This window comes from Thalassophryne amazonica, chromosome 2 (genome assembly GCF_902500255.1).
Source record: "Thalassophryne amazonica chromosome 2, fThaAma1.1, whole genome shotgun sequence".
NCBI lineage: Eukaryota > Metazoa > Chordata > Actinopteri > Batrachoidiformes > Batrachoididae > Thalassophryne > Thalassophryne amazonica.
Genome location: NC_047104.1, coordinates 35239208 through 35383386, shown reverse-complemented (window position 1 = coordinate 35383386; position 144179 = coordinate 35239208). Strand labels below are relative to the sequence as shown.

At 41.1% G+C, this 144179-nt stretch overlaps 2 protein-coding genes and 1 long non-coding RNA gene across 3 annotated transcripts in view; 2 read left to right on the top strand and 1 right to left on the bottom strand.

Annotated features, from left to right (window-relative positions):
- Positions 1-28510, top strand: part of ankdd1a (ankyrin repeat and death domain containing 1A) — a 132437-nt gene extending 103927 nt beyond the window's left edge. Inside the window, exons 12-16 of the mRNA XM_034184889.1 lie at positions 6608-6706; positions 8300-8395; positions 11553-11754; positions 14350-14481; positions 27866-28510. Of these exons, the coding sequence (XP_034040780.1) occupies positions 6608-6706; positions 8300-8395; positions 11553-11754; positions 14350-14481; positions 27866-27927 (591 nt within the window). The 3' untranslated portion in view covers positions 27928-28510. The remainder of the gene's footprint in view (positions 1-6607; positions 6707-8299; positions 8396-11552; positions 11755-14349; positions 14482-27865) is intronic.
- Positions 28511-35521: 7011 nt separating this feature from the next.
- znf414 (zinc finger protein 414) lies at positions 35522-109551 on the top strand. Its single transcript, XM_034184869.1, is given in 6 exon segments — positions 35522-35593; positions 35793-35903; positions 68640-68745; positions 68838-69364; positions 109339-109364; positions 109366-109551. Coding segments are annotated over 6 exon segments (957 nt in total). The 5' UTR covers positions 35522-35544; the 3' UTR covers positions 109504-109551.
- On the bottom strand, positions 103596-105787 carry LOC117523374. The gene is made up of 2 exons (XR_004564488.1): positions 105227-105787; positions 103596-105191 (listed from the first exon to the last, which is right to left on the bottom strand). It is a non-coding gene; the product is annotated as an uncharacterized LOC117523374 (long non-coding RNA).
- Positions 109552-144179: the final 34628 nt, after the last annotated feature.

The following is a 144179-nucleotide window of genomic DNA, read 5'->3' as shown; positions in this document are numbered from 1 at the left end:
CTGGCATTTTTGAGTGGACAGTGATTAAATAAGTTCATTTATGGACACAGTTTGCTTACTCATGAGACGTTGAAAGAAAGTAGAGAGAAAAAGATAAAGACAATGTGAGTAAATAAATAAATCTGTATAAATAAATATATATAGTAAATAAATCTATAAAATAAATAAATATAGTAAATAAATCTGATTAGAATATAGTGATGAAATTTGAAGCCAATTATTATTAATAAAATTATTAAACAAATATATGAATATGTTTAATAAGAAGCCACTTTGCATCCATGGACAACAGAACCCTTTTTCTGGAACCTTTAACTGGGTCATGTAGCTGATCTGTTGAAGAGGTGGTTCAGGTGACCTGTCCATCCGTCGTTGATGTGTTAGGCTCTTTGCAGCCTGAGCTCACTTGGGTCAGGGGTTAACTCAGTGGTCTCCCCAGGTGATCCCAAGGCTTCAGCATTGGCTGGCTTTACCAACAGGATGGCTGATGGTTTGAAATCAGCTCCGTCGTCAGCTTGCTGGACCCCAGAAGTGGAAGGCGTTTGTTGAAAATGGGTTCTGGTAGCTTTTAAAACATTTGTTAGAGCCAGATTAAAAGTCTTTGTGAGTTTAGAAAAAAAGATAAAACTGTAAGAGCAGCGTTGTACATTACAGAAAGTAAAGTCGCTTTTCTGTCAGTTCGCTATTATTTTGAAAAGTTCAGCTCGGAAATTCTCTTAAAAATCTCACAGATTTGACACACCTTAAAGCATCAGGCTATTAATTTAAGTTATCAAAGAATAACAACAAATGAATGCCATGTGGTAGCTTTAGCTTAGCTTAGCATGGGGCCTTGTTGACCCAAAAATAAAGTTAAGCGTTGGAAGAAAGGAAGAGAGGAGAGTTGCAGCAGAGGCTTGCAGGAGAGAGTTTCAAGAGTTGCAGGAGAGAGCGAGAGAAACTCTGTTCTAACTTTTAAGGGGGACTTAAACTCCGCCCTTTTAGGGTGTATAATTTAACAGAAAACCCCATGTGCTCAGAAAGGCAGACAAAGAAATAATTCAACTATTTAAACACATTAACTATTTTGGCATACTATTTGTTCTAAGACATTTTTGGGATGAATATAAGGTTATTAAAGGCTGAAATACATCCTACACACACCACTTGGTTAACAGAATATTCCAGTATCAAAACGTGGATGAGTCAGAGACATCACATTTAACACACATCAGTTGCAAGGAACACGTCAATTAAATGTAATACATGCAAGCATTTGCTTGAATAAGCAACACAGAAAACATTAGTTTTTATATACGAATAAAAGAATACTGATGCATTTTTTTTTAAGCAATGGTCTTTTCCTTCATTTAGACCTAGAGATAATAGCTGGTTGTCAAAGCTCAAAGTTTATGGCCACATCTTATGTGGAGAGGTTCTTGCCTTGGCATGAGGCCATAAAATTTGGATTCTCCTGTCCTGGGGAAGTTCAGATTGTGACGTGAAGCAATTTGTCATGTAATTCACAGTGACTGAAACTTAACCAATAAACAAGCAAGGGCTCCTTTGAAGAACTCTGAGTTACAGGTCTGTTGTGCTGTGGGCCACAGTGTGGAGACCCAAGGGGAATGTCTCCACCTTATCTCCAGATGGGCTCAGGAATTTCAGCGTTAGGAATGAAAACAACAGTCTCTGTCCTCAGTTCAAAACCTCGGGTTTTTGTTGAGAAAGCATTAATGTATTTATTAGGGGGAATTGAGGCCATGCACTACATTGGTCACTTACTTTTTCACTTCTTTCTCTGTCGTCAAATTTTAAAAGTTTTTGCAGTGCGCCTGCCGATTACATTTCGATCATGGATCAAATACGTTTGGCAGAAAAGTTCACAAATATGACCAGCTTTACAACAAGGAGTCAGAAAAAGACACTCAAATGACTCGCAATTCATGGTGGGAAATTCAGGCTTGTGGACAATCTAGGTTGTGGATCTGTGGAATTCTGCAGATTTCATCGGGGAGGGGGGGTGTTATTGTTGTGCTCTGCCAATGTTCTGTAATTGTGATCATCACTGAGTTTGGAAAATGGATATCGCAAAGCATGATTTTTTTTTTTCTAACATCGTACAAGTTTTATAAATCTGCAGACACTGATCTGTATACAGTAACTGGATAAGGAATCAGGCTTGAATTTAAAGTCTTCTTCCTGAACACGTCTGAAAGATAAACGGGAAAAGTGTACTGCATCTTGTTCCACCAGGACGTTAAGCGCAGTAAGAATTTTTCTCTTACTGGAAAATAAACATTGTGCTATTCAAACAGGATTTCATAAAAGAATATGTGCCTTTTTTATTCATGTAGACTTTCTTTCATTGGAAAAAAAACACATTTGGGCTTTTATTGGATTCACAGTAATTCACACAACAATATAAGTCATGGTTAGCACTGTTGCCTCACAGCAAGAAACTTATGGGTTCGAGTCCTTCCCTTGACCTTTCTGTGTGGAGTTTGCATGTTCTCCCTGTGTTGCATGGGTTTCCTCCGGTTGCTCCAGTTTTCCTCCTACATTTAAAGACATGCAGCTAAGGTGAACTGGAAACAGGTCTCCTTTGCAAAAGAGATCTCTGTCTCAATGGGACTAGCCTGGTTAAATAACGGTAAAATTAAAATTAAATAAGTGACTTTTTTACTGTTGGATATGTTATTGATATTTTACCATGATTTTCAAAATATTCTACAGGCTTGAGCTGTGGTTTTTGAAATGCTTTAACAGTCTTTTCAGTAATAATGAATTTCATGTAGTTTAATTGTTCTTTGTTAATGCATAATTTGGTTTATAATTAAAAGGAAAATCATTCCAGGTCCTACTTCCATGTCATATTCTGTTATTTCAACATTATCATTGACAGTTGAAATTAAAGGTTGAATCTAGGATCATTTATATATGCGCTTCTTTTGAGATTTTTTTTTCTTCCAGTAGATGCTGAAAATGTATCATTAGATACAAAATTAATTTGGTTTCTCCCGGCTCCTGGGGGGCTGCTTCACCCAGACCCCTTGCAAATTTTCCTCTGATTTCACAATTTGAATTTCACAGCCCTAGAAATTGTATATACAGTACCATTGGTTTGGAGGTTGATGATTGTATAAACAAGTGGAGCTTGTTGAGGGACAAATTAATCCAGAAAAAGCCACTGTTCCTGTGGTAAATTGCAATAAGACACCCACCAAAGCGACAAAGAACTTTAAAAGGGTCATGCGCACATTGACATCATTGCATGGCTACGGAGTTATGGAGCTGGAGAAGCATAAATCAGGCATTAGGATTTTAAGGTACCACTCCGCAGCGGACTTAGAAAAAAAGAGTAACTCGACCAAATGTAATCTGTTTAATGCACATAATTATTAAAGGTGCTTATTTAAGGCAGTCGTTTATTTATTTATTTATTTTTTTTCCAGACAAAGTTTTTACCTGGCCATGAATTGAGGCAGACCTCTAATCAAGATCAGGCATTTAATCAAGGAAATACGTAAACCTAATTTGTGCTGGGAATTCCCCATAGCTCTTTCAGTGCCTCCTGACTGTAACTACAGTAATCCATTACATGCGTATAATGGATTTTCTCCATTTTATACATATGACAGATTTTTTCCATCTTATACATATAGCAGATTTTGTCTAGTCCACCTGAATCTATTATATGCAAGTTTTACTGTACTTAATAAAAAAGCCATTCCTAAAAGAGTAATGTAGGTAATGTTTTATACATTACCAAATCTCATAATAAACCATTATTTCAGTTTTTTTATTTTAAACACAGCTCTAGACTGTTACTTCTTAACATAACACTAGTGCTAGTATTGTTGCACCTAAATAGTCGCTCATTTTCCAGTATCACAGGTCCCGTTTCTGTGGCCTCTGGCTGGGTGACCTGCAGACTGTCCCATAATGTCCTCTTTTACCACGGTTTCTTCATTTTGCACTCTTTGCTGGGGACTGTAACACTGGGTGAGCGGGTTATTTTCCACATTTGGGACACATTTTCTGTTGACTCTTAAAATGCACAGTTATCTTTACTTCTTGTTGGCCATGTGTCTGTTCTTTATTTTGCTATTCATGTTGATTCAGTCTTTTTCCATGCACTGCACCCATAGCTGCTTTAGCAACACATAACTCTCCCCTTAGATCAGTCTGTTGCCTCTTAATTTCCTGGGACTGTCTGGCCATGGTGATAGCTTTCCTGAGCGTGAGGTCTTTATCAAGTTGCTTCCTCTCCTATAGTGACAAATCTTTAAGACACCACCAATCTGTTTCTCAAAAGTTCATCATGCAGTTCGTCATACTCAGGGTTTTCTGCCAGAGCATATAGTGCTATGATAAATTAATCCACTGTTTCTGTAGGCTGCCGTATCCTCTTCTTGAACTTGGCACATTCATATATCATGTTTTTCTTTGGGACAAAATATGAATCTGACTCCCTCTTCACTGCCTCATACCTCTGCTGTTGCTCGCTCGTTAACTCGAGTCCCCGCAGTATGCTATCAGCTTCTTGTCGCATGCAGTACGCTGATGTATTAACTTGGTTTGCTCTGAGGAGTTGTTCAAGCTACAACCCCAATTCCAATGAAGTTGGGACTTGTGTAAAATGTAAATAAAACAGAATACAATGATCTGCAAATCCTCTTCAACCTATATTCAATTGAAAACACCACAAAGACAAGATATTTAATGTTCAAACTGATAAACTTTATTGTTTTTGTGCAAATATTTGCTTATTTTAAAATGGATGCCTGCAACACATTTCACAAAAGCTGGGACAGTGGTATGTTTACCACTGTGTTACATCACCTTTCCTTCTAACAACACTCAGTAAGTGTTTTGGAACTGAGGACACTAATTGTTGAAGCTTTGTAGGTGGAATTCTTTCCCATTCTTGCTTGATGTACAACTTCAGTTGCTCAATAGTCCAGAGTCTCCGTTGTCGTATTTTGCGCTTCATAATGCGCCACACATTTTCAATGGGTGACAGGTCTGGACTCCAGGCAGGCCAGTCTAGTACCCGCACTCTTTTACTGCGAAGCCACGCTGTTGTAACACGTGCAGAATGTGGCTTGGCACTGTCTTGCTGAAATAAGCAGGGACGTCCCTGAAAAAGACGTTGCTTGGATGGCAGCATGTGTTGCTCCAAAACCTGGATGTACCTATCAGCATTGATGGTGCCATCACAGATGTGTATGTTGCCCATGCCATGGGCACTAACACACCCCCATACCATCACAGACGCTGGCTCGCGCTGGTAACAGTCTGGATGGTCTTTTTCCTCTTTTGTCCGGAGGACACAACGTCCATGATTTCCAAAAACAATTTGAAATGTGGACTCATCAGACCACAGCACACTTTTCCACTTTGCGTCTGTCCATTTCAAATGAACTCGGGCCCAGAGAAGGTGGCAGCGTTTCTGGATGTTGTTGATGTATGGCTTTTGCTTTGCATGGTAGAGTTTTAAATCGCACTTGTAGATGTAGCGACGAACTGTGTTAATGTAACTGTGACAATGTGTTCCTGAGCCCACGCGGTAAGATCCTTTACACAATGATGTCAGTTTTTAATGCAGTGCCGCCTGAGGGATCGAAGGTCATGGGCATTCAATGTTGGTTTTCAGCCTTGCTGCTTATGTGTAGAAAGTTCTCCAGATTCTCTGAATCTTCTGATTATATTATAGACTGTAGATGATGGAATCCCTATTGAACGTTGAATCCCTATCCCAATTGAACGTTGAGAAACATTGTTCTTAAGCTGTTGGACTAGTTTTTCATGCAGTTGTTCACAAAGCTGTGATCCTCGCCCAATCTTTGCTTGTGAATGGCTGAACCTTTTGGGGATGTTCCTTTTATACCCAATCATGACACTCACGTGTTTCCAATTAGGTGTTCTTTGAACATTCATCAACTTTTCCAGTCTTTTGTTGCCCCGTCCCAACTTTTTTGAAACATGTTGCAGGCATCCATTTCAAAATGAGCAAATGTTTGTACAAAAACAAAGTTTATTAGTTTGAACATTAAATATCTTGTCTTTGTGGTGTATTCAATTGAATATAGGTTGAAGAAGATTTGCAAATCATTGTGTTCTGTTTTTATTTACATTTTACACAACGTCCCAACTTCATTGGAATTGGGGTTGTACTTGCCAATCTCAAATCTTCTAATCCACTCCTCCCAATCCTATGGCTTTGAGAAGTCAAATGCCTTGGGAGGCTTGATGGTGAATGTTGCTGTCAGAGGTGCCACAAATCTGGCTTGGAATACGTCTGGTGGGAGCGCTGCCTCACCCGCCATTATGCCTCTTTTATTTATTTCTTTTTTGCTTCAGCTCAGCCGCAAATCGTGTTCCTCCAGCTCGCAGCTCAAAGCAGCTCCACTTCTGACACCATATCATGCTAGGTTCTTATCATTGCAATAAAAACTACCATGAGCTCACGTTCAGTAGCTTTACTTTATTGGCAGGCAACAACAACAACAAAAAATACTTGTTCCCTCCGGTGCATTCCCTACGAACCATATGTTGATAATTTTATGATTAATGCTTCTGCTGTGTAATGATGTATGTGATCATTCTTTCCACCTCTTCACAGAGACGGCAGACGGCTTTGCACATGGCAGCAGAACACGGTTGGCAGGACATGGCTGAGATGATTCTCATTGCTGGTGTCAACATCAGTCTAACTGACAAGGTGTCTCTACTGTGGTTGTTTTCATTTGCAGAATGTTTTTGAAGGCTTTGTGTTCAGTTAAAATCATTGTGCCAGCTCACTGGCACAGTCTGTGACCGCAGCCATACCTACAGAAGAACAAGCATTCAATGGGGGGTGGGGGGTGGGGGGCATGTGTCAGTGCACATGCCCAGAAGTAGCCCTTATGCAGTGCATCAGGGGATCATCTGTATGCCTACAGCTGGCATCCGTGGATGTAAATAAAGAGAGATGCTGTATGTTTAAGCCAATTTTGGACCCAGAAGATGCACCTGGAACTCTTATTAACTCACCGTTCGAGGCAGCAAGAGTAGCGGAACTAAAAAGATAGTTAAAGTGCAGAATTGTACATTTAAAAGGCAAGAAAAAGGATCTGATAGAGAGGCGAGTCCTGACTAACTTGCTGCTAGTAGTTATTACCTTGTGAATGATGGGGTAAATTGCATATATTTAGAGGTTTTATAACAAATGTTCATAAAATGCTCAATATTTGGCCTTTTCCACAGGAAAAAAAAAACTTGTAATGGAGATGGTCTTGGCTATGCATCTTTGACATCATTCAGATCAGTATGTGTGCACGGCATCATCTCTGTCCTGAGCCAAACACGCATTTCTCAGTTTATGGGACTCCGAACCTCCGGGGAAAGACAGAGAAAGAAAGAGCCTTTTTTTTTTTTTTACTTCCTGAGCGTGTCTGTGTGTCTGCAGCAGGCACATATTTCCCACAATCCCCTGCATGACCAAAATCCAGTATGGTGGTTAGGCTATACCCCTGTTTACCAGAATTACAGACACCATTTGTTGGCGTCTGTAGTTCCGGTAAATTGAATGCTTTTGCTTCCATAGGTATGAGTACGGTTTACCTTTTTTTTTTTAGGAGTGATGTTTGCTTTTCTTTTCACCTCAAGCCTTTTCTCCTTGTGAATATCATTGTGTTTACATGATTTTAAATTTGACAGTTCATCTGACGTGTTTGTTTCTTTACGGTCAGCCTGAGTCAGACGTTGACATGGTCTGGTCAGGTGAAAGTACAGTTTGAATCCCAGCCCATAATGTGTCATCACCTTTTACTGATTCATACAAAAATTACTGTCTATCCAAATATAAAGTGGGCCTAAATGATAGAATTTTCTGCTTCCTTTGTTGTATGTATTTATTTTTTTTAATGTTTTGTTTTATCTGTTAATTCTTTTCTTTAGAATTTGATGTGGTAAAAATAAAGAGTGAGGGGAGCACTTTTTAGAATGCACACCTTTGCCGTGACAATGTGACACTTTGAAATAATCAGTGTCCATTGAGGAAAGTTGACATTGGACCTGTAAAATGTGAATTGGTTGATAATGTTTGAGAACAAATATTTGAGAACGTGCCGTAGCGGTTGTGTATGAAAACACAGCTCTGGGCTCCTGTATGTGGCTGTATGTGCTCTTGGTCCTCAAGCCTGCTTGGTGGAGGTAATGACACACAATGGCTTCATCAACTTCACAACTATGAATTAGAATAATAAAGTTACTTTTTCTTAGTTAGTCCACTTTCATTTGGCGCAACCTTTTTTTGTGCGAATTGTATATACAGCAGGGGAAAACCTGTTTGGAGGTAGCAGCAAGAGGCAACCACATCATATTGGTTGACATGATCATCAAAGCCGACCGTTTTTATAAATGGGAAAAGGTGAGTTTCCTTCTGTGTTTGCGACTCACTCATGTGCTACAACTCAACCAGAAAATATATCTCAGATACATGGATTCAAGAGTCTTTTAATTTTTTTTTTTTTTTCTTTTTGTAACTAGGCACTTGCTATTGATGGGGTAATGTACACAAACTGAAAATTGCTATTAGTATGGTACCCACTGGTATTTAAAATGCCCACTGTCACAGTTCTTACAGATCCCTCACCTCAATGATACGTTTTGAGCTTGAAGTTCGTTAGTTGCCTCCTGTACAGCTTCAACATTATGTTTTCATCCTGTGATAATCACGGTGATTTCTTAGCAATTTGGTCTGTGTGTCATATGCTATTTGTTGCCGATTGAATTTTGTGGGCTAGGGAATAATTTCATGTCTGGTTCCCTTTGACGAAACAGGAGCAGATTTGCCAAATCAGTCTATATATATGTAGTCACTGCATACATAACATTGGTGCAGAGGGCAGCATTCACAAAGACATCTGCTATTTCGTCACTTAGTTTCATTTTCTACAACATGTAGCGCAGGCAACTTGTCTAGTTGCGAGTCCCAGGTTTAAGGCCCTTTTACACATAACGTGATTGAAGCTGACTAGCGCACAAAGGAGGAATTGCATAACACTCATGAAAAATTGGAGCCGCCGCAATGACTCGTACAGCTGTTGCCACAACCATTCGCGCACATCAGTGGCTGAAAGACTGCGAGTGCCCATTCCACCCCCTTCTCTGCAGGCATCGATCAAATTCCAGGTGCCACACAGGAATATCCAACACCTCTTTCTGGACACTGCGCTATTCGCTGTCCTGACACGAGAATAGAGAGCAGATGGCCACATTCGAGCTGTCTGTGAAAATTGTCTAAGTGTAATATGAGTGTGCATTACCAAGCAACACACATGGGTGTGACCGTTGAATGAATTGTTGTTGAATGAACAGATGAGCGTGTTTGTGTGAGTTGCTGCTGTTGAGATCTCTGGACCTGGACGTCACAGCCGGAGAACACGTACTGTCTTTTGAAGGACATGACCATACAGCTGTCCGCTGTGAGGAGCGTGTGTGCGCCTGCTGTCCTCACGTTGAAATACATAAAGCATATATCGCCTTTGGGACGGACTGCAGCAGGCACACAGCGCGCATCTCGACAGCTGTGCCAGGTGAAACGGACCGTCAGATCTTGTGTACACTCCAGCTGGTGATCTGAATGTCACATCACTCAAGTGTGAGCTATGGTCCATGTGACGCGGTGTCTGTCCTTCGGCGCACCGCTGACTGGACACACACACGGGACCGGCAGATGTGGTCATGATAAAAGTGTACTGCTTCATACATGTCATTTCATGACTACGTCTATGACCATAGGTCATATACAGAGGAACAGAAGGTTCATACTTACGAGTATATTGTCCACTCGATAAGAGGAATTAAATATTATTCATTGCGGTGTTGTTTTATGGTGTGTGTTCCCCCCCCCAGAGCAGCGATGTCCACAGACAAAGGGGTGGGGGGCGTGTGTCCCTCTGAGACCTGCAGCTGTTCAGATATCTGTGCTTGCAAGTCACACCTAGGGAACACCTGTAGTGGCTGGTAGAATATGACACCCCATAACTACACAATGAAGCGCGAATGTCAGCTTGCTGTCCTCGTGTGAATAAATTAAAACATCGCTTCGGCTGAATGCCACGTCAGTGCATCACAACGTTGGTGAATATCATGCCATGATGGGAATCACTGTGGGGCATGTATCACTGCAGGATTTCCCCACATTCTAATAATTAAAACACATATCACATTTCCAGCGGATCACTGCGCTCTGGCCACACCATGCTGGCTGATGTGTTCATGACGCAAGAGCTGGCTCTTCACAGGAGCCCAGCTGATGTCTTCATGAGAGGAGCGCATCAGGTAATTCATGTATAACAAAAGCCAGAACAGTTATCCATGTAATTTCATTACTTCCTGGTGTACGTCTAGGTGGAGGCTAACTCCGCTCTTTATAACAGGAATTAAGTATTATAAATTGTGGTGTTTTATTAATTTTTTGCTCCACTGCTGTAGGTGCGACTTTCCACATGCTCGCACTGTGTTCGTGAGCATGAACATGAGCATGCATGAAACCGTCGCTGCGGTATCGTGCATGCCTGTCCGACCGTGCGTGCCTCCTGACAGCAGGTGGACTATTTCGCAGTTCCCCATTTAGTTTTTGGTTTGCGGGTTTTCTTCCTGTTTCTGCATCTTTCGTGTTATGTGTGAAGGTGCCCTTAATGATGTTGAAGTTGTTCTGATGTTATTTCCCCAAAAAATTATGTTTGCACTTTACCTGAAAATAAATGTTGTGTCATAAATTCTATTATGTGTCAAACATCATACATCATGCACTCAAGGACCTACACAGAATTTAAGAATGTCAAAGTCAGAAAAGAGGAGTCTTTAATTGGGCAGTGCAGTCTCGTTTGAGGACGGGTGCTAAAGGGGTAAAATGTGACGCATAGGACATAATTTCTCTACTTCCGGGGACAGAAACACGGCACTTTCCCTGAGATTTTGGGCAAATTACATGCAAACAAAGTGAAAATTCAAAGAAAAAGTGACGATGTGGTGGAAAGTGAATGTGTTGTGGTGTGTTTGTTACCCGGAGTCTCAAACGCGTAGAAGCAGTTTTGAAGGCGAGAGAACACAGCTACTCTGGTTAGCTGTGTAGGCTAACACTTACCAACATGACCTCTCCCATTCGCCTCGTCTTCCCTTCTCCACTGGGAACCAAAAAACTGCACTTGTCATGACTGCTTCGGCGATTGCAGCCGAAAACAAAACAGTACACCATTTATCCATGTGAAGTTATGCTGTGTATATATTGTGCAACGGGAGCAGCTGTCCCCATAAGTGGTCAAATCCTGTGATATCACTCAGGGTTCAAATGAAACTGCGCTGCCCTATATCTGCATTGCTCATAATGCTCTAATTTTTTGGAGTAGCACAATTCTTGCAAGAATCTAATCTTACTTTCACCCCTGACTAAGCACCCTCATTGCCACTGGTATTATAATTTTGGTAGTTCATCTAGAATGACCTACACACACATACTAGTGAACCTTCAGTCTAGTGAGATGTTCCCCTGTGAAACATTTTCTACCTGTGGATTTCAGGATCATACAGGTAATGAACAGGACTCGTGGAACTCGAGGCACCTGAGCTTCAAGCAGGATCACCAGCTGGAGACGCAGCACATCCGTTCTGTCCTGTGGTGTCTCGCCACGAAGCACCTCTGCCGCGGGGAGTGGAAGATTCTAGCACAGCACTGGGACTTCACTGATGGGCACATACGAGCTATAGAACAGCAGTGGACAGGTAGGTTCACAACTCCACAGTGATAATTTTGTTACAGTTTTTACTTCATTTATGCTGATAAAATGGGTAGAAATTTATTTTTGCTTTCAGACTCGAGCAGTACTTCGTGATTACTGGTTGAGGAGTAATGTGCACTTTTCCTTTTGTGATCTAGTGCTAATGTGAGGTCTTTGGTGGGGTTGATATCTCTGGCTGTATGGCCTTTGCACATTTTTACACTCTGACCCAAACCTCTCACTACACTAGAGTGCTGGCAGTAAATGCTAGCAGCGGTAGCTTTGTCTAGCCGCGAGGTTCTCAGGTTCCCCAGTGTTAGCAATGATATCTCAGATAGAGGAAAAATATATGCAGAATCAATTGTTCTGAATTAACAGTATTAGTTTTAGTAGCAATAAATCAACAGAGAAGCAGAGAGAGTACTAATGTGGCCACCGACAGCTAACCCTTTGCTTCAGTAACAAGCCCAAAATTTCTTGATATAATGAGATTGAGACCTGTTCCATTTTGCATAACACAATTTAAGAGGAGAGGAAAAATTATTCAGCACTGTACACACGTGTTAGCTATATCAAAAAGAAAAAAAATGAGTCTTCTTGAGGGGAGCGGCAGGGCGCAGGCAAGGGGGTATGGGGAGCGGGGGGGGGGAGGGGGAGAGGGACATGCGTCGTGTGTAGATGAGATGAGTTCGTTCAGATGAGTTTATCAGTTTCTGTCAGTATGTGCATAATGTCTGGAGTTGCCTTGACAACATCAGACTGTAGGGGAGGGCAGAAGATTAGAGGGCAGCCGAATGGTTCACCAAGGCCGTAGAAATTCTTCTGGAAGAAAACAGTGGGGCGTTTTGACCTTTGGAGGCTGATAAGCCTGCCATATTTAGGGTTGAGCAGAGAAGCACATTTGCAGCTCCTCTGACCGACCAAATCCAATTTATGAGTATTCCCTGGTCTCTGACATCTTCTTTTGCAAGGCGTACATTTGCTCCGAGATGTTATCCAACTTATGTCTGAGTTCAAGGGTTAACGCAGTCTGAGACTCTATCATCTTGCCCAACTCATTAATCATGACGGACATGTGAGGGGTCGTGGGTCTGGTAGCAGCCGTCTTGCCAATTCTCCGGTGGGGCAGGGCAGCACATAAACCAATAAGCATCAGCCCTCCCCTAATAAAACCAAATATAAACACGTCTTCGACATCCTCCACAGAGAGTTGTAACAAGCATGCAACACACCACTTCTCCCAGGCGTTGAGAACATAACCCGCAGGGTAGGTTCCATCTGGGCATGCAGGGTCCCCCATCCCTGATTTCCTTGTTGAAAAAATGGTGTCAATAGCGTTCAGATACCAGCTGATCAATTCCATGGTTAATCCAAATATAGTTTGAAGAATTCACAGTCCGGTGACTGGTACTTTTGAAGGTTGGAGCAGAGATAGAAAAGCACAGAGGGAGAGGAGAGAGGAGGAGATGTGACCACCCTCACCGGAGTTTCATCCTGTTTTAGCACCTTTTTGGATCATAGGTGATCGTAGTAGAACAGTGTCCTGTGGAATAAATTGTGAGAGCAGCTACTCTTATGTGATTTGGCACTTTACGCTCCCCATGCCAACAGCGGGGGTGGGAACTCATGTTTAGTCATGTGAGAATTACACACTACTGAGCATGTGCATTGAGACTGTAACAATGGTCTATTTATCACTCAAATATGCTCCTATCCTCACCTATGGCCATGAACTTTGTGTAATGACCAAAAGAACAAAGTCGAAGATAGAAGTGGCAGAAATTGGATTCCTCTTTCTGGTATCTCCGCTTATGCTCCAACACAGGGTGGGAAGGGAGACTGTCTGGGCAGGATTGTGAGTAAAGGTGCTGCTTCTTTGCATCGAAGAGAACCAGGTGAGGTTATGTGGCAAATAGTGAAGATCCTTCCTCGTCATCTCACTCTGGATGTCTTCCAGGCACATCTAACAGGGAGAGGCTCCAGGGAAGACCTAGGACAAGCAGGAGGGATAATATTTTCTGTTCAGCTTGGGACCACCTATGAAAGAGTGAGAGGACTTGGCAGTGTAGGAGGAACTGCTTGGTCTACTGCCACCAGGACTTGGACTCAGATAACTGGCAGAAAATGAAAGAATGAAAGTTGCATTCATCTGTAAATCACATTTAGTTTTGAAAAGTGGTGCTACTGCTTCATGCAACATGAAGCAAAATAGATTTAATTGCCAGTTTTTATTTATAATGCAAACAGCATGTTAGCAAACACGAGCTACTGAACTAATTAATGTTTTTCATATGAAGCACAAATAACTCGTGTAAACTGCTTCTTGTCGCTACTGAACAAATAAAAATATCAAGAAAGATTTAAACGTATGCATGCTTGCCTCAGTTTTTATTTGTTCATACAATTTTAAAACAATATAGTTAGCCTTACCTTAGCCCGTTCTTCCTCATTGTTGTCATGCTGTTGCCTGCCTCATTGTTGCCATTTGTTACAAAAAATAAAGTCACAATTTGATACTCAGACCTGTAATCTGAACATTGTTATTAAATGTGGGAAGTGCACATTACTATCAGCAGCTTTATGTCCCTGTTTGTTGAAGGTATGAAAAGCTTCAAGGAGCATGGTCACCGCATGCTTTTAATCTGGCTCCATGGGGTGGTGGTCGCAGGGGAAAATCCCATCAAAGGCCTATACGAAGGACTGGTGGAGATCTCACGGACCGACCTCGCAGGTGAGCCCACAACCCCCAACTGCTCCGCACTGTTACCTCCAAAAACTTTAAACCAAAAACCTTTTAAGGTGTAGTTACACTGTGACAGATTAGGTAAACTGATTAGTAACAGATTTAAATAATTTGTCCTTTGGAAAATATCACTTAACGTGTTTGGAGCTCTAATGGATGGATGACATCACATTTTCATTGGCAACACAAAGAGCCACATTCACCAGATCAATTTCCAGTTTCAAGACATATGTGTGCGGGGGGACCAGAATTTGAGTGTGTTTCACCACAGTGCAAACTCAAATGTGGCTAGAATTTGGCTTGCTCTGGGATCATGAAGTCATACTTCCTTGTTATGTATGTGTGTTGATAGCATTCTCTTCACTATGCTGGCATTCAATGCGGCTCCAACAGTGAGGACAGCAAACAACCTTCCTCTCTGTGATGACTTCTCACCAAGAGAATCTGCCAAGTGTGCTCTGATGTCCAGATAAAAATGCACACAGCCCCACTGTGTTTTTCTTCAGTGTGATGGCTAAATGAACATCATGTTGTTGTGTGGGGAACTGTCCTTTCTCCCTTGATGCTGAATTCACAGCCCGCGCTGGAGCTTTGGCCAACCAGAAGTCCATTCTGAAGCATCAGACAACCACAGGATATGAATGCATGAGTATCGTAGAGGCCACAACAGCAAACAAACATGCAACCACCAGAAAAGCTCTCCATCTGATGTCTGCTCAAAGTTTTGAGCAAGCACAAAACTTTCTGATGGATTTGCCAGATATCAGCTGACAAGGAAGTCATTTAATGAATGAAGAAAAGAGTTATAGAGAACAAAAATGGACATGACCGGATAAGAAAATTTCATATGTGTTCCTCATACATTTCTTCTGATTGTGTAACAGACACTTTACCATGGAAATAACATTCATCTAATGACTGAAAATGGATTCAAATTGTGGGCTTCCCCAGATGCCACAATATTAACACAAATATGAAGTAGAAAACTAATTAAGTATTGAAATGTAAAAGATAATTTAAAATAACAATACATGGCTAAATTTGGAAATACAAAGAGGAGGAAAATGCACTGATTCCTTTAAAAGTCTTTTATTATCTGAGGATATTTTAATTAAAACATTTATTTAGTTATATATTCTTTTTAAGTGGATTTAAGTTTTAAATATATTAGGCCCCATAAAAAACAAACAAACAAAAAACATTAGTTTATCGTCCTTGACATCAGAAAAAAGTGGTGAGGGCGGGCTGATATTTTATTATTATTGTTAGTTTTCCTTAGAAATAGGTACATACAATGTCATTTCAAACCTGAAAAATGACATATGCATCATCTGCCTATCGAGTGAGGAACTGAAAATATGAGATATTTTAAAAATAAATCTTGTTTCCATGTTGAATACAGTCAGTGTACTGCACAGTAGTGTGATGAACATACATACTGTGTGTGAGTGAGACGGAGCAACTGACTGTGTGGTTGTCTTTGGCCAAAACATACTCGCAACCTAGCGGACGTGATGGTTCTTGCACCAGCTGTACCGTCGTCAGTGAAATTCACCAAAATAAAATAAAAAATAAAAATGGATACAGGTCGATTCCAGCATGCGGTCGGGGATGATAAACTAGTCTTTTTTTATGGGGCCTTACCTGTGTAGCCCAGTGAAAAGATCAGGGGTATGAAGGAAGAAAATGTGTGCATCTTTTCCTGTTTGATGTAAACCGTATGTTTGCATTAATGTAAGATTTTTGCACCGGGTTATTTGTGTTTCTGCTATCAGTAATAATATCCAATTGGGATCAGGAGACTAAGCGTGAAATGAATTGCATGTGTACCAGCTGGTGGGTTTTGATTGGCTGGTTTGAGGGTGTGTACCGGCGATTGCAAACATTTTCTGGAATTTTACCTACCCCAGTGGGGGAGGAGCAGTTGGAAATCTGGATTGAACTAGCCAGGGTAATGATTGAGGAATGTGATGGTCCGGAACGGAACAAGAAAATGAGGATAATGGAAAGTGTGAAGGGTCCTGCTTTGGAGATGTTGCATGCTGTTTGGTTTAATAGGCCAGATACTACAGCTCTGGAATATTTGAATATACTTGAGAATACATTTGGCCCTCCCAAAACAGGAGAGGAATTTTATTTTTCATTCAGATCACTGTGTCAACATCCGAGTGAGAAACTCTCTGAATTTTTGAGGAGTCTAGAGCGAGGTCTTAATAGAGTCGTACAGAAAGGTGGTTTCCAAGTAACAGCAGCAGACAATGCACATCTGGATCAGCTTATTGAGGGTGCCACTTGGGGATTCTCCCATTGGGAGATGGGATGGAAGGAGAGGTTGCGGAGAAAGTTGTCAGAACATTCAAATGTTTTCTCAGTGGGTGAATGGGATGTAGGTTTGTCTAAGGGGGTGGAGCATCGTATTGATTTGAGGAATGATGCCCCATTCCGGGAGTGGTTTTGCCACATAGCTCATGCCAATTTGTATGACCTTAGACAGCATATTCAGGGGTTACTTGCTGCAGGGATCATAAGAGTCCCGAAGCCCTTATGGCCTATTGTCCTTGCCCAGAAGAAGAATGGACATCTGTGTATGTGTGTGGATTATCGGCCCTTAAATCAGCAAACTATCCCAGACCACTATACTATATCATGCATTAATGATGCCTTGGATAGCTTATCTGGCAGTAAGTGGTTCTTGGTGTTAGATTTGTGAAATGGTTATTATCAGATCCCTATGGCAGAGGAGGATAAGGAGAAGACAGCTTTAATATGCCCTTTGAGATTTTACCAGTTTGAGCGTATGCCGCAGGCTATAACAGGGGCCCCTGCGACATTCCAGTGGAGAAAGCTGTCGGGGATATGCACATGCTGGAGATGATAGTGTGTTTGAATGATTTGATTGTGTTTGGTGCTACCTTGGAGAAACATGAAAGAAGGTTGCTTAAGGTTTTGATGCATTTGGAAGAAGCTGGACTGAAATTGTCCTTGGATATGTGTCAATTCTGCTGTTCCAATGTGACTTATGTGGGACATATTGTGCCAGCACAGGGTATATCCACAGACCCAGCAAAGGTGGGAGCGGTGACTTGGTGGACGCAGCTCACTGACCTCCCCTCCTTGCAGTCCTTTCTGGGATTCTGTGGGTATTGTTGTTGGTTCATAAAGAACTGTTCTATTCTGGTTCAACCCTTATGCAATCTCTGCAAGGGATATCTGCCCACTCAGCGGAAGAGGAGGGCTGCTCCCTTGGTGGCGAAGACTTATTATAAAGTCCATGAGCCTTTTGGAGATCGGTGGGATCAATCGTGTACAGAGGCTTTCCAGACTATTATTCACTGTCTCACTAATGCACCTGTATTGGCATTTGCTGATCCGGCAAAGCCGTACAATCTTCACATTGATGCTAGTCTTGGTGGGTTGGGGCTGTTTTCAGTCAAGAGCATCTTGAAGATATAAGACCAGTAGCCTTTGCTAGCCAGAAGTTTAGTGCGTCAAAACGGAACTATCCTGTGCATCAGTTGGAGTTCTTGGCTCTCAAATTGGCATAAATTTCTCAAAGTGGATAAATTTCATGACTATCTGTATGGAGCTCAGTTTACCGACAATAACCCTCTTACATATATCCTGACTACTGCTAAGCTGAATGCAACCAGGCATCATTGGCTTTCAGCTCTTGCCACCTATGAATTCACTTTGCAATATCAACCCGGGACTACCAATACTGATGCTAATGCATTATCCCAGAATCTTCTTAGCTGTGATGAGGGGGAATGGCGGAGTGTGCCACCGGAAGTGTTAAAGCATTATGCAAGCAGATCCACCTGACATGGTGGCCCCAAGATACTATTCTTATGGTGGAATGCTTGGGGTTTTCACCTGAGGCAGTCCCAGAGTGTTTTGCCTCCCCACTTCACCTTGATTCAGGTTACTTGATCCAACTCAGCCCTACTGAGTTCAGCCAGGCTCAGGATAAGGATCCGACCTTAGCCCATGTCAAGCAGTCTCTTGGTGGGGGACCAGGATTTTCTCCTGGGGATAATAGTAATGCTCTGTTGCTGAATAGGGAGGCAAGTAAATTGGTGATCAGAGATAATCTGTTGTATATGAAAGTCCAAAAATCCACTGAAGCTGAAACTTTTCAGTTGGTACTCACCTAGGAATATGTCCCTATTGTTTTAAACTCTTTGCATGACGAGTCTGGACATCTGGGGGTGGAGAAAAATCACACAACTCATTTGAGACAGATTTTATTGGCCTAAGATGGGAGCAGATGTGGAGCTATCAGATCAAATCAATTTTATTTATATAGCGCCAAATCACAACAAACAGTTGCCCCAAGGCACTTTATATTGTAAGGCAAAGCCATACAGTAATTACGGAAAAACCCCAACGGTCAAAACGACCCCCTGTGAGCAAGCACTTGGCGACAGTCGGAAGGAAAAACTCCTTTTTAACAGGAAGAAACCTCCAGCAGAACCAGGCTCAGGGAGGGGCAGTCTTCTGCTGGGACTGGTTGGGGCTGAGGGAGAGAACCAGGAAAAAGACATGCTGTGGAGGGGAGTAGAGATCAATCACTAATGATTAAATGCAGAGTGGTGCATACAGAGCAAAAAGAGAAAGAAACACTCAGTGCATCATGGGAACCCCCCAGCAGTCTAAGTCTATAGCAGCATAACTAAGGGATGGTTCAGGGTCACCTGATCCAGCCCTAACTATAAGCTTTAGCAAAAAGGAAAGTTTTAAGCCTAATCTTAAAAGTAGAGAGGGTGTCTGTCTCCCTGATCCGAATTGGGAGCTGGTTCCAGAGGAGAGGAGCCTGAAAGCTGAAGGCTCTGCCTCCCATTCTACTCTTACAAACCCTAGGAACTACAAGTAAGCCTGCAGTCTGACAGCGAAGCGCTCTATTGGGGTGATATGGTACTATGAGGTCCCTAAAATAAGATGGGACCTGATTATTCAAAGCCTTATAAGTAAGAAGAAGAATTTTAAATTCTATTCTAGAATTAACAGGAAGCCAGTGAAGAGAAGCCAATATGGGTGAAATATGCTCTCTCCTTCTAGTCCCCGTCAGTACTCTAGCTGCAGCATTTTGAATTAACAGAAGGCTTTTCAGGGAACGTTTAGGACAACCTGATAGTAATGAATTACAGTAGTCCAGCCTAGAGGAAATAAATGCATGAATTAGTTTTTCAGCATCACTCTGAGACAAGACCTTTCTAATTTTAGAGATATTGTGCAAATGCAAAAAAGCAGTCCTACATATTTGTTTAATATGCACATTGAATGACATATCCTGATCAAAAATGACTCCAAGATTTCTCACAGTATTACTAGAGGTCAGGGTAATGCCATCCAGAGTAAGGATCTGGTTAGACACCATGTTTCTAAGATTTGTGGGGCCAAGTACAATAACTTCAGTTTTATCTGAGTTTAAAAGCAGGAAATTAGAGGTCATCCATGTCTTTATGTCTGTAAGACAATCCTGCAGTTTAGCTAATTGGTGTGTGTCCTCTGACTTCATGGATAGATAAAGCTGGGTATCATCTGCGTAACAATGAAAATTTAAGCAATGCTGTCTAATAATACTGCCTAAGGGAAGCATGTATAAAGTGAATAAAATTGGTCCTAGCACAGAACCTTGTGGAACTCCATAATTAACCTTAGTCTGTGAAGAAGATTCCCCATTTACATGAACAAATTGTAATCTATTAGATAAATATGATTCAAACCACCGCAGCGCAGTGCCTTTAATACCTGTGGCATGCTCTAATCTCTGTAATAAAATTTTATGGTCAACAATATCAAAAGCAGCACTGAGGTCTAACAGAACAAGCACAGAGATGAGTCCACTGTCTGAGGCCATAAGAAGATCATTTGTAACCTTCACTAATGCTGTTTCTGTACTATGATGAATTCTAAACCCTGAGTGAAACTCTTCAAATAGACCATTCCTCTGCAGATGATCAGTTAGCTGTTTTACAACTACCCTTTCAAGAATTTTTGAGAGAAAAGGAAGGTTGGAGATTGGCCTATAATTAGCTAAGATAGCTGGGTCAAGTGATGGCTTTTTAAGTAATGGTTTAATTACTGCCACCTTAAAAGCCTGTGGTACATAGCCAACTAATAAAGATAGATTGATCATATTTAAGATCGAAGCATTAATTAATGGTAGCTATATGTGAGGAATTGTGGTTGATACGTTACTTGTAATGCCCTTCCTCAACGAGCAGCTAATTTGAACCAGATTTCCAGTCAAGACCCTTTAGATCTTGTCTGTATTGATTTTCTGTCCCTCAAACCTGATTCTCAAGGTTATGCTAACATTTTGGTTTTACCCAGTATGCTCAAGCTTTTCCCGCAAAGGATCAGATGACAGCTACCGTGGCAAAAATCCTGTGTGAGAGGTATTTTGTGCATTACGGATTCCCGGCACGCATTTATTTAGATCAAGGGAGGGACTTTGAGAGTGAGCCGATCAAGGACCTGCTGAGAACGCTTTTGGTCTGTAAGTCTTGAACCTGTCCATACCATCCGCAGGAAGATCTACAACCTGAGAGATTCAATTGTACATTGTTATCAATGTTGGGAACCTTGGAGCCTAGGTATCAGAGGAAATGGAGTCAAAAGATCAGTCAGTTAGTGCATGCTTACAACTGTTCCCAAAATGAAGCAACTGGTTACTTGAAGTACCTGTTGATGTTTGGTAGGGAATCCCATTTGCCTATTGACATCTGTTTTGGTATTAGATGAAAGGTCAAAATCTGTCATTTCAGCAGTAAGTCAGTCAGTTAAAGCGTGATCTTGAGAACGCTTACAAGTTGGGTACCGATGCAGCCGACCAGAACCATCAGCGTAATAAAAGAGCCTATGATCAGTGTGTCCGAGAGCAAGTTTTGGATAAAGGTGATCGGATATTGTTGAGGAACCTTGGGGTTACAGGACAGCACAAGTTAAAGGGTAAATGGAAACTGTGGCTGTACCAGATCGTGAACAAGTTACCCAACTTACTGGTGTATAAGATCAAACCGGAGAGAGGTTTGGGGATAGAGAAGATGGTCCATCAAAATCATTTGCTACTGATTCATTACCTTGTGAGACTGCTGGCAGATGATAGTGAGGGGGAGTGCTAACAAGGAGTAGTCACTTGAGTGCAGTGGCCGTGCAAGAATGGTCCGGGGAAGGTAGCTATGGATGGAGAGGACCGGTCCTCTGATTCCAAGTATGAGGCAGTATCCAGGCCTAGAGTGTTGGTTGAGGATTGGGACTGGGTGGTGACCCACTTGCTTGTATGATTATTTCAGCCTAATAATGCACTTGATCCTGTGCAGGTCCCTGACCATGGTAGTATGGTTTCTGATCTGGTTGAGCCAACGGTAGGCTCTAGTGGAGATTCAGATTTGTCTTCCTAGGTTAGTCCCAAAGAGGATGAAGGGGCAGCCGGTTTAGACTCACCTCTGTAAGTGGAGGCGGAAGCTGGCCTCATGCGTCCCAGGAGGGCCATTCGTTCCATAGTTCATTTGGGTTATGAGGAGCTTGGGAAGCCGCCGGATCAGCCGGTGACCATTCTCAGCCCGGGAGTGTGGGTCGGAAGTGGAACCTATCAAGACCCCCGGGAACATCCCTGTAAAACCCTGTGGTGTCACCAGTGGTGGGCACAGTTCTGATAATCCGATAACTGATAATTATCAAAGATAATGTTTTCATTATCGGATTATCTTTTTAGATAACTTTAAAAACCATTATCGGACTAATTATCTTGCAATAAATTTTTGTCTGATAATTTTTAGACCGATAACGTGGTAAATAAAGCTGAACAGCTACAAATATTTATAAAACTTAAAATCAGTTGAGCACCTACCTGTTAAATGTTTCGTAGCTGATGTGTAGTTCTACCTTCTGCAAAACAGAGAAGAGCTGCCTTAAGAAGAAACCGCTCTATCCTCTGCAGACAAAGGAGAATTGGTCCCCCCCAAAAAACTAACCCCTACTGAAACACGGGCAATATCACCCAAGTCATCCAGAGGCATACATTTTTAACTTATGGTTCAACTATTAACCAAACTAATTTCAGACAAGTTATTTAAATTAATGTCATGTCTGAAGTTTTATAAAGTGAAAATATCAGATATATGATTTAGTTTTAACCCCTTAACACCTATTGTCGCATATATGCTACAATATTTGACTCAAATATGCAACATACCAAATTGACCAGTATGCCTGTTGTCGTAAATTTGTAACATACCATTATTATTACTATAACATTATAACATAAATTATTACCAAAATACCAAAATTACTATTTATTTTTTTGTGCAAAAGTGAAATTAATAATCTCAACATTATTTACCATCTACTTATGGCAAAAACACACACAAACATTTTTTTTATATACAGCTATATAAATTCAGGCGTTAAGGGGTTAAAGTAATGCGCTAATTTTTAAGGTTTTAGTGTGGATATATGCTGTGCCCAGCAGTGCATTATGGGTAGGATAGGGTAATCTCAGTATGTTCACGACATGAGAAATGCATTTGAAACACTCTGATCAGGCTCTATGGACAACAGCATTAAACTCTAGTGCCTAAAGCTCTCGTGAATATATTCTCTGGGTTTATAGACGTTATTGTGTCTGCGTTTATTAAATTCCACGCATCTTAAATGGATGGATTATCTGGAATTTTGTTTTGGCAAGTTTTCAAGGTCTCTACTGCCATCTACTGGCCAGTAATGTTCATTTCCCCTATTGACGTATCCCATAATCCCTTGCGTGCCAGAGAGTCGCTGCAGTCAAACAACATATAGAGAATCAACACGATGACAGTTGTAAATGAATATTACTAAAAAAATGTATTTTTTTAATGCTTTTCTTCGCGTTAATAAGAGACTGCTGCATGAGACCCTGTAAACTTGCTAAAACAATTATAACAAATAATCCGTGTCTGTTACGTTTAATCTGTGTGGAATTTAATAAACGCAAACCAAATTTCAGACATATTATATATATTAGTCTCATACAAAGAGGACAAACAGTGTTGTAAAGAACAGTAATCAAGACGTTAAGGAGCAAACTTCACGTTCCCCCAGAACAACATGATGAGAAAGCGAGCATAGCTCACAGCAGCTCCCATTGAAAATAACAGAGACAGCCTGTGATTCTCGCATGTTTACATAAAATCAACGCAATAACAACATCTAAAAACCTAGAGAATACAACCCCTGGCAAAATTATGGAATCACCGGCCTCAGAGGATGTTCATTCAGTTGTTTAATTTTGTAGAAAAAAAGCAGATCACAGACATGACACAAAACTAAAGTCATTTCAAATGGCAACTTTCTGGCTTTAAGAAACACTATAAGAAATCAGGAAAAAAAAAATTGTGGCAGTCAGTAACGGTTGCTTTTTTAGACCAGGCAGAGGAAAAAAATATGGAATCACTCAATTCTGAGGAAAAAATTATGGAATCACCCTGTAAATTTTCATCCCCCAAATTAACACCTGCATCAAATCAGATCTGCTCATTGACACTGACCCTATGCCATGACACTGACCCTATGTGTCTTTTTGCAAGGAATGTTTTTGCAGTTTTTGCTCTATGGCAAGATGCATTATCATCTTGAAAAATTATTTCATCATCCCCAAACATCCTTTCAATTGTCCAAAATATCAACATAAACTTGTGCATTTATTGATGATGTAATAACAGCCATCTCCCCAGTGCCTTTACCTGACATGCAGCCCCATATCATCAATGACTGTGAAAATTTACATGTTCTCTTCAGGCAGTCATCTTTATAAATCTCATTGGAACGGCACCAAACAAAAGTTCCAGCATCATCACCTTGCCCAATGCAGATTCGAGATTCATCACTGAATATGACTTTCATCCAGTCATCCACAGTCCACAATTGCTTTTCCTTAGCCCATTGTAACCTTGTTTTTTTCTGTTTAGGTGTTAATGATGCCTTTCGTTTAGCTTTTCTGTATGTAAATCCCATTTCCTTTAGGCGGTTTCTTACAGTTCGGTCACAGACGTTGACTCCAGTTTCCTCCCATTCGTTCCTCATTTCTTTTGTTGTACATTTTTCGATTTTTGAGACATATTGCTTTAAGTTTTTCTGTCTTGACGCTTGATGTCTTCCTTGGTCTACCAGTATGTTTGCCTTTAACAACCTTCCCATGTTGTTTGTATTTGGTCCAGAGTTTAGACACAGCTGACTGTGAACAACCAACATCTTTTGCAACAGCGTGATGATTTACCCTCTTTTAAGAGTTTGATAATCCTCTCCTTTGTTTCAATTGACATCTCTCGTGTTGGAGCCATGATTCATGTCAGTCCACTTGGTGCAACAGCTCTCCAAGGTGTGTTCACTCCTTTTTAGATGCAGACTAACGAGCAGATCTGATATGATGCAGATGTTAGTTTTGGGGATGAAAATTTACAGGGTGATTCCATAATTTTTTCCTCAGAATTGAGTGATTCCATATTTTTTTCCTCTGCTTGGTCTAAAAAAGTAACCGTTACTGACTGCCACATTCTTTTTTTCTTGATTTCTTATAGTCTTTCTTAAAGCCAGAAAGTTGCCATTTGAAATGACTTTAGTTTTGTGTCATGTCTGTGATCTGCTTTTTTTCTACAAAATTAAACAACTGAATGAACATCCTCCGAGGCCGGTGATTCCATAATTTTTGCCAGGGGTTGTATATTCACGAGAGTTTTAGGCACAATATAAAAATAGTTTTATGCTGCGATGTTAATGGTGTTGTCTGTGTGCAGCGGTTAAAGTGCAGCGTGATTAGAGCGTCTCAATGCAGTTCTCAGTGTTACTGAGATCTCGCAGCGCGGCGACCTCTCTGAGGTTTTGCGGGATTTGAAACGTCAATAGAGCGAATAGCCAACATTTATGTGTCAAGACAATATTGAGTGCACAGTTTACAATATAGTAAAACGTGTGCACAATGTAATAAAACGTGTGCACAATGTAATAAAACGTGCGCACAACATCATAAAACGTGCGCACAGTATAATAAAATGAGCGCACAATATCATAAAATGAGTGCACATTCTCTCCACATGCAAAACATTTTGCGATGATACTTCCAGGGCTAAAAATGCCTGTTTTTACAAATAAAAAAATTGAATATTTACAAAAGGACATTTATCTGTAAACACCAACACACGACACAAGGCACATTAACGTGTTGGTTTACATAATGAATGACTCAACCAAACAGTGTTTAGCAGAAGAGGCACATTTTACCCAGAATCCTTTACGATCTGTCTGTGTTTTTTACAAAACTTCAGAATTAGTGCATTATTCAATATTAAAAGATATATGTTATATTTTAACTTTGCACAAATGACAGAATTTACATTAATGGAGTTATTCTATCAGTATTCATTTTATTTATACACCAAACCATAACTCAGCAGGGCTTTATTTTCCAAAACCTCCGCTTGACTGGAGCGTTGTGATTGGTAGAGAGCTGGGCTTTGTGGCTGCTGTCAGTTTGCTTCTGTGCTGGGAGCCATGTAGTAAACAAGAGCTTCCAGCAGGGGGCAAGATGTTCAAAGACATAAGTGCAGGCTCATTGTTTAGGTCTTTTGTCGCTTTTGATGCTACCAGAAGCGATCGTGGTGTTAAAACTCAAATTCAGTTTGTTAGTAGTTGCAAATGTACCAGAGACAGTTCTCGAATTTATCGGTTATCGGTAACTTCTGATACATTTTTGGGTGGTTTATCATTTTATCTTTATCAAAGATAACTTTTCAGTTATCTGATTATCTGTTATCGAAGTTAATTTTTTGGTTATCTGTGCCCACCACTGGGTGTAACCCTATGGCATTATGTCAGCAATGTGGTGAGGAAAACTCGGGATAACCGGGTTATTTTGGCTTTGTTACCCGGTGAGTTGATGGGGACATCAACCTTTTCAGCAAGGGGAGGATGTAGCCTTGTGAAATCAGGGGTATTAAGGAAGAAAATGTGTGCATCTTTCCTGTTTGATGTAAACCGTATAGTTACATTCATGTAAGATTTTGCACCGGGTTAATCGTGTTTCTGCTGTCAGTAATAATATCCGATTTGGATCAGAAGAGTAAGCATGAAATGAATTGCAAGTGTACCACCTGGTGAGTTTTGATTGGCTGGTTTGAGGGTGTGTGGCATGAAGTGATTGGTAGAGTGTATGAGTGGGGCAGGGCTTCGATGTGTGACGGCGACTGAAGAACGGGGACACGGAAGTGGAGAGTGCACTTCGACGGGGGAGGCTCCATCGGGGAGCCCGCTGCACACCAAATACTGCCTGCTGTGTCAGGTGCACGGATCTGTTGTTTGAGACACTGTCCTGTGGCTCCTGTCCAGAAAGCTCTTTTTTTCAGGTTATATTATAGTTTTTATCATATTTTTTTAATATTTTAACTGGTTTGTTTTCCTGCTCATTTGAAACAACAGCTGCACATTTGATGACATGCCATTACTTTTATTTTTGGTAGGACTTTTGAATAATGACTATTTAATGATGCTTATCAGGTTAATTATGATGACTATGCAGAAATAACACCTGGATCACACACATCAACCATCTTCCAGATATTCTGTTTTATGTCCCCACTGTTTGTAGAATTGCACAGAAGTCATTTTTGATTAAAGCTGATGGAGATATTGTTTAACTGGAACCAAACAGTAGATTTGACAGTGATCTCTGTGAAAATGTACATATTCACTATCAGCACTTTAACATTTCAAGATAAGAAGATTTGAATTGTTTTTGAACCAGTTATGCGTATATCTTAATAGAAAGTGGATTGGTGTGAATCTCTAGTAGAGATCCAGATCTGCTGGAATGTTGCTTTTGGTTGCAGTATGTGCTGCTAGTAAGTTTACGTTTTAAAATTATTATTATTATAATACCGCTTGCACACACAAATTTGGCGGTATGTAAGAATCAACCTGTATGTCCTTTGTCTTTCTTCAATCTTTTAAACGCAGCAACTCCTAAACTGTTTGGTAGATTTCAGTCAGACTTCACACAGTGTTGACGCACCACATGGGAAAGGAAAATAATAATAATACAGGAAGGAAAATAACAAAAGTTTGACATCTTCAAGGAGAGGTAACTGGACTTTTGATATTTTGATCAATAGTTTTTGTTGATTACATGTAGGTCAGTGGACCAGTTTAATTTATGTTTTCCATCACAAAAGATTTACTGCAGTGGATATATTTTCATTTTTCCATCATTTTGAAGTGATTTTGAGCATGTCTACCGTCAACATCCTGGCATTTGGGGAAAAAAATGACTGTGGCATGGCAGTTGTTTGATTACATGGCAACATGATGTTTCCTTTTTTTTTTCTCTTTAATCTTCCAGAGTGCATTCGGCAGAAAGCGAACGCAGAAACCAACTCAACCAAAATGTGCTCTGCAATGTGACAAGAGTGGCACTGACTTAGGACGGCATTCCAGATCTAAGGTTCCCTTCATACCAGAGATCTGCTTTTTTCTGCAGACTGAACCACTGACCAACATTTACACAGTCAGCATCACGCCCCAGTTACATTGACACACGCAGAATGTTTAGATGGGACTCACAGTCTTACCTTGGCTATAATGTGAGAAACCTGTGGAATACCTGCTAAAAGTTGATGTCAATTATATGATTTGTTCTTTTCACACACGCAGTGAACATGTCCTGATGACAGGTGAACTGGGTAAGTGTTCCTCTCAGTGTGCTCGGCTGGTTTTACACGACCTGAGCTGCTGCTCCAGCTAATCCAGAATACACCATTGGTACCAGCTGTCAGAGGCTGCACCTGGACTAGGTGTCTGACTGCTGACATTCTTTCTGCTTAGATCGTGATGTGATTTCATCTTACAAAGGCAACTGGATCCATGCTGCTGCTCAGGTTTTTTTTTTATGTTGTGTTGTTCCTGCTATCTGGACGATTGGGTGCATTTGGAACCCAGTGTAAAAAGTATTGTTCAAATGTATTTGGGGCATTTCTGATTCCTTTCTGCTATTTTCACAATTTGAAGTCTAAGCACAAAGTACAGCCCAAAGGGGTAGGATTCACCTTCTTAATTTCAGTTACATTTTTGTTTGTTCTCTTAAATAGTCATAGGCATGTTTTGGGCAGCAGATGAAATAAATCAATTCATGTCATCTTACTTTTAACAGCTAGAGTGCATCAGGTATTCAGAATGCTGCTATTAAGAAATCTGATTCAGTTAATAGATTTTCTGGCTTCTCTGTCAGAGCGTGCCAGCAGACTGCAGCTGCCAAAGCTCCCTGAGGTGAAGCACTAAGATGATGTTTTGTATTTTTCCATCCACCCATCCATCCATTTTCTTCCGCTTTATCCGGAGTCGGGTCGCGGGGCAGCAGCTCAAGCAAAGCCGCCCAGACCTCCCGATCCACACACACCTCCCCCAGCTCCTCCGGATGATGAAGAAATCATGAAAAACTGTGGTTATACAACTAAATACTAGTTTAGTGATTCACAGGATTGCTAAAAAAGCAGTTTGAACATAATAGTTTTGAGTTTGTAGCATCAACAGCAGATGCTACTATTATTGTGAACACCCCCTTTTCTAATTTCATAGCCTTAAGAGTGTGCCTATCATGAATGCTTGATCTTGTTGGTTTTGTGAGAATCTACTGAATCTACTGGTACCTTGTTTTCCATGTAACAATAAGAAATATACTCAAAACCTGGATTAATCTTTTTAGTCACATAGCACTACTATTATTCTGAACACTACTGTCATATATATATATATATATATATATATATATATATATATATATATATATATATATATGCAGTTATATTGAAACAAACTTGTACTCTACCAAAAAAAGGTGATAGTTTCTTTCTGTATTTGATGTTTAATGTCTGACACAATTCACCTGATTCCAGGCAGTATACTGCACCTTGTATATGTGAAGAATTAAGTGCTATAGGGGTCCGGAGGCTTTCTAGGGCTATAACTCATCCTAGATGGGACACCAGTCCAGTGCAGGTTACGTCCCCAGGCAAGGCTGGTATCCATTTACATACAATTCAGAAGAAGAGTCTTGTCCAAGGAGACAAGTAGCCTGGGAAAGGTCTGTTGGATATGGGAAGGTGCATATAAAATATCTCTTTTGCCTTTAAAAGTGTGGTTTGTACAAGTCTTCAAACCTGTTACCGGAGGTCACACATCATATATTTGAGGGAATTGGAAGACTCAGCATAGTAGCCCTGTCAGACAGTGACCTCCGATGTGCATGAGGCAGGTTTGAGGATGAGTGTGAAGCATCAAGGATGAGGGTCAATACCTCCATATATGACACCATGGTCCTCTTTCGGAGAAGAGTGGACTGTCACCTCTGGTTCAGCAGAGAGTTATTGCTTCAGGTGGAGGGCTCAAGTATCTTGTAATCTTTTCACGAGTGGGAGTAAATTGGAGTGCAAGATTGACAGACTGAGCAGTGCTGCATCTGACATCATGAGACACTGTACCGGACCATTGTGGTGGAGAAAGCTGGTCTGGAAGGTTAAACTCTCAATTTACTAGTCAGTTACACTCCTATCTATGGTCACAGGTTTTGGGTAGTGACTGGGCTTACACTCAGGGACGGTGAGAAGCTTGGATAACAGGGAGGGACTCTTGAGTAGAGACAGTGCTTCTTTGCATCACAAGGAGCCAGCTGAGGTGGTTCAGGCATCTGGAGAGGATGCTATGTTGGGTCCCAAAACCAGGATTGGGAAAGACTGCATTAGTAAATGCAACTTATGGTGCCCTGACACTTGCATGACTTTGATCTGCACACTTGCACGCACTCTGTCGTACAGGAGAGTAAACTCGTCCCAAACCATTGTAAACTGTTGTAAACTGTGCACAGCTTTGTGTAAGTGCGCAAACAAAATTTTGAAATGTTCAAAATCTCTGTCACGCATTAAAAAAAAGATGCAGATGAAACAGTCCTCTGTGATTCTGTAAGCCATTAGAGGTGTTTTCAACAGCCAACTCTGACAGAAAATGATTAATAAGCTTTGAAGTAATTATTTTATATATGCAGGATCCAGTGCACAAAGCACAGTATCCAGGTGGGAACACAGCTAGTGGGATTGTTATGATGAAGTGCGCGAGAGTGCTGAGCCACAGTGCGAGCAAGTTTCTCCCTCTGTTCTATGAAAACTCAGTAACTTCTCTTGGCATACTCTTTATGGTCAGCTCATCTCATCTTCATCTGCTTATCCGGGATCGGGTAGCGGGAACAACAACTACAGCGGAGGTCCCCAAAGGTCCCTTTCCCAGGTCACATTAACCACCTCTGACTGGGAGATTCTGAGGCATTCCTAGGCCAGTGGGAGATATAATCTCTCTCTACCTAGTTCTGGGTCTTCCCTGGGCTCAGCTCCCAGATGGATGTGCCTGGAATACCTCCCTAGGGAGGCGCTCAGAAGGCATCCTTACCAGATGCCTGAACCACCTCAGCTGGCTCCTTTCCACGCAAAGGAGCAGTGGCTCTACTCTAATCTCCTCATGAAGGGCCAAGCTTCTCACCCCTATCTCTAAGCGAGACCCAGCCACCCTCCTAAGGAAGCCTATTTCGGCCCCGTGATCTAGTCTCTTTCGGTCATGACCCAACCCTCATGACCATAGGTGAGAGTAGGAATGAAGTTTGACCAGTAGATTGAGAGCTTCTCCTTTTGGCTCAGCTCCCTTTCCTTCACAACAGTATGGTAGAGCGAATGCAATACTACCCCTGTTGCACCGATTGTCAGGCCAGACCAATATCACGCTCTATTGTACCCTCACTTGTGAACAAGACCCCGAGGTGCTTGAACTCCTTTACTCGGGGCCAGACCACGTTCCCTACCTGGAATAGGCAATCCATTGCTTTCCTACTGAGAACCATGGTCTCAGATTTAGAGGTACTGATCCTCATCCCAGCCTCTTCACATTTGGCTGGAAACCGATCCAGTGAGTGCTGGAGGTCACAGGCCGATGAAGCCAACAGGACCACATCATCTGCAAAAAGTAGTGATGAGACCCTCCTTCACCCGACTACACCTCGATATCTTGTCCATGAATATCACAAACAGGATTGGTGACAAGGCGCTTTATGGTGTATTTAAAAAAAAAAAAAAATCTAAAGAAATACAAATTCTCCTGCCTGTTTTTGCAGCACAGCAAAATAAGGTTTTACAAATGTTAATGTAAAGTTTTGTAATTGACTTTGTTGTAAAGTTTTGTAATTGACATTGTTGTTTGGGTTGTTCTGTCAACTGGTTTAGAAATGTTATTTTAATAGTGACCATCGGGACCATTTTTTTTTTCACTTGAGCATTAGACAAATTTTCAGCAAGACAGTCTCACTGTGCTGTCATCAGCTTTTACAACAGTCACACAAAAGCTAAATAAAAATACTTGTGTCATATAGGCCATGCATGCTGTATGGATGCATGGTGGTTATAAGTAACACTTGTGTTTGCCTTTGTTTTACATTGGTTAGACAGATGGGAAAAGTTGAACTTGTTTCAAACAAATTTCAAACAAATTTGCTGTGTAACAAATTGCAAATTGGGCCAGAAATCTGCAATGGGAGCTCGGTGTAAGTCAGAATCACTAAACAAGTACATGGCATCCATAAAGTATTCACAGTGCTTCACTTTTTTTCCCACATTTTGTTATGTCACAGCCTTATTCCAAAATGGATTAAATTAATTTTTTCCTCAAAATTCTACACGCAATACACCATTATGAAAAGGCCGTGGCTATTCGCACGGCCGCCGTGTCCATAACTCTCATTTGGCTATTCGCATGGCAAGACTCTGGTGGCAAAACTTGGAACTACTTGTATAAACAAACATACTGCATTCAAGATGTCATAACTCCTTTAATATTTTTCGATTTTGATTTTTTTTTTTTTCCGGCCGTGTCCGTAACTGTCATTTCAGTATTCGCACGGCAAGACACTGGTGGCAAAAGGCTGACCCTATTTGAACGGTGGCCGTATCCATAACTCTCATTTAATCCAGTATGTTTGTTTATACAACTAGTCACCAGAGTCTTGCCGTGGCGAACAGCCACTTCCTTATGAAAAGGTGGAAAAAAGTTTTTGGTTTTTTTTCGGGGGGGTGGCAGTTTATTAAAAATCCAAAAACAAAGAAATCACATGTACAGAAGTGTTCACAGCCTTTGCCATGAAGCTCAAAATTGCGCTTGGGCGCATCCTATTTCCACTGATCCTCCTTGAGATGTTTTATACCTAAATTGTCCACCTGAAGTAAATTCAGTTGATTTGACATGATTTGGAAAAGCACATATCTGTCTTCATATAAGGTACCACAGTTGACAGTCAGGCATGTGAGAACTGTACATTTTTGCATATTTATGCATTTTTAAATTTCTGCCAAAGTGTTTTGCGTGTGTGTAAATCTGTGTTTTGAAGGCGCGTGTTAGATGTTGTAACCGAAGCAAATGAGTCAAAATCTTTGGAAAGACATAATAGAAAGCTGATAAAACTGGTGATTTTGATGCCAGGAACACTGACGGCTAAACAGTCTTCATGGGATTGGATGTTATGTGAGTTGCTCTCTGCTTCTTTCTTCAATAAGTTACTGTTTGAAGGATGACGCAGGTTACTTAATGTTCCGGGTAGCAACACATCAAAGTATGAATGAATGTAAGTCTATCCGCGCACATGCTGTAATAACTAGTGGTCACTTATTGCTAATTATTAGTGATGGAGAAACAAAAGTGTTTTGAACCACTGAATCAATATGAAGCAACTGTGTTGAAATGGCTGTTTCAAAGTATTTGATACAATAAATATGGTGACATCTGGTGGCCAATCTTTAACATAGCACTTGCACGGAACAAGGAAACAGGCAGTTATATATGTTAAACTATAAAGGTTCTATGCGCTTCTTGAAATTTTTTACTAGATTTTCGTTTTAAGACATAAATAAAATACTTGTTATAATGTGATTGTGCCATTGTAAAATACTGTAATAGAGATAGAAATTGTGAAATGCCCGTGCAACTAGGCACTGTTGAAAATAGTTGTACAAAATGAAGGAGATTTGGGGGCTTCAAAGGTTTTTAATGTGAAATCAGGATAATTTCAGTGGTGTTAGGTTTGAGTCTGTTCCTTTTCTTTGTTACTACCTCTCCAGTTCTGGAGAAGATTCACACATGGCACAGAAGTTGGTGGCACATAATGATAGATTTTGTCCAGCTTGTAAATATTGTATAAACAGCTCCCTCCATGCTCCCATCTCTGCTTGCAAATTCACTGCAGAAAATGGTTCTGGGGAGCATTAGCATGACTAAAACCCTTCACCTTCTCCCCCTAGACCCCCCCACCACCACCACAACAACACCCCTCTTGACACTCGACCATTTTAAGCATTTTTCTTTTGCCTGTCACACCTGACAGTGCATGTCAGAGCTGCCATCTCTCATATCATAATATTCATTTTTGCCTTACAGATAGCCTGCCTAAATCTTTTGCATCTAAACTCGTAACCCTGTCTTAACATGCCTCCATGTAATGTGGCAGCTGGGAAACACACTGTTTCTGCCTGATGTCCTCCCTTTTCCCTTTCCTAGCATAAACTGTGATAACATTCATTGTTCAGCAGAGTTTTCATGGGAAAAACTGAGATGTATTCATGTGAATGTACAATAAGAGCACTTTTCAGAAGTTGCTTTGCACACCCTTGTTCAAAATCCTGCTGTTCTGATATTGGACTTCAAGGCCTTGAATTAAAAGCCTGTTATTTAATCTGTCAGTTTCTTGATTTATCATTTCCACAAACAGCCTCAGACAGTCTAAAGTCCTTTTTTGCCTCAACAGAGCACACACCAAACCTGAAGTCAAAAGTCAATTGTCTGAAGACCTCCGAGACAGGGTTGTCTTGAGGCACAAATCGTGGGAAGGGTACAGAAACATTTCTGCTGCTTTTAAGGTCCCAATGAGCACAGTGACCTCCATCATCTATAAATAGAAGTTTGGATCCACCAGGACTCTTCTTAAAGATGCCTGCCTGTCTAAACTGAGCAATCAGGGGAGAACGGCCTTAGGGAGGTGACCAAGAACCTGGTGGTCACTCTGTCAGAGCTCCAGCATTCCTCTGTGGAGAGAGAAGAACCTTTCAGAAGGACAACCATCTCTGCAGCAGTCCATCAATCAGGCCTGTATGGTAGAGTGGACAGACAAGCCACTCCTTAGTAAATAGCACATGACAGCCCACCTGGATTTTGGAAAAAGACACCTGAAAAACTTTGACCATGAGAAACAAAATTCTCTGGTCTGATGAGACAAAGATTGAACTCTTTGGTCTGAATGCCAGGCATCATTTGGAGGAAACCAGGCACCATCCATACAGTGAAGCATGGTGGTGGCACCATCATGCTATGGAATGTTTTTTCAGTGGCAGAAACTGTGAGACTAGTCAGGATTGAGGGAAAGATGAATGCAGCAATGTACAGAGACTCCTGGATGAAAATCTGCTCAAAGCGCTCAGATTGGGTTGATGGGTCATCTTTCAGCAGGACATTGACCCTAAGCACACAGCCAAGATATCAAAGGAGTGGCTTTAAGACAGCTCTGTGAATGTCATTGAGTGGCCCAGCCAGAGCCTAGACCTGAATCTGATTGAATATCTCTGGAGAGATCTGAAAATAGCTGTGCACTGATGCTCATCATCCAACCTGGTGGAGCTTGAGAGGTGCTGCAAAGAGGAATGGCATCATATGCAGGAAGACTTGAGACTTGTAACTGCTGCCAAAGGTGCGTCAACAAAGTATTGAGCAAAGGGTGTGAATAGTTATATTCATGTTCATGTGATTTTTTTTAAATTTTTATTAAGGCACACACGAGACGCTGCTTGCCAACAACTCACGGTGCAGCCACCATCTAGCGGACTAAATAGAAATCGATGGTCGGATGCCATTAATGCTCAACACCCTAACAGTTGGTGGCGGTAATGCACAGTGTCGGGTTGCAATCCGCCAATAAACTCGATAGAAGAAGCAGCAGCGGCGTCAGCAATGTCGGCTAATAACTTGGTGTTTGCGCGCTACCGAGAATGGAAAGAAGGTTTGTAATTTAATTTAAATGTTGCAAAGAAAAGCTGCATTTTGTTTGTTTTTTCCCTTCCAGTATGCTAAATGAGGCTTGTCTAGGCGAAGCTCACAAAAGCAGAACTGCACAAGGAGTTCTACTTTATGCAGCGTTAGCTGCTAGCAAGCGCTGATTACGCGTCATCACTAATAAAGTTCCTTTTTGTTCGTTTTAGGAAGCAAGAGAACTCCATGTTCAATGTACGGCTGCAAACGGGTCTACACGGACACGAGTGCGTTAGAAATCCACATAAAGGACCATGAGATCCCAGCAGAGTCTCTTCCAGGTTAGCTACTGCTTGCTTATTTGCGTTTATTTTGTCAAAACTGATCAAGCCTTTTCACACTGGGAATGCGCTTGCGTGACCAGGTTGGTGGTTCAAAGGTCGAGAGGTGTAAAAAAACGTAAACACGCTCGGTCGGTCAGTGACAGCGTCAGTCAAACAACTGTATAAAATTCATAATAAACATCATTTTTCAGATGCTTATATGAAGGAGCGAAAATGCAACTGTTTTACCAAGACATTACAATATAAGTAATTATCACTTACTGAGGCGTTGCTGGGCCGGTAGCATAGATTTGCATTTACGCTACCTGTCCATACCTGCCCTCGTCTAACTCGGGCGAATATCTGTCATTTTAGGTGACGACATGGACGTCGGGCCTCTGAAAATGCATACCGCCCTCCAAAAACATGTTATTGTGTTATTACCTTTGAGATCATCCCGAACGCTTTCCACACTTTATGAAGCTCATAAGAAAAGCGGCAGCTGTAGAAAATTTCACGGGAGTGATTAGAAATGGTTTTATCAGCCAATCTCTGAGAGCAAATGATTAATCTGCTATGAAATAATTGTTTTATATAAGGCAGCATACAGCGGAACATATCAGCATGCCGAATTGTGTGGCAGTGCGCTGGTTAAATGCGTGCAATAGCTGTCAAGGTGCCTTAAGTCTCATTTGTGGGTGGCATCGAGTCATGGTGCTGTTCTTATCCAGCCAGCCCGAGACTAGTTTGGATATTGGGTTGGGGAATGAGTTGGCATCTTTTAAAAGGGCAGCATAATGTGTCACCTTGCTCTGTTGTAATACAAATCAGGATGTTTAATCCCACCTGTGTTCATTATACATTTATCCAAACAGCGTTCTCGACAGAAATGTTTAGTATAGGGTGCTGTTGGGAATTGTAACCCGAAGCTGCGCGCAACACTTCCACTCGGGGTCCTATCCGACCTTGTGTCCAGAAGCCCTAAAACAAAAATGAAAATCTTTTAGTACTGTTTCTGGTCTGATTCTGTGCTGAATTGTTGATTAGTTAAACTCATCGACAATGTGTGTGTTTCATTGACACACTGTATGTTACAAATGTGCAATAAACTTATTTGAAAGAAAAAATAATGTACAGAAAGACAGTTTAAAATGTGGGAGATTCTAGACTTTTTTACACATTTCCCCTGCATAATTTTCAGTTTGAATTCCCAAGTCACAATTTCACCAGGCTGGGGGCATTCACTTCAGAGTGTGAAAATCTCACCTTGTTGTTGTGATTCAGATTTTGATACTGCTCTATATTGTCTAAAAATAGAAAAAGGAAAGGTCCAGCTTTCCTCCCCGAGACAGCAGTTGAGTTTCTAAAAAGCGTCTTTTTACTCTGCATTTGTCGGCATTTCTCAACGTGTGATGTACATTTTAGGAAAAGCAGAAACATCCCAATGGCTGACAGACAGTGAAACGTACAGTGCTTCATCCGATAACAAAGCTTCTCAGCTTTCATTCGAAGGTGTAGGTTCAGATTTACAGAGACTGTACAGAGAGACAGGAGGTGACACAGTTCACCCCCAAAGTCTTAATTTTTTCAGTCTGTCCGATTTTGGATTCTAATGTGTGGTGACGCTGCTATTTGTGTTGCTGGACACTATTTTAGCCCTGCCATGAGCATGCACGCACAATGTCTCCATGACGCTGATTTTTTACAGGCTGGACATGTAGATAGATTTTTTTTTTTGCGCTGGGAAAAAGTCGGAATATGCTATTTTCAGGAGATAATGGACTTTCTAACCGTGAGAGAACTTTGTGAGAAGCTCCAGAACACCGGCTTGCGATTGCGCGCGATCTGTGCGTGGGGACTCCTCTGGTGGAGTGGACTTTGGGAATCACAACTGGATGATTGTTCAGGGTTTTTTTTCTCAGTGAAGTTGGTAGTTTTTATTTTTATTTCAATTTGAGAGTCTGTCTTGACGCGAGACTGTTCTGTAACAGAACAGCACGCACCCCACTCGCGCAATGTGCACACGCACAAGTTTTTACACAGTGCAAAGTGGCAGCTTTAACTGTGACTGCATCAAAATGAACAGTTATCACTTAAAAACGAGTCATCGTAACATATCACACTTTTGTAAACTTTGTAATTAATCTGTGGTTCAGTTTTTAATTTTGGCAGCATTCAAGTGCGCACAGAGATGTTTTCCTCTAAGAAACGCTGTTGGAAACACTCGGAAATGTTCTGATTTCTGTGTAACATAGCCTTCAAAATGTAGAACAATGGAAATGAATCACGCTGCTATCCAGCCCCAAAATCTCAGTGTGTCTCGGTACCTGAAGAATTTCGAATTCTGTTCTGCCATTCTCTTCTTAAAATCCTCCCTGTTCACTGTCACAGAGGCTGCAGCATCATTCTTGGCCTCTGATCTGATTGATTCCACAGCAGACAGCACTGATAGAGTTGGCTATGCGCCTGCCTCCTTACGTTCAGAGCTGGTGTGCTTCCTCCCCAGATGGCACGGCGATCACTGTGCCGTCACGGGCTGTGGTCCCCGCCCAGGCAAAACAAAAAAATGCAGAGATCATCCTCTGATCATCTGGCTTCGTGCATCGCTTGCATTTTGTCATGGTTTGTGTCATCTGGATGTAATAAAGCAGGGGTGGCCAAGTTCGGTCCTCGAGAGCCACATTCCTGACACTCTTAGTTGTCTCCCTGCTCCAACACACCTGAATCCAATGAAAGACTCGTTAGCAGACTTTTAATGAGCCTTTCATTGGATTCAGGTGTGTTGGAGCAGGGAGACAACTGAGTGTCAGGAATGTGGCTCTCGAGGACCGAACTTGGCCACCCCTGTAATAAAGGATAAAATAAAGAGCTGAAGTTGTTTTTTGCGAAATTTCCCACAAAGTGGGTTTGCACTAGGCATGGGCCGGTATGAGATTTGGACAGTATGATAACCGTGGGCAAAAATACAGCGGTTTCACAGTATTATGTATAGCTTTAAAATGTGCTTTAACAACATTATGGCTATTTGCATATGAAGCGCGCGTGATTCGGGCGCGCTAATTGACGCGATGTCTGCTGCTACGAACACAAAACCACTGATAACTTTAGAGAAAATACCAAAATAATAGTCACTCTTTTAGACATGTAGCATCTACCCCATGGGAAACATGACTTACTTGCTTAGGGAAAAACGTGGCTGGAATAACGTCCAGAACTCCGGATGCTCAATACTTGGCCCAGCTTCACCAACAAAGTGCTTGGAATAGATGTATTTGTCCTTCTTGACATGTTTGTTGGAGAAATTTGGTCGACCACAAGCACGGCTCGAGTCCACCTCTTGTAATTCTCAGTGGTTTCAATGATGGGATAAAGTTTACTTCTTCCATATGATCTTTTGCGGGTATCTTGAATCGCTCCGCGCCCGACACAGGCCATAGCTACGGTGCTTTGTTGCCACCATTTTTGGCTTGAAGGGCTATTCTGCAGAAAATAAAACGAAAAAGTCGACTTGGTCCTTTTAGACGGAAGGAAAAGTTCAGTGCAGGCTTCGCCTCCTTCAGCCATGGTGCTGAGCTAGCTAATGTTACCTGCCCCGTTTGTAAACGGGGACAAAGGTGCGCACCAGGGGAATGTTAGTGGTTTTGATACTTTGGCTTTTTCATACCGCAGTATACCGTGAAACTGGTTATCGGCCCATGTCTAGTTTGCACACCGTTAGATTCCCACCAAGTCTCCCGGTAAAACATTATGAGATGACACCACACTATAGCGGTGCTAGATGGCAGTATAATCCTGTGGTGTCGTTATTCCATTGTCTGGGGAGAACCCTGTACAAATCACAGACACATGTGCCTATAAGCCTAATAAATGACATGATTATTTACTAGAGACAGGGTTCAGCTGCCTCTCTCCAGCCAGATCCATGATTAATTTTATTTTATTCTTCACAAATAATTAATTTCACACTCTCGGAAATACGAATGCAGTGCACAAGATTTATAGGGGCCCATAAAGCGAAACGATGATCAGATGATTGTTTTTACGAATAGACACGTCACTATAGCCTGGATCATGGTTGGTGAGTCGGGCAAAACCTGAATTTTTCAGTTTGTCTGCAGCATAAGCTTCGGCTTTTCTTCCTTGGACACCGATACTGTGTTGTTGTAAGGAATCAATGCTCCAATGGGAAAAATAATCAAGATCTGTTATTCTCGCTGCCCACACAGGTAGTCATGATGCCTTGAGACTGGAATTTACGTCTCTTGCTCTTTGACCTTGTGCGCAAGACCTGTAAGAGAGCGAGAGTTTGAAAAGGCTTATTTAATGTACAGTGGTTTATTTGAGGTCAGCTTGGTATTTAAATCTCATTGTTCCAGGCAATGAGAGCTGTCAGTTGGCTGATAGAAGTAAGCTGGAGACAAAACCAAACTAGCTGATTTCAATAGACAAGCAGTACAGCCCAAGCATGTTTTCATCAGGCGGCCAGTCGCAGAAGTACGAATTCTCGCCTTCGCATTTGCCACTTTGCCGGAGGTGACGTGTACCTGCTCCCTCCCATATCAATGATACACGGATGACACGATACAGCATAAATGCTCATTTCCGTTGTCTTCCTTGTGAGGCTGACACTTGACAACATTGAGGAGCTTTATTGAACATGTACATCTTGCAAGTCAGACACTAGAATCTCAACAATTAATGTAAGTAGCAATAAGTGTGTGTGTGTGTGTGTGTGTGTGTGTGCGCGCGCGCGCAAAAGTTTGGGCACCCCTGATAATTTTTATGATTTTTCTTTAAAAATCATTGGTTGTCTGGATCAGAAATTTCAGTTAAATATATCCTATAGCGGATGAACACACTGATATTTGAGAAGTGAAATGAAGTTTCTGGTATTTACAGAAAGTGTCCAATAATTATTTAAACTAAATTGGGTAGGTGCATAAATTTGGGCACCCTTGGTATTTTATTGATTTGAATACATTTAGCACTAATTATTGGAACACATGACTGGTTTGGTAAGCTCATTGACTCTTGACCTCCTTACGCAGGTGAATCCAATCATGAGAAAGGGTATGTAAGGTGGCCATTTACAAATGTTTTTCCTCTTTGCATCTCTTCTAATGAATGGCAACATGGGAGCCTCTAAACAACTCTTAAATTACACAAAAACAAAGATTGTTCAACATCATGGTTTAGGGGATGGATGCAAAAAGCTATCTCAGAAATTTCAACTGTCACTTTCCACTGTGAGGAACATAGTGAGGAAATGGAAGACCACAGGCACAGTACTAGTTAAGGCTCGAAGTGGCAGGCCAAGAAAAATCTCATAGCTGAAGCGAAGAATGGTGAGAAGTCATAATCAACCACAGACCTGCTCCATAGACCTACAACATGATCTTGCTGCAGATAGTTTCTCTGTGCATCGTTCAACTCTACCGCACACTTGCACAAAGAGATGCTGTATGATGCTGTAATGCAGAGGAAGCCTTTCTGCGTACATGCCACAGACCCATTTGAGGTATGCTAAAGCACATAAGCCAGCTTCATTTTGGAATAAGGTGCTGTGGACTGATGAAATGAAAATTGAGTTATTTGGACATAACAAGGGGCGGTATGCATAGCAGAAAAAAGAACACAGCATTCCAAGAAAAACACTTGCTACCTACAGTAAAATTTGGAGGAGGTTCCATCATGCTGTGTGGCCAGTGCAGGTAACTGAGAATCTTGTTAAAGTTGAGGGTCACATGGATTCCAGTCAGTATCAGCAGATTCTTGAGAACAATGTTCATGAATCAGTGACAAAGTTGAAGTTGCGCCGGGGCTAGATCTTTCAACAAGACACCGACCCCAAACACTGCTCAACATCTGTTAAGGCATTCATGCAGAGGAACAAGTACAACATTGTGGAATGGCCATCTTAGTCCCCAGACCTGAATATTATTGAAAATCTGTCATGTGATTTTAAGCGGGCTGTCCATGCTCGGAAACCAACGAACCTGGCTGAACTGGAGATGTTTTGTAAAGTAAAATGATCCAAAATACCTTCAACCAGAATCCAGACTGTCTTTGGAAACTATAGGACACATTGGAGGCTGTTATTTCTGCAAAAGAAGGATTCACTAAATATTGACATATTTTTTTCTGTTGGGGTGCCCAAATTTATGCAGCTGCCTAATTCTGTTTAAAGAATTATTGCACACTTTCTGTAAATCCTATAAACTTCATTTCACCTCTCAAATATCACTGTTTGTCTGCTATATGATATATTTAACTGAAATTTCTGATCCAAACAACCAATGATTTTATAAAGGAAAATCATGGAAATCACCAGGGGTGCCCAAAACTTTACATACAACTCTCTCTCTCTCTCTGTATGTGTCATTTACACTAGGATACCAATAAAATAACTACAAATTGAACAGAGAACATTAAGATCTTAATAAATTAGAATAAATAGCAGCTGTATCTCTATAGAAGTGTAACAACAAAACGAAAATGTATAAAATTTTGGTCTGATTCGTTCCCCTGCCTTCACTGCACATGCATCATTTCAGAATGTCAGCAGTGGTAACCGAATATCACCTTGTTTCTCCTTAAAACTGCACTCTAGTCATCATCTAGCTCAGCGACAGATCTCTGAAGCTTTTGTACAATCATTTCCACATAAATTCAGCATTATTTCATAATAAATTTCAGAAAGTCCTTAAAAAAAAAAAAATCACCCAAGATTAATGAAACCTGACGCGTCTGACACTCTACACCCAAACCGATCATAGGGAATAATGTGATTATTAACCGTCAGATGACAAAGTAAAACCTCTTAAATCATCCAAAAGTCAGTTTTAAGCAGAAACGAGACGATAATCTGTTTATCGCTGTTGACACTCTGAATTGACGTGTGCACAGGAAGGCAGGGGGGCGATTAGACTGTGACAGATTCTTTATTGTCATTGCACATTGCTCTACAATGAAATTCTTGCACAGTACTTTTCACAGCAGGAGGAATAAAATGTCAAGTCATAAAAATAAAATATGATTTAGAATATAAAGAATAGAATGTTCATTTACTATGAAGTGCAAAGGTCCAGCTCAGGCATTATTAACAAAAGATCTTTAAGTTGTGGTTGATTGGCATCATTTTTACGTGGAGTGGAGATGTCCAGAGAGTTGAGACAGCCCCCCACTCCCCTTGTTTCAAATGCACCGTGGAGCTGAAAATAAAACAAACTTTTGTACTGTAATGGGATTTTATTAAAATAGATTTTAAAAAATTATTTTAAAAGTACTTCTATAGATTTTTTTCATTGTTCCCCTCAATGCATTGTAGAGCTGTTCAGTTGTCAGGCTGAATACACTGGATAGTGTGGTGGTATAGCAAAACAGTTGTTCATTTTGTGGAATTTGACACACACACACTCTACATTAGCTAATGTTTATTTTCAGACATGGAGCCATCCTGGAGTTTACTTCTAATGAGCTACAGAGGTCAATAAAGAATTTCACAGGGCTCAAAATTTAAAAATGCTCCAATCATGTTGAAACTACCGTATTTTCCGCACCATAAGGCTCACCTAAAAGCCTTAAATTTTCACAAAAGTCGGCCGTGCGCCCTATAATCCGGTGCACCTTATGTGCGCACTGAATTCCAAAATCTGTAAAAATGACCGACGTTGTCTTGACCGTCGGAATATAGGACCATTTCCCGCTGACACAAGTACGTAATATGTAAAGTACGTACGCTGCCAGCGATAAACCAATCAGAGAAGAGTCCGTGGTACGTACACTTACCTCCGCCACTCCTCCGGTAGTTACCGTATACTACAGGTATCCTGCAAAACATTTGTTTGTCTAAGGACCCCCGAAAATGGCGCCAGCGAATAGACATGCTTATGAGGCACAATTCAAAGTGCAAGCTATCAGTTATGCGGTTGTTCATGGGAATAGAGCAGCTGTGAGAGAAAACAAGAAAATGAACTGCACCAAGTTAAAAAGACCAAACGGAGTTTCCGCAGAAACAAAGCGAGGTGGCCACAGCTGGAAGACCAGCTGTTCAGTTCAGACACAGAAGATGAAGTCTTCGATGGATTTGTGACAGAACCATAATAAAAAATAATGTGAGTACCATATTGTTAAATACCGGTTGCTAAAAAGTTCAAATAAACTGTTTTGCTTCCATGACCTTTTTTTTTTTTTTTTTTTTTTTTGTAGACTATGTTTTAGCGTGCGCCTTTTGTAAGGGTTAAGTACTCGCTAATTGAGGCCGCGCCTTGTAATCTGGTGCGCCTTTTGTAAGGGTTAAGTACCCGCTAATTGAGGGCGCGCTTTATAATCCGGTGCGCCTTATGGTGCAGAAAATACGGTATACCTCATTATTTGTAAAGATTCCAAAAAGGTATAGTTTGGACTATCCATGGAGTTATGGGGTAAAAATGGTGACAAATGTCACTTTGTTTGTACCAGGGTCAAAAGGTAAAGTTGCTCCAATTTTGGAGAAAAAAAAAAAAGATGCAAATTATTGGTTGAGTTAATTGCATTTAAAAAGGAATAGTTTGCACCATCTGTCCTGCTTAGTTATCATGTTACGGGGTAACGCATGTTATACGTCATAGAATCCAATGGATGTCGACCTTGTTTGACCTTTTACTTGGGAGACCATGCATTCAACACAGTAAAAACTATTCCATTTATTAATCCTTTTATTTCAAGCAATAATTTGCATCACTTTTTTTTTTTTTTTTACCAAAATTGGCGCAAGTTTAACTTTTGACCCCTGTACAAACTGAAACTGATCTTTGTCACCATTTTTGCCGTTTTTACCCCATAACTCCAGAATATTCAGTCATAGATAGTAGGGATGTGAATCGTTCAACAACTCACGATTTGATTCCGATTCTTGGGGTGATGATTCGATTCAGAATCGATTTTCGATTCAAAGAGCTCTGAGAAGTAGTTATATTACTTAAAAAGTGATTCTAGATGTAAATTTACTTATCTGCTTTGCTCGTTCGGAGTTGGCTGGCAGTTCAGCGAAGCGCTGATCGGTAGTCGGCAGAAACCGCTGCTCCCCTCTTTTAGCTCCGGGTGATGACGTAGCCTGTGGGCTTGCAGATTTGAAGTGTTTCTGAAGTACTTGACTTTCATTTTGCAGATTTTGCACACTGCATAAGTCATGTCAAGCTCCTTCTTACGCAGCAAATAATAAAATCCAAAATGCGCTGGTGCTGGTTGAATTAGCTCTTTGTCCGCCATGCTAAGCTAAGCTATAGCCACTGACCTCTGCAGCTCACGAGTGTTTGAAGCACGCTGGACCCCCTCCCCCCCTCGCGGGGACACTATAGTACGGAAGCTGTTGCCTGACAAACGGTACATGCATCGAGTAAGCAAGAAAATGTTTAAAAAAATGCTTTTTAAAAATCGATTCATGGACATTTTGGATTGATTCAGAATTGTAATAAATAAGAATCGCGATTCGGATGTGAATTGATTTTTTTACGACACCCCTAATAGATAGTCCAAACTATACCTTTTTAGAATTATGATGCAGTCAGAGGTCAGCTCCATGATGGCGCCATATCTGAAAATAAACATTAGTTAATTATGAATATGTGTGCCAAATTCCATGCTTTAATCAGAAAATGAATAATTTTTATGGAAATTTTAGCTAAGCTGCACCACTAGGACTGACTTCAATGTATTTGGAGTGTGCCCGGTATGTTATCCAGGAAAATACAAATGTCTGATTGGAAGTGAGTGAATCTTAAAATGATTTGTTTAGGTGGATTTGTGGGCTGTGTTGGGTGGGTGAAGTCAATGTTCCTCTGAACTTGAATCGCTTTTCATGAAGACCTAGACTCTGATGTAGGCTTTCTGAGTGTCAGTCGTTCAGAGTTGGACCTGGAAAGAACAACTCAGTTTACACACACAGAAAATGATCACGAAGGAGACACTGAATTTCTTTTCCTCATCAGGAGAGAACAAATGAGTGAGTCCCTTCATCAAGAACTGTCGTCTGCTCTGAAGGCCCCGCCCATTTGCTTCTCCTTTTTATTGAATATAGTTACGTACAAGCATATAGGAGTGACAGTATCACAAAACAATGGAAAGACACAGTCTGGTCTCACGTTGGTATGAAAACTGTTATGGCTTTGAGCCCTCAGTCTCCTAGGCTTCCCATAATAATGTCCAGCCCTGAACCAGTGTTCCGGTCATACTGCTCTTCCCTCAAGGCTGAACCGTTAAAGATGCACATCTGCGCTTAGCAAAAACATAACTCTAGCAAAACAGTCTGCACATTGATTAAGCCAAAGATCATCTGCTCACTTTCTCGTGTGGCAGGTTTAATGATTACTTGAATAGTGATTGCTTTGACAATGAGTAATTATTTAAAGGAATAATGGTACATGAACTCTCAGACATGCATACATGTATATATGAAAAATGGAGAACAGAATCAAAGACACGATCACAGAGAGTACATCAAAGTAAAGACATTAATATTTGATAATAATTATTGATAATATAGAGAAAACCCTGTCATTCTTCCTCCCTGTTTATCAAATTTTAATGTCTATACTCACATCATCATTATTGTAGGAACATGAAAAAGCTTACAAACAGTGTACTTAACCACCAGTTTTTCCCCGTCTGGATGGGGTGACATAATTCAGCCTCCGATAGCAATAACGCAACAGACAACCCCTGGCAAAAATTATGGACTCACTGGCCTCAGAGGATGTTCATTCTGTTGTTTAATTTTGTAGAAAAAAAGCAGATCACAGACATGACACAAAACTAAAGTAATTTCAAATGGCAACTTTCTGGCTTTAAGAAACACTGTAAGAAATCGAGAAAAAAGATTGTGGCAGTCAGTAATGGTTACTTTTTTAGACCAAGCAGAGGAAAAAAAAATATGGACTCACTCAGTTCTGAGGAATAAATTATGGAATCACCCTGTAAATTTCCATCCCCCAAACTAACACCTGCATCAAATCACATCTGCTCGTTGACATTGACCCTATGTCATGAAATTGACCCTATGTGTCTTTTTGCAAGGAATGTTTTCACAGTTTTTGCTCTATGGCAAGATGCATTATCATCTTGAAAAATGATTTCATCATCCCCAAACATCAGAAAGTGTCCAAAATATCAACGTAAACTTGTGCATTTATTGATGATGTAATGACAGCCATCTCCCCAGTGCCTTTACCTGACATGCAGCCCCATATCATCAATGACTGTGGAAATTTACATGTTCTCTTCAGGCAGTCATCTTTATAAATCTCATTGGAACGGCACCAAACAAAAGTTCCAACATCATCACCTTGCCCAATGCAGATTCGAGATTCATCACTGAATATGACTTTCATCCAGTCATCCACAGTCCACGATTGCTTTTCCTTAGCCCATTGTAACCTTGTTTTTTTCTGTTTAGGTGTTAATGATGGCTTTCGTTTAGCTTTTCTGTATGTAAATCCCATTTCCTTTAGGCAGTTTCTTACTGTTTGGTCACAGACGTTGACTCCAGTTTCCTCCCATTCGTTCCTCATTTGTTTTGTTGTGCATTTTTGATTTTTGAGACATATTGCTTTAAGTTTTCTGTCTTAACGCTTTGATATCTTCCTTGGTCTACCAGTATGTTTGCCTTTAACAACCTTCCCATGTTGTTTGTATTTGGTCAAGAGTTTAGACACAACTGACTGTGAACAACCAACATCTTTTGCAACATTGTGTGATGATTTATCTTCTGTTAAGAGTTTGATAATCCTCTCCTTTGTTTCAATTGACATCTCTCGTGTTGGAACCATGATTCATGTCAGTCCACTTGGTGCAATAGCTCTCCAAAGTGTGATCACTCCTTTTTAGATGCAGACTAACAAGCAGATGTGATTTGATGCAGGTGTTAGTTTTGGGGATGAAAATTTACAGGGTGATTCCATAATTTATTCCTCAGAAGATCACTCCTTTTTAGATGCAGACTAACAAGCAGATGTGATTTGATGCAGGTGTTAGTTTTGGGGATGAAAATTTACAGGGTGATTCCATAATTTATTCCTCAGAATTGTCTGAGTCCATATTTTTTTCCTCTGCTTGGTCTAAAAAAGTAACCGTTACTGACTGCCACAATCTTTTTTTCTTGATTTCTTATAGTGTTTCTTAAAGCCAGAAAGTTGCCATTTGAAATAACTTTAGTTTTGTCATGTCTGTGATCTGTTTTTTTTCTACAAAATTAAACAACTGAATGAACATCCTCCGAGGCCGGTGATTCCATAATTATTGCCAGGGGTTGTAGTAACGGTCCAGCAATAAGCCATCAGCTGTGGTGGAAATCATCCGTTGAGCCATTGATCAAGCAAGAGGAATCATACAACAAATCATAACACATAGTAAGTCCAAAAAAAACAACAAAAAAAAAAAAACAACAATAATGGGGTGAGCAGGTGTAGGAGGATGTGATACCACGATCCGAAGAAGAGCCATGAGGTCCAGCTACTGTTCGTAATAAAGTCGATACTCACAGTGCTCCTCAATAATGTCAGAGTATGAATAGCTCCCATTTCATTCTAGTTACCCCAGTACATATAATGGTAAGAATTTAGATGAAGCACATTCAACATACAACACAGTTCAGCGGTTTCCATCAGATACATACCCGTCGAACACCATTTCTTTGTATAAATATTTAAACTGATTGATATTTGGACATCGTTGGAGTTTCTCAGATAGCTTATTCCAAATTTTTGGGCCACAAACAGAGACATAGAAGCATTTCCTGGTCGTCCTTGCGCCCGCAACTTTAAAATGATACAAACCCCTTAAATTATATATTCCTTCTCTTTGCATAAAATATCCTTGAATTCTGAAAGGTACTTGCTTATTTTTTTACTTTATACATCAATCGAACAGTCTTAAATTAAATCATGTCATGGAGTTTTAAAATCTTTGATTTAATATACAGTGGATTGGTATGATAACCGATAACCTATAACCATTATTCTTAATGCTGTAGTTTTGTAGTTATTGCCCCGTGTATGTTTAACTGTGTTTGTTCATCTTTTTTATGGTTTCCAAATAACATTGTTTTAGTTTTTAGACCAATTTAGTGACAGTTTGTTCATATCGAACCCACTCCTCAACTTTATCATCTCTGACCCCAGATCATCTAATAATTGGTGCAAATTATCTCCTGAACAAAATAAGTTCGTATCATCTGCAAAGAGGATTGCTCTAAACAAATCCGAGACTTTACATAAATCATTGATATACAATATGAATAACTTTGGTGCCAACACAGAACCCTGAGGAACTCCATGAACGACACAAATTCCATGTGTTTATTAATCGCTTCTATTGTGTCTAAACCCATATTGACTATCATTAAGCAGGTTGTGTTGTTCAATAAATCTGTTATTGTAAAGTTTTTCCAATATCTTTGAAAATTGTGACACTAGAAAGACACAGGCCTATGGTTAGTAAAGATGCTTGTCACCAGATTTGAATAAAGGTATCACTTTGTTCTGGTCTAAATTGTAACGTGGTTCATATATTTTTTCAAACCACCACACAGTAAATGCCACAATCACAGCAGTAATTGTCAAAATCATCAGTAGGGTGTGTAGTTTGCAGCCTGCTCTGGCAGCAAAGCTCTCCATAGCTAAAACAGTATTTTGAACAACCTGTTGCTATGTCTCTCTCACTCCCCCTGTCATGAGGTGTTTCCCTCTTTTTTTTTTCTTCCCTAGGGACAGGAGGAGAGACAACAGTTCTGGTCTTGAAGAGTCTCGTCTTTCTTTGGTGACAGTTCAAAAGGTTCAGTTTGTCTGGGCTTAGGGGTGAAGGTGACAGTTCAGTCTCCGTTCAGGTCAGCAAGGGACGGAGGGAATCAGGAACTCTTTTATGTTATTCCCTTCAGCTGTAGTGCATAGATCTGTAACTATCATCAGTATGTGTAAAGCATGCTGCAAGTGGAGTTTAAAATAATATTGTCATGTACTCCTGTCCTGTACCCGTTCTTGCGTTTATTCAAACACAGGTGCACAGGAATAGAACAGGATTTTCTTGTCTCCTTTCTCAAAGATGCAGTTTCGTCTGCTTCTTTCTCCTGGTCTGGTCTCGTCAGCTTCAGTGCTCTTATTTCAAGCTTGTAGTCCGTCTGCTTCTAATCGTGGATTACGTGGATAGGATTTCCCTCGGTTGGTATGCTGGTTCTCAATCTGCTTCAAGACCCTGGCCATCTGCTTCAATCTCTGGTCTTTTGTCTTTGTTCGCTCCTGGTCACTCTCTGTCTCTGTTCGAACGCGATTCCAGCCGTTGCTGGGGCCCATAGGCCATCAGCCGTCACTGGTTACACATCGCTCTCCTTGTCTTGTTCGGGATCTTTCAGGTATCTTTGTCTTTTGCAGAGGGATAGATGCACCCAAGATGACCTCTCTGCGATTTTTACTGCAGTGGGGGTGGTTAGCAGCACTTGGAATGGGCCTTCCCACCTCGGAGATGACCAGTTCTTTCTCTTAATAGTCCTTATCAGCACCCAGTCACCAATCTGGATCTGATTGTCAGGGCCCTGCACAGAAATAGGAGAGTCTGATATCTTGTTAGCGTGTATGACATTCTTATGGGATAACACACGTCTCATATAATCAACTAATCCCTCATCCTCACTATCAGGCTGTCAGGTTTGACCTTGGCTAGACATACAAGAAAGAACCAGACAGAGAGTTGAGATGTCTTTAGTGAGCTTTGCAAAGGAGAGACACAGCAGAGGCTGGCAGCTTCATGCAGTTCTCTCACTGTGACCTCCTCGCGGGGCCCTTTTATTGTATAAAGAAAACAAAAGATGTGTGGCTACATGAGTCCATGGTTGCAACATGTGCTATTAGTCATGTGCAGATACATTTGCAAACAACTGAATCATTCCAATCTTAGGTACAGAGTGACAACTGAATCATTCCAATCTTAGGTACAGAGTGAGCGATTTTGCTGAAGCTTGCTAAATGTCAAACTGTAAACAGGCTGCAGCTGTGAATATCTGTGAGAAACATGTTGCAGATTTTAAGATACAGAAAGAACAATTTGAAATGAGCAGATGTAATAGATAATAAATGATAAACATGTTTTACAGTATAATTTATTTAACAATATCCCTCCGGTTTTAATCGTTTATTACATTTCACCACATCCAGTACAATTAATCACAACCACTTTTAAGACATTTTCAGTTGTAACATCATAGGCGAATGCGGAGAGTGAATATAGTAACCAAAAACAGAAGAACAAATGACAGTGAACCAATGATAAAGAATTTAAATTATGTGTTGTCTTTTATTGTTTCCAGGGTGGTGTCAAAACGCTCAGGAATATCGACCTCGTAAAATCAGGTGGTTGATAGGCTAGGCATCTGCATATGGCGATTAGCGGACATCATACTCTGGTTCCTGCTCAATATCATCGGTCGACAATGGTTGGAAGTGGGTAGTTTCTCGATGGAGGATTCGCTGTACGACATTACATTGGACAAAGGCGTTGGAGACTAATTTTACAATCATGGAACGGAGGCAAGGCACTACGCAGCAAAATAAGAGTGCAAAAACTGCAACAATAGTCAATAGAGGGGTCAGAGCTCGTAGTAGAAGTTGCCACCAACTTCTCGATGTAAACCATGACCAGAAACTCCAGCTAGGCGATGACATTGTTGCTTGGACAGAGTCACGGACCTCTGTCATCTCTTGTAGGGCTCGGGTGATGGCACCTCCGTCAGCTGTGTTGGCCGGGATAAAGGTGCAGCACGCTGTGCCCACCAAAGCACACACTCCACCGGAGGGTGCGGTCAGCTGATCAAGAACCATACGGTTTTGTAGTACCATCAGTCGCAGGGCCCTAATTTCCTCGGTGGTTGCGTTGGCCATCTCAGGTGTGGAGTTCATGAACTGCAGAAACTTCCAGCGAGTGAACTCAACATCTAGAGCTACGAGGTTGACCCCAGCATGTGGAAGTATGCCGAATAGTGACCTCCATCCCTGATTGAATATTCTTTTATCACTAGGAATATGGCTGGTATCAGCCAGTTCTCGTTTAATGCAAACATTATGTGGTTCACGGAACTTGATGGTGACTCTGGCCCATTGATCTTTAGGAATATGTACTACTGGTTCATGTAAATTAATCATTCCACATCTTCCACCCCATTTGTGAGGAAGGTGAGCGTAAACATTGGTCCCGCATAGCCAGTAATAATCAGTGAGGACTCTAGTGCCCTTCTGAGTTGGCGCTATAGCTGCACAGTAACAGCGCTTAACGTAAGGGGCCTGGGTGGTGTTACACCAGAAACGGTCTGCGTTCCTGATGAGGTGGGCCTTGTTCCACTGGGTCTTATCCTGTTTACAGGTTTTATTTCTGTCGCATTCATTTTTTGCTGTTCGATTTACATAATCGCAGAAGGTGTAAGTAAAATTGCAGGAGTGAGGTGGAAGCCACCCAAGCAGGTTTGAGCCATTCCCAATTACGCAATAATCAAAGCTGTGATAAGGTGTTAAATCAGTTATCAGTAGGGGGTCCTGCACCTGGGGCCATGATAACATAGGAGGTAAACCGGAACTGGTACAGTTCTTTCCCTCCAAGGGAGATGCAGTGGTTTTGTTCAGAGGTATGGAATAATTTCCTGGGTAGGTTGACAGGCCTATCAAACAATCAGTATTAGCTCGAGACCTTGGAGTAGCATGTAGTCCATTATGTGTGGTGGAAACAGGCATATGTGTACAGATATAACAGTTGGTACGGTTCACTAGATGTGAAGTGTAATTCACGTAGCGCCACCACATGTTGGTGTGGTAAGGATGTTGTGGTTCGTCGGGGTGGTCGATGTATCGTATTTCCCTCCGGGTGAGAGGTTGAACAGGGGTTAATTCATCGAGAGCAGTTTCAGACGGGGGCGGTTGTTCCCACATCTGCCAGAAGAGGTGTCCCAGTAGACAGAAACATGCTAAGATCACAACACACCAGACTGTCTGCCGGACTCGCTCACAGCCACGGCGCTTGGCACGTGGGTTGGGTGTATTCTGTGGATCAGCCATTGGTGCTAGGCCACAGCGTCACCTATAAACCACTCTAAGTGAATAAGGATCTCCCTGCTTCACTGACGTTGAGACGAGACACCACTATACGGTGAATCCCCTTTGTCGTCAGACTTCCCCTTACTCATTTGTGGTAATACAACCCCTGGCAATAATTATGGATTCACCGGCCTCGGAGGATGTTCATTCAGTTGTTTAATTTTGTAGAAAAAAAAAAGCAGATCACAGACATGACACAAAACTAAAGTCATTTCAAATGGCAACTTTCTGGCTTTAAGAAACACTATAAGAAATCAGGAAAAAAAATTGTGGCAGTCAGTAACGGTTACTTTTTTAGACTAAGCAGAGGGAAAAAAATATGGACTCACTCAATTCTGAGGAAAACAATTATGGAATCACCCTGTAAATTTTCATTCCCAAAACTAATACCTGCATCAAATCAGATCTGCTCGTTAGTCTGCATCTAAAAAGGAGTGATCACACCTTGGAGAGCTGTTGCACCAAGTGGACTGACATGAATCATGGCTCCAACACGAGAGATGTCAATTGAAACAAAGGAGAGGATTATCAAACTCTTAAAAGAGGGTAAATCATCACGCAATGTTGCACAAGACGTTGGTTGTTCACAGTCAGCTGTGTCTAAACTCTGGACCAAATACAAACAACATGGGAAGGTTGTTAAAGGCAAACATACTGGTAGACCAAGGAAGACATCAAAGCATCAAGACAGAAAACTTAAAGCAATATGTCTCAAAAATTGAAAATACACAACAAAACAAATGAGGAACGAATGGGAGGAAACTGGAGGCAACGTCTGTGACCAAACTGTAAGAAACCGCCTCAAGGAAATGGGCTTTACATAAAGAAAAGCTAAATGAAAGCCATCATTAACGCCTAACAGAAAAAAACAAAGTTACAATGGGCTAAGGAAAAGCAATCGTGGACTGTGGATGACTGGATGAAAGTCATATTCAGTGATGAATCTCGAATCTGCATTGGGCAAGGTGATGATGCTGGAACCTTTGTTTGGTGTCATTCCAATGAGATTTATAAAGATGACTGCCTGAAGAGAACATGTACATTTCCACAGTCATTGATGATATGGGGCTGCATGTCAGGTAAAGGCACTGGGGAGATGGCTGTCATTACATCATCAATAAATGCACAAGTTTACGTTGATATTTTGGGCACTTTTCTTATCCCGTCAATTGAAGGGATGTTTGGGGATGATATCATTTTTCAAGATGATAATGCATCTTGCCATAGAGCAAAAACTATGAAAACATTCCTTGCAAAAAGACGCATAGGGTCAATGTCATGGCCTGCAAATAGTCTGGATCTTAATCCAATTGAAAATCTTTGGAAGTTGAAGAAAATGGTCCATGACAAGGCTCCAATCTGCAAAGCTGATCTAGCAACAGCAATCGGAGAAAGTTGGAGCCAGATTGATGAAGAGTACTGTTTGTCACTCATTAAGTCCATGCCTCAGAGACTGCAAGCTGTTATAAAAGCCAGAGGTGGTGCAACAAAATACTAGTGATGTGTTGGAGCATTCTTTTGTTTTTCATGATTCCATAATTTTTTCATCAGAATTGAGTGATTCCATATTTTTTTTCCCTCTGCTTGGTCTTAAAAAGTAACCATTACTGACTGTCACAATTTTTTTTCCTGATTTCTTATAGTGTTTCTTAAAGCCAGAAAGTTGCCATTTGAAATGACTTTAGTTTTGTGTCATGTCTGTGATCTGCTTTTTCTACAAAACTAAACAACTGAATGAACATCCTCCGAGGCCGGTGATTCCATAATTTTTGCCAGGGGTTGTAGGCACACACTGCAGCTTACAGTGACTTGGATGTATCCATGACGGTCTTTCAGCGATCTTCACGGCTGTTGGTGTGGTCAGCAACACTTGGAACGGGCCTTCCCACCGTGGGCTGGACCAGTTTTTCCTTTTTATGACCTTGATAAACACGTAGTCTCCTGGCTTCACTGTTTTGGTATCCTGTGGAGACAGAATCAGTCGGCAGTAACTGTGCTTTTATCACATCTTTTTCCTGAAGTATCTTTTTCATAAAATCTGCTAAGGGCAATTCCAAAAGTTGAAAAAAAGTTGAAAAAACACTATTTACTTGTGATACCATCCCTCCCGTTGACACATGGCTCTGCCCATGTGTAACCATAGCAGCGGTATCAGACAAGGATTTTGACAGGATAGGTTTGTCCTGGTAAATGTACAAATCATAGAGCACCTTTTGTCAACCATGAATGTTTTTCATTATGTGATGCAGCATGTTGACGAGATTTGAGTACATCAAGGTCAATGAAGGGAGTTGTTTTGGCGACAGTATCAGCTAAACGGTTGCCATTGGAAACATAATCAGTACCTTTAGTGTGAGCTGCACAGAGCAAGAGTGGAGGGGAGAGTGATGGCAACTCAGTGTAGATAGTGACTGGTTGTCCTTGTGCAAGTGTGCAGGCTCTTGTAAGTGCAATCAGTTCTGCAGCTTGTGCAGATATGTGTGACAACAGCTGACGTGCGTCAACAATGTGGTCAGGCAATTTCACAACAGCATATTAAAAAAAAAAATTATATATTAGACATTTAATTTAGCTTTTTAGGTAGTATCAAGTAACATAATTCGGTTTAGTAAGGTCTATAACACTATCATATGTCAGGAAACTATTCCTACTTTTCAAAGTTTTACTACAAACAGTCAATATTTCTGAAGGATTTTTGTGTTTCTGACTTCCTGCTTGGAGAGGGGAATCATGAGATAGAACAATTTAGAGGATTTTTTTTGTCAATTTCTCAGAATACACATCACATTTTATTTAGTGATTTGGTGCTGATCTAAAAAAAAAACAAACGATAATAATCTGGAAATATGTCGTCTGTAGTCAGTCTGACCACTTTCATTCCTCCTGAAGTTGGGAGGATGCCAATCTTTAGACTTTGTAACAAGTCGCGTCCCAGGAGATTCACTGGACATGTTGGAGAAAAGACAATGGGTTTGTTTATTTCACGGTGGGTGTCTGGATCAGCAGTGTTCACTGGTTTCAACATTGCTTTTTGGTTAGTCATACCATTAGTTGATTTCACACAAATTTTATTGTGTGACTCTCTTGCTTTAAGGGGCAGTGTGTTCATCACTATTCTACATGCGCCCGTATCACACAACAACTCAAACGGATAACAGTTTACCACCAAAGTGATGGTGGGTTTGTCTTTCATACTCACTGTTGTCCATGCTCCACAAATGTCCACTGAATCCAATTTGTCATTGTCAGAATCATCAGAGTTATCCTGCCTGTTAGTTGGTGTGACAGGAATGTCATCTGATTTAAATGCTGCAGTTTTACAGCTTCTGTTCTTTTTTCAAAGGGAGGGGCTGATGGAGCAGGGCCCTTCCTTTGAGATGGACCTTTTGGTTGAAGCAATAACATAATTTGCTTTACATTGGAATTTGGTTTTAATACACCCATTAAGTGCTTCAACCTGTTCATCTAGTATGTATGTGTGTGTGTGTGTGTGTTTGTGTATATATATATATATATATATATATATATATATATAATTAGATTAGTATTTTAAATTCTATCAATTTTCGGTCTCTTCTCACTCCCTCCTTCTTTCTTGCTGCCCTCTGCGGTTAATTTGTGTACCAGTGTCTCACACCACGACACAATCAGTTTAAAAGTGATTAAAAATCGTTAAAGAACGCAATAAGTTTCATTGATCACTGTCAAGTATTCACAAAAGGAAGCTGGTCAACTATTTACAAATTCAGCTTAATGCCTTTGAAGCCGAAAAGGATGCAATGCGGTCCTCCACCTGTAGGTGGGATCACTTGTTCAATACTTGTTCAATAGGCTTGGAGTCTCAAGGAGGGGAGGGGGGTTCCCCCCACTCGCTTCCTGTCCTGTCCGCAGTTCCAAGTGGGCTTTTTTATCAAGACTTTGAGAAGAAATAAATTTGGAAAACTATCTTCTGGCTGCTTTGGTTTGGTCTACGACTGTGTTTAAACACTGGAACCTTTTACAGTGCTCTTCAGCAGGGGCTTGGTGACTTTCTGAAGTTTTCCGAGTGAGTTAGCAGAGTTAGCTTAGCGTAACGTGGCCTAGCTTAGCCCATGTGCTGTCGTGCTGTTAAATTTTATCGTGTTGTAAACTTAAAGTCGGTAGGCGGACTCAACGTTTCTGTTCGTTAGCTTCCCTTCAATCGATCGTTAGTTTGCGCTGACGAATTTAATCGTTTCTTATTTTAAAGGTAAGTTAGCTCGCATGTTAGTGGCTAATAGTTGTTTGGCTGCTTCGTCTTTTAGCGTGCCGATACGAGGCTGTAGCTTGTCACAGGTCATAAATCACGTTCGCTTTACAGCTTGGCTGAAGCAGATACTTGAGGAGCCAAAAGAATTCACTTTTGTTTTTTCAAACATAAAAGTTTGACGCGTCCGTCCACAAAACATTTAAATAAATTTGCTCAGAGCACACAGACGTTCTTTTGAACTTTAAACAACACATTTAAATGTGGGTAAAAATAAAACGTTTAACTGGCTAAGACGCAATTAAATTATTAGGTAAAATAACAGCTTTTTACTGGATAGTCGCAGTTAATCAGTGTTATTTGTGGCTTTGTTTCATTCAGAAAACGTTTTAAGAAAACGTCTCATTGTCTTCTGGTCTCCATGTCCCAACAGCCAGGGGCTGTGAGCATGGACTGTGCCGCTGGGCCACCCGCCCTCGACCGCCACCCAATCCTCTCTGCACCTGACCCCCATGGCCCCCTCTGCAGGTGGTGAACCCACAGGAGGGCGGGCCCATGTTGCTCTTTCGCGCTGGGCCCCATGGGCTAAGGCCCAACCTCCAGGCGCTCGTGCGCGAGCCCCAACCCCAGGCCTGGCTCCAGGGTGGAGCCCCGGCTCCGCCATACCGGGTGACGTCTCGGTCCTTGATTTTTTTTTTTTTTTTTTTTTTTAGTGGTCATGGAGGTTCTGAACTGCCCTTAATCTGACCCATCACCTAGGACCTGTTTGCCTTGGGAGACCCTACAGGGGTCACAAAGCCTCAGACAACATAGCTCCTAGGATCATCATCCGGGCAAAGCTCTCGATTTACCGATCGATCTACGTTCTGATCCTCACCTGTGGTCATGAGATTTGGCTCATGACTGAAAGAACGAGATCGCGAGTACATAGGCCGAGATGAGTTTCCTCCGCAGGCTGGCTGGGTGCTCCCTTAGAGATAGGTTGAGGAGCTTGGTCACTCGGGAGGAGCTCGGAGTCGAACCGCTGCTCCCCCACGTCGAAAAGAGTCAGTTGAGGTGGCTCGGGCATCTTTTCCGGATGCCCCCTGGACGCCTCGCTGGAGAGGTGTTCTGGGCACGTCCCATTGGGAGGAGGCCCCGGGGAAGACCCATGACACGCTGGATGGACTACATCTCTCAGCTGGCTTGGGAACGCCTTGGGGTTCCCCCGGAGGAGCTGGGGGAGGTGTGTGTGGATCAGGATGTCTGGGCGGCTTTGCTTGAGCTGCTAACCCCGCGACCCGACACTCCGGATAAAGCGGAAGAAAATGGATAGATAGATGGATGTCTTCTGGTCTCACGAATAATGTTTGTGTTTCTTTTAAGTCCCTTTTTTTTCCATTTTTCCCACATATTTCTGTCCTTCTGGATCGCATTGTATCAGAAATTTGACATCACCTACAAGTGAATCATTTTTTTGTGCAACAATAGCAACACGATTGTGTATTCCCCATTTTGGTCGTCTGTGGGGGTGATGCTTAGGGAATCCTAAACAGACTATTTATTTTGGGGGATGTCAGGAGTCCAGTGCTTCAATTGTTTGTCATTCCATTCATACAGGTCACATTCATACAAATCACTTTCACACTGTTTAGACGTCTTCTGATTTTACTTTGATGTTACTTTGGCCTTACTTTGATGTTACTTTGGTCTTACTTTGATCGTATAGTGGACTTTTTCTCTGACGTGACCCTGTCCTATCTTTTAACAGTCACCCTGTAACTGTTTTCTAATTTGACCCCATCAAATTTGATTTTAGTCCTGACCCTGTCAGACCATAAAGAATTTACTAATTTGACCCCGTCAAATTTGACCTTAGTTCTGACCCTGTCAGACCATAAAAGAATTTACTTCTCTGTCTGGTTCGTTGATTTTTTTTTTTTTTTTTTTTTTTTTTTTCCCCCCCCCTGTTCGGTTGTCGTCAATCCAGCATTGCGGTCGGAGGTTGACTTCTAAATCACCGGCCTGGCAAGAATTCACTCCCCAGGACTTTCTTTTCAGCCTCTCTGTGGAGCCGGCCGTCGACTGGCTTCAGTGTGTCTCCCTCCTTTCCGCAGCGACTGGGTATGATGACATCCAGGTCACGGCGCCAGGAAATATGTCTGGTTTGACCTCGGCTAGACATACAAGAAAGAACCAGACAGAGAGTTGAGATGTCTTTAGTGAGCTCTGCAAAGCAGACACACAGCAGAGGCTGGCAGCTTCATGCAGTTCTCTCACTGTGACCTCCTCGTGGGGCCCTTTTATTGTGTAAAGAAAACAAAAGTGTGGCTACATGAGTCCATGGTTGCAACATGTGCTATTAGTCATGTGCAGATACGTTTGCAAACAACTGAATCATTCCAATCTTAGGTACAGAGTGACAACTGAATCATTCCAATCTTAGGTACAGAGTGAGCAATTTTGCTGAAGCTTGCTAAATGTCAAACTGTAAACAGGCTGCAGCTGTGAATATCTGAGAGAAACAGTTTGCAGATTTTAAGATACAGAAAGAACAATTTGAAATGAGCAGACGTAATAGATGATAATAAATGATAAACATGTTTTTACAGTATAATTTATCTGACACAGGCCCAGCTATTTTCTGTAAATCTGGTATTCTGTAGGGCCTGCCATACAAAATTTCAAATGGTATAAGGCCAGTCTCTGAGCTGGGTGTTATATGCATGTACAGTTTCACCAAATCCAAACAATAAACCCAGTTTTTTCTTAATCTCTTTCATGCATTTTCCTGAGCTTACTTTTAATTGTTCCATTTGTTCTTTCCACGAAACCTGCACTTTGAGGATGATAAGCACAATGTGTTTTTGCATTTATTTTCAAATGTTCTGTCAAATGTTGGATGAGTTTATTTACAAAATGTGTACCATTATCACTGTACATTGTTTCAGGTTTTCCATGTCTTGGAATTATGTCTCTACAAAGTGTCTTTGCAGCTGTCAGAGCATCTGCATGTTTAACAGGGAACACTTCTACCCATTTGCTATATGCATCAATCAATACTAGGCAATGTTTCATTAGGGCTGTCACGATTAGGAATTTCTGGAGACGATTAATTGTCAGGCAAATAATTGCGATTGACGATTATATTGTCAATTTTTTTCCTTTTTTCCAGCTCTGGAAGAACATTTGGCTTCTGTGAGTGGAGAAACTGGGAATAGTGCAACAATTTTATTTTTATCTTCATTTTACTTACAGTCCCAACTTTTTCTGATTTGTGATTGTTTCTGTTGAATTTCTGAAATTACAGAACTGCTAAAAAGAACAGTGTGAACATTTTATTGTGTTTTAAAACTTTGTGGAGCAAACACCAAACTCTTATAAAGAAGGAAAAACACCTGGACATGTGCAGGAAAACTGATATAAACTTAACAGAACAATGCAGGCTGATTAGACTCCCCATGTTTTTTGTATAAATAAATCATAATACAGTAAGAGGCAACTCACTTTGAAATAATTAAAGCATATAGCTGTAGCTTATAATAACTTTGAAAAATCACAGAAATCAGCAGCTTGTATTTTTATTTTGACTCCAGTTCATTTTAGTGTGATGAAGTCATCTGTTTTTTGTTTTTTTTTCATCAGTCACGTTTTGTGCTTGAACACTACATTAAGCTCAAGATTGAACAAATACATACCTTTGGAAAATAACAGCTGTTCAGCTTTTTGTGATCTGTGCCTCTGCACAGCTTCTCCACAGCAGGTTTTTTTTTTTTTTTTTTAAACCCGTGTGTGTAATTTTTACTCAGTTCATTTATATATTCTCATTTTTTAATGATGTTTTAAGGATATTTGACCGTTTATTTCATCTCGTGATCTCATAAATTCAGTATACGATGCGCACATGGTGTGAACAGGTCAGTGCCATCAGAACCACACGTGTAGAGAAAGTACAGAGAGTAAAGGCAGCTCCAAGGTCTTTTTTTTAACATGTTCGCTCGGGTTAAAATCCTCTCTACTCCGCGCTCGCTGTTAAGTGCACTGATGGTTCACAGCAGAACGTAACGTCTCGTACCTGCGTTCAGGAATCTTCCTCCCTCGCAGTCTGGAGCGAGTTGACTCCACGCTCACACGCACATACACGCAGCTCCTTTGGTAAACTACCCATTTTAAACAGCTTTGAATAAGACGGCCACTGTTTTAATCGGCCGTCTTACACAAAATTTGAACGTCCAAATGACGGCAGGACGGCTGCACAAAACTATGAATTGACAGGAGAACAAAGACTTAAATAAAATAAATGACTTGTCAACTACTAGATTAGTTGTTAATGATTTCAGTCGTCAACGTAGTCGTGACTAGTCGACTACAACCCCTGGCAAAAATTATGGAATCACTGGCCTCGGAGGATGTTCATTCAGTTGTTTAATTTTGTAGAAAAAAAGCAGATCACAGACATGACATAAAACTAAAGTCATTTCAAATGGCAACTATCTGGCTTTAAGAAACACTATAAGAAATCAGGAAAAAAAATTGTGGCAGTCAGTAATGGTTACTTTTTAGACCAAGCAGAGGGAAAAAAATATGGGATCACTCAATTCTGAGGAAAAAAATTATGGAATCATGAAAACCAAAAGAACACTCCAACACATCACTAGTATTTTGTTGCACCACCTCTGGCTTTTATAACAGCTTGCAGTGTCTGAGGCATGGACTTAATGAGTGACAAACGGTACTCTTCATCAATCTGGCTCCAACTTTCTCTGATTGCTGTTGCTAGATCAGCTTTGCAGGTTGGAGCCTTGTCATGGACCATTTTCTTCAACTTCCACCAAAGATTTTCAACTGGCTTAAGATCCGGACTATTTGCAGGCCATGACATTGACCCTATGTGTCTTTTTGCAAGGAATATTTTCACAGTTTTTGCTCTATGGCAAGATGCATTATCATCTTGAAAAATGATTTCATCATCCCCAAACATCCTTTCAATTGATGGGATAAGAAAAGTGTCCAAAATATCAACGTAAACTTGTGCATTTATTGATGATGTAATGACAGCCATCTCCCCAGTGCCTTTACCTGACATGCAGCCCCATATCATCGACTGTGGACATTTACATGTTCTCTTCAGGCAGTCATCTTTATAAATCTCATTGGAACGGCACCAAACAAAAGTTCCAGCATCATCACCTTGCCCAATGCAGATTCAAGATTCATCACTGAATATGACTTTCATCCAGTCATCCACAGTCCACAATTGCTTTTCCTTAGCCCATTGTAACCTTGTTTTTTTCTGTTTAGGTGTTAATGATGGCTTTTGTTTAGCTTTTCTGTATGTAAATCCCATTTCCTTTAGGTGGTTTCTTACAGTTCGGTCACAGACGTTGACTCCAGTTTCCTCCCATTCGTTCCTCATTTGTTTTGTTGTGCATTTTCGATTTTTGAGACATATTGCTTTAAGTTTTCTGTCTTGACGCTTTGATGTCTTCCTTGGTCTACCAGTATGTTTGCCTTTAACAACCTTCCCATGTTGTTTGTATTTGGTCCAGAGTTTAGACACAACTGACTGTGAACAACCAACATCTTTTGCAACATTGCGTGATGATTTACCCTCTTTTAAGAGTTTGATAATCCTCTCCTTTGTTTCAATTGACATCTCTCGTGTTGGAGCCATGATTCATGTCAGTCCACTTGGTGCAACAGCTCTCCAAGGTGTGATCACTCCTTTTTAGATGCAGACTAACGAGCAGATGTGATTTGATGCAGGTGTTAGTTTTGGGGATGAAAATTTACAGGGTGATTCCATAATTTTTTCCCTCAGAATTGAGTGATTCCATATGTTTTTCTCTATGCTTGGTCTAAAAAAGTAACCGTTACTGACTGCCACAATTTTTTTCCTGATTTCTTATAGTGTTTCTTAAAGCCAGAAAGTTACCATTTGAAATGACTTAAGTTTTGTGTCATGTCTGTGATTTGCTTTTTTTCTACAAAATTAAACAACTGAATGAACATCTTCTGAGGCCGGTGATTCCATAATTTTTGCCAGGGGTTGTAGTCGTGGCAGCCCTACTTAAAACCGAAATGCATCCACAGCGGTGCCGTGGTACGTGGCTTTGGAACCAGAACCTCCTCACGCTCCATGTTATTATCCGAGCTTCGCTAACCATCCGACCAAGACGAGAGGAAACGGAGGCAGAGAAGCTGCGTGCGGCTGCTGCTGCAGCACGATGACGTCAGATTCTGTGTCGTTTTATGCAACTTTGTTGTTAAAATAAGTAATTCACGGTATTCGCGCTTATGAAAAATATTTGCGAATATGAAAAATAATCGCGATTGGCGAATATTGTAATAATTGTGACTGCCCTATGTTTCATCCCTTCACATTGGTTCAATTAAAAAAAAATCCATATGGATCGTTTAAAATGGGTATTGAGGGGTTGGACATTTCCCTCGTTTTGGTCTCATTACCCTGCGGGTTGTGCTTTGCACAAATTAAACATGCGCTGCAGTAATGTTTTGCATATGCCTAAAACCTAATGTTGCAAAATGATTATTAACCAGGCCAACCATCCCAGCCGTAAAAATGTGACATGGTCCATGACTTACGACAGCTGCCCACTTGAAATGGCAGGACTGGTTTGTTTGAGGATTAGGCATACACACCATCAGCGGTTTGGTGGACATTGTGACGCATTAATTTGCAAAAATTGATTGATTGGATGAATGATAAGCATTGATTAATATTGATTATTACGTGCAGGCCAATCTTAATATGACAATTCAATTCCCGACAATGATCCAGTACTCCAATTAGATCAATACACTGCCTGCCATGTAGGCATATGGGCAAATTTGCCCCCACCACAGTACCCCAGTGCCATATCCTCATGTCCTAGTGAGTCAGAGCGTCACAGAGACAAGGTCGAGTAATCGTGACTGGGCCTGCCTTAGGTTGTCCCAGGGTTTAAGATGGGATCTTACCCGTCATGGGCTCGCAGCCTTCCATACTGGGCAGGGGTTCCAAAGGGTGGGGGAACACCCATTAAGAGGTGTCATGTCAAAACAGTTTTAATTGCACAGAACATCAAACATGCAGGATCATTGAAAGTGAATTGAAGTATCTTTTAGCAAATCATCCCAGAATAGATCTGTTGGATTAATCAATGCTTAAACACCAATAATAAATAGAAATAATGACAGAATCAGATACATAAACAATGTTTGGTTTGCAGGAATAACTATGGGACAGGATGGACAATAATCATGTGAAAAGTTGTCCAACAATCTCTATCCTTTAAGGCCTAACTTAATCTGCATACATTAAATAATAATTAATAAGCACTTCATTAGTCATCAGTGCTTTATGAAAGCTTGCAGCTTCTTGTTTGATTTGCAGCAGGCGTTAGTTGCATCGCATGAGAGTTCACATTATTTCAATCAAAACACAGGATGATCAAAATATTGAGTTATTAATATTTGTTGCTTCTACATTGCTATCAGTTCACCCTCACCAACATTAATGCTTTCAACAGGAGCTCTATAAACTTGCTCTATAAACTCTATAAGCTTCTAATGTGCCTCCAAGCCTGAAAGCCCATAATCAACCCAGTTTTACTGTTCACACACTGTACAACCTTCTGCTGTGCTCTTCGGCTGGAGTGATAAATTACACTTTGTTCCCAAAACAAACCACGCTTCAAAAAATAGAACACTGAATGTATTTGGTAAAGTCAATGCAACGTAATGCAAAACAACATTAAAGCTGGAATTGATTAAATCAAATAAACAATATCTCTCTAAATTTAACAGTAACAATCACTTTTAAAACACTAGTAAAACCCCTGTGTTTCATGTGTTATAGCACAACAAATGTCGCTGCATTGTTTCTCAAATCCTCCCTCAAGTTGTGGGGGTGTGGAGTGGCAGGGAGAGGAGGAGGAGGAAAGTGAGCATTTAGAGCTTCCCTCAACAGCTGTGTGTATATACACGCTTCTCCTCCAACACCCCAGACCAAGAACAAAATCCCACAACTGCTACAACAAACAAGCATAATAACCCAACTCTTCTCAAATAAAAACCCAAAAAACGTCCACAGGTCCAAAGAAGACCTGTGTTACATTATACACAACATATTATACACATATGTAGACCTCAACGGAACTATTAATTACAGTGAACTAATAGGAGACTTTTTTTTTCCTCTCTCTCTTTCGCCAACCTTCTGTCAGGTTGTTTGGGGCCCGGAGGTCAAGAACCGGGTATGCAATCACAGTCTCACAATCAGTTTTTAATAGTCCTCAGAGAATCTACCACAACCACTGCTCCCTTCTGTCTGTTATGTGCCATCAAAAAATTAGTGGATCAGTCAATCAACAATTTTTCAATCTTTTAGCAGTATTTAATAACTGATTCATAGCAATGTTTTAGAACCCAAAGACTTCATTGCTTACATGAGCCTGTTTCTGGACAATGAATACCCGCTGGAACTTATTGATCTAATTGGTCAGTTCTGCAGTAGCTCATTCATGATTACTGAGGCAAGATTGGCCAAAAACTGCAATGTTTAATTGAAGCAGTCAATCTGAATTTTCTTCTTTTTCCCCAGACAGAAAAGAACTAACCCACACAAATTTCAAACCAACATCACACAAAAATATATCACACAACAATAAATCCATTCATTAATCACTCTACTGGAATATAATCTTGATCAGCTTTACTTAAAATCTGTTAAGTAGGTGAAACTAACCACCTTTTACACCTTATCCAGTGTACAAAAATCAACCATATTTTAACCACTTCATCCCAGTTATATGATCATTCAATATGGAAAGTAGGAAGATGATAGTATTTATTGTCTTTGAGTTATCATCTTAACAAGATGAAAAGTTTTATTTCATCAACAGATCTATTTCAGAATTCTCCCTCAGAATACTCTCTTTTACTCTCGACACCAACTCACATATACACGTACAAAATTGATTAATGTGCACTTATTTCTCAGTATCTTGACTCCACACTTTGAAATGTTGGAGCGCCAGCAACTGTGACCTTGACAGTTTTATCTAAAACAATTCAAAATAATTACACACAATCTGTCTATATAGCAACAACAGAACAAAAGTAAGGAAAAATTGACAACAGGTATAATCTGCTAGAAAAGAAAGAACTACAACCTTATTTGTACATAAACAAAATTCATGTTGAAAATGAACTTATCTTTGCGAGTGTGTACATTCACACGCAAAGTGTCCATTCTTCACACGCAAAGTGTCCATTCTTCCCACACTTCCAACATGTCAATTTCCTCTTTATCTCACGCTCACAGGCTTTACCTCTGGCCGCTCTGTGGCGCTGACCTTTGCCCTTTCCTGCAAAATACACTTCTTCCTCACACATCATTATAACTGCTCCGGCAGGTTTAAAAACTGCTGTGTTTGGTGCAAACGCATGGTCTGGTGTATTTCTCACTCCACATCTCTCTTGCCTTTTCGTAAAATCACTGGTGTTCTCTTTTATGGTATCAAATGACTTTGTTGTGGAGTTTAACTGTAATTTTCCCGAGAAGTTAACTGTCTCTCGCCACATTTGTAAGTGTTCAGGTGATGCTGGATCTTTTGTCTCCATGTACCTAACATCATTTGACTGTGTGTCATGTTGGCTGTGAGAACAACAGTTGCCCATTTTAGCTGTTCGTGGGGTTATCTCATAAGGAGATCTAAATGAACAGGCTGTTGTTCTTTTTTTCACTGTTTGGTCATCGATCAGTCTGAAGTGTGTCACCTCTTCAACCTCTGAGGTAGGTGACCTTGCTTAGGGCTTATTTTCAGACTCGTAGGCTCACAAATAGGTGTGGTGCGTATAGAGTGTTTACAACTTACTTTGCAGACAGGGCTTCGTTTCTGCCAGTGGGTTAAAACTGGTGACAGGCCCCCGCAATTCAGTTGCGCATGTTCGCACTCATAAAAGCATACTCACACAAACACATTCACACCGCTGCGCTTCAGCTGTTATCACGTTTTAGCTCCGCTGTTATCACGCTTCAGCTCCGCTGTTATCACGCTTCTGCTCCAACCGGCTTTTATATCAGAATTTTACGGCTCATCCACCGAAGGTTTCACCGACCTAAACACTGTACAGTTTTTTTTAACTCGCTATTCCGGACCCGAAAGTGGTCTTTTAGTTGTCTCTTGCTTTATTAATTGCCATTTGTAACCGCTGCCGGCTCAATCTGGAGCCAACAGCCACATCAGGTGTCTGACACAGTGGGAAATGCAACATGAGCATGCGGCTCCATAACAGATGGTCTTTAACCGCTGCGCCATCTGACCTTTCTCTTTCTCTCTCAGAGAGTAAAATTTAACGCTTTACAGCCAGGCCAAGAGATGAACCAAGAAAGACATTATGGTGTTTTTTCCCTCGCGGTGGTCCCGGCCACATGCACACACGTGCGCGTAAAGAAATTCAGTTCTCACCCGTGATCAGACTTTGCCGCTGAATTTGAATGCCTTCACCCCAGTAAGAGTCGACCCGTTAGGGAGGAGACCCATCCCCCGGAAAAGGGTCTGCAGGAACTGGTTCCCGCGCTGCGGCCGCGGTCTTCCACGGGGGGTTCCTCTGTCACGGGCCGACGAGTTTCCGGTCTGTTGGCACCCGGCTACCGAAGGACCAAGATGTCAGAGTCGTTCAGAGTTGGACCTGGAAAGAACAACTCAGTTTACACACACAGAAAATGATCACGAAGGAGACACTGAATTTCTTTCCTGCTCAGGAGAGAACAAATGAGTGAGTCCCTTCATCAAGAACTGTCATCTGCTCTGAAGGCCCCACCCATTTGCTTCTCCTTTTTATTGAATATAGTTACATACAAGCATATAGGAGTGACAATATCACAAAACAATGGAAAGACACAAAGTCTGGTCTCATGTTGATATGAAAACTGTTATGGCTTTGAGCCCTCAGTCTCCTAGGCTTCCCATAATAATGTCCAGCCCTGAACCGGTGTTCCGGTTACAGTGCTCTTTCCTCAAGGCTGAACCATTAATTAAAGATGCACATCTGCGCTTAGCAAAAATGTAACTCAAGCAAAACAGTCTGCACATTCTAGCAAAAGATCATCTGCTCACTTTCTCGTGTGACAGTTTTAATGATTATTTGAACAGTAATTGCTTTGACAATGAGTAATTATTTAAAGGAATAATTGTACAAGAACTCTCACACACGCATACATGTATATATGAAAAATAGAGAACAGAATCAAAGACACGATCACAGACAGTACCTCAAAGTAAAGACATTAATATTTGATAATATATATTGATAATATAGAGAAAACCCTGTCACTGAGCCATAGTTTTTTTGTTTTTTTTTTCATGCCCGTGTTGTAAGACCACTCAATGAGCAGTCAGAGCCGCATTTCCTCAGCCAAATTCTGTCTCTCCTCAGGGAAAGTCTTTCTCTGCTCCACCACCGGCTGCAATGGCTCCTTCCCCAACATGCAGAGACTGATGGAACACATGAGGCACCATTACAAACCCAACATATACTTCTTGTAAGTTTCTCTTAGTGTTGTCACCACCCTTGGAGCTGAACTCATGTATGTGTTAATATTCAGTATTTAAGGTAAATATGCTTTGTCATCAGGTGTGAGAGCTGTCGCACAAAGCTGAGATCTTACCGTGGCCTACTGACTCACCTGCATACATGCTCCAAGGTGCCGCGGAGCAGAGCAAAGATGACCGAAGCCACGCCAGCTCAGCCTGCTGCTGTGACCGCCCCGGTCTTATCTACTGCAATCACTGAGCAGAATGTTCCAGAGCAGCAGTCTGAGTCCACAGCCCAGCAGCTGCCCACTCAAATGCAAAAACCAGAGGGTTCTCTCCCTGCCAGTGTTGCTCAACAAAATTTTACTTGTGCTCCTCTCAGTTCTGCATCCTTGTCAAACCAAGACACCTCTACTCAGCATTTGAGGGAGATCTTTCTGCTTCCTCAACTCAAGAATGAAGCTTCTGTGCCTCCAAGCCTGAAAGCCCAGTCAGTCCTGACTGAACTCCCTGATGTCCACAGTCAAAGCCATCCACAAACTAGGTCTCCAGAGATGGTCCTTCCTGCTCCACCATCAACTCTGCACTCACCCTCGATGTCCACAGCGGTCTGGAAGAAGAATCAAGGTGATCAGACTTTTACACTGAAGCACACTGTCGTAATGCTGCAGAGTTCACAGTTACTCCTATTTCTGATGGAGTAAATGAAAACAAAGTCCAAGTTTATGAGGGACGGCTACGCCACAGCTATGCTAGATGGCTAGCTTCAGTCGCAGCTGACTTCTAATGTTTCAGTTTTAACATTTAAACTAAAACATTCTTCAATTTCAGCTTAAAGGCTCTGATTACTTAATGTTCACATCTAACACAAGAGATACATGTCACTAGTGTATTTGTGTAAGTAACATCAAGCTGGAGTCTTTAAAAGTTGATCAGGCAGAGTAATCCTGAACAGGGAAGTCCTGCTGTTGAGTATCATTGATACCAGCATTATTTGGGGTATTATGCCACGATACTCGATTCGCATGCCCTCTGTGGCAGTACTGGAGCAGTGACTTAAGTTTGAGTAGCAGCTTATGAACATCTCTGCTGAGTCTCTGAAGGAGAACTTCAATTAAACTAGACAGCTGTAGGCTTTAGTGTGAAACTGGAAATGTAGAAAGTTAAAGTAACGTCACCATTTACCATTATACTAATTACTGCTAATCTTAACACTATTTCAGTAAGAATATTCAATTATTATTATTAATTATTATTATTTTAAGTATCTTACAGAGCACAGCATATTGAACAACAACATAAAAGCCATGAGAAATGGGGAGGGAGGGGAAAATGACAACCATTTAGTAATTGTAGAGGGAATAATGGGGTTTGGGTTAGGGTTAGCGTGGGATGAGGAAATAGTGATTGCAGAAAAATAAATCTGACATTTATTATATGAATAGGAAGTTGTCGTTAAATGTGGGAAAAGATGATAATGTAGTCTTGAGTGATCTCAGTGTGCGTGTTGGCCATCAGTCAGTGGGGAAACATTTTGTTGGAAATGGCCTTGTTCTTAAGCCCATGTGAAGCTCCATGGGGTGGCTTTGTTGTGATTTGGTGCTATATAAATAAAAATTAATTAAATTGAAATTAGGGATGCACCGATTCACATTTTTTCAATTCCGATCCAGCTAACTAAATTTGGGTATCTTCCGATACCATTCTGATACCAGAGCTCTATTTGCTTTAATATTATTATTATCATTATTGTTGATTTTATATGAGGATATTTTTATATGAGGATAACGGGGGTATGTCTCATTACTCTGCGTCTCATTGAGACACGCCTCTGTTCAGGAAATCCCTTCCACAGTTTGCACCCAGCAAAATCTTTCAGCAGAAACACACACACAGACGTAGCTCCAGGTTATATCAAAAATTTCCGATCCATAAATTATGTTGTATCGGAAGCCAGTACCGATATTGGATCAGATCGGCACCATCTCTAATTGAAATGGTCTTGTATTATTGGAGATCTGTGCCAGAGTTCAACTGACTGTCACGCCTTAATATTAAACTGAAAAAATCATCTTAAGAATCGGTGATTGAAACAGTGACATCAACCGAGGATGGACTCGTCACAAAGCAGCACAACGGCAACCAAAGACCAACTCACCAGCAGTTTGTTTCACTGATCATAAGTTGTAGGTGATTGATACTTTTCCTTAAAACTAAACAAAAAGTGCCAATGCAGCCAAAGAACCTTGACGCAAGTGCTAATAGTGACATAAAAGAACCGCTCAAACTATTTCTGTTTGATTGTGAAGAATTTAAAAAGCAACATAAATCTACAGAATAACATCTCTTCTAAGTGTAGTCAGAAGAGTATTTGATGACATTATTTGGCCCAGACTTTAGTACCTGTCAGAGAATTTGGTATCTGCAGTCTCAGCATCATTACCAGATGTTACACAACTACTGTTAAATGTATTTTTGTGTTTCTTCAGTTAATTGGGAGGTCCCCCCAAAAAAACAAAAAACAAGACAGCACAGGGACTTGTTAATGTTACAGACATTACTAAAGCTCTTGGAACTGCAATAGTGGGAGTGCATGTTGCATTGCGCATGACCAGAACTAATTTACGTGCAAGGGATCAGGATTCCCGACGATGTCAACAATGTGAACCCAGCAGAATCTAAGCTTGTTTTAAGGCCTGAGGATGCCCCCATGAGTCGTTATGTTACCTTTGGAAACAGCTACTCTGGCTGAGCTTCAGACGGGACTGAAATGTAGGAATGAAAATACAAATGGAAGGAAAAAGGACCTAATGGAACAGTTGTGAGTGGTATGATGCATCCTGTTCGGCCAGCTGTGTGTGCGGGTATACTTTTTTCTAGGAAAAATTGTACTGATTTAAGACCTACTTTAATTTGTTTATGTTGTGGACATGAAGGAGCAAAGCTCTTCAGCATCTCACCATGTCATTTAGGTCTTTCAAACTTTTTTTAGTAAATGCTTCTGGGGAGCATTGGCATGGCTAAAAACCTTCAGCTTCTTACTACAGCTCTCTTAACCCCCTGCCATTTTAAGCATTTTCTTTATTTGCGTCTCACATGCTTGGAAAGATCTCACCATCTCATTTAGGGCCTTCACACTTTATTTTCAATAAATGCTTCTGGGGAGCATTAGCATGGCTATGAGACTTCAGCTTCAGGTGGGGCCCTAACTACAGCCCTTTTAACCCCCCTGCCACTTCCAGCATTTTTATGTGGTATGTTTAGTGGTGTGTTTACCATTGTGTTACATCACCTTGCACAGTGGTAAACATACCACTGTCCCAGCTGTTTTTGAAACGTGTTGCAGGCATCCATTTCAAAATGAGCAAATATTTGCACAAAACAGTTTATCAGTTTGAACATTAAATATCTTGTCTTTGTGGTATATTCATTTGAATATATGTAGAAGAGGATTGGCAAATCATTGTATTCTGTTTTTATTTACATTTCACACAACGTCCCATCTTCATTGGAATTGGGTTTGTAAGAGATTATTAAAAACAAGTCCTTCATTAAGAGGCTAGTAAAAACAAGAAGTCTTTCCAGTTCTTGTTGGACTTATGAAACTAAAGATACTACACTCAACAAAAATATAAACGCAACACTTTTGGTTTTGCTCCCATTTTGTATGAGATGAACTCAAAGATCTAAAACTTTTTCCACATACACAATATCACCATTTCCCTCAAATATTGTTCACAAACCAGTCTAAATCTGTGATAGTGAGCACTTCTCCTTTGCTGAGATAATCCATCCCACCTCACAGGTGTGCCATACCAAGATGCTGATTAGACACCATGATTAGTGCACAGGTGTGCCTTAAGACTTAAAAGACTCAACTTCTAGATGTTTTGTGCTGTTGAACTTAACCGCCGTGAAACAATCATTAAATAAGGTGTCACCAGTTTTTGGTCACCCCTCTCACAACACAACAGTACTGTGGTGAAGTCCAGAGCTAGCTATATATATATATACACACATAAAATACGGTTGTTTACTAACCAATATAACTTTGGTGTCATTAGGAGTTCACGGTTCGGACGATGTGTCCAGGTTCAAATCTGGCTTGAAGATCTTTCTTCTTCTATTAAGGTGGATTAGAACTTTTGTGGTACATGGCACCAACTACTGTACAGGAGGGACCTAGCAGTCAATGTGTGTGTGTGTGACAGTGGTGGGCACAGTTCCGCTAACTGCTAATTAGCAAAGCTAAAAGCGGATTAGCTTTTCAGCTAATTTGGAAAACCATCTTAGCTTCCGCTAAATTTAGCTCTGCTAGCTTTCAGTATTTTTTTTTCCGGTTTAGTGAATAAAACCTAACAGTCAAAATCATACATTGTAGTACTTGCCTATTGCGTGTTTTGCAGTAGTCAAATGGCTGTGAGCTCAGTCCTCCCTCAGCAGAAGAGAGCGAAGCAGGCAGACTGATTGCCCAAAAGGTAGAAAAAAAAGTCATTTTTTTTCAGCATGACAAAGACACAGTGTGGAGGAGACATGAAGCACAACACACTTTTCCCTTATGGTTTTACTCATAAACAACTAATTCCAGACCGTTTTTCAATATTAACGGTAACTGTGTCATTTTTACAGAGGGAAAATACCTCACATATTACATATCTTTTAAAGGAATGCACTAAATTCTGAAGGTTTGAGCTTTTAACAGACACGTTTGCCGAAAGGCATTATGGGGAAAAATGTCCTTCACTGATTGGTCTAAAAACCAATCAATCAATCAATCAACTTTTTTCTTATATAGCGCCAAATCACAACAAACAGTTGCCCCAAGGCGCTCCACATTGCAAGGCAAGGCCATACAATAATTATGAAAAACCCCAACGGTCAAAACGACCCCCTATGAGCAAGCACTTGGCCACAGTGGGAAGGAAAAACTCCCTTTTAACAGGAGGAAACCTCCAGCAGAACCAGGCTCAGGGAGGGGCAGTCTTCTGCTGAGACTGGTTGGGGCTGAGGGAAAGAACCAGGAAAAAGAGATCGATCACTAATGATTAAATGCAGAGTGATGCATACGGAGCAAAAAGAGAAAGAAACAGTGCATCATGGGAACCCCCCCACAGTCTACGTCTAAAGCAACATAACCAAGGGATGGTCCAGGGTCACCCGATCCAGCCCTAACTATAAGCCTTAGCGAAAAGGAAAGTTTTAAGCCTAATCTTAAAAGTAGAGAGGGTATCTGTCTCCCTGATCTGAATTGGGAGCTGGTTCCACAGGAGAGGAGCCTGAAAGCTGAAGGCTCTGCCTCCCATTCTACTCTTACAAACCCTAGGAACTACAAGTAAGCCCGCAGTCTGAGAGCGAAGCGCTCTAATGGGGTAATATGGTACTACGAGGTCCCTAAGATAAGATGGGACCTGATTATTCAAAACCTTATAAGTAAGAAGAAGAATTTTAAATTCTATTCTAGCATTAACAGGAAGCCAATGAAGGGAGGCCAACACGGGTGAGATATGCTCTCTCCTGCTAGTCCCCGTCAGTACTCTAGCTGCAGCATTCTGAACCAACTGAAGGCTTTTTAGGGAACTTTTAGGACAACCTGATAATAATGAATTACAATAGTCCAGCCTAGAGGAAATAAATGCATGAATTAGTTTTTCAGCATCACTCTGAGACAAGACCTTTCTGATTTTAGAGATATTGCGTAAATGCAAAAAGGCAGTCCTACATATTTGTTTAATATGCGCTTTGAATGACATATCCTGATCAAAAATAACTCCAAGATTTCTCACAGTATTACTAGAGATCAGGGAAATGCCATCCAGAGTAACGATCTGGTTAGACACCATGCTTCTAAGATTTGTGGGGCCAAGTACAATAACTTCAGTTTTATCTGAGTTTAAAAGCAGGAAATTAGAGGTCATCCATGTCTTTATGTCTGTAAGACAATCCTGCAGTTTAGCTAATTGGTGTGTATCCTCAGGCTTCATGGATAGATAAAGCTGGGTATCATCTGCGTAACAATGAAAATTTAAGCAATACCGTCTAATAATACTGCCCAAGGGAAGCATGTATAAAGTGAATAAAATTGGTCCTAGCACAGAACCTTGTGGAACTCCATAATTAACTTTAGTCTGTGAAGAAGATTCCCCATTTACATGAACAAACTGTAATCTATTAGACAAATATGATTCAAACCACCGCAGCGCAATGCCTTTAATACCTATGACATGCTCTAATCTCTGTAATAAAATTTTATGGTCAACAGTATCAAAAGCAGCACTGAGGTCCAACAGAACAAGCACAGAGATAAGTCCACTGTCCGAAGCCATAAGAAGATCATTTGTAACCTTCACTAATGCTGTTTCTGTACTATGATGAATTCTAAAACCTGACTGAAACTCTTCAAATAGACCATTCCTCTGCAGGTGATCAGTTAGCTGTTTTACAACTACCCTCTCAAGAATCTTTGAGAGAAAAGGAAGGTTGGAGATTGGCCTATAATTAGCTAAGATAGCTGGGTCAAGTGATGGCTTTTTAAGTAATGGTTTAATTACTGCCACCTTAAAGGCCTGTGGTACATAACCAACTAACAAAGATAGATTGATCATATTTAAGATTGAAGCATTAAATAATGGTAGGACTTCCTTGAGCAGCCTGGCAGGAATGGGGTCTAATAAGCATGTTGATGGTTTGGATGAAGTAACTAATGAAAATAACTCAGACAGAACAATCGGAGAGAAAGAGTCTAACCAAATACCGGCATCACTGAAAGCAGCCAAAGATAACGATACATCTTTGGGATGGTTATGAGTAATTTTTTCTCTAATAGTCAAAATTTTGTTAGCAAAGAAAGTCATGAAGTCATTACTAGTTAAAGTTAATGGAATACTCAGCTCAATAGAGCTCTGACTCTTTGTCAGCCTGGCTACAGTGCTGAAAAGAAACCTGGGGTTGTTCTTATTTTCTTCAATTAGTGATGAGTAGAAAGATGTCCTAGCTTCACGAAGGGCTTTCTTATAGAGCAACAAACTCTTTTTCCAGGCTAAGTGAAGATCTTCTAAATTAGTGAGACGCCATTTCCTCTCCAACTTACGGGTTATCTGCTTTAAGCTACGAGTTTGTGAGTTATACCACGGAGTCAGACACTTCTGATTTAAAGCTCTCTTTTTCAGAGGAGCTACAGCATCCAAAGTTGTCTTCAATGAGGATGTAAAACTATTGACAAGATACTCTATCTCCCTTACAGAGTTTAGGTAGCTACTCTGCTCTGTGTTGGTATATGACATTAGAGAACATAAAGAAGGAATCATATCCTTAAACCTAGTTACAGCGCTTTCTGAAAGACTTCTAGTGTAATGAAACTTATTCCCCACTGCAGGGTAGTCCATCAGGGTAAATGTAAATGTTATTAAAAAATGATCAGACAAAAGGGAGTTTTCAGGGAATACTGTTAAGTCTTCTATTTCCATACCATAAGTCAGAACAAGATCTAAAATATGATTAAAGTGGTGGGTGGACTCATTTACTTTTTGAGCAAAGCCGATAGAGTCTAATAATAGATTAAATGCAGTGTTGAGGCTGTCATTCTCAGCATCTGTGTGGATGTTAAAATCGCCCACTATAATTATCTTATCTGAGCTAAGCACTAAGTCAGACAAAAGGTCTGAAAATTCACAGAGAAACTCACAGTAACGACCAGGTGGACGATAGATAATAACAAATAAAACTGGTTTTTGGGACTTCCAATTTGGATGGACAAGACTAAGAGACAAGCTTTCAAATGAATTAAAGCTCTGTCTAGGTTTTTGATTAACTAATAAGCTGGAATGGAAGATTGCTGCTAATCCTCCGCCCCGGCCCGTGCTACGAGCATTCTGACAGTTAGTGTGACTCGGGGGTGTTGACTCATTTAAACTAACATATTCATCCTGCTGTAACCAAGTTTCTGTTAGGCAGAATAAATCAATACGTTGATCAATTATTATATCATTTACCAACAGGGACTTAGAAGAAAGAGACCTAATGTTTAATAGACCACATTTAACTGTTTTAGTCTGTGGTGCAATTGAAGGTGCTATATTATTTTTTCTTTTTGAATTTTTATGCTTAAATAGATTTTTGCTAGTTATTGGTGGTCTGGGAGCAGGCACCGTCTCTACGGGGATGGGGTAATAAGGGGATGGCAGGGGGAGAGAAGCTGCAGAGAGGTGTATAAGACCACAGCTCTGCCTCCTGGTCCCAACGCTAGACAGTCACAGTTTGGAGGATCCCAAAAAATTGGCCAGATTTCTAGAAATGAGAGCTGCTCCCTCTAAAGTGGGATGGATGCCGTCTCTCCTAACAAGACCAGGTTTTCCCCAGAAGCTTTGCCAATTATCAATGAAGCCCACCTCATTTTTTGGACACCACTCAGACAGCCAGCAATTCAAGGAGAACATGCGGCTAAACATGTCACTCCCGGTCTGATTGGGGAGGGGCCCAGAGAAAACAACAGAGTCCGACATTGTTTTTGCAAAGTTACACACCGATTCAATGTTAATTTTAGTGACCTCCGATTGGCGTAACCGAGTGTCATTACTGCCGACGTGAATTACAATCTTACCAAATTTACGCTTAGCCTTAGCCAGCAATTTCAAATGTCCTTCGATGTCGCCTGCTCTGGCCCCCGGAAGACAATTGACAATGGTTGCTGGTGTCGGTAACTTCACATTTCTCAAAACAGAGTCGCCAATAACCAGAGTTTGATCCTCGGCGAGTGTATCGTCGAGTGGGGAAAAACGGTTAGAGATGTGAACGGGTTGACGGTGTACACGGGGCTTCTGTTTAGGGCTACGCTTCCTCCTCACAGTCACCCAGTCAGCCTGCCTTCCCGACTGCACGGGGTCTGCCAGGGGGGAACTAACGGCGGCTAAGCTACCTTGGTCCGCACCGACTACAGGGGCCTGGCTAGCTGTAGAATTTTCCACGGTGCGGAGCCGAGCCTCCAATTCGCCCAGCCTGGCCTCCAAAGCTATGAATAAGCTGCACTTATTACAAGTACCGTTACTGCTAAAAGAGGCCGAGGAATAACTAAACATTTCACACCCAGAGCAGAAAAGTACGGGAGAGACAGGAGAAGCCGCCATGCTAAAACGGCTAAGAGCTAGTAGCTACGCTAAGCTAGCGGATTCCCAAACAGGGAATCCGACACTAGACAGGCTGTGGAGCAGCACAGGTAACGCACGACAACAGTGCTAAAATAAAATAAAATAAAAATAAAAATCCACTGGACAGGCTGTGGAGCAGCACAGGTAACGCACGACAACAGTGCTAAATAAAAATCCACTGGACAGGCTGTGGAGCAGCACAGGTAACGCACGACAACAGTGCTAAAAAAAAATAAAATCAAAATCCACTGGACAGGCTGTGGAGCAGCACAGGTAACGCACGACAACGGTGCCAAAACAAAACAAAAAACCACTAGACAGGCTGTGGAGCAGCACAGGTAACGCACGACAACAGTGGTAAAAAATAAAATAGAAATCCACTGGACAGGCTGTGGAGCAGCACAGATAACACACGACAACAGTGCTAAAAAATAAAAATCCACTGGACAGGCTGTGGAGCAGCACAGGTAACACACGACAACAGTGGTAAAAAATAAAATAGAAATCCACTGGACAGGCTGTGGAGCAGCACAGATAACACACGACAACAGTGCTAAAAAATAAAATAAAAATCCACTGGACAGGCTGTGGAGCAGCACAGGTAACACACGACAACAGTGGTAAAAAATAAAATAAAAATCCACTGGACGGGCTGTGGAACAGCACAGGTAACACACGACAACAGTGGTAAAAAATAAAATAAAAATCCACTAGACAGGCTGTGGAGCAGCACAGGTAACACACGACAACAGTGCTAAAAAAAAATAAAATAAAAATCAAAATCCACTGGACAGGCTGTGGAGCAGCACAGGTAAAAATCCACTGAACAGGCTGTGGAGCAGCACAGGTAACACACGACAACAGTGCCAAAAAACAAAACAAAAATCCACTGAACAGGCTGTGGAGCAGCACAGGTAACGCACGACAACAGTGCTAAAAAATAAAATAAAAATCCACTGAACAGGCTGTGGAGCAGCACAGGTAACGCACGACAACAGTGCTAAAAAATAAAATAAAAATCCACTGAACAGGCTGTGGAGCAGCACAGGTAACACACGACAACAGTGCTAAAAAATAAAATAAAAATCCACTGGACAGGCTGTGGAGCAGCACAGGTAACGCACGACAACAGTGCTAAAAAATAAAATAAAAATCCACTGGACAGGCTGTGGAGCAGCACAGGTAACACAGGACAACAGTGCTAAAATAAAATAAAAATCCACTAGGCAGGCTGTGGAGCAGCACAGGTAACACACGACAACAGTGCTAAAAAATAAAATAAAAATCCACTGGACAGGCTGTGGAGCAGCACAGGTAACACACGACAACAGTGCTAAAAAATAAAATAAAAATCCACTGGACAGGCTGTGGAGCAGCACAGGTAACGCACGACAACAGCGCTAAAATAAAATAAAAATCCACTAGGCAGGCTGTGGAGCAGCACGACAACAGTGCTAAAAAATAAAATAAAAACGAAAGCGTTAGCAAGCTAGTTAGATTGCCAACGCTGATGAAGGTTAGCTGATAAAAGTGCTCCGTCGCGATGCTTCGACCGTTAGAGGTCTTCTTTAGGCGTTGGAGCACGGTGAAAAAGTAAAAAAAAAGTAAAAAAGTCTTGAAAAAGACTGTTAATTCAAAGAACTCAAACAGCTCAGTTCAAACAGCTAACAGATACAGCAGAACACCGCTCCAGCAGAACACCGTAACCAACACACAAGTTACTGTAATGTGTTGGTTTTTACAAACAAATGTCTATTTGTTAATATGTAATTTTTCATTTGTGTAAAAAAAACAAAAAAACAACAACAAAAAAACAGCATTTGCAAAACTGAAAATTCTGTTTGTGAAGTGTAATTCAATCATGACCGGCACTGGCTGCTATTCACACTCCCATCTAGTAGATGGCAGTGTTTGATGCATTTTGACAGGGAGGGTGGGGGAAGTGATCTAAAGAGACATTTGAATTTTCTCAAACTTTCAAAATTTCATGCATCCCTTTCAAAGATATGTCATGTGTGATATTTCTCTCTGTAAAAATGACAGTTACTGTTAATATTGACAAACTGTCTGGAATTAGTTGTTTATGAGTAAAACCATAATGGAAAAGTGTGTTTGCGTCATGTCTCCACACTGTCTTTTTGCATGTTGAAAGTAAATGACTCCCCCCCCCCCCCCCTTTATGGGCAACAGCAGCCGGCCCACTCTGCGCTCTTCTGCTGAGGGAGGGCTGAGCTCAAAGCTGTCTGACTACGTAAGTCAAAAGCTCTAAAACGTTTTGCAGTTTATCGGTTTAGTGTTATAAGAGTTAACTTTTCAGTTAGCAGATTAGTGGTTATGGAAGCTAACTTTTCTGAATGCTGTGCCCACCGCTGATCACCATTTTCAAATGGCTCTTTTCAACCAGACATGTCAGTCATCTGGGGTGGCACCCGGATGTCCAGTCAGATTTCAGAGGGGTCCAGTGCCAACCTGTCCTCCCCTCTAGCTCTGCCCATGCCAGGAAGTGTTCAACATTTGACTCATCCATTTTATACGGAGTGGGCTGCTGGAGCAGCAGTATCACAAGCACTGAGATGAGACTTGACAAGGTGATTATGTAGGCCATCTCTGTCCTGGGAAGTCCCCTGGACTCTGTGCAAGAGGTGGGAGAAAGGATGATGGCGAGACTGTCATCCCTGTTAGAGAATGCATCCCACCCGTCTGCACTACAAAGCTCTTTTAGTGACAGGCTGCTCCACCCAGTGTGTGTGAAGGGGCGATACAGCGGGTCCTTCTTTCCTGCTGCTGTCAAACTCCACAACCAGCAATGTTCCCAGTAGGTCACACAAATCATTAATATTGCTTTAGTAACACTTTTTCAGCCATTTGCAATAATACTACACAATCTGTGCAACAGTACTTGTACACTCATGTACAACATCACTTGAACACTGCTTGTATATAGTGGAATCTATTCTACTGCATATATTATTACTCCGCACAGAACTTGACTTCTGTATTCTGGTAATTATTTCTGTTCTACCTTATTTTGCACCCTTGCACTGTTGTTCTCTGACTGTCCCTGTGCTGGTGTAACATCATTTCCCAGTCACAGGACTGTTAAAGGATCATCTTATCTTATGTGTAGTGGCCACTGGTATCACTCTGTGCCTCTGACTGAAGGTTCTTGCCTGCTTAGTTTTCATCTGGAAAGTTTTGTGGAATATTTCGGGGGAAAATTGTACTTATGTTTTTTTTTCTTGCTTTCACCCTCAATTTCCCATTTTCCCTTGTTTCCTGCCTGTTCTGTAATGTGTATCTACTTACATTATGCTACCATCGACATTAACACTTGTCCGATTGTCTGGGACAAGTGTGAACTGATCTGACAAGCAATAGCTCTAAATCGTTGTCCGACCGGACAAGTTGTTTTCTCATTTACATCACGTCTTGTGTCACACCTTGCAAGAAAGCGTCTTCGGTTTTTCCCTCCACTCTCCACGCAGCGGACAATCGGAAAACATGATAACACCGGGTTCTCCCCAGACAATGGAACAACGGTGCCGCGCCACAGTGTTCTGACAGCACCGTCACACTCTGCTGAACTGCGCCACCTTGGGCAATAATTGCCAACAGCACTGCTATACTAAAAATTTCTGGGGAGAACCCTGTATCATGTGTGCACAAGACCACTGTATGGAGTGTGCGTTCGTAGCGTCTTCTTGCAAGATGCTGTGGCGGAAAACATTAGATAACGAACATCACACTGATTAACACGCCTTTTGAAGAATATATTGAACAGAATGTCTTTTCTAAAACCTCCGAAACCGGGCCAGATACCAGGGAAAACACCAGTCAAATGCAAAGCATCAACCCCTGCAAGTGTAAAAGCTTCAAAGAAGAGGTATGAAGAGAAAGGAAGAGAGGAAGTTTGTGAGTAGCTGGACACAGGATTATCCGTGGCTGGGGCACAAGGAAGAGGACAACACAATATACTGGTATGTCTGTCGGGATTTTCCTTCAATTGTGGACCAGTAAGTTATTTTTAAATGTTGAAATAAAATAATTTGATTTGCTTTATCAAAAAACATACTGGCAAATGATCATGCATTGAACAGTGATGAATTCAGAAAACGCACAGGAGAGAAGCAGATGCATATTGGCATTTACCAATTATTTTAAGTTTTCCCCAATTATGAACAATCGCAGGAGAGAAACATTATGAGCTCTGTCTTGGTTAACGGATTAAAAAGCTAGAGACTATGCATGCAATATGTAATAAAATTTATTTTTTGGAAATTAAATTTTACCGCCCACACAGGAGAGAAGCAATTTATGAAAAAGTGTAATTTCAGTACTTCCACAGTAGCATGCCCCCAGACACCCCTAGGTGACACACGCCATTGGCATATGTATCACGTGCCTTTGGCACTCTTCACGCAACTCGCGCCTGTGGCGCTCGTTTGTCTGGACAACCAGCTTTTCATATAGGACAAGTAAACCACCAGGGTGACTTGTCCTATGGACAAGTACACTAAAAAGCTTAATGTCAATGCCTGTTATGCCTTAAACTTTAAATTCTGGCTGGCATTGTGGTGGCTTTGTTTACTGGTTATTGCCTTGGCTCACCTCAACTCCCATAATGCCTTGTACAATATAAAATGGATGTTAACTGTGCACCTGCTATCACGAGCAGCTGCTTGTCATCATGAGCATTATATATTGTCCTGTGAAATTCATCAGAATTATAAAAAAAGAAAAATTGTAGACAAATGTTGACTGGGTGGCTCACTGTCGCATCCTGAAAATTTACAAAATCCCCAACAAGTTACGAAACATTGTAGTTGACCTATACTGAGTGATGTGTTGTTCAAGGACAGAATCTCAGAATTCTTCCAGTGAATACTTGCATTTTGTCAGGAATGTTTTGTGGCTCTTTAACTGTTCGGTGCTTGCATGGGCAGGGTCTTGGGTAGGATTCTGCAGGTCAGCAGTTGAGGTGTTTTTGTTGACAAGAAACATTTTACTGACCTAAATTTCCTGGACAGTGCTGTGATCTTTGCATGACCAATGAATACCCTGATTGCAGCACTTTTGAAGTTGAGTGATAAGTTGGAATGTCTGGGTTTGCGGTTGTCTTGGATCAAGACTAAAATTCAGGCTTTAAATGACCTCTTGGACCTAGCTATCTGAAGTGTCTTTGTATACAGTTAGTCTCAAACTTGTACAGACATTCACTTATCTCAGTGTTGATGCTTGTGTCTGTGGATTCTTTGAGATCATGAGACACCTATGAAAATTTTGTGGCGCCAGGGCACTGGACAGACATATTTGGTGATGCCAATACCCTTGTAGGAGAAAGAAAGTTCACATTTGTAGGATCGGTGTCTTGTAAGAGTTGAATGCTGACCAGTTCCCTAAGGGGTGACTAGATGTCTTTCGTACTAGGTGTTTTTGGAAGATTCTTGAGTACACTGGGAATGTTGGGGAGGCTCAAAAGAGGAATAACTGTTGCACTGAGTGAGCATCAGCTACAATATTTTGGCCATGTGGCATGTTTCTCTTGGCATGAGTTAGCGCATAGGTGCCTCAATGTTGAGGACCCCAGAAACTACCAAGGGGACGCCCACATTTCACCAAACTGTTGCAGGTGCATTGCTACCTCTGTGGTCGGGATGGTCCAGCTGTCTGCTTGGGTGGTTACCATTCAGGACAGGACCCAAGGTGGTTTCATAATGGATGTGGCACCAACAGAGGTGCCCAGGTCTGATCTGAGCTGTAGACAACTGTATGTGAAGGACTTATTGTTGAGGGTGAACTTGCATGGTCTTTTGGCTGCAGTAGTGGCATCAAATAAGTTTGTACCATCCCTAGATTTGTATATAGCGAAGATAGTGGGCGGAGTCACGCCTGGCTGTGTGCCAACAAGGAGCATGCGTTGCCATTACCAAAGAGGGCAAAAGGCGATGTTTGAATTGACCATTTACCGCATCGTTTTACTTTACAGCTACAAGTGACACTGTGTGATCGTGCTGTTGTGCATTCAGACGGATTTTACTTGGATTGGATTTTACTTAAATGCATGTATGCATTCACTCTCTTTCTCTCTCTCATTCACTCCATGGTCAGTGTGCAGTGAGTACTATTTTGGGCCAAGTTGGAAATTTTATGTCATTAGGATCTTGGGACAACATCTTGAGAATTTATCTGTGGATTTATTTACATTGCAGGGTTCTCCCAAGAAAATTTATATATAGAGCTACAACTCCCTGAGGAAAAACTCACCTTACAGCCGTTGTATTTAGCATCCACGCTACCTTCACTGTCAAGTGGCAATTTCCGGTGTCGCAGACCAAACAGTCTGTCCCTAAAAATTGGTCCGCCTTTTGCATCTGCACATGCGTCATTTTGGACCACAGCAGCACGTCTAAGACGGCGTCTCTTTACCCAAAGCAATCAAATGGATTCATGGGATTATTAACCATCAGATGATAAAGGTAAAACCTCTTAAATCATTCTAAAGTCAGTTTTAAGCAAAAACAAGGCCGTTTTAAGCAGAAACTCTGCGAAATTCTGTGACTGTTTGAAATGGCCCACGCACAGTGAACGCATCAGTTAGGAGCTCGTTTAGCCGTGGTACTCTGATTGCTTCCGCCACCTTTTATGATGAAGTAATGCTGAATTTATGTGAAAATGATTGTTGTACAAAAGCTTCAGATATCTGTCGCTGAGATAGATGATGACTGGAGTGCAGTTTTAAGCAGAAATTAGGTTTTAATCCGCGAAGCGCTGCTAATGACGAATGCACAGATGCTAAAGGTGAACCGATTTTTATGGGGCACCATTCGGTCAGCGACACCAGACCCAGCTTTGTAAATTTCGTCCAAAGCATACTTGTCACTTCGCGGATGCGCCAATTCTTGCACCAGCTGTACCACAGTCAGTGAAGTTCGACAATAAATAAATAATGATGTGGGCAGATTTCGGAATATGGGCGGGGATGATGAACTAACATGTATCTGTGGTGAAAATTTTGTCAAAATCCGTGCAGTAGTTTTGATGTAATCCTGCTACCAGACAGACAAACGCAGGTCATTTTATTACATCCTTGACTGATGTAATAAACAAAAACATAATTTATGGGTAAGTTTTGTATAAGTTAAGAACACATTGCTGGGCTCGACAATAGCACTGGTCCGATGGCCCGGCGGCCTTTTTTTACATGTTCCGGGCCACCACGGGCCAGTGAAGTTCATATTTCACTGGTCCGTATGGCCCAGTAAGAATTAAAATCGCTTTGGGCAGATTTATTAGTCTAATGTTCACACCGGGCGCGATCAGATGCTACAAATTCGCGGGGGTCGCGTGGCAACGGACGCGCCTCCTTCGCCCGGTGTGTCGCTCTGCTTTTGCTGCGAAAATTCACCCCGGTGCGTCATCAAATAGGAGGAGCTTCCATTCAGCTCGCTGGCTCCGGTTGTCAGTCAAGTTAACATGACGGACCTTGATCACACGGAGCGAGTTGTTGTGGAAAGCTGACAAACGTCATGAGACGTTCCCAATTCAGGCAGTATCATTATTTGCTGCAGGAGCTGCGTCTGGATGATGGCTGCTTTCAGCGGTCCTTCCACCTCTGCAGGACCCAACTTAAGGACCAACTGTCCCGTTCACGCGCGCACATGTAAACAATTAAAAAGAAAAAGAAACTCCGCTCCCGCTGCTGTGGGGCTGCTGCTCCTCCAAAAACTCTTGTCATAGTTGTGAAATAAAGGACAAAAGAGACATACGTCCTGCTCACAGGCTGCTACCAGAGACAGGACATGTTGCACCACTTCGCAATGTTGGGAACATTGCCGAAGTGCAGACAAACTTCGTCTGCAGGCGCATCTTCTGATGTGGCGCAAATTTCGGTTCAACATCGACGCGTCATTTTCACTTAAGCAAGATCGAGCGCAGTGAATATTATGAATTTCTTGAAACCTCCTGCCCCTGGGCAGAAACCAGGAAAGCAAAGGAAAGAACAGCTATCACCCTCAAAACAAGCACAGAAGAGGAAGGCTGCTGATGCTGAATATGAGAAGAAAAGGGTGAGGAAAACTTGGCAAACTTCCTGGAAGAAAAGACGGCCATAGCTGGAGCGTGATGAGGAGAGTGAGGTTGTCTTCTGTGGAACTTGTAGGGCCATGCCAGAATATGCTAACAAGTAAGTATAAATATACCATGTCCTGGTAGACAATGTGGTATGATTTCATACGCCAGTTTAAAAGTCTAATCAGTATGCCCTTGTGGAAACCCCACGGTGACATTAGCAAGGGAACTTGGTTTATGAAATTTAACATATTAATTTTGTAAATGATCAAGAAATAAATTTATTTTTGTATTAATGTCTGAGTGTTGAAAAAATTCCTATCAGTTACCTACCGACATTTTTTTCAAAGTTTACTCACTTTAAGGTTTTTATCATGTAGTATAAGAATTTTGTGTTTGTTTTTCAAGTGTTTTTACATTAAGGAAACCCAATTCTAATGTCTGATAAAAATTCTTATCAGTTACCCCCCGGTTCGGCACAGGCGTGAAAGTATGGGCCAGTGATATTTTCATCCGGGCCAGTAACTTTCAGATTCTACTGGCCCTGTGTGCCAGTGCATAAATTGCCTTATTGTCAAGCCCTGCATTGATATACGTCGTAATACACAGAGTACCTCAAAATTTTTGGCATGCACAGTATTTTTGACGTATGCCAGCGTATGACTCATACGTCCAGCACATGCGGGACATAAGTTGGTGTCAAGCTATACAATTGTTGACACACACGTCTTGTAAACTATTCATAAGTTGAAATATGTCCATTAATGCTGTCCATTGATTGGCTGAAAGCTGCAGTTCTCATGCGAACAGGTCTGTTTGAAATATTTAAACCATTCACACTCTGAGTAAATATAAATCTTAATCTCACCTGTTACATCGTTTCAGTCTGATTCATCATCACAGCTTGTCAAACATTTAACTACATAAAGCGTCCTGATTTTGGAAAACGTTTGAAAATACTTTAATTCCTTGTCGCGGCTGAAACTTGGACTGCGCAGGACTGATCAGACCACGAACGGCGCGTAAAGGTTGAGTCTGTGCTTCATTCATTCATTCATTCATGCCAATGTTTACCATAGGCATCCGTCAACTCTCAAGTATTCTGCATGTGATGAAAATAAATCCCATGGTCCACCAAAGACAGAAATAAAATGTTAAATTACTCTATTTTGCCTCTGTGTGGAGATGAGACGGTGTGCCACAGCGTGTTCCATGACGTACTTGTCAGTGTTTAAGTGTTCCACCTGCCAAACAAAACGGCTCTGCTTACAAACTAAGCCATACTTAACTATCATGACCTGCACCACACCATACACTACCGACCTGAACCACTCGGTGGAAACTGGGCTGTCAGCATGCAGCACGCTGGCTAAATCATCACGATGTGACTGCTGCATTCATTTATTAGACGTACGCCATCGTATGCCTGCATTTTTAATATGGTCACAGGGTTCTCACCAGCATTATAACAGCGTAACGGTTTTTTTTTATAATTAATTTTTTCTGCTATACCTTAAAGAGCATCTGTGAGTAATATTTACCTTTTTATGCTAAACTGACCTGTTATGGTCTTCTGAAACAGTTGATAGTTGTATTTTAGAACTTAAAAATGGCAGCACTGCCACACTGTTCCACAGTCTCACCCCTGTAATAAAATGCAGAATCTTGTTTGTTTGGATTTTATTAATTAATTTTGAAGTTATTTTCCCTTAATTGATAGCCATCCTTTCGATCCCTGAACAATTTCTGTATGTTTTTTGGTAAAAGGTTATGTTTTGCTTTGTACAAGATCTGTGCCGTTTTGAATTTTAATATATTTATTAATTTTAATATTTTTGACTTTTTGAAGAGTAGGAATGGGTGTTGATTCTGCTTATCAATTCCCGTATCAGTAACTCCTATGAATTTTTATGCATCCTAAAAGTAGGCTTTACAGGTTTTCTATGTCAACATTTTGAGTCTTAAAGTAAATAAATATGAAATTAGTCACTGGATCCTTGATTTCTGGACATAAATAAAATCTGTACATGGTCCTGTAGTTTTTGTCAAAAGCATTTATATTCAGATATTGATGACACAAATGTCTCTGAGCTGAGCTCTCGCAGCCGGCTGCACTGCATGTCAGGATGTAATTCATAAATAACGGATGACATCTCATTTTGGGAGGGAAAAATGTTTTGGTCTGTTGTAGTTTGTTTGTATTACAGCATTTGGAAAGAGGTGTCATTTGATTTAAAACTGCGATTCGCTTCGAAGTTAATAATTCAAGAGAGCCACGCAGCATTTGGAGCTGTGCGAACAGAACGGAGGGTGATTCTCGTTTCTTGCCTGCAACAAGACAAGAGTCCCAGTTAGTGATTTTAGTCCACACAAAAGGGCTCAGGATTGACATCTTTAAATGGCTTTGAGAGGGGCTAAGAAGCAGACTTGCCGCTTCTGAAAAGCAGCGAAGCAGAGAGCCAACAAAGCAGCAGGTCAGAGCACTGCCTCGTTGCTTCAAGCACAGCCGCTGCAGAAGCGGTTAATTACAGACCCACTGCAGGGTCTGCAATCAATGTAGAGAAATGATCATTTTCTCGATAAACACCCTCATAAACAGCCGCTCTGAAGGACCGATAAGGGAATCGTTAAGCAAAAAGGATATTGATGCCGGTGGATAGAATCATTTCTTAACGAATCTTGAAAAGAACCGGCTTTTGATACCCAATCCTAAAGAAGAGTGAGCGAGTGGTCTTGATAGCCGACATTATGGATGACCAGTATTGCCCCCTGAAGAATAGTTAGTGATTTTATTGAACTCATGTAGTTATTGCTCCAGATCTCAACATAGTAATTGAAATCCGACAAGACAATGGAACAGTGTAGGATGCAGAGTGATTTGTGATCCAGAACGTGTTTTCCTTTAACACTGAAATGCTTCTTGATGTGTGCTTTCCATCTCATTTTCTCATCTATTATTGCCCCAAGAAATTTATTTTCATTAACCCTTTCAACATGTACCCCATCTTTCTGTATTTGTACTTGCTCATTCATTCTGCAGTTCCCAAATAACATTAGTTTTGTTTTATTTAAGTTTAATGACAATTTTTTTCAGTCAAACCATTTTTTCAAATTGTTAATACCTTCAGTGATTTCACCCCGCATTTCCTCCAGAACCATCTGCCAAGCTAGAAACTAGCTGCATCCAAGTAAGGGAAAAATACTACTAAGAGGAGTGATTTTAAATGAGGAAAGTTTCTTTTTCTTCCCCCTTTTCCCTTACCAAAATGGGTGCTGCACTTACTGCAGTTTATTGTCTGGAATAGCCCCAGATTGCATTTCACAGCTTCTAGAATTCATTTTCGGGGAGATAATTTTAGGTTTCAGTGTTGTTTGTTTGTTTGTTTTTCACCACTTTCATCCCTGCTCCAGGTTAGTTAGTGACACATATTACAGGCTATTTTAATGGCATTTGACAGGATAAAATGTGATTATTTCCGCCATCTCTTCCCTTCTTCCTTTTCACACTCCTGCACTAGGGGCTGTGCTCTGCACTGCTTGATGTTGCTGCATACTCATTGGTGGTAGAAAAACCCTTCATACCATTTTTTACATAGCAGAATTACTGTCATTTGCAGCACCAGGTGAAAACGTGAGGTGCTGTGATTTTTCATTGCCAGTGACAGTTTAAATCTTTGAAAGATACAACACAGTTTTAGGATTGTGTACAACACTGTATAAAAACAGGAGGCCGTGACTGTAGGCACCATTAAAAAAAAAAAGTTCACTTTTGTAATGTTATAGATTAATTCATCTCTGTAATATCTCTCAATTGTACCATTAGGTCCCATAAAATGTAACATTAACCCTCTGTATTCGATTGATGTACCTCCATGTCAAAAGTCATATGACCTAATTAAGCTGACGTAGGACACAATCTGCTCCACTCTGTCTGTTTTGAATACATGTCGAACGTGTGGAATTCAACCTGCACACCACATGAAGTTATGATTAATAATTTACACAGGTTTTTTTGGGGGATAATATTCTCATATTTGCTGCACGTTTTACAGATACCTGCAGTAAAAATGACTCATTTCCTCATTCAGCTGCACAGGAGAGAGGTCTGGAAAGAAAAAAAAAAAAAAAGACTCCCTTATCTTCAGCAGGAGAAAGGGGTGCTACCATTTGTAGAAAACTCAGGAGCTAACCAATCAAAATCACCAACTCCACGTGGGTTTGATGACAACCCACAGACCCCATGTGGGAGTGTGTGTGTGCGTTTTGCGAACGGGACTTTTCTTCAGTCTGTCTGCGACAGGAAACAGGTAAAACACTTTTTTTATCACTGGTGTAAAATATATTTCCTAATAATAAATGATTCCCAATCCATGTCATTTGGTTGCTGAGAGAAGAAAATTGTGGTTTCATGCAGAGCGAAAATCAGACGGCAATCAATTTTGAAAGCTGTGTGGTATTTGCTGTGCTTAGACTGTGTTTTTAGTGTGTGTGATGGAGTGTTTTAACGTGCGTGGTTAATGTGTGGTGTAGCTATTTTATTTATTTTGTCAAAATAATCAGGCGTCATGGATCAGCGCATCGTGTCTTTCTTTCTTTTTACTACATGAAGACGTTCGAAGCGCGGAGCACGTCATCAGAGTCTGAACCAGAGCGTGATCCATCTGATGATGAAGTGGGCTTTATTGTTCTGGTCTGGACAAACACGAGAGCAGTTGGATTCACCTATCTGTTCGCACAGATCTGCACAGTGGATCGGACCGTGCTCTTCTCTTTTCAGCTTCTCCAGGACTCGGCACTGCAGAACTCTGCTGCAGCGCTGACTCCTGGAACACAGAGCAGGCTCCAGGGGCGGCAAACACAGGAGTTCAGGTAGAGGACCCCCCCCCCCCCCCCAAAAAAAAAAAGTCCAGGACTTTGTCTATTGTTTGTTTGTTTTGGCCACTAACACAATCGGGACACTCTGTACCAACACCAATAAATATGCTAGGAATTAGGGAAAAATACACATATATTGACATATTGAGGTGGAATATCTGTACAAATTTTTTGGGCTTATATGCATTGGACAGGAATTGTTTTTCTGAGTGGCACAAATATAATTTCTGTGGCATCTTATTGCATGGAAATAGCCACAAAAAATGTCTGAATCATTTCCTGCATTTGAATGTGAATTGTATATAATTTTATGCTGCATTTTTACATATATTTTTGACATTCTAGGTTATAAAAATGGTTTGTTAAACATATTTCTGCTTTTCACAGTAAAACTGTGAAAAGTATAACTTAACAATATAACTTTTTTTCCTGATTCAAGTTTTAGGATTTGGGGTGAATTTTGGGTCACTGTTTTCATACAATATGTCAGAATGAAAGAAAAACTGTGAAGTCACACAGGTGCTGAAAAGAAATTACACCAAACAAGGCCAGGTAAACAGTTTTTAAAGGCAAACTATGAAGGTAAAACCAAAAGTAGTCAAAAATAGCCAAGACTCCAGAGGGCTAAAACCAGGTGACTCTTTGATAATCCATTTCTTGCTGTCCATTTTTCCTCATTAAAGGGAAAACACCTGGTTTACCATTAGACTAAGTAGTATAACCTAGACTCAGTGTGAATTTTGTTGTTTATAGCAGTGTTTGTCCTCTTTAAAATGTAGAAGAGGACATAAGAAATGGTTTGCATAAATGGGATGATTCCATCACAACAAAGACTCTGATGGTGATGCATGTGCTGTGTTCTGCATTTCTTCTGAAACATGGTTCTGAGTTATTGTTGTGCAGTGTTTGGGAGGCGCTCGTCTACACAGAGTACAGAGAGACTGTGTACAGATGACGTAGCCATTTTCAATGAGGTTCCCAAAGCATTACAGCTATTTCTACTGGCTGAATATGACCTTGCTAAATTAGAAACTTTCTGCATTGGACTTGAAGATAACTCTTAGCGATAGCATCAATTTAATGAATGTCAACTGTTTCAAGTATCTTGACAATTGCATAATTTATGAGTGCTTTATGGAGAACCTAGGTCTGTGTCCATTTGAGAGAAATTCAGAGTATTTGTTTGGCATGAACTTAACCATTGAAGCCCCTTTCACATTGGCGTATTCGTAGAGCTGCTCATTGTGGCATATCGTCTACGCTGAGTTGAGCAGCTCTACACCCACTTTTAGCAGCTCTACGTCGCGTTTTTGCTCCCAACGCAGCAGTATGTTGAGGGCTACGCGCGTAGGATGGAAGAAATTAAACATGTTTCTTCGGCGTCGAGTGCTGGACACAGTTTTAAGCAGGTCTGTGCAGCACAGCGTTACTGCATGCAAGTCTGTGCAACACTGCGCTTCTGTACACAACCAAAAACTGAGTGCGTGCATCCAGCTGGAGAACATGAGCACACAGCCCACAGCGCCTGTGTGCTCAGAACAGGGAATCGAACCTCAACTCAGAAATCCAGAAACACAACAGAAACAGCAGGTCGGTTGGTCTCTGTGTGTGTGTGTGTGTGTGTGTCTCTGTCTGAACAAAACGGTGACTTCGCCCTGATCGATCAGCTCTGATCGAACCGGTGACTTTAAAATAAAAGCGCACTCGCTGCATGTCGTGCTCTCGTCAAACGCCCTGATCAATAAGGTCTGATCAAACCTGTGACTTTAAAATAAAAGCGCACTCGCTGTATGTTGTGTGCTTATCAAATGCCCTGATCATGGCAGTAATGCAACTGTAAAAACGTCATGATACAGTCCACTGTTTTCCAAGTGTAGTGATGTGTTCTGCACAGCCCGCAGGAGTGAACTGGGCTTAAATAGCGGCAACACGCGACTGTGTGCACACATTAAAAAAAGCGAACACATGCAGCTGCAAGCATGAAAAGAACACGGAAAAAGACTGAGTACACGTGCATTTCTGGCGTATTTAAATGAAACACAACGCTGCAATGCGCAGCTCTACGAACACGCCAATGTGAAAGGGGCTTGAGACCAAAATTAAAGCCAACAATCAATGCCTTACATCACTGCTAATGTATGCTAATGAAACCATCAAGTGGGACAACTTTTAACAATTTAACATAGTCATTGCAGGGCCATTATGAAAATGGAATCATTGAATCAGCAATGAAGATGTACTTGGGGTGAGCTGACATGCAAGACAAAGATATTAAGCGACTCACAAATGGTCTGTGTTATTTAGGGGAAACCTACGAGATGAACAGTGACAAACCGTTGAAGGCCTTGCTGTACATCTTGCCCATCCTAAGTTGTCACGTGGTGTTTTTGATCAGTGGAAGAACAGTTTTTAATCACCAAAAATGGAGACAGTTCATCAAACCAGTGGAACTGTCAGTCAAAAAACAACTCATGAGTACACAAGAAATCGAGATCAACAAAAAAATACATAATTATTCCTTAAATCTTTATTCTTAAAATTCCTTTTCATTTTTGTATTTGTTCAAAATAGAACTGTAAAATTTTGAGTTGTCCATCAAAAGTCTGTGGGTAAACGCAACCAGCAACGATTCATTTTGGAACATGACTGAAGCAATTCGGAGCTCCGCAATGGTCATGTGATGGACATAAAATATTGACGTGGAAATGCTCTTGGATGAACGTGTGCTGTCATTTTTTATTTTATTTTTTTTTTTAAGTGTACCTGTGGGTTAATAGACCAGTCCCTGAGTGTAACAATCCACGTATTATGTATAACAAAAACTACAGTTTAAAAAAATAATCTTTGGCTACAATATAGCGTGTTCTTTTCTCACATTTTCATCTGCATAACATTGCAATCTTGGCCACCAGAAGTTAAGGAGACATTGAAGAGCAAGACACACCCAAAATGTAAGTATATATTTGTTGTTTGTCATTGTGGAATGCAAGTGTCTGTGCTTTGTAGTTGGAATCGGGCCTGCAGCAGCTAATGCTAATGCCACTTCTCGATACAGCAGCAACAGTTAAAATTTTGACGGATAATGACTGCTGTCCCAGGAGTTGCCACAAGGACAGTGTAAACCTTAGAATAGTGCAGGATCCACAATCAATTGCTGTAGATCAGGGGTGTCAAACTCAATTGCACAGGGGGCCAAAATCCAAAACGCACTTTAGGTCACGGGCCGAACAGGATGAACATTTATTGAACACATTAAAACTTTTAAAACTTAACTTTGTTGAACATGAATGTGAATAAAAACAGACAGGACTATTATTCCGGAATAAATCAACTTAAACCTTAAATAACTTATATTTTGCTCTCCATAAAATATATCCTGTCTAAATTGTACAAGTTAGAAAAAAAGGTAAATGTTAAAAGAACAAACATTCAAATGTCATTTTATATAAAAAAAATAAACTTAAATTTAAACTTACTAAAATATCCCAAAAGATTTTGCTCTCCACAAAATTATATCCTGTCAAAATTATTCAAATTCAAAATATGAACATGTTGCATAACAAAACCTGGAAATATAAATAAAATTTCAGCAGTTCAAATCAAATCATTCAGTTTTCTTTGCTCTTATGTCGTTTTATCAGAGCTGGATGCCTGGCATCTTTTTTTGGCAACAAGTTTGTTTATGTTTGGTGTGAGTTTCTGTGTTGTGGAGATTCTCAGGATGGACTGCAGGTGCTCATCAGTGAGACGACTCCTGTGTGCTGTTTTGTTAGTCTTCATCACTGAGAAGAGCTTCTCACACAGATACGTGCTACCAAACATGCACAAAGTTCGAGCCACATTTAGACGGAGCTGGGGCATTTCTGCAGGAGTGGCGTGAATAAACTGTGCGGGCCCTGCAGTGTCGTACTTTGCCTTCAGTGTGCCATTACACTGCAGCTCAAACAGCTCCATCTGAATCTGCACAGGTGCAGTTTCCACATCGACAGCAAATGGGTTGCAAAGCAACTCAAAATTCTTTTTTGTTCTTCAAAGTCACCAAAGCGCCGTGCAAACTCGGTGCGCAGTGCACTCGGTTTATCAGCAAAGTGCGTATTTGGGAACACCGTTGTGCCCACTTGGTTCAACATTACTTGGCAACAGGGAAAGTGGGACAAGTTGCACTGGTGCATTTGTGTCTCCCATAAAAGCAGCTTCACTTGAAATGCCTTCACTGCGTCATACATGTCAGTGATCATGCGGTCACGTCCCTGGAGCTGGAGGTTTAAGGCATTGAGATGAGCTGTTATGTCAGCCAGAAATGCCAACTCGCATTTCCACTTTTCATCCCTAAAATTGGTGGAGTCTTTCCTTTATTGTCCATGAACTGACAGATTTCGTTGCTGAGCTCAAAAACTCTGAGAACGTTTCCCCGACTTAGCCAACGCACCTCTGTATGATAAGGAATGTCAGCAAACTCTGAATCCATCTCCTGCATAAAGGACTGAAATTGCCGATGATTTAAACCTTTAGCTCGGATAAAGTTTACGGTTTGTGTTACGGTGCTCATTACATGGTCCATCTTCAGGACTTTGCAACATAGTGCTTCCTGGTGTATAATGCAGTGATATGCAGTTAACTCACCAGTACAGTTCTCCTCCTGCATCTTTACTCGCATCCTTCCCACTAGTCCTCTTTTTCACTGCACATAGAGGGCGCTCCATCAGTAGTAAGTGCAATAAGTTTGTCCCAGGGCAGTTTCATGTCGGTTATACTTTGACATACATTTTCAAAAATGTCTTTTCCAGTCGTTGTCCCGTGCAACGTTAATGTCCATTATTTCCTCTGTAATGCGCAAATTGGAGTCCACTCCACGGATGAAGATGGCCAGCTGTGTAGTATCAGTCATGTCAGTACTTTCATCCACAGCAAGAGAGTATGCAATAAAGTCTTTGCTTCTTTCACTCAACTGTGTTCTTAAATCAGTGGCCATCTCACAAACTCGATCAGCAATCGTATTTCTACTCAGGCTTACATTTGCCAACATCTTTTTGTCTGGACGTAAGACGTCAAACACCTTGATCATGCAGCTCTTTTGGCGATTTCCTCTGCTGCGATAAAACTTGTTTTCACAGCAGCTTCACTTTGTGATTTTGCACGGGTAAAAAACGTCTGCTGAAGTGTCAAATTCTTCTTTAACTCTTCTGCTTTCTGTATCTTCTGCTCTGCATTCGGGTCTTTCAGGTTATCCTGATGTTTTGTCTCATAGTGCCATCTTAGATTAAATTCTTTAATTACAGCCACATTAGCTCCACAAATGAGACACACGGGTTTACCGGCAATGTCAGTAAACATATACTCAGCCTCCCATCGGCTTTTAAAGGCTCTGTTTTCAGAATCGACTTTTCTCTTCGGTATCGTGAGGGCTCAATAACTCGGGCGCAATAACTTGCAGCATCATAAGCTAGGCTAAATGAGCGGGAAGCGTTTGGCAAGGCAGCTGAAGCGCTGCATTATGGGATCTGTAGTTTATTGTGTTACCAGCGCTTCATATCGCCGGGCCATTAATAACAATATATAAAATGATCTCGCTGGCCAGATAAAATTACACGCCGGGCCGGATATGGCCCACAGGCCTCGAGTTTGACACATATGCTGTAGATTGACAGACAGTTCACTGGTACGACACCAGTGAAAATCCACGAATGAAACTAAATACCAAAGCAGACAAACACCATAGAGCAAAACCATTTAACATTACATAAGATATAGTTATTTATTAAAAAAAAAAGATTTAAAATAATTCTAGGGTTTAAAAAATGGAAATGAAAGGGGTTTTGTCATAATTTTGATGCGTGCATGTTAGGGTTAAAAAAGAATAGAAATTTGTTCCTTCACAAAAAAGATTCAAAATTTTATGAATTTGATATTTAGCCCTTTTAATAGTCTTTGGGGGCTTCTAGTATTTTCTTTTTATTTGTTACATACATTTCCTGAAGTTGTCATCTAAAATTAATCGTTTGATCAGGATTACAGACCTTTGGGAAAACGATAAAGTTGTTTAAAATATTCAGTAAACTAACAATACTTAAATCCACGCCCTTATAAACACGAGGAGCTCCCCCTCTGGTTACACCCTTTAATTACATGGTTATGGTGTACGTGCTTCATGTAGCTGAATGTGTTTGCACAGAGAGGAACAAAATCTTAATGTTATTAATGACTGGAAGTTTGTGTGAACATTTGGAAAATCCTGCATGTTTATCTCGCCACCCCCAGGAAGCAACTCATAGCTAGACCTCATTGGTATCTTTCTTTGTCACACATGCTCAAATGTATGTCAGACATGCAGTGTTTCTAAATGACTTTCCAGCAAAACGTTTTGATAATGTAAAGAAATCTTTGGCTAAATGTGAATTCTGCACTTTGTCAGGGACTTGTTATTCACAGTGTTCTGTTACCGGCTTGCATTAGTGTGTATTTGATAAGGTTGTGGAGTTGAGTGAGTTAAGTACCTTTGTATGGAGGAAAACGTAAGTTGACCTGACCTTGACTTTGCAGATGATGTTGACATCCTTGTGTAATCAGTGGATATTGTGGTTGTGGTACTTGAGAAGTTGAGTGACAAGTCATAGTGTCAAGGTTTGTGACTGTCCTGGATCAAGATGAAGATGCAGGCAGACCTTTGGTGAGTTCCTGGACTTGGCCATCAGCTCTGTGTCTGTGGCAAGAGTGCTGAGCTCAAGTGACTCACTTATGGTGGCAGTGGCAGTCTTGTCTCTTTGAGCTCATCCTATGACATTTAAAGGCATCTGGGGAGAACTTATGGATTCATGGCAAAGCCTATACCTTTGCAGAAGTCCAAGTCTTGGAGGTTGTGGTGCTTTGGGTATTTTTTTTATATCATGAGGGATCATAAGATGCCATGTAATACAGGGTGCACATTGCACAGGTGCTTCAGTGTTGAGGACCCTAGAAACTGGATGAGGCCATGGGGACACCTACACAGCAACTAGTTGGTAATTATTAGATGAGGATGGGCCACAGGTCTGCCTGGCTTGTTGTCTCTCCTTTGTAGCTTTCTTCATCACACCAACCACCTGTGTCCTCCCTCACTACATTCATAAACCTCATCTCTGGCCTTCCTCTTCTTCTTCTACCTGGTGACTCCATCCTTAGCGTTCTTGTCCCTATATACCTTGGATCCCTTCACACGTCCAAACTATATCAATCTTGCCTCTTTGACTTTGTCTCCAAACTGCTGTCCCTTAAGTATGTTCATTCCTAATCCTGTCCATTCTCATCACTCACAAAGAAAATTGCAGCATCTTCAACTCTGCCACTTCCAGTACTGTCACCTGTCTATGTGTTAGCACTACTGCCTCTAAGCCGTACAGTAGAGCTGGTCTCACAAGTCTTGTGAACTTTCTCTTTCACTTATGCAGATATCCGTTTTGTCAAAAAAAAAAAAAAATCACACCTGCCCCCTTTCTTCACTCTGCATGCACTCTCTTCTTTATCTCTTTTCCACATTCACCATTACTTTGGATAGTTGACATCAAGTATTTCAACTCTACCTTCGCTACCTCTACTTTTTGCAGCCACACTATTCCAAGTATCCCCCCATTCGCACACATGTACTCATTCTTGCTCCTACTCACTTTCATTCTCCTTCGCTCCAAAGCATGTCTTCACCTCTCCAGGCTCATCTCAACCAGCCCTCTACTCGCACTACAGATCAGTGTCATCATCATTGTAGTCCAAGGAGAGTGATGTCTAATCTCATGCACCAAGCTGCCCATCACCAATGCAAACCTAAATAGGTCAGAGCTGATCATTGATGTAATCCCACATCCACCTTGAGTGCATCTGTCATTCCTACTGTGCATCTCACTGCTATCATACTGTATTTGTACATATCCTGCACCCCTTCACATACTTCTCTGCCACTCCAGATTTCATCATACAATATCATAACTCTTCTCTTGGTGCTCTGTCATAAGCTTTTTCTAAATCGGCAAACACTCCTCTGTACTTTCCATCAGCACTCTCAGTGCAAACAATGTATGTGTTGTGCTCGTTCTCTGCATGAAACCATATTGCTGCTCACACAGCCTCTCATGTTTTCTAAACCAAGTATCCAGTACACTTTCCTTTATCTACATGCTGTGGGTGATCAACTTTATGCCTCTGTAGTTGCTGCAGCTCTGCACATCACCCTTGTTTTTAAAAATCAGAACCAGCACACTTCATTTCCACTCTTCTGGCATCCTTAACAGTCCAGTTAGAAACTCCACTACTATCTCTCCTAAACATTTCGATGCCTCCACTGGGATGTTATTTGGACCAACTGCCTTTCCACTCTTCATCTTCTTCATAGCTGCCCTCACTTCTTCCTTACTAATCTCTTGCACTTCCTGATTTACTCTCATGACATCATTCGGTCTTTGCTCTGTCTCTCTCTCTCTCTCATACACATTTTCTTCATTCATCAGTTCCTCAACCCCTCAAAATATTCCCTCCACCTTCTCAATACACTCTCTTCACTAGTCATCCGTTATCACTCTAACCCGCTGCACATCCTTGCCAGCTCGGTCCCGTTGTCTGACCAATCAGTGCAACTTTCTTTTATCTTTCCTTTGTGTTTAACTTCATATACAGTTCGCTATGTGCTCTTTTCACTTTACGGCACATGTTTTACTTTTGTCAACTTTCATAATCTCTAACTATCTGATGCTCCACATTACATGGAGAAGGGACCGGGGTGACTTTGAACTGGGAACCTTCTGCCTGGGAAAGAAGCACACTTAACCATCATCCCTTTGCTCCATCACCAAGTCTCCTTATTTTTCTTCCTCTGTCCTGATGTCCCAGTCAGTACCTTCCTAGCTGTTTCCCTCACCACATCTGTAATAGTTTTCCATTTGTTTAAAATCACCTCCATCCAGTCATTGTCACACATTAGTTTTCCCTCCTTGAGCTGTCACCATCTTGGTTCATCTCGCACAATCTTCCTCTTCTTCATCTCTAAAGTCAGCCTACAAACCACCATCAGATGCTGTCTGGCTTCACTGTCCCCTGCCACCACCTCACAGTCTCCAATTTCTTTTAGGTTACATCTCCTGTAGAGTGTAGGCCACCTTCTGCCATTCTTATGTCACCCTGTATTCCCAACAGCCATTTCTACCCTTTTTGCAAGTTGTACCACCGTCTGACCTTTCACATTAATCTCTGATACAATATCTACCCATTATTTCCTCGTCACTTCTGCTCCCTTCACCAACATGCACATTGTTGTCTACTCCACTGACCACCCTTTCATGTTTGGGTGCACTCTCTACCACCTCATCTGACCCACTCTAGAAATCTTGGCATATCTACTGATGATATTCATGATCAGTGCATTCAATTTTCATCTTCACACTCATCACCCTGTCTAGGGATGGGTATAGATAAGATTTTATCGATATTGATGCCGTTATCGATCTGATTCCTTATCGATTCCTTCTATCAACACCTCTTGTGAGTTTTCTGTGTACTAAAAGTAGGCTTTAGAGGTTTTCTATGTGAACAACATTTTGAGTCTTAAATAAATATGAAATTGGTCACTGGATCCTTGATCTCGGGACATAAATAGAAATAAAATCTGTAGTTTTTGGCGAAAGCATTTCCTTTCAGACATTAATGGCATGAATGTCACGCCATACCTCTAAGATGACCTCAGCCGGCTGCACGTCAACATCAGGGTAATTCATAAAGAACGCAGGGCGTCTCATTTTGGGAGGAAAAAAAAACGTTTTAGTCTATTGTAGTTTGTTTGTATTAGATGGTTTGGAAAGAGGCGACATTTGATTTTAAAACTGTGATTCGCTTTGAAGTTCATAATTCTGACCGGACTCTAACATGACTTGGCAGAGAGCGGTGCAGCCTTTGGAGCTGTATGAACGGAACGGAGGACGATTCTCGTTTCTTGCCTGCAACAAGACAAGAGTCCCAGTTAGTGACTTTAATCCACACAAAAGTGACTCATGATTAACATCTTTAAATGGCTTTGAGATGCTTAAGAAGCGGACTTGCCGCTTCTGAAAAGCAGCGAATCAGGGAACCAACGAAGCAGAAGCTACAGAAGCGGTTGATTACAGACCCGCTGCAGGGTCTGCAATCAACATAGAGAAATTATCATTTTCCTGACAAACCCTCAAAACCAACGGCTGCTCTGAAGGACCGATAAGGGAATCGTTAAGCTACTGATGTTGTGGATCGAATCATTCGAATCATCATTCTCCATACCCAACTAACCCTGTCAGACACTTGCATCGCCTCCAACACAAACTTAATATTTGTTTCCTTTAAAATTGCCCTGCCACCTTTTCCTCCCATCCACACCATGATACAGCAGTTTGACCCCACCTCCAATGCTCCTGACCTTACTTTTCTTCTACTTGGTGTCTTGTACAAACAGTATGTCTACCTTTCTCCTCTCTGCCATATCAACCAGCGCTCCCTTCACTAGTCACACCAGCTCTCATTCACCGTCGACACACTGGCCTCATACATATCCTGCACGACCCTTGCATACCTCTCCATCATTCCCAACTACTTCATACAATACAATCACCCAGTGAGGATAGTGAGGAACACCCTGACCGTGACAAAGAAAGTAGTAAAGGAGAATGTCAGCAGTTACATAAACAGAGTTTACTGTTGGATCTTGGTGAGGAATTTGCTCTTGTAGTTGTGAAGTGCAGAGTTTTTCATTGAATAAAGGGGATGTTTAATTAAAAATGCCTATGTTTAAAATGTAAACAGGTAAGATTTGGGATGAAAAGGTTTGAAAATGACTGAAGTAGTTATACACTTTCATTGTTATTCCCCAGATGTGTAAAGTGGTGTTGCTACCAAATGTTGGTTTTTAAAACATACCTCTTGTGTTGATTAATTAATTGTTGAATAATTTGTATTCTCCTCTCTTTGTCTTCAGGATAAAGTGGATGCTGTTAAAATTATTCTTGGAACATCTGCCATGTTTAACCCTCAAGAAACTCCAGTGTCCGTAAGGCTGTCCTGATGTCATGTCTCTGGTGTCAGAACTTTGCAGCATGGAGGACCTATGTTCCAAAAGAAGAAATCAGACACTGTGATTATGACCATAATCACCAACTACGAACACTGTCATCAACAAGAAGTACCGTGGCGCCGACCGAGCAGTCCCTCCTAAAAATCTTTCTGCCCTGCCTTCACTGTGCATGCCTCATTTTTGAATATCAGCAGCGATTCACCGATTATCACCTCATTTCTGCTTCAAACTGCACTCCAGTCATCATCTATCCCAGCGACAGATATCTGAAGCTTTTGTACAACAATCATTTCCACATAAATTCAGCATTATTTCATCATAAAAGACAGACTCAGATGTCCTGCTGTGGCGCCCTGACGCGATGAGTCTACGTCATTTCGGAGCGTCAGCAGCTATTCACAGATTATCGCCTCGTTTTCTGCTTAAAATGGCCTAATTTCTGCTTAAAAGTGGCTTTAGAATGATTTAAGAGGTTTTACTTTGTAATCTAATGGTTAATAATCACATTATTCCCTTTTGAGTGTAGAGATTCTGACTCAGAGAGTAAGACTCAGATATGCTGCTGTGGCGCTCCGATCGTGTTCTGTCTTTTATGATGAAATAATGCTGAATTCGTGTGGAAATGATTGTTGTACAAAAGCTTCAGATATCTGTCGCTGAGATAGATGATGACTGAAGAAACAAGGCGATAATCGCTGAATCGCTGCTGACGCAATGGAATGACGCATGCACAGTGAACGCAGGGCGGACTGATTTTTAGAAGGGACCACTCGGTCAGCGGCACCAATTCTGAAGTTACTAATTAGGCATTTTCTTTGGGTGAGTGAGGGTGCGTGCAGTCGGATCCTAGTCCGTTAGGCTTTGTTCAGACTGCCAGTTCAATCCAGATTTATTGCGTGTTTCAAATCTGATCTCATTGATTGACAAGCTATAACAAGTAACCAGATCTGATCTACGTGTCCTTTAGCAATCCTCGTCTTCCATCTTATTTGCATTGTTTTCTATAGTAGTGACATAGTGGGCAGAGCGATGCAGCAGTGGTCTGTGCGGCGGGACCGAGTACATCTCACTGCAGCTGTTGCTCACTCTCATTGTGAATGTTACAAAGTACCTGGAATCTAATCTTGAGAGGTCAGACCAAAACAGATTTGCAAAAAAATGCCATTTGAATTGCATTTCAAGCCACCTGTGAATGAGACTTGAAACAGCTTTGGGGAAAAAACTGATTTAATGTGACTTTTGACTGTTCAGGCATGTAAAATGGAAGCAGAAACAATGCAGATAGGCACAGAAATCTGGTCTTTTTTCACCCCAGCAGTCTGAACAAAAGCAGATCATAGACTTTCTGAAAGGGTGCGCTCACCAAAAATCTGATCCCTTTGTGAGTTATGCATGTTGAATAATTGCCAGGATGTTGTTTTTTAAAAACTGGTACTGCTGTGAATTTTTTTTCATGACAATCACAACTCTGCACAGCTTTTAAAAACCCACCGAAAAATGTAGATGTATATAAACTGTTTAGAAACCTACTTACAGGAGTTGTCACCATCCTAGGACAGACTATATAACATCAGGGAGAAAAAAAGTCTAGGCTAGTTAGTGTTCTGGTGTTACTAAGTTGAGTTTAACAGGCTGCTAAATTTGCTGCTATGATGTAAACCCCACAACACAAACAGGATTTTTGACCAGTCAGGTGATTGGGCTCTCACTTTCATTACAGGTTTTTTTTTTTTTTTTTGAGCACCCACACCTTTGCCATTGTTTTTCATTCCTTCATTTTCTGAACTTGCTTATTCCAGTTAAAAGTCATGGGGACCTGGAGCCTATCTCAGCCCCCAGATTCCAACTCTAATCCACTCTTCTCATGTTATTTTGTCATGGCTCAGTCCCAACACCTGAACGCACCTGTCAATCAGTGGATCATCTTCTTTCACTGTACAGCTCATCAGCTGGAGGTTGAGGGTGCAGTGAGGCGCACGTCATTCTGATAAAAAGCCTCTGTTCCTAAATGCAAAACAATCTGTTCCAAATACAGCAAGCTGCGTGTCAGGATGATGTGCACGTTGACCTGAACGTCTTTGGCATGCATGTAAAATTTTATATCCACAGTCTGACAACCAAACAAATGTGAAGGTGTCCTAAGAGAGGAGTTTACTGAAGAAACAAAAAGCTCAAACTTGTACCTGTTTCAGCTTTTCTTTTTAATTTGTTGAAATATTACTGTGAGGTATCTTAACTTTTAGAGAGAGAAAACTACTGAAGATGGCACATTTGGGTCTGGGCAACATGGGTATTTTCGGCTTAGAAAGTATAATTGATTGAAGGTTACATGAATTGTGAGTCGGAGCTCTAGTTTTGTTTTTGTGATTCTATGATTTTGCACAATCGTAAAAATTTTTTTAAATGGTACGTAAAATATTTTAATGTCATAAATGTGAAACTACTCATCTCAAATACGCAGACTCTGTTCCTGACACAGATTCGTTCATTCTCATGTAAACACGTACTGCTCCATCAGTCCTAAATGAGGTGTGGGCAGGCACAGTGCTGGTACATTGCTATCATGGAAGCAGAAGGCGGTGGCACCATAGACCACAAAAAACCTAGTGTAACAATGAGCACTTATCAGTTCTGCCTTAAATTTGTGGGCTCACGTCGTGTGCACTCCTTTGAACACACAAGGGTGCACTTTGGAACATCACGTGACAGCAAAAGTTTATTGGAAACAAAACTAAAGCACTGGTCAGACCAAATGATGAATAATGAGCCACATAGCGTGAAGTTTTTTTGTGTGTGTTGTTATTCAAGAAACGTTGGAGAATAGTGGCTATTAGAGGCAGATTATTCGGCTAACGAAGCTCTTTCTCTGAGCATGGTGCTAATTTTATGAACGAGATACTAGGAGGACAAACAAGGATGTTGGAGACATGTTAGTGGTGAGTACGAGGCTGTTAGAGGCCCGTTATCCGAGTACCTGGCAGCTATGAGGACAGGACAGGCTACCTGCAACAGAGCAAGTTCCACTCTAAGAAAGCCCTTCTAATCTTTTTTAACATCTGTTTCCTGCAATTCCTTCAGAAGAACATCATATATGTGGCTCATTATTCGAATAATCACTGAAATTTCTGTCAAATCCATACGTGGCTCATTACTCATGGCTTTATTATTTGGTCCACCCAGGGCTTAACTGGTTTGTACCATATTTTTCCCCACATCAGGCTGGTCATGGGATGGTGCAGGTATGTTGGAGATTTGGTGATGGGAGTTGCCGTGGGTGCTTCAATGCTTCACCTCAGGGAGCTGTGGTGAACAATTGCTGCTCCTCCTCGTTCACTTTGATGCTTTGTGCACAGAAATGCACCAGTTGCTGATGCACAGATTTGTTTTACCCAAAATGCCCAGAGTCTTCGTTTTCTATACCTGCTTAGTCCATTTGAGGCGTACACGGGGGCTGGAGCCTGTCCTGTGATTAAGGCACCAAATGCAACCCTGTGTGCATTAATTTGTGCTCAGATTATAAACAACATGGAATTGTATTGTGCACTTTGGAGCATGTGGCACAGATCACTGCACTAGAGCCTATATGTAGAGTTAGGTTGGTGCTTGGTTGCCAAATGTACACTTTCCTGTGTAGTTTTCTCACACGTGATCCAACCGTGTTGATTGAACATGGAATCATACAAAACATGCAGAACATTCGCTAACAAATGTATGACAGCAAATTTTTTTCTTTTAGTTCCAGATGGCTAAGTCCAAGCTTGATGGTAAAGCAAATCCATTGCCTGAATCTGGAAAAAACTAAACCTTTTCCTTTGCAAAGTAAACAGCTTGACGTTTTCACTGAATTTTGTCTTTGAAGAGTATTATGCTGTTTTAACCAATAAAATAAAAATATTTCCACACCAAATGTTCAATGTGTTATCATTGTTTCAGGCCATAAGTTTAAATGCACCTTAACTCCCCCCCCCCCCCCCCCCCCCCCCCCCCCCCCCCCCCCCACTCTTTTTCCCCAAAATCACAGATTTCATGTCACCAGTTAGTTGCAATATTTACTTTTGCCAATGAGGTAATGTTTCCATTAGTGTTTGTTAGCAGGATAATTTACAGTAATGACAGATTTCAATGGCATTTGGTGACCAGATCAATAATGTTCTGGGAATAAGTGTTTCCGTTTTGGAGGTTGGTCTGGAATATATCCTGGAACCAGTGGTGGGCACAGTTCCAATAACCGATAATTATCGAAGATAATGTTTTCATTATCAGATTATCTTTTCAGATAACTCTGAAAACCATTATTGGATTAATTATCTTCCGATAAATTTTTGGCCGATAATTTTTAGACTGTTAACGTGGTAAACAAAACTGACCAGCTACAAACTCTTATAAAATTTAAAATCAGTTGAGCACCTACCTGTTAAATGTTTTATAGCAGATGTGTAGTTCTACCCTCTGCAAACAGAGGAGAGCTACTTCTAGAAGAAACCGCTCTATCCTCTGCAGGCAAAGGAGAACTGGTCACCAAAAAAAAAAAAAACCCTAGTTCTTTTAACACCATACTGATACACAGCCAATATCACCCAAGTCGTCCAGAGGCATACATTTTTAACTTATGGCTCAAATTTTAAAGTAGACCTGCATTGAATTAAATGCAGTCAGATTTTGGACCAAAAAATGACTTGTATTTACACATAAGATCCTTCTGAATGTAGTAAAGTAAATCTGCAAGCCCAGATCTGTCATTAAACGGAGAAATCTTCATTTAAAATGACAAATTTACAGCTAACATTTGGCCCTCCGCAAAACTGTCAGCACATCCGGGACGAGACACCAGAGAGAAGACCCTATCCCAGCATGCATTGCACGCGCCAACTGTAATTTGTGGATTTACGTCAGTTTGTGTCTCTTACAAAAGCACCTTTTTATTGTCTTATATGGAAGGATCGACTTTTTTTTAAAACTTCATATTGTCTTGCGGCACGTTTGGTGAGTATACATTTTTTATTTTTGCTTGAAAATTATTTTTGGGGACATTTTCATACGCCCATTTGATTGAGTGGGTGTCGCATTGAAATCTGTAACCTCCGGTGTTACGTTGCGGGGTACGGATGCGGGACCCGCAAAGAATCCAAGTCAAAAGATACCTCTCAGTGGCCATGGTGCTCTGTGGCTGCGATTACCGAGACCGTGCGGCGCTGCGGGTTTTTCCGCAAGAAGTCTGTCCTTGCGGGCTCCCGGAGCACTCTGCATGAAAACAGCGAGCGTAGTCTCTGGACTTGTTGCCAAGTTGGGCCCGCACCACCATTCACTAGACAGGGAGGTGGTGCCGGAGTTGGCCACAGTTCTGCACAGCAGACACGGCGGCGGTGTGAGTAGTCCGCAGACTCGGTAAGCGCATCGGAGGCAGTCCGATGTCGCCGCTGATCTGAGCATGCAGAGCTGTATTCTTGCATTCATGCAGCTTACTTTGGATGATGAAACCAGGATGTGTATAACAGTAACATTACTAACAGATAAAATCAATTTCGATGCGGGATCGGACTGAAGGCGCTAGCGCTCTGTCTTCTCCCTCACATCATGGCAATGCCCCGGATGTACGAACAGTTTTCACGGAGGGCCAAATTTTAGCTGCAAATTTGTCATTTTTAAACAAAGGTTTCTCTGCTGAATTACAAATTGGGCTTGCAGATTTACTTACTCATTCATAACGGTCTTATAATACATATCAGCTGTTTCTTTCTGAGATCTGACCACATTTATTTCAGTGCAGGTCTACTTTAACCAAACAAATTTCACACAAGTTATTTAAATTGTCACGTCCGAAGTTTTATAAATGAAAATATCAGATATATGTTTTAGCTTAAGTAATGCGTTAACTTTCTAAGGTTTTAGTGTGGACATGCTGTGTCCAGGTGCATTATGGGTATAGGAAATCTCAGTACGTTCACAACATGAAAAATGCATTTGAGACCACTCCGATCAGGCTCCACGGATTACAGCATTAAACTCTAGTGCCTAAAACTCTTATGAATATATCTTCGGGGTTATAGATGTTATTGTGTTTGTGTTATTAAATTCCACGCATCTTAACGTAGCAGAGTAGCAAGCAGACAGATTACCAGTGGTCCCTCGGTTATTGGGGGAGTTACGTTCTAAAAATAGCCCGCGATAGGTGAATTCGTGAAGTAGCAGCGTTATTTTTTTTCCAATTATATAGATGTTTTTTATGGCTTTAAACCCCTCACTACACACCATTTTCTCACTTTTCTCTCTGTGTAAACACTCTCAAAGTTCAAACCTTAAGTAGAAAATAAGTCCAGTATTATAGAATGAAACAAAGATCAAACCTGTTTTCAGGCCCAAACATTTGTTTGAGAAATAAAAACAGAAGTTTTCCTTAAATAATTATGATGGGCTTTTAGAACTAACAAATTTAATTTTAACGATCAACCTACGAGGTTGGACACTATAAATTATTAATAGTACCTGACCAGTATTCCTCTGATCGCGCCTTCATCGTGGCGCCGCTCCGCAGCGTTTGTCTACCTCAGGGCAGGTGTCTTTTTCGAGTGATATGGGTAGTTGTTGGCGTTCTTTTTTTCTTCTGAGCGAGAAGATTCTTTTAAACCAGACACGCAGAACACTGCGCGTGCTTTTTCTTCGCTGCTGGATGCGCCCTCTGCATCAAAACAGCGAGTGTAGTGCAGGTGTGTGAAACCCAAGGAGGGCGGGCCCACATCGCTCTTTCGGGCTGAGCCTGGCCGGGCCCCATTGGCTAAGGCCCGACACCAGGCGCTCGCGCGCGAGCCCAACCCCAGGCCTGGCTCCAGGGTGGGGCCCCGGCCCCGCCATACCGGGTGACGTCTCGGTCCTTGATTTTTTTTACTGGTACTGGAGGTTCTGAACTGCCCTTAGTCTGACCCGTCACCTAGGACCTGTTTGCCTTGGGAGACCCTACAAGGGGCACAAAGCCCCCGAGAAGAAGCTCCTAGGATCATCGGGTACGCAAACTTCCCCCACTATGATAAGGTGGCAGCTAGAGGGGGAGAACATAACAACACATCTTTTAATTTCAGGCTCAGATTGGTGGGCATAGACCACAAATACAAAATTGTCACTGAAGCACCAAGTAGAAGGTCACCCAAGCTCAGTCTGGTTTGCTATAGGGTTCTTCCTCTAATCTAAATGCCTGAGGCAGGTTCTTAATGATTCGTGTTGCCAATGTGCATACACGGGGAGTCTGTAAATTTAGTTGGTGGCGCGTCTCGGGGCACTTGTGATTTGGTGCTGTATGACTAAATAGAAAATAGACATTCTAACTGATTTAACATAAACTGCAGTGTGTGCAGTTTGAGTCGGAAGGTTTTTAGTGTTTTGTCAACTTTAGTGTGTATGTCAACTTAAGTCCACAACTGTTCTCCTGAGCATCTTTTTTTCACTTTTTAATCTGTTCTTTTTTCCAACAGGTGTGTCCTGCAGTGTGCGCATCCTTTTGGGAGCACACTAGAGGGCGTTACAGGTGTGTGCAGTGTGGCACACAGCAAGTAACCGCAGAGATATCACGCAACAATCTCAACACTCAGCACGGGGGGAGTAAACCCGCAGAAGACACAGGGAAACCCCGCTGCTAACAGTTAGTTAGCACGCAGCGTAGTCTGGTGTTTTAGCCACACCCCACTGTGTATCTGACCGCTCCCTCAGCTTGCAGAGCTGAAGATAGTGTTTTCTTTACAGACAAGTAGCTAATTTTGTGCTCTCTTTATTTTGAAGAGCAACCTGTTTTTGTGTTCTGCATTGAATTTGTACCATGTGTGCATTAGTTCAGATCATTACTATAACTGTATTTACCCATTGTACTTTTTTTTTGTATGTTTAGAATTTAGGGGTGATGTACCGTATCTTCTGGAGTATAAGTCGCCGTTGGTTTTTTTTTTTTCCTGCTAGTTTGTGAGGCCCTGCAATTATACTCAAGTGCAACTTATATACTGCAAAACATGAGTTTGTTGTTCATAATAGTAATTACAGTAACTTTATATAGGACTCAATGCACTAATAGGAATCAAAGCATTAAACAAAATAAACTCCAGTAATACGTAGTACAACAATGCACAAAAATCCCCAATTAATGCCCTGACAATCTGTCTCAAAAGCAAGAAGTATGTGTGTGTGTGTGTCGCATATCTCTCAAACTATTTGTCAGATCAGCCTCAGCTTTTGGAATGGATGCGCCATAGCACGATGATGTGCATCCCTTATTATTAAAAACTTTTGTAATTAATTTCAAAACTTTTACTTTGAACCTTTATTTTGATTAACATTGTAACATTCATACTTAAGATGGCGTGGCTCGCTGATGTACTGGTAGCAAAGTTAAACATCAGATAGTTCATTTTGCTCACACCATTTCGCAATAAAAAGTTTAATGCCAGCATCTTAGCAAATACTTTTACTGTGAAAGGCATGCTGTCAGTGTTCCTTGCACTGAGTTTAACTTGACAGCACTGAGGAAACATTAGCTAAAATCCGTTTTTTTTTTTGCTAACGCCAACTCTCCCACTATTTGTACATTTCAGTAATTACATGTGCTGAATAAAATCTTAAAATTGCTGTGAGTTTGTTTAATTAAACTATGTTTAGGAAGTGGGGTTTCAAATATTCTCAATGTTCTGTTTAATTTTGTCTGACTCTCTTCCAATAACCTGTTTAATAGGAATCCTATTATTTTCATATATTTGATAATAAAACTGATTTTTTTAAACAATATGAACTACTATATTCATATAAATAACTTGCGTATTAACTTAAGTTCACCTCTTTGCGCATCCCACCTTCAAACACAGCCTCATATGACCATCCATGAGAAATCTACTTAAGCTCCCAATTTTCTATAGGAATGCAGACTTCTACGGGCACTGCACTAGTAGTGAAAAAAGGTGCGATTTATACTCTGGTGCAACTTATATATGGGGTTCCTCTCCAAGACGCCCTTTTTAAGAGGTGCTATTTATACAGTATATTATAAAATATGGTAAAACTGAACTTATGCATTTTTCTTCACCTACATTTCTTGAACATTAAGACCTGATCCCAAAATTCTGTCTTCACTCTTTACCTTCACATGCAAAATAAAGTGCACTGACAGCCAAAGGGCCAGATCCTGGGTTTGGCTGACTGGTCAGAGTGTACTCCTCCCATGCTGGAAATTGTGAGTTCATGTCTGTGTAAACGAGTGGGAGGAGTCAAAAACAATGTAGGGGATCCTACACATGCTGCCTTTATTTTGTGCAGGTCATCTGTTCTCGTTAGTGTATTTACCTTTGTAAAACGTGTTGGATGTTTAGAGTTTAGGAGTGCAGTAATTGAATTTGTGTAGCATGTTGATGTTTAACCACAAAGTAAGACTCTTCAGAGCTGAAGATGGCGTTTCTTTCAAATTAAATGGACATGCTTGGGCTTTTTTGGTGCTCTGCTTTTATTTTTGTACCATTAGTGGAGGTAATTTGTTGGATGTATAGAGTTTAATGCAGTAATTGAATAAATGTCATGTTGTACCACAAAAGTGTCCTGATGATTCCCAAATGAAAAGCTTGACAAGTGTTGAGCTTGTTCCATATCTGTAAATCTCATTGACCAGATTGTTGCTAGTTAAGTGTCTCACATTTGTTAGTTTGCGAGTGATCTCTCTCTCACTCTCACACACACTTTGTACTGGTGTTGGTCTGTGCACATCACTCTGTGCTGAACAGAAAGCGGCTAATCCTGTGATGTGGATCAGTGCTGCCCTGTGCACATAGTATGCACTGATTCTGCAGATGAATGGATTTTGCGGTTCTAAAGAGTCTTTTCTCGTTAAAAGGTTTTGCACAAACTGATCACTTAAATCTGCTCTTGAAATTAAAATCTCAGTGGAAAAAAATGAATTACTAATATGTATATGTCACGGACATGAAAAGCGAAGCTTTGGCATCCTCAATGTGTCATTTAGATCCTTCAGACTTATTTTCAGTCAGTGCTTCTGGGCAGCATTAGCATGACTAAAACCTTCAGCTTCACCACCCAGACTATGGTCCTCTTAGCCCCTGCCATTTCAAGCATTTTTTCTAACTTTGTGTTTGACATGCCTGGAAGTCTCACCATCTCATTTAGGCCCTTCAGACTTATTTTTCAGTAAATGCTTCTGGGCAGCATTAGCATGGCTAAAAACTCAGCTTCTGGGGGTCAAAGCTCCCCAGACCTCCCCCCACTATGGCCCTCTTAACTCAAGTCATTTTAAGCATTTTTCTTTGTGTTTCTCATGCCTGGAAAGTCCACAACAGTGGCGGCTACAGAGATTTTTTTTGCAAGTGGTTTGTGGGTAGCTTGGTATTTTTATGAAGGCGTTATGAAGTGAGGGCTTGTGTGTCGTGACGACGCTCTGGCTACACCTCTGCCATGTTTTGATCTGCAACAGTCATGAGGACATGCAGACATGACAAACATCACACAAACATAGGCTTCTGTTCAATACCACAGACCTACACAGTAGCCTATAGCCTCAGGGGAAAATGACAACAGCAGGCAGAGAGAAAATGTTTCCCCTACCTTTGATGTCTTCATAACGGCACAATGACCTATTGTTGTGGTTAAGAGCAAAAGCATCAATGATTTGGTTCCTGTCCGGGTTCTCCGAGGGTTAAATGCCAGGCGTGCCAGATCACTGGTTTGTTCACAGGTAGTTCTTTAGGCAACACAGACTTCTTACCAAATTCACTCGTGACTGTTGAGCAGCAAAACTGATCCATTCAGCAACTTCAAAGAGACAGCACTCGGCAGGGGTGGTGACCCAGTGGTTAGTGCACTTGATTCACTACACAAGGTTTCCTGCATCAAACCCCGCCCCCTGCCACATTCTCCATGTTGTCAAGAAGGGCATCTGGTGTAAAAATGGTGCCAATACACCACATGCAGGTTGCTCTGCTGTGGTGACCACGAGTCTCATTGAACATGATGTCAAGAATGTCACGTTACGCTCATTTTGTGTAAAACAATCAGTTCTGTTTATGTTTATTCTTTTATGATTGAAGTATTTATCGAATCACATAAATCTGAAAACATTAGATTTGTGTCTTACTGTGGAAAACTAGGATGATGTCATCGCCCTGCCTCTGGAACTCAGTGGTTCATAATGAAGGACATCATGTTGCTAACAGTAATTTACAGTGTAATTTAGCATGGTTTTTTTTCTTATTCTTGGTGGTGGCACAAAGCGCCTGTGTTCTCCACTCAGGCTGAGAAATGCACCCAGAGCAGACAACACTGCTTAAAAAACCCTTAACAAGTAACTTCCAAGGAAATAATGTATTTCCAAATGTCATCTTCCAAACAACGGTGTCATGTGGAGAACAGTTTTCAGCTGTGACGATGAATCCTGGCAACAGGCTTGGTAAAAACACTTTATTTAATCCGTGTTGTGCTGCCTTGTAAAAGTTTTAGCTTCCGTTGCTACATTGATTAGCTCCACGTCTTTTTCTCCATTTTTTGTAGAAGTGTCAGCGCTACATACAGGCCTGGCATGTGTACTACAGCATTTTCAAGCAGTTTCACAGGATTCTGTGAGAACCATGGAGCTGTATATGAGAACTAGAGAGCGCAGTCCCCAATGCTGCACACTAAACGAAACGTCCCTTCATGGACAGCGACATGACGTCTCCTAACCAGGCAAAATATTGATGAAGTACCCGAATGTTAATGCATTTTCGATGCAGATGTAAATGGCATTTTGACCTGGATATCGAGCCAGTAAATTAAATTATGTCAGGAAAGTATTACACTTACTCTGACACACACACACATTCCCAAATATTAGTGTTGAAAGTTACACGGATCTGCGCTGTTAAGCTACGCTGCTAGGCTGAGCTGCTACTGTGTTCAACGCAGTGCGGCTCCTAAAACCATTACAATACATTTATATATATTATATTTTTACACAATTATCCTTTATTGACCGAGTTTCATTCAGGAAGTCAGTGGTGGGGTGTGACTGAGCGGCACAGCGCGGGTCATTATAATCTCATTATTTAAGGTGCAAATTTACAAAAAATCCCCAGTCTTGTCGAACAATTTTAATCACTAACGGCAAGTATTTTAACTAGACATTGGTCTAGCAGTGGAAATATCAACTAGACATAAGTGAAGCATTAACGATCCGGGTCATCGGGTGACACAGGAAGCAGGGACATACAGCTGTTTACATCCAATATCACGGACAAAGTGACAAGAAGAACCAAAACCACTTACTTAGGGAATGAAATATTGTCTCCTTCCTCCGTTGGTAGCTTTGTCACTGCGCAGCTTTCCAGCATATTCCACCTGTTTCTTGTCTGGATTAAAATGGCGATCACGCCTCCTCGTCCCCACACTCTCAGTGCTACTGCACTCTCTAGTTCTTATACTGCTCCATGGTAAGAACCGAGATATTCTTGAAAGGAACAATTTTTGAAAATTACAAAAAGGATTGCATAGGGGAAGCTCTGTTTCACTGTGGACAAGGCCTTAAAACAAGGGAGGAATTACATTAAATAATAAATGAGGAATTATTTTCTTGGGGGGGACTAACCCAGGGAGAGCTATAGCGCCCCCTGGCACTGCCCCTAACCTCACCATCTCATTTTAGGTCTTTCACACATAATTTCAGTAAATGCTCCTGGCAAGCATAAGCATAGCTAAAAAGCATTGACCCCCCAAACTACAACCCTCTTAACTCCCCGTCATCTTAAGCATTTTTCTTTATTTGTGTCTCACATGCCTGCAAGGTCCTTATCATCTCATTTAGGCATTCACACTTTATTTCAGTAAATGCTTCTGGCCAGCATTAGCATGGCAAAAACAAAAAAAACAAACATGCAATTTACACACTGAAGAGTCACTGACTCACCTCAAGTGCTGTCACTTTAGCATTCCTGGTGTCGCAGACCAAACAGTCCCCCTCTAAAATTTGGTCCATCTGCCTTTACTGCGCACAGGCTTGAGGAGTAACGGAATACATGTAACGGCGTTACGTAATTAGATACAAAAAAAGGTAACTGTATTCTGCTACAGTTACAGAAAAAAAGACGTATTCAGATTACAGGTATATTTAGTAAAATGGGGATTAGTTGGCAGGATTACAATTTTAATGCATTTTATGATATCATCTGTATCTATTTTTTTTTTCATTGAAATGAAAACATCCCTTCATGGACAGCGACATGACGTCTCCTAATCGGGCAAAATATTGATGAAGTTCCCGGATGTTAATTGCATTTTCAGTGGAGATTCGCGACTGAACACACTCAGAAAAATGCTTGCAAAATACGTGTTAAAATGTCATTTTGACCTGAGATATTGAGCCAGTAAAATTAAATGACATTAAATTATGTCAGAAAGTATTCAACTACTCTGACACACACACACACATTCCCAAATATTAGTGGTGAAAGTTACACGGATCTGCGCTGTTCCAGCTGCTGAGCTGAGGCGTCCTGCTGCAGCGGCTGTGTTCAACGCAGCTCCTAAAACCATTACAATACATTATATATATTATATTTTTACACAATTATCCTTTATTGACCGAGTTTCATTCATGAAGTCAGTGGTGTGGGTACATCTCTGTCTGTGGGTGTGACTGTGAGCGGCACAGCGCGAGTCATTATAATCTCATTAGTTTAAGGTGCAAATTTAAAAAAAAATCCCCAGTCTTGGCGAACAATTTAATCACTAACGACAAGTATTTTAACTAGACATTGGTCTAGCAGTGAAAAATATCAACTAGACATAAGTGAAGAGTTAATGGTCCGTGTCATCGGGCGACACAGGTACGGCAGGAAACATCAGCTGTTTATCATCCAAATATCACGGACAAAGTGACAAGAAGAACTAAACGCACTTACTTATGGAAGGAAATAGTGTCTCCCTTGTTACTAGTTACTTCCGTTTCTGGCTTTGCCAACATGCACAGCTTTTCCGGAATATTCCCACCTGGTTTCTTGAACTTCTGTGCACGCAAATCACTAACTTGCCCGGAATCAAATGGAGATCACACCTCCTTACTGACAGTATTTGACTTAATGGTTTTCATTATGCTTTTGTTCTTATTTTGAAAGTTCAGTAAGTGGACTGATATGTTAAACATGGTGCGAATGCATGTGAAAAGACTAAGTAAGATAATTTTATGTTTACTGAACAAGTAGTAGACTTTTTTGTTTGTTTTGGTATATTGTCCTGCAAGCCACTTTTAATTACAAATTCAATCCCACACGCCTGAGTTTTCATTATCCTTCATTGTTTGGCATTTTTTGTTTGAAAATTTAGCAGGTAAACACTGGGTGTGTTTTAAAACAATATTGTGGGTGCTCTTAAATTCTAATGTGAAGTAAACAGAGCATGCATGTAAAAGAAACAGTTTTATTTTTGCTTAATAAACTACTATGTAGTCAAGACTATTTATATTTAGTTTCTTTTGTCTGATTAGCAGTATTGATATTGGAGTAATCCAAAGTAATTGAAAGTATTAATTACATCACTTTATATTAGGTATTTGGATTACGTTACTGAGTACCATTTTTCAACAGGTAACTAGTAACTGTATCGGAATACATTTTTAAAGTACCCTCCCAACCCTGACTGTGCAGTGTCATTTCAAACCACAGCAGCACAACTGAGACAGAGTCTCTTCACCCAAAGTGATCAAATGGATTAATGGGGATTATTAACCATCAGATAAGGTAAAAACCTCTTAAATCATTCTAAAGTCAGTTTTAAGCAGAACTCAGCGAAACTCCGTGACGCTTTGAAATGATCAGCTCACAGTGAGCGCATCAGCTAGCAGCTTGTGCAACCGCAGCTGATCGCTTCCTCTGTCTTTTATGATGAAATAATGCTGAATTTATGTGGAAATAATTGTTGTAAAAAACGCAGCAGATATCTGTCGCCGAGATAGATAATGTCTGCAATGAAGTTTGAAGCAGAAATGAGGTGTTTACTTCCATGAACCCGCGTGGCTAATAACGCATGCACAGTGAACGCAAGAGAGACCGTTCGTCAGAGACACCAGATTCAATGTCGACTCAACATTAACATTTTCTGTTTCAGTGTTGACTGTGCACTGAATTCCCATGAGATCCACTTTCTCTTTTTTTTTAATTTACTTTTTTCTTATTGAGACAAACAAAAAGTTAGACAAAAACTTCACAGAGGAGAAAAACATAGCAATGCAAAAACAACATGAAGTAAAACAGGTTAATATCCTTGCTGTACTCCAGGAATTGTTCAACATTTGACATTTCCTGTTTCAAGTGGGCTCAAAATTTGTCACTTCCTGTTTCAGTGTGAACTTGCCACTGAATTCCTGTGGGATTCCACAAGATCTCATCTATTTCAATCCAGGAAGTGCGATCCAGCAAGTGTTTTGACATTTCCTGTTTCACTGTGGACCTCAAAATTTGGCACGTCCTCTTGGGGACACAGGGTACCGTGAGCGAACTTGCGGTGCTTCGCTTGTAATATGAATATTTTTGCAGACATGAACAAGTGAAGCTCTTCAGCATCTCACCGTGTCATTTATGTCCTTCATACTTTTTTTTGAGCAAATGCTTCAGGGAGTATTACCATGGCTAAAACCTTTCAGCTGCAACCTTTAAGCATTTTTTGTTTTTTTGCCTTTCAGCTTCTGGGGGGCTATACTCCCAGACCCCCCTAATTACAGGCCTTCTTAACCCCCTGACACTTTCAACTTTTTTTAATAAAGATGTAAATTAATATTCAAAGTTTTCAGGTATTGACAGTAGGGCCTGCACAATATGGCCAAATTATCATATCTCAATATTGTCATAATCAATATGAATATACGATATGACTATGAATTTGACACAAAGTGCAGCAACAGTGAAAATTAAGCATGAAACAGCACAGTAATAATTCCACACTCATGTTGTACTCATCATAAGGTTAGGATACTGTGGCCTCAGAAGTATTGGAACACTTGGTATTTCACACATTTTAATTTCTTTATACCATTCAAATACAAGAAATCCAAAAAATGTAAAGAATAGATATTTTTAAATATCTTCCTCAAACTCAAACTGAAACCAAATCTCTAACACTTGATTAAACCTGTAAATATAATCAGTTTTATTGACAGTTTCTTCAGACAAGTCAGGGGATGGGAACATGAACATTTCAAGTCACTGGATATGTCTTGGCTTTATTTACATCAATAATGAAGAAATACAAGGTCTGTGATAAAACTAACGTACCTTTTTATTTTTTTCAAAAACTAGTATGGATTTGAATCACGTGCGATTACATCAGACAACCTTGAACCCTCGTGTGCATGCTTGAGTTTTTTTCACAGCCTGTCGGTTACGTCATCGCCTTTGGGCTGGCTTTGAGTAGGAGTGGTCCACCCTCCCATCGAATTCCTTTGTCTGACTTCTTCCTGAGAGACTGGCGCTTTGCTTGATCAAAATTTTTTTCAGACCTGTGACGCAGATCGAAGTGGACACCATTCGAGAAATGCAGCTGTTTTCTGTGAAAATTTTAACGGCTGATGAGAGATTATGGCTGTTGCTGGTCGCTTTAAGGACTGCCCACGGAGCGGGACATCGTGACACGCCCTGAGCCGCCGCTGTCTTGCCTGTTTCGAGCGGAAAAGCTTCCAAATTAAGCCGCTGGTTGACCCAGGACGTCGTGACAGAGACAGAGAACATTTCAGAAGAGTCGGGAATCAGCAGTTATATTACCGGACATTCCACTGTTAAAGGAGATTTATTAATGAAAGAGCTGCGGAACGTTGTCCGCGCGTCGGGACGCAGCCGCCGCGTGGTGGCGACGGCACAGGACAAAACACCGCCGTGTTGATAACCATTTGTAAAAAAACAGGCGGCTTTTGATGGATTTCATGTTGAGTGAGTGTCTGAGAATTGTTAACAGCTGGAACATGTTCCAACTTGTCCTTAAGGCTTCCAACGGAGGTGTTTTTCGCTGTTGGCGGCCCGCGGGCGCCGGCTAGCCCTGCCCGACGCGCAGACCCGTCCGCACTTTCTTTTCATTACAAAATCTCCTTTAACAGTGGATTGTCCGGATAAACTGCTGATCCCGACCTCTTCTGAAAGTTCTCTGGTCTCTCAGACGTCCTGGGTCAACAGAGGCTTAAATTGGAAGCTTTTAGCTCAAAACAAGCAGACAGCGGCGGCTCAGGGCGCATCGCGACATCCCGCTCCGGTGGCAGTCCTTAAAGCGACAGCAACAGTCCATAATCTCTCATCAGCCGTTAAAACTTTCCAGAAAACCAGCTGAATTTCTCGAATGGTGGTTCCACTTCGAGTGTGCCTCACAGTTTTTTGAAAAAATTTTGATCAAGCAAAGCGTCAGTCTCTCAGGAGTTCTCAGACAAAGAGATTCCGACGGGAGGGGTAGACCACTCCTCACTCAAAGCCTGCCCACATGCGAATGACGTAACCGACAGGCGTGAAAAAACTCTTGCATGCCCACTGCTGCTACATGAGGTGGAGAATGTATTTGGAAGAGCTTAAAAGTAAGTATTTGTATGTTTTAATAGCTTGGTAAAAACAGTTACATGTTCATTCCTTTTTTCATAAACAGCTGTAAAAGTACGTATGTTTATCATAGATTTAATATCTTGTTATGTAACAGATGAGCTCTGCTGTGTGTGCACACTGGCGCAATGACCCGCACTCAAGACGAGTGTGATGAGTGTGTTTGACATTTGACATTTCCTGTTTCACTGTGGACTCAAAATTTGGCACTTCCTGTTTCAGTCTCAACTTGCCATCAATTCCCATGAGATAACATGAGATATCAGCTAGTGGATCCAGGAAGTGTTTGACATTTATTGTTTCACTGTGGGCACAAAATTTGGCACTTCCTCTTTGGGACTCCCTGTGCTTCACGCCGCTTCGCTCGTATTATTATTATTTACAGCTCTCCGTGTTCAACAAATGTGCGTGTGTGTGTTAAATTACTGTTCATACCCCGTCACACATAGCCACAATCACGCAGAATGACGAATCGGCGCACATCCGAAAAGTGTCAGGTTTCAGATCCAAAACATTCTGACAACCATCTGTGAGAGTCCACACAGTTGGTCAAAATGGCCGGCATCCCCAAGTGTGATGCACATGTTCAAAACCCTTCTGGCACCGTTGAGATGGACATCTATCCAACGGCAGTCCATGTGCAATCTGAGGACCATCTGACCGCAATTTACATATTCTGATAGTGACAAAACAGAATCCGAAATGATTTGAGTGCATACGATGGGAACCTCAAGAGGGATTCTGGCATGGCAAAGCCTGCCAGTATGACCTGCACATGCCACGTATAATTCATCATGATAATAATTAGGAATTATCATGTACAGTGAATGTGAACAGTGGCTATGAAACCCGAAAGCACCGTGTGCTACTGTGCGTATGCTGCTGCAAATCTGAACAGGCTGTTATATCTACAATCAACCTCACAGTACAGGTATTTGTCCATTTCTTCCCATGGGCAAATTAAATAATGTGAACTATTGTCTCCACATCTGTATATAACATGGGCAGCTGCGCCTCTCTGTGGTGCCAGTAACGCATCATTGCACGCATCAGGCTCAGAGCTGAATGGATCTCACACGGGTAATATATAATCAACTTCTAACTCTGTAGGAGATATGACATGGAACTGTTGTGCCAGGCCATGACAGCATTAATAAACATGAATCTCACTCCAACAGTGGTCCAGGAGCGCAGTGTGGACGTGGAGCCGGGACCACAGCCTGTGGTTAAAATCCTCTCACCCGGCTGCTGTGTGCTGGAATCAACAATGCAAAAATAAATCCCATGTGATAAACCAACCATCGCGGTGTCCAGAGTTGCATTGTACTGCTGAAGTGAGCCAAAAAACATAAAAGAAATTAAAGTTCCCTGGAAAGGCTCCTTCTGATTGCTTGGCCCACTGCCAGCAAACTTTCAGCAAAGCTGCAGTGGCACACGTGCTTAATGGCTCATGCAGCGTTATGCATGCACGCACACACACACACACACACACACACACACACACACAGCTGAGCGATAATTTAGGCCCCACGCTTAAACTGAAATGTACCAATCATATTTACCGTACTGCTGTTGGGCCATTCCAGACCAGATGACAGAAAAATTTATAGAACATAAGGGGAAGACGCACCTGACTGGACGGGTATACAAGTGCAAGGAGTGGGGGAAGGTTTTGACCTCATTTCATGGAATGCGTAAATGGTAAATGGACTGCATTTATATAGCGCTTTTCCATCTGCATCAGATGCTCAAGCACTTTCCAAATAATGCCTCACATTCACACCCTCTGTGAGGGTGCTTATAGGAATACTTCAAGCTTGTGTTTTCTTTATATTTTTTTCTACTGTTTTGACTCATTTGTTTGAATAATTTAACCTTGCATTTTGGAATATTCAAGCTTGTTTAGTTTTCTTCATATTTTTTCTGCTGTTTTGATTCGTTTGTTTGAATATTTTAACCTTGCATTATTGGAATAATTCAAGTTTCTTGTTTATGGTTTTCTTTCATATTTTTGTGCTGTTTTGACTCGTTTGTTCGAATTGCATTGCCTAATGTAATTTTTTTTTTATCCTAAGGTAAAACTATATCTAAAAGAGCATATGTTCATCAACTTTTCTTATTATTTAAATATATTTCTGACTATTCAACTGTTGTTAAACACTATAATACACTATATACTATATACTATATTTTATCTGAAAACACTCAACACGGACCACTTTTCTTTATAAATGACATAAACTGTAAGGGAACCCGACTAACCATTTTGCAGTGGCAGCCCAGATTTTAATAAAAGTACAACCTGCGTGGCTTATGCAGCAATTTCCTGGAGCAAAGCAAATAAATTATAGGCAGCTGGGCATGATGTAGCCAATGTAGTGCAGCAGAAACAATCCTTCAAATGGTGATACAAGTTTTGACCCCTGTACAAACTGAAGTTGACCTTTGTCACCATTATTGCTGTTTTTACTCCAAAACATTCAATCATAGATTGTCCAAACTATACCTTTTTGTGATCAGACAAATGGTATAGTTTTCAATATGATTGGAACATCTTTTTATTTTGACCCCTGTGTAATTCTTCAATTGACCCCTACCTGACTGCCTCCTGAAAATTCAAGTGGCCAGTTTTTTTTTTTCTTTTTCTAAAGAGTAAAGTCAATTGCCGAATTTGGTGCTTGTATCACCATTTGCAGGATTCCTCTAAATATTCACTTATCTGCTGCACTAACGGTGACTGAGTGCCAGCAAATCTGCATCCCTGTACCGTGTTTTAACCTTCCATGTAATGTGGATCACCCACATGTAAATGTTATGTGTAAATTCAGAGAAAGGAAACAAACATCGATCAGTTACACCGATTTATTCTGTAATACATATTCCTACCAACTGCTGAAACACAAAACAATAGCTACCAAAAGCACAAAAGAATTAAGATTTATAATGTCATCGATTTGAACATCGGTCAATTATAACTTATTCTAGACTGACATAATTTTATCAAAACGTTTTCACAATTTCAAGCACATTTATTTTGTTGAAGTTTCTGGTGTGAGATTATTTATTTAGTGTATTTTTTCTGTTTATGGTTTGTCAATTAGGAAGTATACTGCATCTTCCACTTCCATCTAAACCGTCGGTTACAGATTTGACAGGTATCCCCGCATGAATGAGTGGACTGAGTTTACATTAGTTGATCTTATGAAAATGACGGACTCCAACCCCTCCACAACCTGACTCGGGTTTGAAATATCCCTGGGCTCTTTCCTGGCAAGTCGACGTCGTTCTTTGGCATCAAAAAGGTGATTCTGCAATGTACAGTAGATTTACAACATTGAAAAATGTTGGACAGATACACCCCACACAGAAAATATGGCTTGTGTTGTATCACTGTGTGGCCAGCAAAATGGATATGAAATAACTTTTCACTTTCCATTAACATTATTGTAGGTGAGGTAGGTGAGGTATACATTTTGGCATTTTATCATCTGCAGGCAGTACAAATAATTTCACTATGTTTCATAGCACAAGTCTTGCATTCAACTCATTCACATTCTGATTCAACCAGAGGAGAATTGTGTAGACAAGAATGGAATTTGACCACTTTAACAGGAAGCATATAACAAAAAAACAAAAAAAAAAAACTGCATAAAAAATACCTGGTTAACAATCTGGTCTATGTACAATGAAGGGTCTTCTGCTTCACGTAAAGCACCAACTTCTTTTTCCATTCGAATTGGGGATACACTGGATCACTGGACAGGCGTACTAGAAAACCCCTGAAACAGTAACAGAATGTATATATAGAGTTTGTTGTGTTTCCCCTCTCCACCAATCTCTTCAATTCTTTTCATCCAAAGTAATTTTAGTTTGGACCAGGTACTTTATTTCTTTATTTTTGTTACTGTGTTAAATAAAAATCTAAACCACAACAGTACCACAAAACCACAACAGTAGTCTAACGTTAAATTTTTCTTAAATGATCACTGGAGATAAAAAGTGTTTTTCTCAAGTATGACACTGAAGCCTTTCAAAATCAAGGTTAGATTGAATAATGCAAACATAGTACCAAACGGGAGCGTAACTCAAGATATACATATTCATGCTTTTCCAGACACTAATGTTGCATTACCTAGTAGGATCCTGTTGGACAACACATTCACCATAAAATCTTGGCCATGCTAAATTCCAAGTCCACACAGCTGGGAACACCATTTTCCTCGAAACAGGAACTCAGGCTCTCACAAGGCTTGACCTGTAACTAGATATACATTACTCGTTTTAAGCATATGATATACAGCAAATCCTTAAGAAGTATCTTAAGATTAGCAACTTCACCGAACTGCTATAACAACTGGGGTCAGGTTTACATTATTTTTCAGCAGATTATCAACTGGCACTTGCTTATGCAGTCAAATTAGACCTCTACACATTTCAGTTCAAATGGATTATCTCCTTGAACTCAATATTCACATCAAAATTCCACAATGTAATGACTCTTCAAAATATATTTTTTTCCTAATCACTGGTAATTCGGCAAACTGCACTGGCATGAATGAATGAATATCTATCAACCTTTACCTAGTTGCTAGATCCAGATCTGGTGTTACAGGTAAACTAGAACAAGACTGATGGTATCCAGACAGTCAGAATTTGTACAACCGAGCGTTAAAGTGTGGTGGGTACCACATGTGAGATGCCGTGGCTTTTCAAAAAACGTGTGCCTGCCACGTAGCTTTGTACCAATGTGTCTACAAACGATCAACATGCTCACCTTCACACGTACAGAGGTATTTGTTTAAAAGCTTATTATTCAATGCACATGAAAAAACACATTTTTAACAATGACTGAGAAATGCCAAGCAATATACCTTCTAATCACTTCTTGTATTCTTTGTCTGCCTTGTCGTCTCAGATGTGGTCTCCGGAAACGAGGCTGTTTTGTCCGATTTGTCACGGAAACTGCCGAAGTTGTGTCTGCGAGTGAGGATGTTGTTACCATAATCGTTCCAGTCATCTCAGGTACAGAACACAATGTGTCAGTTACCGGTAGGGATGTTTTGTTTTCAGGAATAGGTGTATTTGCAACTGTTTTGAGTGATCTTTCATCAGAAACTGCACATTTTTATGGGGAAACGGGAAATGTTCTATCAGGATTGAGCTTTTCTTTCCCTTTGATAGGGGGACCTGTAAATCATTCTTTAACGCCTTCATCGATTTGTCTGCATATGTTGTTGTAGCTTATGTCTGTTTGAGCCTTGATCAACTGATTTGCCCACCTTGAATCTTGAACTCTTGACAATTTAGTGAAAGATCTCGAAGGGGGACCACTCGTTCATGTGTCCCATGTAAATGTTTCTCTCTTGCGCTGCTGCTTGGTGCGTTGTTGGTTATGATGGTGAAGGTGTCAATGTGGCCAGTGATGTGGGGTTGTTGATGTGCTGTAGAATGTTGTTGCCAAGTCAGCATAGCTACGTAAAAAGCATTCTCTGTAGCTCTGTGTCAGTGTTCTGTATAGTTTTGACGTCACTATTTGTTGTTGGGGACTATACATTAATGGCAGATCAAGGGGCAGCTTGGCTAACTGTGGTATTGGGGGTTGCGTTGGTACTCATAGCACTAGTTATTATGCTATTAATGTCTGCACTTGCCTCACCTGTTGTCCACATTCCCATTCAGTGCTGGGTTTGACAGTACATCATGCACATGTTCCTCCTGCACCTGTTTTAGTTTGAGCAACACAACTCACAGTATCATGAAGCGCTAGCAACTCCGCCATACCTGAAATCATCAGGTTCCAACCAAAGTCTCCACTGTTCATGAAAAGTCATTGGCATGGATGAATCCTTCCCCTGCACAGGACCAATATATGTGGCCAGTTGGAAAAGTTCATCAGCTGTCAGAGTGAGCAGACTCTTCTTGATGCTTTTCCCTCTTCCACACTGTGTGATCTCTCTTCCAGCTATCTCTTCTTCACCCTCGGCTGTCGGTCTTGTTCTGGGGAGTACAGCACCGTGTCAGCTTTCCATTCCTCACGGGTGCTGTTTGATCTCCTTGAGATCGATGGATACAGAACAATCCCTGTGTCATGGTCGTCTCACTCAATCTTCATCCACTACAATTGGCTGAAGAGACATCAGCTTCAATCTTTTGACTCTTTTTGTGCTGGTAGCCTGTGTTGCCAGCCCCATACCGCCACCAAAAATCTTTAACGGGTGTTCGCAGTGGCAATACCGAGCTAATAGGTATAGTCCTGAATACAGGAAAAAAATGATAAAGCAGGGCAACAGCATGTTGATGCTTCAGAGTTCTCTGCAGTTATGAGAAAGTCCACAAGAACACAGAGAAAATTGCTACTTGACTCTGCCTCCTACAACAACACACTACAGTACAGTACAGTACAACAAGCCCACTTAATCAAGGAAAGACCTGTTGAAATTAATAATAATAATATTTCTAATATTTCTTTGGCATATATTTCGTTACTAAAATAAAATACATTACCTTATTTGAAGGAACGCATGATATATTCTCAAAATCAAACACAAATGTTGAGTGAGGCGGTTTGCTTTCCGTGTCAGATTGCGGAATGTCACTTTCGGTTTGTTTCCTCATTAGATCAGTGACTTATCCACCTTAAGGACCCTTAGAACCAAAAGTCATGTGATGTGATCTAAAATAGCATTGGAAAACAATTGATTTGGTCACGGCCAAAAAAAAGTTCACTTCCGGTTTATTTCTACGTCAGATCAGTTGCCGATGTTGCTAAACTCACAGACAGAGTGCCCGATTTGTGACCGAGTCAATAGACCAAAACGCTTCTCAGATTTCAAAGTAGTAGTGGGTATGGTAGTGCCCAAATTAAAAAAAAAATAAAATAAATAAAGCTTGCTTTTAATACCTAGTGGTGCTGTGACATGTTTTGTTTGATATGCTGTTTTAACTTTCTTGTGTGTGTGTTTGCATACTTTAAATGGCAGGTGGTCAAGAGCAGGGCCGTTTCAACACATTTGGGGGCCCCAAGTAAAATGCCTCACCACCCCACTATATCTTCCCAAAGCCTACACAAACCACAGCATAGACACACCATTTAAGTTCACACTTTATATCAATAAAATAATTATTTGACAGTGCATTTGAACATTTGCAAAAACCCCACCACCATCCCATAATAACCAACATATAAAGAGAGTGCAACTTGTGTAGTAACTACAAAATCCAAATACTTCAAAAAATGTGCACAGTAACTAAATCAAACATACTTTAAAAATGTTACTAAAATAAGTTATTAACAAAAGTAATATTTTAATGTGAAGAGATATAAGTTGTTAACTTAAGGCGGGGGAGATGTGGATCGTAGATATCATGTTTGGATGTCTACTGGCATGTGGAGATTAATCGATACAGATTGGTATCTAGATACAAACGTGCGCGATCCCAGTGCATTGATTCATCAGTGTGCATCGATTCATTTGAAGAATTGACTTGTGTTGCATCACTCGCTGCCAGTTTGCAAGAGAAAGTTTAACTATTTCCTTGTCAGTCCTCCAGTTCAGGACACTGAATCGGGAATAATAATAATAATAATAATAATAATAATAATAATAATAATAATATCCTCTGTTTTGTGGGACTAAGTGCTCCAAAGAGCTGTGCAGATTTTGGCTGAATTAATAATTTCAGAGCGAATCACCGTTATATCAATGACACCTCTTTCCAAACGTTATAATACCAAAAAAAAACTAAACAAAAAAAAAACTACAACTGACCAAAACCATGTTTTTTTTTCCTCCCAAAATGAGACGTCCTCCGTTCTTTATGAACATTGATCTTGACATGCAGCCGGCTGAAGAGCTCAGCTCAGAGTGTATGGAGTTACGTTTGTGTCATTAATATCTGAAAGGAAATGATGAATCAAGGATTCAGTGACCAATTTCATATTTATTTACTTTAAGACTCAATAAAATGTTGGCCGGCTTAGACTACATAGAAAACCTGTAGCCTTATGCTGCATTTACAACCGGGCGCGACGTGAGCGACAGCAGCGATAGGTTGCCATGTAATCCTTATGTAACGACGCGTTTTGGCGCCAAGTCACGCAGTGCGACGTGATGGACGCGAATGAAGCGACGCGAGTGAAACAATTTTGAGCGATTGGCGTGTTTGTGGCGCGATATTGCATCGCATCACGTGCCCTCCTCCCCAAGTTGAAAAATCTGAACTTTTTCATCTCGACGTGCTGCGATGACCAATCAGGGACTGAATATGTAGTGATGTGGAGATGTCTGGAGTTTGACTAAAGATGTGATCATGTCCTGTATCTGGTAGCAGCCTGTGAACAGGACTTATGTCTTTTTTGTCCTTTATTTCACAATTATGACAGAGTTTTTGGAGTGAGCAGCAGCCCCGCAGCAGGCAGCAGAGTTTCTTTTTTTTTTTTTATTGTTTACATGTGCGCACGTGAACGGGACAGGAGGTCCTCAAACTGGGTCCTACAGAGGCGGAAGGACCACTGAAAGCAGTCATCATCCAGACGCAGCTCCTGCAGCAAATAATGATGCTCCCTGAATTGGGAACGTCTCATGACGTTTGTCAGCTTTCCACCACAACTTTCTCCGTGTGATCAAGGTCCATCATGTTAACTTGACTGACAACCAGAGCCGGCGAGCGGAACGGAAGCTCCTCCTATTTGATGACGCACTGGGGCGAATTTTCGCAGCAAAAGCAGAGCGACACACTGGGCGATGGTGGCGCGTCCGTCGCCACGCGACCCCCGCGAATTTGTAGCGTCTGATCATGCTGGTGTGAACGCAGCATTATGCCGCAAGCAGCAGCCCCGCAGCAGCGGGAGCGGAGTTTCTTTTTATTTTTATTTTATGTGCGTGTGCGAGCGAATCATCCATGGAGATTATTTTACTTATTAACTACACAGATGTATAATAAAACAAATGGTGACTGGTTTCTAAACACAATTATGACAGAGTTTTTGGGGGAAGAGCGAGCTGCAGTCCCACAGCACGCAGCGGAGTTTTTTTTTACGTGCGTGCGAGCCAATCGTCCGTGGAGATTATTTTAGCTACTTATTAACTACACAGATGTATAATAAAGCAAATGGTGACTGGTTTCTAAACACAATTATGACAGAGTTTTGGAGTGAGCAGCAGCCCCGCAGCAGCAGGAGCGGAGTTTCTTTTTATTTTTATTTCACAGTGCGCGCGCGAGCGAATCGTCTGTGGAGAATATTTTATGAATTAACTACACAGATGTATAATAAAACAAATGGTGACTGGTTTCTAAACACAATTATGACAGAGTTTTTGGGGGAAGAGCGAGCAGCAGCCCCACAGCAGGCAGCAGAGTTTCTTTCTTTCTTCTTTTAATTGTTTACATGCGAATTTTCACAGCAAAAGCAGAGAGACACACCGGGCGATGGTGGTGCGACCACCATGAATTTGTACGCGGCATAAGCCTACTTTTAGTACACAGAAAATTCACAGGTATTGATAAAGGAATCGCTAAAGAATCGGATTGATAAGCGGAATTAATAATGGCACCGATATCGATAAAATCTTATCAATACCCATCATTAATTGTATCCAGGGCCAGTGCTAGCCATTTGGGCATCCTAAGCACAAATGCTTTGTGGTGCCCCCCACCCCCTCCCGAAATGAACAATAATTGAGAATTTGTCAGTGCGGTTCTCTTTATTTCCAAAATAACTTCTCAATAACTCAAATTAATATTGAGTGATTATTTTAATAATAATTTATTAATGTTTTGAAAACAGTTGCAAATAAATAATTTTGCATTAACAGTTGCACCAAACACGACAAGAAAGAAATATAAAATTTTAAATAAATACCACCACCATTATTTAAAAAAAAGGACTGATTTGTGCAACCACAGTAGACTCATTGCACTGAACTTTGTAAACACAGAACAAAGTATTTAGTGTTGTAAACATACATGTAAGTGATAATGTGCAAATTTCTTCAGTAAGCATCATACATTACGTATATTACTTACTGAAGAAATTTGCAACAAGGTAAGTTTTAAAATACAGTTAATGTCATTTTTTATTCCATCAGTTAAGGGAACCTCAACCTTTTTATTTGTTATTAATGTGAATTTTTGCTCAAATGTTTAGCCTATCTTCTAGTCCACTGTTGTTCTAGTCTGTGGAAATTGCGATAGCTGTAAGGAGCAACAATTTGCCATTTTGACAAAGCATCAACGTGCCACTTTATTTCTCTCTTTTCACACAATTCACAGATTTTTTTTATAACAGTTTCGGCCCTGCCTCAACTTCTCAGGAGTTCTGACAGGAAAAGCACCACAAGGGGCCGAGAACAGCTTGCCATGTGCACAGCAGGAATACACATCGCAAATCACTCATGCAGGGCCCGCGATAGGAAACATCAATATCCAAGACAGCTTGTTATATGCATAGCAGGCAATTAAACATTGGCAATTAAAAAAAAACAAAAAAAAAAAACACAAACAAACAAAAAAAAATACACAGGGGCAGAGACAGGAAACATCAATATGCACACCTCGGTGTGTTAACACCTGCACACAAACACAAAAAAATGACTCACTGGATGAACTCAATTTTGATTATGTGCAGGAGTTCCATCTAATAAATATACGTAGCCCCAACTTAAAAAAAAAAAGCACATCCATGCAAGATCATTTAATTTAATTTAGTTGGGACTATGTATATTTATTAGATGGAAACCAGAAAAAATCTTGGAAAATTTGAAAAATTTCCATGTTTAACACTGAATAAATTTTCAAGGCAGTTCTTTATCAGAGTTCTTGTATTGTTCTTCTCAAACAGTCACTGTCTTAAAGGAATCCATCCGAGAGCAGGATTTCACAGTGACAGAGGCAGACTTAACTGGCGTTTTAGATCCAGGCGTGCCCCAGCCAGGAGCTGACGAGTCCCCACAGAGATGTGTGGAGCAGAGAGCCAGTACCAGGGTTCAGGTCCATACCGGGGAAGTACTGGAGTGGTTCTGGACACGATGAGAAGACAGTCTGTGTAAATGTAGGAATAGGAACCAAGCTGGTATTCGGTGTCTCAGCACAAAGGCTAGAGAAGGTGAAGCTGTCAGGAATAAATTCTCTGATCTCCATCTGGAGCGTGGATGAAACAAGAAGGCTGGCAAAAGTTGTTAGGCAAGACACAGAGAAAACTGACATGGAAGTCACAGTAGTATCTGGCAAAGGATTAACTAAATCACAGTTCTTAAATAGTCTCTCACGTTATCAATCATAACTCATAACGGGTGTGCACATCAACATAAAGAGCGCCATCTAGTGGACAACAGAAAATACTACAGGGTGAAAACAAAAAGTCATTGCACAAGGCATGGCGGGGCCAGACACAACAGTTCAGTTGCACAATATTGAGACATTCTCAGCACAAAACTGCACAAATCCACAAACAGCTCGAGATTCACACAAAGCAACATTGTCATACCTGCAAATGCACACAGACAGTGATTTACAAATATTCCTTGATTTGTACGCATGTTTTGTGACCCACAAACACAAATTTCTGATTTGTAACTTGTGTGTTCATTTTTAGAAATAAAATGTCTATTTTTAAATATATCAGGTTTTTTCCATTTGTTAAAAAAACGCATTTGCAAAACTGAAAATTCTGTTTCTAAAGTGTGATTCAGCATTTGTGGATCACCGCACACATGCATTCATCGTGTTGCTCACTTATGCAATATTGAGACATTCTCAGCGCAAAACTGCAGTTGAGTTTCTCAAATATATGTCACTATTCACACTCCCACTCAGTAGATGGCAGTGTTGTTGGCTACAGTATGCGCTCTACAGTACTTAAGCTCTCGCAGTGAAATAATGGCTGAAGGAGAGCACTGCAGGAGCAGCTATCATTGGCTGTAAGTCCAAATCTGTTTGGACTTTGGAGTCTGTTTGCTGTAGTTACATTGCAATAAGATGGTTTTTTTGGGGGGGACTGACTACAAATGTAGGGTGGATTTAAAGGAAAGGGTTGGCTTGACCCATAGGCAGGTGCGACTTGTTTATCCCTTGATGTTCGAGTTGATGATGAAAAAAACCCTGAGAAGTTTAAGGAAAGTCTAATGTTTTTCATTTTCCCCCCTCAGAAATGACGATTTGTGTTTTAAAAGGTTGTGGCAATGGGGACTACAAGCTGAACACATGGAAATCAAATGCATGTGATCTTCAACCAGGAACAATAATGGATATGGAAGCTGCCATCTCCCCTTTTATGTGACTCAAAGACACATTCATTAAAAATGGTCTTTTCTCACAAAGTTTCGTCTTTTTGGTACATTTCATAGTTACTTGTCATACTGAATGTGATAGGTAGTGGTTTCTAGGCCAAGAGATATTTTGGGGCCCTTTTTCAATGCAACTCTTAATTGCAATGCAACTCTTCAATTAAGTGAAACTTAATTCTCAGAAGTTTTTTTTATTTATATGGGGGGGGGGGGGGGGGGGGGGGGGTATCTGGATGAAGATTTAGCAGATGACACCTTGGTCATCCGAACACCGTCACTGTGATGTGTAATGTTAATATTATTGGAATTGAATATTATAATTGTACATGGGCATTTATACGTAATACAGTTCATAATCATTTGCACTGTAAATTGTGATTTTGTCTGTTTGTTATCTTAACATTTTATTCTATGTCATTAAGACACATGATTACTGAGGTTGTTATAATAACATGAAATTATTAGTTAAAAACGTCTCAACTACAAAATAAATGCTAATTTGAAAATCCAGGCCCAACTGAATTAGTAATGTAAGTCAACTTGACTTTGGGGATAAAAACGCCTGCGTGATCATGCTTTTCTTGAAATGCATTGTGGGAATGCAGCTGCGGGCAGGTGAACATGTGCTCCTTTCCTCCCTTCCTCCATTCTGGACGCAAGTTGGAGGGCATCGTCGACCGCATGTTTCTTCGGAGGTAAAACTTTCACTCGGTGAAATTAATCAATTTCATTTAAGTGTGGTGTGTGTGTGTGTGTGTGTGTGTGTGTGTGTGTGTGTGTGTGGTGTGTGTGTGTGTGTGTGTGTGGGTGTGTGTGTGTGTGTGTGTGTGTGCAAATTCAAATCACAACCAAGCAGGTCAATCAGTTAATAAATCCAAGTCAACTTAACTGAAACAAAAGGTTTATAAAACTGACGATTTCAGATTCAAACAACTACCTGAATGAGTTAAATTAATTATGAAAGATAAATCAACCCAAACTAACACAGGTGTTTACCCAACAAGGAATATCTAACCTAGATAACAACTTATTTTCTTTCACTTGAAATTTTAAGGCAGCCCTTTCACTCGTATTTTTAAGTTGAAACGACACATTAGATTTTACAGTGTGGCTGGCAATCCAAGCAAAACAAGTGCAGCAGCCACTGACAACCTTCCCTGTCTTTTTTATGAGACACACACAAACTTTGGAAGCTTGTTCATAGAAGGGGTGCAGTCTGCTTTTTAAAAAGCAGCATTCTCCACTGATGAGATGTTCTGATATGTCTCAGGACATACACAGTGGCCAGTGATAGATTCCTTTCTCCTCTCCTGAATAAGATAAAAGTATATACTACAATAAAGACATGATTTGACTTCATTTGTTGCATCTCAGACAGAAAGGGTGGCCAAATATACATAATGTGTAAAAAAAACTGAAACAGGAATAACAGATAAAAATATGATTGATAATCAAAACTAAAATATTGGCACAGATGAACATAAAGCTTATGAAGTGCTGAGAACACTCATCTCTCCTACATTTTTTATGCAGTCATCAGTTTTGCACTAGCCAGCAAACTTTAACTTAAACTCGACTTGAACTGGTCTAACAGCGCTGTCTGTTTAGAGTTATAAGCGTCTCTTAATCACTTTGAATTAACTTCTTCAACTGGAGTGACGACTGTTCTAAGTGTGTCATAAACTTTATTTATATTTATGATAATATCTTGATTTTTGTTTGCGTTGTTTGCGTTGACGACCTTCCTACTGGTGAGCAGTTTTCTGGGTGATATCAGCTACAACACATACATGCCAGAAGAAAATAAATAAATAATACAATAACATGCTTTTGGAGGGTGGTATGCATTTTCAGAGGCCCGACGTTCATGCCCAGTCATGCAAAATGGCAGATATTTGCCTGAGTTAGACGAGGGCGAATATCTGTCATTGCGGGCTTCGGATTTTCATTGTCTGGAAATGGCGGAATGAAAAGGACTTTTTTTCCATCAGAATTTTTTCAGAAGCTGTTAGAGACTGGCACCTGGAAACCATTCGAAAAATCTATCTGGCTTTTGGTGAAAATTTTACGGGCTTCACAGAGAATAAGGACTTTAACTACAGCTTTAATGACCCCTTTAAGGACGGTCGGTGCGCCGCGCTCCGAGCAGCGACGACGAGGCACAAACCACTGGATCATTTCTAAACGGATGGCTCTGTGGATACGAGACCGTCCATGTGCTCTTTCTCTGGTTATCACAAGAGCTGGACATCAGCCATTTTCCGTCAGATTTCACTTTTAACAAGAGATTTTGTCATGGAAAGCCGTGCATCACGACCGATTCGCTGATGAAGCGAGACGAAGGAACACCTCCGTTTCGGAGTGTTAGAGGACAAGTTGGGACATGTCCAGCTCTCCACAAATTTCTCTTATACTCACTCGACTGGTAAGCACTGAAAGCCGAGATAGGTATTAAAGGCCCTTTAATAGTCCTTAAAGGGGTCCTTAAAGCTGTAGTTAAAGTCCTTATTCTCTGTGAAGCCCGTAAAATTTTCACCGAAAGCCAGATAATTTTTCGAATGGTTTCCAGTTGCCAGTCTCTAACAGCTTCTGAAAAAATTCTGATGGAAAAAAAAAGTCCTTTCATTCCGCCATTTCCAGACAATGAAAATCTGACGAGGGGGGCGGGACCACTCCTTCCAAGGCGTGCTCACAGGCGAATGACGTCACCGACAGGCATGGAAAAACTCACGCATGCGCACGAGGGTTTCAAGCATGTCTGACATAAAAACATATGAATGAAATCCATATAGTTTTTGAAAAAAATAAAAGGGCCGTTACTTTATTGACAGACCTCGTACACTGTCTATAAACAATTGTACGTTCATAATATGCACTGTCCCTGTCAAATAAACCAATAATAATACAATAACATGCTTTTGGAGGGCGGTATGCATTTTCAGAGGCCCGACGTCCATGTCCAGTCGCCCAAAATGAGAGATACCTGTCATTGCAGGTGACGGCATCGACAGAGGGACTCAGAAAATGCATACCGCACAACAAATGCATGTTATTGCATTATTATCACTTACTGAGATACACAACACGTAACGCGTACATAAAAAATTGGCTCACTTTAACTTTTATCGTGTCCGTTGGCGCGAGCTGCTCTCCAAATTCGGCAGTGCGTCCTCATCAGCTGGCCGCTTTGACTGCTGTTCATTGTTGTACTATCCATGAGAAAATCATCCACAATATCCATATTGGGACCAGCACACACTTCTCGCCTTTTTATCTTTCCTCTGCGGACAGTTCTTGGGCTGCGTGCTATGATGTCATTTGTTTACGCACAGTGGGCGGGTATAGCCAGGTAGCGTCGACGTAAATCTACGGTACCAGCCTAGCAACGCTTCGGTAAAGTGATAATAATGAATGAATAATGTGTTTGTGGATCACAAAACATGTACAAATTGAGGAATATTTGTAAATCACCCTCTGTGCATTAGTGGGTATGACAGTGTTGCTTTGTGTGAATCGCGAGCTGTTTTTTTTTTGTGGATTTGTGCAGTTTTGCACTGGGAATGTCTCAATATTGTGTAAATGACTAAAGTGATGAATGTGTATAATTACTAGGGATGCACCGATGCCAATACCAGTATCGGGTATTGGCCCGATCCCGTATTCATTTACTCGTACTTGTAATCATAAAATGTCTCTGATACTCCAACCAGATACCCCTTTACAACAGCGTGATGTCAACCTCTCAGTGCTGGATTTTCACGCACATGCTCCAAAATTTCTGGACTATAAACCGCTACTTTTTTCATACGTTTTGAACACTGTGGCTTCTAATTTATGGATTATTACAGGCTTTCATCTAATTTACTCATAAGTCAAATACGTCCATCAATGCTGTCCATTATTGGCTGAAAGCCACAGTCCATCATGCAGAGCAAATTCACACACAGTAAATGAAAAGTCTTGCCTGTTTGTTTCAGTGGAATTCATCATCATATGAGTTTAAATAAAATAATCCACACAAAGCCTCCTGAGTTTGGAAAACTACTTTAATTCCTCATGTGGTTGAAAAAAAGTTCCTCTGTGAGTTCGGCACTTTGCTCCACAGTTCCTCCGTCAGAACTCAGATCTGGGTTCAGCGGTGGAGATTGTACATCAGGTTGGTGAGTTTCAGCCCTTGGTGTAGCTGTCCAGGCCGATGGCAGACCAGCTCGGCCCGCAACCGGTGTGTAATCCATTTGCGCAATTTGGGCAAGAAGTTATACTCGGGGAGCTATGACCACTACCTTTGCGCACCCCCCCCACCCACCCAGGACTAAACCAACCAACTTTTTAGGTTCCTTAGATGACCCCGAAACACAATCAGGATGTTCCCAAAAATAAAACTGGCCTCAAGCCAGTTATCCAAGATGGCCATCAAAATAGGATTTTTTCACTAAAACACCAATGATTTCTGTCATTATTAAGTCTACTGTACGTTCCTACTGTAGCAGGATGAAAGTCCGGGTCCCAATTGAAAAGACGTTCCCGCTAGCTTGTCTAACGGGGAGTTCCCCTTGGCTGACCTGGTAGAGGAACGGTCTTTTGGTGCGAGCCGCGTGGGTTCGATCCCCCACCGTCGTCCCAGCCACGAAGGTCCTGCTGCTTCACTACTATGTATTTTTATGATAAGGGCGGCCATTTGGGACGCCATTTTGAATCTTAAACCCATGAATCATTTTAGTTTAGGCACAAATGAGTTTGTTGTGACCTGCAATGGTCTTCCCATTGAATCTCTGTGATATTTAAGTTGTTTATATGTTGTGTAAAGGTGTTATAGTGAAAAAAACCCTCTATTTTCGCAGCCATCCTGGATACCTGGCTTGAGGCCAGTTTTTATTTTTGGGAACATCCTGATTGTGTTTTGGGTCTTCTAAGGAACCTAAAACAGTTGGTTTAGTTTAGTCCTGGGGTGGTTGGTGCAAAGGTAGTCGTCGTAGCTCCCCTAGTATTAAAAGAGTTGCTGCTCTCCTCGCTAACAGCTATTTACCACAGACAACAGGCGATTCTGTCTGAAAGCGAGGGAAATTATTCCATGATCCACAAAGAAAAAATAAAATAATGTTAAATTACTCTGTTTTGCCTCTGCGTATTGCATGGTCGAAGAGTTAGTAAAATTTCAACAGAAATGGAGAGTTTTCACTTGCAAAATGAGCTATCAGTAGCAGGTTAATCTCAGTTGCTGAGGAGCTTGCAAACAACGTGCCGTCATGATCATATTACTGTTGTCTCTCGTAGTAAGAGAGTTTGTATTAGTGATTTCCTACAGCAAGTGGACTTCAAACGTTCCAGCAGACAGCCCAAGCAAGCTACCACCTGGACATTCAGAACTGGGCTGGAAGAGCAGCAGGAGTGAGTCCAGCAGAGAGGGGAGAGAGGGGTTTTTAATCAGTCATACCTGCGGCCTGGAGGACAGACGCGCGGTTGGTAACAGACTTTAACAAACGGTGGCAGCGGGAGAGAACAAGTCACTTGGAAAAAGTACTGAATCAGCAATACGATGCAGTTAAAACAGCGTTGAGAGAGACATTTTGTCCGAGGAAGAATGTGATAACAGCCTTCAGAACCAGTGGACCCTCGTTCATAACAGCACTTTATGCACTGGTGGAAAACTGTGAGTACGGTGCACTCATGATACCTCCTAGGCCTTGTTGTGGGCCTTAAAGATTCTTCGCTGTCAGAATGAATGCAGCTTGACAAGATCTTACCTGGCTAATACTAAGACATGTTCCAAGTGTGGCAAGCACCAGTCCATTCAGCTGTACAGTGCCCAGCTAAAAATGCAGAATGCCATAACTGTGGAAAATGTGGATACTATGGTCGAGTTTGTAGGTCCAACCCAACAGTGAGTGAGGTCACTGACAGTGCAGATGGACTTTTTCTGGGTGAGTGGATTCTGGAGAAGAACCATAGCTGGCGGACATAAACGTGACAGGAAACAAAGTGACATCAGTTAGATTCCGGTGCGGACGTTACAGCTGTCCTCTGAACACACATTGAAAATCCTCAACAAAACACGAGCGGCTTGAAAAAACACAAAAGCCACTCTGTGGACCGGGTGGAACTGCACTTACCCTGTTGAGATCTACCACTGAGACTATCACGTATGGCAACAGGAGCACTACTGAGAAGACTGATGTAGTCAGGAACCTGCGTGTGGCATTGCTGAGTAGAACAGCTTCAACTAATCACTCGAGTTGACACTATTGACCAGGACACAGTAAGAAAAGTGTGTGAGTATCCTAAGTTGTGTGATGGACTTGGACTTGTTCATAAACCATATACAATAAAACTGAAGCCTTATGCAAACCCTTTTTCATTGAAAGTGCCAAGGCGCGTGCCCCTCCCGCTCATGGGCAAAGAGGAGCTGGAGAGGATGGAAAAGTTGGGAGTTATTAGTCACGTGGAAGAGCCGACAGACTGGTGGTGTGGCATGGTTGTAGCTCCCAAAAGGACAAAGAAAAGGTGCGTATCTGTGTGGACATGATGCCTCTAAACAAGTCGGTGTGTTGTGAAAGATACATACTATCCTTGTAGACCAAACGCTAGCAGTATTTTTCAAAGCTCAACACAAATATGGCTTTTGGCAAATACCACTGTCCAAGAGTTGCCCGCCTCACCCAATTTATTATGCCATTTGGAAGTATCCCTTCACCGATTGCCATTTGGATTTCCAGTGCGCCCGAGCATTTCCAAAACTGATTGGTGACGGAGGTTACAGCTGGCCTCGAGGGAGTCGTCTGCCACATGGATGATATCCTTGTCTGGGATCCACCGTGGAGCAACATGACGAAAGACTAATGCTGTTCTTGAAAGAGCAGAGAAAGCAGGTGTTACATTGAACATGTCAAAATATGAGTTTGGCAACGATAAGTCAAATTCCTCGGTAATACATTGTCTCAGCGGAAAGGATGAGCCCTGATCCAGACAAATTAAAGCTGTTCAGAGATGAAAGAGCCAGCAATGTGAGGATCTCAGGACTTCCTCGGCATGGTGAATCAACTTTGGAAGTTTATTCTGAACCTTTCAGAAAAAGGACAAACCATTGAGAGATTTGCTTTTGACTAAAAACATGTGGTTACTGGGGGCATGACCAGCAAAAGGCATTTTGCAATCTCAAACAAGAACTGTCCTCTGCTCTTGTACTACAGCTCTATGACCCAAACAAACCACAGAAAATCTCTGCAGATGCCTCATCGTATGGGCTGGGGACAGTCATGCTACAGAAAGTGGGTGAGATGTGGTCACCAGTTGCTTATGCGTCCTGATCATTGACACCTACTGCGCAGTGCTACGCCCAGCTGGAAAAAGAAGTGCTGGCTCTCACCTGAGCCTGTGAGAGGTTCAGTGACTTTATTCTGGGTCTGCATTTTAAACTCGAGACAGACCACAAGCCACTGGTGAGTCTTCTGGGGGGACAAGCTTTGGATGCGTTTCCACCGCGAATACAGAGATTTCGCATGCGAGTAATGAGGTACTCATACACTATAAAGCACATCCCTGGCAAAAGTCTCACCACCGCTGATACACTTTCACGCTTACCGCTCACAAACAGGTTACTCGCAAAGACACAGATCTGATGGAGGACACTAACATTTATGTTGAGTCTGTGCTAGAAGGCATCCCTACTACCAGTAAATACCTGACAGACCTTCAGGAGCAGCTACAGTCTGACAACGTCTGCTCTCAAGTCATGAAGTACTGCACGGACGGCTGGCCAGACCGTAATTGGCTACGGGGAGTGGAGAAGCACTACTGGCCAAAGAGGGCGGTCTTGAGTGTGCACAATGGACTATTACTGAGAAGTACAAGGTTGGTTATTCCTGCTAACATGAGAAATGCAGTTTTGGACAAGATACATGAGGGTCACCATGGTGTGGCTAAATGTAGAGAGCGCGCCCGTGAGGCAGTGTGGTGGCCAGGATTAAATAACCAGATCAGTGAACTTTTCCTCAGATGCAGACAGTGCATAGAGGAAAGATTAAATGTCAGAGAGCCACTAATGCCCAAAGATCTAAAAGAAAGGCCATGGCAGAAGTTAGGAGCTGACTTGTTCACATTAAAATACAAAAACTATCTGTTGCTAGTGAACTATTTCTCTAAGTATATAGAGATTGCTTAGCTCAGCCTACTGTTCAGCCAATGTTATCACACATCTCAGTCAATATTTGCGTGTCACGGAATACCGGAGATACTGATCACAGACAATGGCCCACAACTTGTCAGGAAATGAAGGACTTTGCAAAATGAATATGTTTGAGCATGTGACCAGTAGTCCCCAGGTACACCCAAAGCAATGGTGAGTTGTGAGGCGGGAGAGAGCTGTCGTACGGTTAAAAGCCTCCTCAGAAGGCCAGTGATCCATAGTGCACTGTTGGCCTACAGGACCACTGCGCTGGCTAACAGATACAGCCCAGCACAGTTTCATGGAGCGTAGGCTGCACACCTCCTTGCCGACGCTTCCAGAGGCTTTACAGCCATGTGTGCCTGATCTGCAACAAATACATAGTGTGGAAAGGGAAAGGCGGATGAGACAAGCGAATACACATTTGACCCAATCCAAGGACATCACTCCTACTAAGACTCTTCCCGAGCCTGAAGCACAACAAATGCCAGGCACTGTTCGACCAGGTCGAACAACAGTGGTAAAAGTGGTGGTGGTACATCTGTGGTAGAGAGGTGAGAAAACCCAAGAGATTGGATCTGTAATGGTTATGTATTAGTGACTCAGAGTTTGTGTTCTAAAATGCAATGTGAGATGTTTTTTTTTTTTTGCATTAAACTATTCTGATACAAAAAATATATTTGTTTGAAAAAAAAGAGAGAAACAAAATGTTATTGAATGGCTGTAGTGGTAATAACCTGCCATAGAGTTAGTTGACCAACTGTAATTGAAATCTTATGTTGTGATATGTTAATTGTTAAGACGGTTCAACCTAACTTCGATAAAGGGGATGTGGTGTAATCATAGCACTAGAGGGCAGACCATGTCTGTGTATTAGTTGTAAATTGCAGAGCAAGGGAGATTCACATTGATGTGGCCAGTCAGTAAAGAGGCTCTGTAAAAAAAAAAAGTAGCAGTCTTCATTTGTAAAAGAACCCAACACAACACAAAGGATAGTTTTTTCTTTCCTTTTCTTTCCTTCTTAACCTTTTTCTTTCCATAACGTCAGTTTGCCAGTGAGCTGACATGACACCGGTAACAGCAGCAGCATTTGAAGGAATGAGTGAAGTCCCATAAAATGGAATGCATTATTTTTAACTTCAGCTGATGAACCGGCAATGTAGCAGATGTTAATGGTCAGAGTTGGCTGCCCCAAAAAAGGCACATTAATGAGGAACAAATAAAAAACTCTGCTGTGACACAGAAGATGAGTCTTGTTTCTTGCCCGCACCAAGAGTCCCTGTTAGCGACTTTAATCCGCAAAAAGCTGAGTCATGACTGATATCTTTAAATGGCTTTGATGAAGTTTAACTTGCGGTATGCTACATTTGTTTTACGAGTGAGCATCTTACCGATTAAATGTAAATGGAGTTTTCACAACGGGTGACAGTGTTACTTTGTGTTTAGCAGAAAAATGTTGTCAATTGCTTTAGGCCCTAATTTTGTATTTAATCGGCTGTACAGCCAGCGACACATCACCTTGTGGCATATTTACAGGATTAGAATCGATCGAAATACTACAGAAGACAAAGAGAATTTTGCTTCGTTTTCACTTATTTAAAATAATGATGGCATCATATCATGTGACCAATGTCCCAGATGTCTGTGTTCCTCAAAGCTCATCAAAATACACCTTTCCCTATCTTAATGTCTTTAGTAACATAAGCATTTTCATAATTGTTTACATATGGCATCTTGAACAATAATTGCAAAGAACATTTACAGCCGTATCTACGCCAAGGATTAGACCCTAAGACCTTCGCTGTACATGTTGGAACTGAAATCTCTCCTGGCAAAACAAAATGCACCTAAGATGTGATACCAACATACACCAGTAGATGTCCTTCTTGTACCATATGAAACCAGCTTAAACAGCATCAAAAAAAGAGCAAAACAGATTTAGATGTACGACTGTAATAAAATGCACAACTAATGCTGTGGTCTTTGGTTTCCAAGGTAACCACAAACAGAACTTGTGAAGTAAGTATTGCGGTTTTTGGAGTCATTTTTAAAGCACATTGAAACAAAGCCTTTCTGATTTTGTTTTCCCGCACAGCACTTGCAGAGTGGGTGAATATGCAACCTTTATCATGTGTCACCAAAACGAACTGTAGATCCTCACACTGAAGGAAATTTGGCTTTGGAGGCATGTCCTGGACATGTTCAGTTATGGCTTGACAACACCTTAGTGGAGAAGGAGCTAATCACTGACACACAGAGCTTGATGTTGATGAAGATAATATAAATGTATAACACATGGAATGCTGAGAATCCTTCCCTCTGTCGCACTGATGTGGACTCTCAATATTAATCAATCAGTTTTATTTATGTAGCGCCAAATCACAACAAACAGTCACCCCAAGGCGCTTTATATTGTAAGGCAAAAGCCATACAATAATTACAGAAAAACCCCAACAGTCAAAACGACTCCCTATGAGCAAGCACTTGGCGACAGTAGGAAAAAACTCCCTTTTAACAGGAAGAAACCTCCAACAGAACCAGGCTCAGGGAGGGGCGGTCTTCTGCTGGGACTGGTTGGGGCTGAGGGGGGGCAATGATGTGAGGCAAATATGTTGCTCTAACGCTGAAAACATGTGCTTGAAGACAATTAAGGAACAGTTGCAAGACAGATTTCCAGTAAATACAGTGAGGCAAATAAGTATTTGATCCACTGTTGATTTTGCAGGTTTTCCCACCTACAAAGAATGCAGAGGTCTGTAATTTTTATCGTAGGTACACTTCATCTGTGAGAGACAGAATCTCAAAAAATAAATTCAGAAAATTACATTGTGTGATTTTTAAATAATCATTTGCATTTTATTGCATGAAATAAGTATTTGATCACGGACCAACCAGCAATAATTCTGGCTCTCACAGACCTGTTAGTTTTTCTTTAACAAGCCCTCCTATTCTGCACTCTTTAACCTGTATTTATTGCACCCGTTTGAACTTGTTACTTGTATTAAAGACACCTGTTCACACACTCAATCAATCACATTCCAACCTATCCACCATGGCCAAGACCAAAGAGCTATCTAAGAACACCAGAGAGAACATTGTAGACCTGCACCAGGCTGGGATGGGCTACAGGACAATAGGCAAGCAGCTTGGTGAGAAAGCAACAACTGTTGGTGTAAATATTAGGAAATGGAAGAACACAAGATGACTGTCAGTCTTCCTCGATCTGGGGCTCTCTGCAAGATTTTGCCTCGTGGGGTAAGGATGATTCTGAGAAAGCCCTAAGCTACACGGGAGGATCTGGGCAATGACCTGAAGAGAGCTGGGACAACAGTTGCAAAGATTACATTAGTAACACACTACTCTGTCATGGTTTAAAATCCTGCAGGTCCCCCATGCTTCCCGACCGTGAAGCATGGGGGGTGGAAAAATCACTTTTCGGGATGCTTTTCTGCAAAGGGGACAGGATGACTGTAACGTATTGAAGGGAGGATGGATGGGGTCCATTGGAAGTACATTTTAAGCATATTTCTCAAAAATAAATTTAAAACCAATTTCAGTGTTTAAGTAATTGTTTTGTAAATGTCACTGGTTGAAGAACTTAGACACAGAGAGAATTTAAAATACAGTAAATCAGCACAGGTCAGAGATAAGTCAGGTGTGCAAAGTATTTGGAGACATTGTTCATGAAGATAAAAGTCATGCTAATTACTTTCTGTGCACTAATTGCGAAGATTTTGTGAGTCGGTCATCATTTTGATGACAAAACACTCCAAAAGCACCATAGGGCCTTCCCTTGTCAGACCTGACAGGGGTCGGATGAAGATGATGATCTTTAATCTATCTCCACCTATGAACAGCAACATTTTCACATTTCTCAATCAAAATGATTTCCACTCTGTTGTTGTCGAACATCTACGTTAATACAACACACCCACATTCATGAACTTTGCTTGGTGACAACACTCAGTGGCCACTTTGCCTTTAGCATTTGATATTGTGTTTGTGGTGGAGCACAAAATTACTTCATAAATTGTTTTCAAAGCTGGTCTTCGACCTCTCGAGCAGGTACCTGAGTGGATAAGGAGCTGCCGATATGTTGATACTGGTTCAAATCCTACTCATGCTGCCTGTCTAATGTACATTGTGTCATTCCACCCAGCTGTAGATGGGTACGGGCATTGGCTGAGGAAGCAACCTGTGTCAGACTGGCATCCCGTTCAGGGGAGTCATAGACTCTCATCCCATTGACATTAAAGGCCCTGTCACACCAGACAAAAATCAGCAGAAAT